Source organism: Eurosta solidaginis, chromosome 3, assembly GCF_040869045.1.
Source record: "Eurosta solidaginis isolate ZX-2024a chromosome 3, ASM4086904v1, whole genome shotgun sequence".
Classification (NCBI taxonomy): Eukaryota; Metazoa; Arthropoda; class Insecta; order Diptera; family Tephritidae; genus Eurosta; species Eurosta solidaginis.
The window spans coordinates 15998564-16138185 of record NC_090321.1 but is presented as its reverse complement, the minus strand read 5'-3'; the positions used below and the strand labels follow the sequence as shown (position 1 = coordinate 16138185).

Genomic DNA, 139622 nt, shown 5'->3' with positions numbered 1-139622 from the left:
GTAAAAGGCCGGAATACATATTAAATAAGTATAAATAGATTACATATTTATAATCAGCACTTTTACATAATTATTTCGAATTATTTTCACAATTTTTCAAACTTTAATTAGGTGTTTTTGCATAAAATTGCAAACGGTCAAAAATTAGCGCACAAAAGTTTACTAGGCAACTCTGTCTAGTGAGAGAGCGATCAGCTGACACGTTCTTACGGAAAAAATCAAAATTGTTTTGATTTCTACGTTCCGGGCTACGTACGTACGGGCGTTGCACGTCGGTGAGTTTTCGTTTACATCGCACACTCATAAGATAGGTCGTGTCAGCTGACACGTTTTTGGTACGTACGTTCGTGAGTAACTGCCGCAATAGCCATGGTGAAGCTGTAAGGTGGTAACAGCGAGCGGACATGCACACACAAGCTCCATGTAATTTGCTTGTGTAATTCGTTGGTGGTAATGTCAAAAATACTCTGAGAAATGTTCGTACTGTGAAAATTCATGAGAAATGTTGCAATCAGCTTGGCAAATGCTTTCACCTTTAATGACTCCGCCATCAATCAGCTTTGCCAGCATAGTTTGAAATTAATAATCAACATAAACGATTTGATTTCGTTTTGATATGGCAGAAAACGAAACAAAATCATTTCGTTAATTTGACGTTCTTAACGTTAATAAACGAAACGAACTGACTTTGTTTCGTTTATTAACGTTAATTATCGTAACGAAATGATATCGGTTCGTTGGTTAAGCATGCCTGGGTTTAAGCATTCAAAGGGACATAGGGACAGAAAAAGCGACTTTGTTTTATACTATGTAGGTAGTGATGTACATCCATACATACCTATAAACCTACGCCCGAAGTTAAATAACGCAGCGAATGCTATATATGTACGTATGTATGTGTCGCATCAAGCTTCACTCAAAAGCAATTAGCGCGGACAGTTCACAGCGAACAAACACACATACGCATTTTTTGATAAAAATGTTACTTTTGTTTAAACAATTTGGCTGATATAAGAAAGGAATCAAGTTTTTTTTTTTTGATGCAGTTCGAAGGTAAATATTTCAAAGTTTTACTGAAAAGTAGAATTTTTTCAATCCATCCATCCGTTTATGAGTAATAGCTGTGTAAACAAAAATTTTATGATTTTTTACTACATTTTGGCAATTTGCCACGCCCCTATAATATATACCTTCAAATTATATTAACTGTACCATCTCACGTAGCTAAGCTTTCAAATGCAAAAAACCGTTTTAAAATCGGAGCATTCTGTGTGCAATTATGGCATTTAGCGACTTTATTTTATAAGATTTATAGATATACAAAGGATTATCTAAGGAAAATCTAAAATAACTTCCCGAAGAGCGCACCACAATGCGTGGGGAGGAGCAGATACGCGCCCCAGCGGGTTAGGGGATCAGAATATACCCGCGGTAGGTATGCCTGTCGTAAGAGGCGACTAAAATACCAGATTCGAGGGGTTGTGTAACGCAACCCTTCAGGTTGCCAGCGCAATATATAGCTTCTCCGAACCCAATTGTCAACCTCACCTACCCGCGGCGAATCCTGTTTCACTAACAGACGATGCTCTGGCAACCACAAGCTCCTCATGGAACTTGGGGGTGGGGAGGGGGGAATGGCCTGAAGGTTTAATGTGGCCACATAAATCGTTCCCGAGATGGTCGGGCTAGCACCTTAATGGTGCTGTGGTACCGGAGCGTACCGGATCTTTATCCGGCAAAGGACCATCACATCGATAACACTCCCCAAAGCCTTCGGGGAGCAACCTTATCGCTACAACAACAACAACAGGAGCAGATACGAACGAGAGAGGCGAATCTCTACTTTGTTACATCCTGCAACCCAATTTGCAGATAGCCAACAGGGGAAATGTCCCTACATACATTGGTCCAACATCCAGCAATGTTCTGGATATTATATTGAGCTCCGAGCGTGATATATCAAGGTATGATTGGATGGTTCTTGATAGACCATTCTTCTTCGACCATGCGTATATCAGCTTCAGCATCCACCTAAAGAGGGTAGAGAAGGGAGGAACCTTTAGAAACCCTAGGTCAACGAACTGGACTAAATTCCAGAAACATGTACAAACAAAACTGGGACAACCCAAAGAGGTTGCCAATGTAGAGGAACTGGAGGAGTCGAATGAATTCCTAACAAGGACGCTTATGACTGCGTATAACAAAGCTTGCCCTCTAAGAAGATTCAGAGGAAAAGCAAAGCCGCCACGGTGGAGCAATGAGCTGAGTCTTCTAAGAAGACAGGTAAAAGAAATGTTTAAGCTCGCAAAGACCGCGGAAAGCGATGCGTGTCGGGAGGAGTACAGGGATCTACTAAAGATCTACAAGCGTGAAATTACCAGGGCGAAGAGAACCTCATGGAAAAGCTTCTGTACGGACATAGAGTGCTCCAGCGAAACAGCACGGTTGAAAAAAGTCCTAGCAAAGGCCGGGCTTGGTGACCGATACCAAGATAAAATGGGCAGTGAAAACGTTTTCCAAGTTTAAATCGCCGGGCCCAGACGGTATACTCCCGGCCATGCTACACGTTTCAAGTATGGTGGTCGTAGAATGGCTTAAAATAATATTCGAAGGGTGCATAAGGCTGAATCATGTACCGAACTCTTGGAGAACTGCTCGTTTAACTTTCCTACCAAAGGCGGGAAATATAGGTCACGTGTATCCCAAAGACTATAGACCTATTAGCTTAACAACATTTCTGCTCAAAACCTTTGAGAGGCTGATAGATGTGTATATAAAGTCCAACGTGGTTGAAAAGCTGCTCTCAACAACACAGCATGCGTACACCAAAGGCAAGTCGGTAGACTCCGCATTGCATAGGGTGGTAATAAGCATAGAGAAATCCCTGGAATATAAGGAGTATGCTGTAGGAGTCATCTTGGACATTGCCGGGGTTTTCAATAATGTTTCAAAATGGGCGATTATGGATGGTCTTAATTACATTAAAGTACATCGTGCCTTAATCAGATGCATCGGCTGCATGTTAAATTGCAGAAAGATTACATCACAATGGGGATTGCACGAGGCCAAGAAATCAGTGGACAGGGGCACGCCGCAGGGAGGGGTGCTATCACCTCTGCTGTGGACGCTAGTCATCAACCAACTGCTCAGGAGATTCGATGAGGGACCCGTAAAACTTACGGCTTACGCAGAGGACGTTGCAATTGTCATAGGTGGAAAGTGCCATCCAAAGATTAGTTCTTTGATGGATCGAGCGCTTCGGGATACTCATACCTGGGCATCTAATGTCGGGTTGAAAGTCAATGCGGAGAAGGCGAATATGGTCTTGTTTACAAAGAGGTACAAGGTCCCAAATTGGGCCAGGCCTAAGTTAGGAGGGGTGATTTTACAGGAAAAACCTTGCACAAAATATCTAGGAATCCTCCTAGACAGTAAGCTGTCATGGAAGCTCAACGTGGAGGAGAGAGTCAAGAAGGTCTCAACGGCACTCTATGCATGTAAAAGAATGCTGGGGTGTACGTGGGGCTTATCGCCCTCTCTTTCTCATTGGGTTTTTACAGCGATTGTAAGCCCTATTCTATACTGTGGAGTTCTTGTTTGGTTGAAAGCCACACAAATAAAATAATTTAAAAAAAATTTTTAAGTTAAACGGTTTTATTGAAAACAATACTTACATTAAGTAGTAATAATACTTAAAGATAGAAAATAATTAGGTAGGTCCTAGGTACTAGTCATCACACTCCTCATCAGTCTAGGGCGTTGATCAGACAATTAAATAAAAGCGTTGGGCGCGTGAAATTTCTAAAAATGTGTTGGTTTACTTATGACTATCATGAATTGATAATACCCACATACCTATTTACATACGTCATATTCTATTTGTCTGAAATTTGGTATATAAATTTGCCTATATTAGTATTTACGATCCTTTTTTCGGGAAGTAGACCAGATACGGGCTGGGAATGCGATTAGGACTAGGATTGGGACTGAGGCTCGGAGTGGGACTGGGCCTCGGAATGGGACTGGAACAAAATACATACCACCCTCTGGGACTGGCAATAAGGGATGAAGAAGAATGGGAAAAACTTGGGAGAAGAGAAAAGAGGGAAGGATAAGGAGACTGAGAAAGAGATATAGTGAGACGAAAATAGAGATAGATGAAGCGAAAAAGACGGAGGGAGGAGTGAACAAAATGATTAAGAAGAAGTGAAGAGGGGAGGGCAGAGTTACAGAGAAAAACCTTATTAAAATGTATGCAGATAGACCAAATTTAAGCCAGAACAACGTCTGACGGGTCTGCTAGTTTATACTAAAGTTTATTTAATATTAGAAACATTAAAATTGATGTGCAACTTATTTGTTAATGAAAAACCATCATCACGCCAGTAAAAAAAACCCCTGAGTGCACCCACAATCGGTTTGGGATACAAAATTACCACCAAAGGCGTGGTAAGGCGGTAGATGGATGCTTAGTTTCATTTTTATTTTATTTATCTGATGGCGGCCAATGGAATTTAAGAACCAAACTTGGTTTAAGGCTAAAGATATGCTTTCCAGAGACTATAGTTTTGAGGGGAGCATGCTCATAATGCCATATTGAAAAGCAGCTTCGTGAATACTCTTAAGTGTTGCGAGAAAAATCGCGCACCGAGGATGAGGTTTCACATAAGATTGAAGAAATGATGGGAAATATTTATAAGATAGTTGGCATCTGTTTGATTATTCTATCTGCCCGTTCTACCAGTGAGTATTATGATAAAAAAAAAAGCTTGTCAATTTTCTTGACAAACGTTATGGGTGGTCGTCAGGTACTTTATTTCAACGCTTCGAGAAATTATTACAGCTTGTATCAGCAAGTTCAAAAGCTGGTGAAGCCGTTTGTTGTGGTTTTGAATTTAGCAAACCTTTTGCATCAAAGCAGGGATTTTGAAGATTTGAATGTTCACGTAAGTATTCGATGTTGATATTCAAACACCTTTATCGAAAGCGGATAAACTTATATTTGGAGAATCAGCAAAGACACACGCTATATTATCCAATGCTGTATCGGTTGGTGAAAATGGTGATGGGAAAAAACTGCACGTAGAAAATTAATGGGGCGAAGATCGTGGTGCAACCATTATACATATATACATACATATATATTAAACAGTTTTTGTACGATTTTCAAGTTATGCGAAATAAATTACTGCAATTCTATTCTATTCTATAAATGTTTATTCAGATGCCCTTTATTGGATAATTCTATCGACATCATGAAAGATATGTATGTAGATAATTTATTGAGGATTGCACTGCGACCTGTTATGGATACGCATTTACAATGGAAGCAGTAAGGAAGGCGGTCGGCATGATGTGGTGGTGCACATTGGCTAGTAATTGTCGGCTGGGGCGGGTCCTTGCCAACCTTACTGTTCCTGCGCCATAAACAGAAAAAGTTCCTATCATGCCTATCAAAACTGAAAGCTGTCAAAATCAAAAAACCCTGACAGAAGCGCAGAGACCGACTCAAAACGCTTATAAATTCAAACTAAAACAACATCCGGCCGAACCGGATGTCACGGACAGGCCGTTAAACATTCAAAATTTAAACTTCAAAAAAAAAAATCAAACGCAAAAAAATTTACCGAACCGGACATGGCCGGTTACTAACGCTGAAATTAAAAAAAAAACGCTGAAAAATTAAAATACAAAAAGGAAATGGGCCGAATATAACTTGGGGGCGCCGCGGGTGTTGTTGCGACGCCCAGTGCTTATACCCACCCTCAAATCCATGGCCACCGACGCACCTGTATTTCGGTGGCCCCTTATCTGTAGACCCTACGTGCCTTCTAAATAAATGGCGACGCCAGCATTCCCATTTTAAATACTAATTTATTTATAATTCATTTCTATTAACGTATGTAAGCAACAAAAAAAATAAGATAATGCAGGTTTCTTAACCAGGGCTACAGCATAGGCTCCAAAGCCAAAACAAGGCTGCTTATAGCATCGTCCCAAGATAAATTCAGAACGAGAAAAAAAATGTTGAACTACGAATAGCTATTTACACTATGAAAATGTACGCAAGTGTGTGTAATGTATAAAGCGAGAGAAAAAAAAAATGATCCAACAGTTCACACTTTATTGGGCCGAAATCGAAAACGAAATCTAATATGAATACTTAAGTCTGGTTAAGTTTGTTCTGTTGGGGGTTCTTTTCTTTTATCTTACTTTTACTCGTAATATTTCAAGTTATACATATGATCATATGTATTTAATTAGCGAACTTTGCTCATATTGCTTTATACAATGGTTTTTGTAATTGATATTAGAGAAAAATTGTAAGTTTACAAACGGCGATGGTTACTAGGACATGTTTCTGAATTTCACTTCTTCATCAGCTAGCTTTTCGGGAGCTGAGCGTTGAGCTCGAATCTCCAACAGCAGCTAAAGGCTTGCACTGATATGAATGTTGGAGATTCGAGTTCAACGCTCAGCTCCCGAAAAGCTAACTGATGAAGAAGTGAAATTCAGAAATATGTCCTAGTAACCATCGCCGTTTGTAAACTTACAATTTTTCTCTAATATCAGGTATACATACATATGTTTATGTCTCCCCCTTTTTTTTTGATAATCGTTATAAACGCTTTGTGTGAAAAAAAAATATGTAATTAAATGTACTTATGTATAGTAAATATAATACATACAAAGTAAGAATTTGGTTGAATACCCTTTTTTTTTCATTCACAAAACATATTTTAGGGCTATAAAGTTTGGATACAAATTCCGATAATTGGGGCTCTCTTACAAAATTATTATGTTGTTGTAGTAGAACTTATTTTTTTAGTGTCAAAAAATATCAATTTGGTATATTGGCATAGTATAATGAGAATAATATGTAATATGTACTAAGAAAATTTGTTATAAAAGCAATAAAGATCAAATTGTGATAGTACTATGTATTATATGCACGTATATTATTTTCTTCTGGTTTTTCGACCGATATTGCTAGCAATATTGATTCATATGTATATATATATATATATATATATATTGTATTTGTATGATATAAGAAAAAAAGTTTAAATCTTTTAGCCAATTCGTGCATAATTGACCAATGGCTGCGGTCGCAATTTTTTTTTTCTATCAATTTATGGTTGAGCTCCAAAAATGGATCGCTAAAACGTTTCACGTGATGAAGACGGCTTATTAATAATCAAATTTATAGAGCTAACTTCAATCATTTTAAAGCAACAAAATATATTATTAAAATGATAAAATGATTAAAAGCTAACAATTTCAAGTATTCAATAATAAAATTTGACGAAAAAAATCGACCCTTGTTAAATGGTTTAACCGGGCTGTATAAAACTCTCTAGGTACTGCTTAGAAGTTTCTTTTAACTATTTATATCTAAGGTTGCTGGTACTTACATAGCCGACAGAGTACGTACCATGGGCCTCTGCAGGCGTGGTTACTGGTGATGTTGTTGTTGCTGGTGAAGCCGTCGCCGTTGTTGGTTATGGCGCGCGGTCTTGGGCGCGCTGTGTTGGTACTGTTAGTGGTTGTTGCGCTCTGGTCCGAGGAAATCGAGTTAACCTGGTGGCGATAAAACTTCGTGCTGACCTTTACGATCTGGATGACTTGGTAATTTTGGCGTTAGTGGTATTACGCGGCAGCGTACTGCTGGCCCTGGAGGCGGAGGTGGTGTCGGACGCTTTTCCGAAGGTGGTAGTGTACTTCGTTACCGTAGAGAAAGGGGTTTATTTGCGGATAACAAGGGTTCTCATCACAATTAGTTTAGTGCCGTCTGAATCCGAATCGGAATCACTAGTACTTTCCTCACTAGGTGTGACTGTGAAACGCCGACCTACTTCAACTGGATATTCTATACGTTGAATATGTGCCAACATAACACAACCGTTGTAATGTTTATTACCACCCAAAATAGACGAGTAGAAAAGAGGTTTGTCGGAATGGACTTTGCGCTATCGACTCTTCCTAGTTTCTGGGCATTTACTTGAATACGTGCACAGCCGGCGAGGGTGTTTTGCGATTAGTTGAGTATAGTTGGGGATGCGCAGTTGATGTGAGCCATAAAGTTACTGAAGCAGTATCGGTGCTTGACGCCTTTGCTGTAGATGTCGTGCCAATAGATGTTACACGATCCTTTTGTATAATCGCAGGGCCGCCAAAAATTAGGCTTTTTGTTTTATAAAATTTTTCCGATTAACTGGGCAAAAAACTCTTGCTTTTTTTCCCGGCCGGAAAAACGTGGCTATCGTTTTTGCTGCTTTTTTTTCTAAATTTTTCCACGTCTTCGTTTTACTTGCGGCCGGAAACTCATGCTTTTTTTCGCTAGTGATCGCCGAATTTTTCTTTTCTTTGTTTCGATACTTTTGTATCGCAACTTTCGCCCCATCCCCAGTTACTAGGTGTGTTCACACGAAAACGCTCCCAAGTGGACCGTAACCGTAGACCATAACAGCAGACCGTAACAAACCTGCTTCGCTTTGAAGACCTGACGATGAAGCGAACAGGAAACCAGATCCGCTGTGGGAAGCCACTGCCAGAGCCCTCCGATGCCAATCAATGTGGGGCACGACTCACCCCTGAGATAAGTCTCAACGTCCTACTACGAAGCTAGCCGGGCAACATAGGTCCATCAAAAAAAAGGTTTAGTCAAATCGGTAATTAATTCTGTTTCCTAGTTTAAAGGGCTTTGCGGCAATCAGACATTTGTTATGGAGAACTCGTCCAAACTCCGAAAGGCTAGTCCGACCTAAGCGTGGACTGCCAGGGGGTTCACGGTCCTCGGTGAGTACGCGTGTGAACCTCTTATGAGGTCAGTGCTCGGGGAGAATACTGGGCGAGATGTCCCCGACCGCCAAAACGCCCAGACAAAAAAAAGGTCCAATTGGTAGGTATATATAAAAAAAATCAAATTGTAATTTGGCATAAAACCGTTCTTGTTGGTTCATTGAGGACGAATATCCGAAGCGTGGAAGCGACCTATCAATTTCCCGTTTAGGTCTTCGAGATCATACAGTGCCTTGCCTATTTTTCGGAGCACGCGACACTTCAGGTATTTTGGCAGGAATTTGGCGTTAATGCCCTGTTTGAAGTTACTTAAGGCAAAGTTTTTCCGGAAAACTTCCTGACCTTCCTTGTAGTTGATTTGCCTAGAGCGCTTGTTATAGGTGGTTACTCCCTCCCCTCCTTGGCCTGATCTAAATTTCTTCGGATCTGCTCACGAATATTGGTCAACTTGTCAGCTCTACTTACTATCGTAACTTGGTCTTCCCGAAAGCTGCCGAGCTTCTCTAAAATTTTGTACGTTGAGGCATGTTGGACCATATTTTGGCCATATAATGCAAAGTATGGAGATCACTGAATCGCCGTATGAAAATCGCTTCTCAAAACTGATAAAATCTCGGGTATATGCTTATCCCAATCGGTATGGTCAGGTTTATCTTTCAGGAAAATCCTAATCTTCGAAACAATTTCTCTATTAACGCGCTCGTATGCGTTTGCTTGGGGAGAATGTAACCCCGTCCCCACGACATCGCGTAGATCATGAAGGGAAATGGAAATCTACAAACAGAAAACATTCGACGGTAGAATAATAAACGAACAGATAAACACAATTTCTGACACAATATTCGAGCCTTTAAAACTTGTTTACAGGAAACAACTTAATCACACAGGTACAACAGACAAACACACAACAACAAATAAACACAAAACAATTAACACACCAAAACAAAAAACCGACAAAGAAGGTCAAACGACTAAAATCACAGATTTCTACCTACCCCAGTCAGCCACACAAATCGATTAGTAAACCATCCTCGGCTCTGAACGAACACACAGCACATACACATAAATAAATATACACAAGCATCAATTTGACAATACCTGCTCATATACCTACGAACTATAAATACAGGACAAATGACAACAACAGATCAGAACGAAAATCGACACTGATGATGGCACAACGCCGAAACTGGTTTGTCTCAAAACCAAATTTGACAAGGGATGACGGAAAATCGTTTCAATATACATTATTCAACAGTTTAGTGATTCGAACTTAGCAGAAGGTTGCAAATAAGAGGATTTGCAGTAAATTCGTCACAATATATTTGTATATATAGTATATAGTTTGTACATACTTACAACACTTAGAGTTTCAGTTTGATGTACTTTCTGAAACCCATTAGTCTCTGTTTGGCCTTACAAATCTTCAGTCGTTTATTTAGGTTCCGAATACGGAAATGAATCCGACACTTAAAAAAAAAAGGTATAATTAAACTGCCCTTAGACAACGAGCTTGTCCATCCTCTTGAAATTGACGTGCTTTTTTCATCTTCAAGGCCAAGCTTTCTTATAATCTAGCCACCGATATACTCCAATGCATCATTTCTAAGAGTGATGCATGGGTCTGAAGGATCTTCTTGTGGTGGACTGAGGGCTTCGAGAACTTCCGGCTGCATCTCTTCATGAAGGCTCTTGTCGAACGCATTGCTTTGCCAAAGGAAGTCACTTGCACACAAGTCTTGGGAGTGAGGTTGAGTGGAATCCAAAGGATGGGGCCAATTAGTGGTATCCTGGCCCACATTACCGGTACCTTGCAGGTGTTCAGTGTTTCGTGCTATATGCAGATCAAACATAAAATTTGAAGATACATATGTAGTTGGTAAGACATACCAATAGCAATTAACATCATACCTAAAATGTACTTCCGGAGTTTGTATCTGAAATCCTTCGGAGTAGGGTTATCGTTAAGACCTCGTTTGCTGCGGATAGCAGAAAATTAATTTTGCAGAACGTGTTGGTTTAGCCTATGTGTTAAAATGTATTCCACATCCGAGTTAGTATTTAAGTCCTCGTATAGCATGACCAAGATCCGATTAGACATGACTATGCCATTTTGGAACAGCTCTACGACATAGTATTTATTTTTATTTTTAAATCTTGGAACAATCGGCTGCATCATGAGCTCGTTCATTCTCTTTAGCACATCGAGCTGGTTTGAAAGAGATCTTCCAAACGGCTCCTTTAAAAATTTATTAGTTTCAAAAATATATTTTATTAAAAGGTCAGGTAAGAGTTGTACATGTTGTATCTGATTACCTTTCCAGGGTAACCATATGTTTTCGTGTTCGAGTTCATAACATCAAACCAATCGTTAACGAGCTGAATAAAGTCTGATGTCTCCTTTGGTTTGTAAACATTAAACCCTAGCGAGTGACAACGTCTAATGGCATTTGCCGTTGTATTGGAGAACAACTGCGCTGCTGGTTTAACTTTTTGTCGTCCTGTAAGTTGGATTTCCCTTGTGAACAAACGAAACTCCTTAGTAATATTAACATACCGATTCCTTTAACAGAAAGGTGGTCTTCAGACAACGTATAAGTAATCGATACATCCGACGTCGATGTGCATTGTAAGGTATCACAAACGGTCCTCGTAGTCAGCAGTTCCCCCCAGCACATCAAACTCGTATCCAAGTAATGATTTCTGATAAGCTATAAAAGGTACGGAGCATCGGCGAAGGTAAAAATCTTTTCTGCTTCGTTTGCTGGGTTGGCGAACCATGGCTTGTCTAAATGGTACAAGCATGCATATACATATATGAACGGCAGCAATACAAAACGTAATAGTGAATAAAAAAAAAACTTATGAACATATCCGTTAAATCGAAGTTCAAAAAATAGTTTAATTAAATTGGACGGGTCATTGAAACCTTATATGCAGTTTGTATCAAGATTCCCATTTATGAGTTTTTTTTTTGTATTTTGTTTTTATGGATATTTTTATAAATTTGTCCCCCATGCACTATTAAAGTAAATCTAGTTTTTATTGTCGGGTTTAATATGTATTTGATATTGCAAAAGGTGATAACTCACCAACAGTAACATTCAACTCTATCCAAAGCCCACGATTTTTTGATCCCATGTTACTCACTATGGCAACTACAGGGAAGCCAATATTGTATAGCGCCAAAATTATGGAGTTTAAAATACTTTTAGTCATAGAACAGTCGAAGTCAAAGAATATAGGCTGTTTCCATGACTTAAGTAGCCCGCGAACCATTGCTACTTGTACGAAGCTTGATGGCTTCCGCACATAGTCTTCAACCTGCTCGTAGTCATAGACTTCAAAAACTTTCATTTCGTCAAACGAAAGTACGCACATTTTGTCTTTATGACTAAGACATTCAGACATAGACTCCATAAGAGTAAGTGAGGCCGTAAGTATTCCTTCACTTACTTCAGTTTTGCCATACCAGCGCTTCAAGGTTGCTACAGAAGGAAGCGGGAAACCATTCGCATATAAATGGTTATAGGCCCTGGGACCCGACGCATGAAGGCAAATGGCACTTTATATATCTTTCCATGGCCATTGCACCACTCCTCCTGAATATATCAAATAATGCGGATTATAATTAAATTTTCAATTATCGCTATGAACAACTTAATCATACCAGATACAATCATTTTCCTTATCTGACCTTCTGTTAAAATTTTCTTTGCCGAATCCATGAAGGCATTTGCCTCCTGCAATACTTTCTCAAAACTACGTTTCTCTTCCTTTTTGAGGTCAGAGATTTCTTTTATGCTTAGAGCTTCCAATATTTCAGGGCTACGAGTATATTGGAAATAAAATTATATACATACATAACAGATACAAAACAGTTTAAACAAAAAAAGATTAAATACACTCACTCAGTCTGTGTTTGCACGTCCTTATAATTCGAATTCCAATGCTGACTGTCTAAAACTACCCCAGAATCACATAATTCCGCTGGTTTACAGTATGTGTGATCAGAAAGTGACCTACATACAAACATGTATCGCATAAGTGCTATATACCGTTCTTTAATAAAAATATGAAAATGAGCGAAAACATAGTCCATCCAATACGTTCATTCACTCGCGAATGTTTATGCTCTTTTAGTTCGAACAGTTCTGTGCGGGATGTTCTCATAGTACCCAGAAATGAATTTTTATTTGCCCTACGCATGAGCTGCACTGGGTAGATTCCGCAAACGTATATATTATGTACTGGCTTACGGTGGACATGTTAAAGGGATCATAATATAACAGGCCGGTCCTAGCTGTAACGACGATGTCTCTAGAAAACGCAACAACCGAGCAGCATTTCAACTCCCATACGATATGGTAGCCGAGCTTAAAAGAAACACACGAGAGGAAACTTCAGGTATGTCAAGAAACTGGGCAAAATTCCCCGGGATGTCCTCCTATGTCGTCCCACCATCATCTACACAATATTCCGGGAGTACTCCTCATCAAGTAGAAAAATTAAATGCTGCACAAACAGTTTCTGTCAAATACTAAGAAATCTGTTCATCCTAACTGGCGTCTGTTTGAAGAGGCCCCGCCTCTCAGGGACATGGGATGACTCCTTGCCACTTTTCAATCTCAAATACCTGAAAATAGTTGTTGAGGAAAGCAGAATTCCTATTTATTTATCTCGAATCTACCCCAACATAAACAATGTAGGTCCTAAATGTAATGTGTCTTCACCTTACACCAACCACCTTTTCAATTTCAATGCGTAACCATCGCATCAATTTACATCCACGTCCATTTCGTATAACTTCTACTGACTGAGCAAACAGCCATCTAGGCCACGGACTTACCCAAGATGCACTACGAGTTCGCAACGCATCGTTCGTATATATAAATTTTACCCTGCCAATTCAGGTTTATACAAATATTCTTCATCAAGCGATATGTTTCCGGAGATACATGGAACCATAGGTACCGCATTGGGCATTAAAGTCGCCCTCTTTCCTCCGAAAACGTAGTCAGTGGACGTGAAGTGTTCAGCGCATATTAATTCTCGTGTTTTGAAATATCGCTTGCGAACCCGGTTCCATACTTCGCGGCGTTTAAGTTCTTTAGGAGCTTGGAAAAACGGGCCACTTCCTGGTTGGGATCATTTTCCACATATCACACACTTGTACATGTTTCTTTTTTATATAACAATTTTTAATTTGTAAATGTATTAAATTTGAAAATGAATTTATTTAGTTTTCAAAACAGACTTCAAAAATAACAGCTTTTTAGTTGTTTTTGTAACCTTTGTTTACATTTTGTATTCTCTATTTCCTTTTGACAATCCCTTCGACCATGCAATGACATAAATAAAATCAGCTGATGAGATGAGCCAACCATATAACTGAACCATGGATATAAGAAAGTGTTCTGAAAATTCAAGTAATTTATATTCATTTACAATATTTTCCTGTCAACATGATCAAGTTTTTTTTTCTCGGAGTATGAATTCAAAATGTATATTCCAGCTGCGTAGATTTAAGAATGTTGCCAACACTCTAATCAATTAAAGGGATATAAAGCATATACATTTATAAAAGAACGATAAATAATTGACAAGTCGGTTACCGCCAAGGATGTTGAAGTAATACAGCTACTCTCACAATCTTGGGAACTACTCAAACTGCACATGGAACTTGAGCTGCTTGAAGGTGGATCCATATCCGAAAACTGAGTAAAATTTGATATGTATGTTGTATATATTTTGTATTAAAAAGAAAAAATATATATGTTAGATACCATTCTTGTTCTCTAAGCAGCAATTTTTTCCCTGAGTTCGGCCCTGAGGCCAATATCTCCGTTTCCAGAAAAATCCACCCCAAATCGTCCTTATTTAAATATTTAGCTACATGTGTTGTGTTGTGCAAAATATATTATTTGTTTGTTTATGAATGAATTTATTTAATATTATTGACTTACCAGTAAATGCTGCCAAAGTGTACTCCACATTTAACTCTTTGAGCAGTTCCCTTGACTTCTTTTTGATCGCTATCAATTGCCTACAAATTTTGCTCGGCGTCAATTGGATGATCCGTATTTTCAACAGCGAAAACAATGCTGTCATCTTCTGAACTCAACAAAATGGGAACCAAAGTTTCTTCCATTTTTAACATTTACTGAGTGTTTTTCCTTATTATTTTACTATTATTTATTACTTCTAAAAAATTTCTCACCAAAACGCGCCGTACAACGAAGGCATGTCGACACGAACTGACGCGATCATGCGTTCGTATTATTGCATCATACCAAACGACGAAGAAAGTACATTACACGTATGTAGTTATATTTACATTTTTATTGTTAGGCCAACAAAATTTCATAGCATATCAACAATTTAATGTAAAACTCTGCGAAGAAAATACTGTTACGAATGTTAGCAAAACTAAGGAGTGCTGCCGTCCCTAAGCCGATGCTAAGCAGTGACGTGAATGCACATCAATAATTCAATCATTATGTATCTACATAAACGAAACAATAACTACGTCTATATATGTACCATGTACGTATACGAGCAGCAAAGAGTCAATGCACTAACACATGCATATATCTGAGATACTCCTATAAGTATGCAATGAGAAAAACTATAAAATTGTGCAATTGTAGTTACAGCTGAGAAGTTTGAGAGCTACTAGACTAGTAGATTCTGGAAGCGCCTAGAAGATGTATAAAATTGTGCAATTGTAGTTACAGCTGAGAAGTTTGAGAGCTCATGGACAATGCTAGTAGATTCTAGAAGATGCGGACGCGGAAACCGGAGAGTATAAAAGGCCGCAGATGTAGAGGCGCTGAAATTCAGTTTGATTTGAGCTACCAATCAGTTTGGTTATTAAGCAAGCTATTCGTTGCACAGTTTGAGTGTTATTGTGAAGAACTTTAATAAAGGCCATTTTGCATTATTACAAATTGGAGTTATTCATTCAAGAGTTTAGTGATTCGAACTTAGCAGAGGATTGCAAATAAGAGGATTTGCAAGTAAATTCGTTACAATTGGTGTCAGAAGTGGGATTGTTGAATAAATAACTCCAATTTGTAATAATGCAAAATGGCCTTTATTAAAGTACTTCACAATAACACTCAAACTGTGCAACGAATAGCTTGCTTAATAACCAAACTGATTGATAGCTCAAATCAAACTGAATTTCAGCGCCTCTACATCTGCGGCCTTTTATACTCTCTGGTTTCCTCGTTCGCATCTTCTAGAATCTACTAGCATTGTCCATGAGCTCTCAAACTTCTCAGCTGTAACTACAATTGCACAATTATATACATCTTCTAGGCGCTTCCAGAATCTATTAGTCCAGTAGCTCTCAAACTTCTCAGCTGTAACTACAATTGCACAATTTTATAGTTTTTCTCATTTTATACTTATAGGAGTATCTCAGATATATGCATGTGTTAGTGCATTGACTCTTCGCTGGTCGTATACGTACATGGTACATATATGTAGACGTAGTTATTGTTTCGTTTATGTAGATACATAATGATTGAATTATTGATGTGCACTCACGTCACTGCTTATCATCGGCTTAGAGACGGCAGCACTCCTTAGTTTTGCTAACATTCGTAACAATACATTATACGTTGTTAATGCAACAAAATATCAAATCATTTCCACAATTTAATGCTAATGTCGACTGATGAAATTATAATGTAATTTTTACATTAAAATTTGACATTTCAACGTAGTACATTGCAATATCACTTTGATAACTTTATTTTAAAAATGACTACAATAACGTGGATTTAACTATTTTAAATATGAAATTAGCACTATTTCGTTTACATTGTAAAATGTTAGTTTTACATGCCAAAATTTTTTTAGGTTAAGCTACATATATCTTAGTTTTGTATCAATGATATTTCACTTATCAAGTTTTATTATAAGAGTAAATCAAGCGACATTTTTTTAATAGGCGGTGCCACGCCCCTATTCCGATCAATCATTACAAAACCAACGAAAGTAAATCGTTCGTAACAAAATTCGAAAAAGTAATTTATCTGAAATGAACTGTACAATTCAAACTCACGCTGAGTATATAGTATTCGGTTACACCCAAACTTGGACACCATTACTTGTTTTTTGTTTGTTTTAATTAGCTGAACAAACAGATTTTGCTCTATCAAAATAAAAAATCAAATGTATTTATTGATATTCTAGCGAAATGAAATGACGCATTTTGCTATACTTTTTCAAAACAAATTTTCTTTGCAATTGTTTGTTTATTTATATGTGGGCAAATCTCAAAAAAGTCCATCACGAACCGAAAATCAAAATTGGCCAGACTTTATTTCTATCACTTGGAATTAAAGGTCAAATATGTGTATGATGTGGAAATCAAATAGTTTATTCTTTTCCCTCATCCTGGACTGAGAAACATGATTTCAAAGAAAGGCTCATCGGTTTTGCAAATTTAGATGTTTTACTAACCAATTATAACATCTTTTCTTTATATTGTTGCACTGTTAAACCCAGATCTATATTTTTGCTTTTGTTATTGATATAAGAGAAATATTAAAAAGTTTACAAACGGCGACGGTTACTAGGACATGTTTCTGGATTTCACTTCTTCATCAGCTAGCTTCTCGGGAGATGAGTATTGAACTCGAAATCGCCAACATTCATACTTTATACTAGAGATATACGCCGCCGCCACCGCCGATTTTAGTCAAAAATATCGGCAGGCGGCGGCGTCCGGCGCGTTACTATAGTTTCTACTCGTTTAAGACTGTTTAGGCCATTTATTGTCCATGTCGAAAATTGGTCGGATATGGTTGAAAGTGGTATCAACGGATATGCAACACTGCCAGTTATAAGAAACTAATTGAGAAATTTAACTCTTTCGAACTGTTCATAAGTTATTAAAAAATAGGCGCTTTCGATGTCTGCTTAACACGGACCTTGTATCACCCAATTCACCAAGTTATTAAAACAAAAAACCTAAAGAAAAGTCATATGATAAATTTAAATGCTCACTTTGCATAATTTTTTCAAAAAAGTTATAAAGAACAATGAATTTAAATAAAATGTCCCAAGTCAAACATATTTTCCAATTGTCCTCAAGTTGTTAAAAAAGTAAGTTACCCGAAAAAGGTGCCCAATTTTATACCCGGATTGGCTGAAAGAATAAACGAAATCAGTGATGCAATATCCCTTAGTTGGCTCCAGTGGTTTAAATTCTCCTTTGAAATGATTCTCAGCTCATACTTACGTTGCCATATGTCCTCAACACGTATGAGAAGGGTTTGAAAATTCACTTTATTTGCTTAACCATAAAATAGCGTCTGAAATCTTAATTTTGATTTTCACACTTCATCATTCAGCACCGAAGTCTCCCGGTTCGACATTTCCTAAGTTGGCGGCCCTATCCCTAACTAGTCCCTTGGAGTGAATCATATTGGATATAGCCTATCAACCAAGTTTAAATATCACCTACACGTTACCTCTCCTGGTACATCTGTGAATACGTAGGCACATTTTTTAACCAAGTTAGGATTTGCCCTTCGCAAGAACACTCAAAGTGGTGAAGCAAAAGCTTTCTCAAGGCAGTCGAACAAATGACCGGATGTTCTACTAGCCTAACGTAGGGGACAGTCGAACTAGTCTGAAAACTGAAGGCGGTCATCCATAATGAGCCGGAAACGAAGACTATTGAAGTCAATATATCGAACACAAACGTCTACAAATTTTGGTCAACATTTTAAAATTTTTTTCCACGCTCCTTGTAAAGTTTAAATTATGTAGATGCGCCAAGGATTATACGATTTTCACCCATGGGTTACGCAATGATATCCACTTAGACCGCTTATGATTTCGAGAGCGGCATCCTTGGCCGAACAGTTACTCCCTAACGTTTCATGGTGTTTTTTTTTTTGATGTAGCTCGGAAGCATAGCGCGACAAAAGCATCCGTCAGAAAGTCTGCGGAGCTACACCTAGAGCTTCTAGGAAAGTGACGTCAACTAAGGTATGAGTTCGAGGTCGCAGTCCTATGGCTTCTGGATGGTATAAGGGCCGGGATGCGTGGTAGCGACTGGTGGTCGGGATTGCTACTGTTCGCATGTCGGGAATTGTAGCTCCGAGAAACAGCCGGTAAAAACTGAAGCCGCCCTTTGGCGCGATTAACAATAAGCCAGCATTGATGGTAATCGTTAAAACTGTGCCACGAGAGTCATGACTATTAGTAGATAATTGATAGCAACCGTAAGTCGCCTTTGTGAGTGACCAGCATGGAGCTACAAATGATTTAAAAAAATCGTGCCGACGACGGGTATTAGAGTTAGCCCAGAACATCTCCTTCGGTGCAACTACGCTACAAAAGTGTGACCATTTTAAGTATCTCATTAGTTGTGGACAATGTGATACTCTGAAGTGCAGCCATTCAATTAAGAGGCTTACGTCGATCACTTTGTCGGCGCGTTGGCCACGCCGCCGCCGCCGATATATAATACAGCCAGGATTAGGTGACCGGCGTAAGCCCTGTATAACGTACCACATGGAACCACATAGGTCATCCAGTCTTCTCGCTCCGTGGGGAACTTGGGGTCGTCAGACCGTCGCCTGCTAAATGAATATGATTCGCCACAGGCAGGTGAGGTTTACGATTGGGTTGGATAAGCTATAATTTACGCTGGCAACCCCTTGAAAGTATTTCGATTATCGCCAACGTTTTTACAATAGTTTTTTGAGAAAAAAAAAAAAAAAATTTAGATTTTGGGGAGTGGTTTGGTAGAAAAATTTACCCTTTCGCCATTTTTTTTTCGCAGGCTCGAAAATAATTTTTTTGGGTATACGTAGTGGAACTTTTTTTCCTGAGCCCAAATCCTATCGAAAAATCGATGGCGCGATATCGGTTAACTTTCGTCCATACAAATCGACCCAATCATCGAAATTGCGTTTAAGTATGCTAAATTGTTTAGAAATTGCGGTGTAGGTTTATAAGAACCTCCTTTGGGAAATAAATTGACAAACGTGTATGTTTAGTCAACTTGTTCTGAACGTACGGACACTTAAGAAGGCTATATTCCCTTGCTTTGTATACTTCGATCCACGTTTCTTCCACCAAAGCAATTTTCGGGAGCTCGAAAAACTTATTAAAAACCTTCTTTTCTAGGCTGGTATTTCGTATTAAAATATTTCCAATGCATGTTGCTCATTTTTTTTTTCTTTTTTATTTAAAATAACTATGAAAGTAATTTAGTCGTATCCGTGAATATGAAATCCATCAAAATTAGAAAAATTCGTAACATTTTTCAATCTGGTAACTTGTTTTTGATGAAATTGTCATTGTCCCCGCAAAAGTTAAGTGGCTAAAGCTGGAGACATTGGTGCTTTATGGGTAACCGTATCGGTAACCTTATAACAGCTGATTCGGCCAACCTTATGACAATCAATGCAATCGATTATTGGTGCCGCTAAGGTCGTAACCGTATCGTAGCCAACCAATTGGGTTTTGGTTTACCGTCGTAACGATAAACAGCTGATTACGTTAGGGATACGGATACAGCGATACGACACACGGCACCAATGACTCCGGCTTAACGTATATTAGCATTGACATGGATGTGGCGTCCCACAGACGTAACAAATTAAACGCCTGCCGCTCACTGCTGGCTTTCGAGGTACACTTTTTCTCAACATGCCTTGAGAAATATCCAGTGTAGAGGTATGATTATAGGGCCATGCCAGAACAACAGGATTTTTCATGTATTTTTTTTTGTCTAGGGGTCAAGCTGCCAGAAAGATATGAGTCATTAACCAATGTATGAGTCATTATCCACTATTTTTCAATAAAATTGCATGTTTTACTGTATTCTCAACCGATATGAATGCACATAAATCGTGCTAAAGCATATTATTATTGTCTCAGAGGATAATTGCGTTTTCATCCTGAAGGAAATTTCGATCCCGAAAAACGACAATTTCGCCTTAAACAGTAACGGTATAGCAACGTTTCTAGCAACACAATGTAATGGATCCCTCCTGTGCAGCTTGGAAAGCTCCTCTACAGACATCCACCTTCTCAGTGTTACCCCATCGTGTGCACCTTGCTCGTTGTCCAGCCCGGAGTTTCAGCCATTGCCGTGGGATTCAAGAAAGAAGGGTAACACTAGTGAGTCTACACAAGTAGGCCATACAAAAAAAATTGTGCACACTAGCGGACTGACTAATTCAATTACCAAAAAAATGAACTACATAAAAAAAAGATAACAACAACAAAATCACGTTGAGTGGTTAGCCACACTACAGATCCTTACCATTTACAATCCTGGCAGCTTTAGATGGTGAAACTGCCCCGTTGCCCTCCCTATCCATGGCTTGCATTTCTGTGGGGAAATTTTAAAGATGGGTGAAAGCCCCGCCTTCCTACAACTTACGTTACCTTCGGGTTCAGACAGAGATAGAAAAGAACTTAAACGATCATTTTCCTCTGATCAATACAAAAATTCGTTTATTTCCACAGATAACGTACATATATTCAAAAAGTGTGATTGACCTTATATCTACATGCCCATGTTTTTGTTATAATACTTGACTTCTAATTTTACATAGGATTACCTCAATATGAAAGAAGTAGAAACTTCAAATCAAAACAAACAAAAGTTATAAAATTAATTTTCGGAATTAGAGAGAGGAACCAAACTGTATATTGCCAAAAGGAACGGCTCTCCCCTACAATTTAAGCTAGCTTATGCTATTTAGAGGGGCGGTCAAAAGAAAGACACTTTCTTATGTAACTATGCACATGAGTATGTTCATGCGCACACAGAAAATTATGTATATTAGGGTGCTAGAAAAAAATAAAATTTTTTTTTTCGTGGCAATATTTTACAACAAATTTTTTTCTTTTCATTAAACAAGTATATAAGCATGAAAAAAACTGCAAACATATATGTATGTAGGCAACATATATATATAATCACGTATTTTCTTGTAATAAAAGTTGTTTAAACGCTACTGATTTCTACTATACTTGTTTTGATACCAAATTTTATCAGAAAAAAAATATTTATTTAAATAGCAAAAATGTTTTATATAATTTTCAAATACTCACGGTGTTATATACTGGTTCAGAAGTGAAGCGCTTCCCTCGTTGCAGCATCGATGAACGGCTTTAGAAATTATATATTGTAACGAATTTGCTGCAATTCCTCTTATTTGCCCTTTTGCTAGGTTCGTATCGCTAAACTGTTGAATAAATAACTCCAATATTGAATAATGGAAAAATGGCCTTTATTAAAATACTTCACAATAACACTCAAACTGTGCAACGAATAGTTTAATAACCAAACTGATAGCTCAAATGAAACTCCACTATTCAAAATAATACTGCTATTGCTCGCTAGATATCGTCTTAGTCGTAACTGCTTGACAACTCAAATCAAACTGAATTCCAGCGCCTCTACAACTGTCGCCTTTTATACTCTTTGATTTCAACCTTCGCATCTTCTAGAATCTACTAGTCCAGCAGCTCTCAAACTTCTCAGCTGTAACTACAATTGCACAATTTTATACATCTTCTAGGCGCTTCCAGAATCTACTAGTCCAGTAGCTCTCAAACTTCTCAGATGTAACTACAATTGCACAATTTTATAGTTTTTCTAATTACATACTTATAGGAGTATCTCAGATATATGCATGTGTTAGTGCATTGACTCTCCGCTGCTCGTATACGTACATGGTACATATATGTAGACTCAATTATGGTTTCGTTTATGTAGATACATAATGATTGAATTATTGATGTGCATTCACGTCACTGCTTAGCATCGGCTTAGAGACGGCAGCACTCCTTAGTTTTGCTAATATTCGTAACAATATTATTATATTATATGTATGTATATATGTATATAAATGCATCTAACGACATGCATATTGTAACGAATGTTAGCAGCACTGAGCAATGATATCGTCTCTAAGCCGATGCTAAGCAGTGACGTGAATGCACATCAATAATTCAATCATTATATATCTACATAAACGAAACAATAACTGCGTCTACATATATGTACCATGTACGTATACGAGTAGCGGAGAGTCAATGCACAAACACATGCATATATCTGAGATACTCCTATAAGTATGCAATGAGAAAAACTATAAAATTGTGCAATTGTAGTTACAGCTGAGAAGTTTGAGAGCTACTGGACTAGTAGATTCTGGAAGCGCCTAGAAGATGCGAAGGTTGAAATCAAAGAGTATAAAAGGCGGCAATTGTAGAGGCGCTGGAATTCAGTTTGATTTGAGTTGTCAAGCAGTTTCGATTAAGACGATATCTAGCGAGCAATAGCAGTATTATTTTGAAAGTCAGTTTCATTTAAGCTATCAGTTTGGTTATTAAGCCAGCTAATTGCAAAGTATAAGTGTTATTGTGAAGTACTTTAATAAAGGCCATTTTTCCATTATTCAATATTGGAGTTATTTATTCAACAGTTTAGTGATACGAACTTAGCAAAAAGGCAAATAAGAGGATTTGCAAGTAAATTCGTTACAATTGGTGTCAGAAGAGGAATTGTTGAATAAATTCCAGAGGACAACAAGGACATGGCAAAGTTAAGTGAATTGAAGATCCCGCAACTGAAGAAGGAGTTGGAGACCCGTGGATTGAATACAACCGGCATTAAACTCGAACTTCAGGCGCGACTACGAGAGGCAATGGAATTAGAAGGAATTGATGTGGAAGAGTATGTCTTTCATCTTGATGGCGAGGAGACAACAAAAATTGAAGAGAAAAACGAAACATCGCAGACAATTACCAGCACAGACTTGAACATGATATTGGCTGCAATAACTGCTCAAACATCGACAGTAATATCCAAGATGGAAGCGCAAGGGGCACAACATCCAAGATGGAAAAACAACTAGAATCACAGGAGAACCGTATAACAGCGAAGATTGAATCACAGGAGACACGTATCTCAGAAATGTCGTCAGAAATAACATCTAAAATTGAAGCACAAGAGGCACGTATATCAGAAATGTTGACACAAATTTCAGCACAGGTATCATCGCAGATCTCTGCACAACTAGAATCGCGTATGGAAGAGAAACTAACGCAGTTTCCGGAAGGGTTCAGTGGTCGACAAGATAAAATGGAGGCCGAGATAGATGCTTTGAAAGATCGAATTCAGGAGTTACAATTGAACCGTCCAATCACTTCAACGTCTACTCTGAAGGTAAAATCCTCAACGTTTGATGGTTCTGTTCCATTCCAGGTATTTAAGCTCCAATTTGAGAAGACCGCAACAGTGAACAACTGGAATGCTCAAGATAAAGTTGCTGCACTGTTCATGGCATTGAAATGGCCTGCAGCTGAAATTTTACAAACCATTCCAGAGGGCGAACGGAACTGTTATGAAGCATTGATGGGCGCTCTAGAGAGACGATACGGAACTGAGCATAGGAGAGAGATATACCAAATGGAGTTGCTGAACCGCTTCCAGAGGCCTGGTGAAACATTGCAAGAGTTTGCGTCGGATATTGAAAGGCTAGCACATTTAGCGAATGCGGACGCACCCGTGGAATACACTGAAAGGGTAAAAATTCAGAGCTTTATAAATGGCATACGGGACGTCGAAACAAGGCGAGCTACATACGCAAACCCAAAGCCAACATTCGCAGAAACGGTGTCACAAGCTCTGACTCAGGAAACAGCGTCGCTTCTGTGTAAGCCAGTTTTCAAAGCACGGCATGTGGAAGTAGAAAGGCCAGAGTGGGTAGACGCCATATTGGAGGCGCTGAAAGGATCGCAAAAGCGGAGTGAAAAAGTTATCAAATGCTTCAAATGCGGGAAGTCCGGTCACATTGCACGTCATTGCGATCTTGGTCCTAATAGTTCCAACAATGTGGGTGGCCGTAAACGCAAAGCTGGAGGAGATGAGCAAGAGCGAGTAAGAGGTAGAAATCGAGAGCTAGATCCAGCTATTGAATGCCCTGTGATATCTGTGTTGCAAATTGGTAGAAAATTGAGCAGTCTTACCGTCAGAGGGAATGTGGATGGTAAAGAACGTGTACTGACTGTAGATACGGGCGCATCTCATTCCTTGATCCGATCAGACTTGGTCAACAGGAGAATAAAACCGTTACCTGGAGCAAGGTTGCGTACGGTCACTAGTGAGTATAACCAAGTTCAGAGAGAAGTGATATGTGAAGTCTTGATTGGAAAGGTCACGGTTCTACACAAATTCGCTGTGGCGAAGATCGTTGAAGAAGTCATATTGGGAGTGGACTTCTTGGTTGACCATGATATCAAGATCGATATGCAGAGAAGGGTATTGCGTTATGAGAACCAGGATATACCACATAACTTCAAGTTGGAGAAAGGGTTCAGCAGTAAGCGAGTGCTGGTGGAGAAGACTCGACAAAGGCCACGAAAGTCAAAAGGAAAGGGTGATGGATCGAATGTGCCAAATAAAGCGAAATTAAAAGTACTTGCAAGAAAAAGACCGGCATCGACAAACCCTAATGGATGCACTAAAATGACTGAAAGAATTTTTCAGAAAGAATGCAAGGATGGTTTCAAGCCAGCGCGCACTTCTTTTGGGAAACGTCGGAACGATACTGAGTATGTGAAGCCAATCCGTCAAGAACACGCTCTACAAAGTAGTTCTTGATTGGCCAAGCAACAGAGTGCGAGAGAACGATCCAGAATAATGAGTAGTAAGATGGAACACAGGTACGACAGGGAATATAATTTGGAAGGTTTCCGGGAGGGAGGGGAAATCACGAAATAGAAGAGTGGTACCGATGCTAGCAGCGTATAGATCGAGAGATTTGTCTGATCGGGACGATCAGACTTAGGTGGAGGGCAGTGTAACGAATGTTAGCAGCACTGAGCGATGCTATCGTCTCTAAGCCGATGCTAAGCAGTGACGTGAATGCACATCAATAATTCAATCATTATGTATCTACATAAAGGAAACAATAACTGCGTCTACATATATGTACCATGTACGTATACGAGCAGCGGAGAGTTAATGCACAAACACATGCATATATCTGAGATACTCCTATAAGTATGCAATGAGAAAAACTATAAAATTGTGCAATTGTAGTTACAGCTGAGAAGTTTGAGAGCTACTGGACTAGTAGATTCTGGAAGCGCCTAGAAGATGCGAAGGTTGAAATCAAAGAGTATAAAAGGCGGCAATTGTAGAGGCGCTGGAATTCAGTTTGATTTGAGTTGTCAAACAGTTTCGATTAAGACGATATCTAGCGAGCAATAGCAGTATTATTTTGAAAGTCAGTTTCATTTAAGCTATCAGTTTGGTTATTAAGCCAGCTAATTGCAAAGTATAAGTGTTATTGTGAAGTACTTTAATAAAGGCCATTTTTCCATTATTCAATATTGGAGTTATTTATTCAACAGTTTAGTGATACGAACTTAGCAAAAAGGCAAATAAGAGGATTTGCAAGTAAATTCGTTACAATATATAATTATGGAAAAACCAAAAAAAAAACTCTTTTCTTTATGATAACCTTTTTTTTTTTTGTTACTTTAAACCGCATTCATTTTCTAGTGAAAATTGAAAAAAAATATTAAAACTTTCAAAAAAAAAAAATTATTTTTTCTTCATTTTGCAATACCTTTTTTTTTGCATCATATATATGTATATATCTATTTATATGTTTATGTGGTAGTATCAGCGCTCTGATAGCTACATATATCTACACGTGTATACACCTTATGCACTTTGTAAGGGGTTTTCTTCTTTCATATTTCACACTATTTAGGTAATTTACTTGATTTTTTTTTTTTTAATACTTAATTAATCTAAACTTAATTTTAATTGACCGCATTTTTGCTTAATACAAAGTTTTTTTTTTTTTCAAAGTTTTGTTTCCAGCTAAATGTTTCCTTTTCCTTTCCAATGCATATATAGTTACGTTTATACATTACCGAACATACTAAATTTTTCAGTTTCTACTGAGCTCGACTTGAAGTTCAGCTTGAGCCTAACTGTACCGCCTCTCTAAGCTTATTATACATACATATGTATACTATGAGAGTTAAATATATTTTTTTTTCTTTTGGACATTATATATTTTCGAGAAAAAAAAAACTTCCTTGCTTTGCTTTTTCTTTCCTTATTACTATTTCCTTCCAAGTCAATTTTTGACCAAGATATGCACACTAATAATTTCCTTCCTATTTTTCTCTCGATGCTTCTTTGCAAAATTCTGTCTTATATTTGCTATCTATGTTTATTTTGTATATTTTGTATTAGTATGAAAATCAAATCAAAAACAATCTAAGGCACCAGAAAAGTAATGAAAAAAAAATTCAGGAATCCAATTCCCATGGCCACTCAGCTGCTGGATGCGGATCCTCTGGGCAACTTGCAATACCCTTCTCCAGCTCCAAATGATGTTCTGCTCCAATCTCGAAACTCTGTTTAAAAATTTTAGTTTTGTTTGCGTATTCGGATTTTATTTTTCTTTTTGTTTACGGTCAGCGCGACTTCTAGAGAACTTTTCTCTTTACATTAAAGCGAATTTAAAAACCGTATATACTATTTTTGCAAAATCCGCACCGACTTATAAAATGAATTAATAAACTCAATATTCGAGACCACTTTTACGATCTTACCGATGGCTGTTGAACAGGAAAAAGAGCGTGTTTTCAGCTGAAAAACCTGTATATATAGGCTTGCTTTGACCGGAAGCGGATACCTTCTTCCCGTTCTATCAATTTTCTTTCTTGCATTCTACTCATTTTTGACACTTCGTAAATTTCAGTAATGGGATATTGACAATCAATGATTGATACTATTCACAATGAAGTTATCTGTATTTAAGTTAGTGAATTAATTTATTTGCAATAGGGAATGGACATACATTAAATAAGTGCATTGGTTCATTTAAAATAAAGAATGGAATTTTGGAAGGAAAAAAAGAATGATAGCTTTGCCGGTATGGAACCCAGTACAACAACAAACAATATAAAACTTCAAAAATCCCCAAATACGTCAAAAATTTTGAGTGGAACTACCTTCTTTTTTATACCATGCTATCCACTACAATAACATTTTTCCAGGTAGTTAAAATTCAATACTAATCGGTTTATATTCTTGTTTATTAAGTATATTTTGGTAAAATATTGATTGCCCATTGCAGAATTGTGCTAGATGATACTCTCGTCTTGCTTTGCTCAAATCATGGCGGAACGATACAAGGTGGCAGCACGGGACAGCTGATTATAAACTTTTTATACTCAGTTGATCAGAGCTCACAGAGTATATTAAGTTTGATTGGATAACGGTTGGTTGTACAGGTATAAAGGAATCGAGATAGATATAGACTTCCATATATCAAAATCATCAGGATCGAAAAAAAATTTGATTGAGCCATGTCCGTCCGTCCGTCCGTTAACACGATAACTTGAGTAAATTTTGAGGTATCTTGATGAAATTTGGTATGTAGGTTCCTGAGCACTCATCTCAGATCGCTATTTAAAATGAACGATATCGGACTATAACCACGCCCACTTTTTCGATATCGAAAATTTCGAAAAACGGAAAAAGTGCAATAATTTATTACGAAAGACAGATAAAGCGATGAAACTTGGTATGTGAGTTGAGCTTGTGACGAAGAATAGAAAATTTTTAAAACTTTGGAAAATGGGCGTGGCACCGCCCACTTTTAACGGAAGGTAATTTAAAAGTTTTGCAAACTGTAATTTGGCAGTCGTTGAAGATATCATGATGAAATTTGGCAGGAACATTACCCTTATTACTGTATGTCTGCTTAATAAAAATTAGCAAAATCGGAGAACGACCACGCCCACTTTTTAAACATTTTTTTTTTTTAAATTCAAATTTTAAAATAAAAGTTAATATCTTTACAGTATATAAGTAAATTATGTCAACATTCAACTCTAGTAATGATATGGTGCAACAAAATACAAAAAATAAAGAAAATTTCAAAATGGGCGTGGCTCCGCCCTTTTTCATTTAGTTTGTCTAGGATACTTTTAATGCCATAAGTCGAACAAAAATTTCCCAATCCTTTTGAAATTTGGTAGGGGCATAGATTTTATGACGTTAACTGTTTTCTGTGCAAATGGGCGAAATCGGTTGAAGCCACGCCCAGTTTTTATACACAGTCGTCCGGCTGTCCTTCCGCATGGCCGTTAACACGATAACTTGAGCAAAAATCGACATATCTTTACTGAACTTAGTTCACGTACTTATCTGAACTCACTTTATCTTGGTATAAAAAATGAACGAAATCCGACTATGACCATGTCCAGTTTTTCGATATCGAAAATTACGAAAAATTAAAAAAATGCCATAATTCTATACCAAATACGAAAAAAGGGATGAAACATGGTAATTGGATTGGTTTATTGACGCGAAATATAACTTTAGAAAAAACTTTGTAAAATGGTTGTGACACCTACCATATTAAGGAGAAGAAAATGAAAAAGTTCTGCAGGGTGAAATAAAACACCCTTGAAATCTTGGCAGGTATTACATATATAAATAAATTAGCGGTATCCAACAGATGATGTTTTAGGTCACCCTGGTCCACATTTTGGTCGATATCTGGAAAACGACTTCTCATATACAACTACCGCCACTCCCTTTTAAAACCCTCATTAATACCTTTAATTTGATACCCATATCGTACAAGCACATTCTAGAGTCACCCCTGGTCCACCTTTATGGCGATATTTCGAAACGGCGTCCACCTATAGAACTAAGGCACACTCCCTTTTAAAATACTCATTAACACCTTTCGTTTGATAACCATATTGTACAAACGTATTCTAGAGTCACCCCTGGTCCACCTTTATGGCGATATCTCGAAAAGGCGACCACCTATACAACTACCACCACTCACTTTTAAAACCCTCATTAATACGTTTAATTTGATACACATATCGTACAAACAAATTCTAGGGTCACCCCTGGTCCACCTTTATGGCGATATCTTGAAACGGCGTCCACCTATGGAACTAAGGATCACTCCCTTTTAAAATACTCATTAACACCTTTCTTTTGATACCCATATTGTACAAACAAATTCTAGGGTCACCCCTGGTCCACCTTTATGGAGATATTTCGAAACGGCGTCCACCAATAGAACTAAGGCCCACTCCCTTTTAAAATACTCATTAACACCTTTCATTTGATACCCATATTGTACAAACGCATTCTACAGTCACCCCTGGTCCACCTTTATGGCGATATCTCGAAAAGGCGACCACCTATACGACTACCACCACTCCCTTTTAAAACCCTCATTAATACCTTTAACTTGATACCCATATCGTACAAACAAATTCTAGGGTCACCCCTGGTCCACCTTTATGGCGATATTTCGATACGGCGTCCACCAATAGAACTAAGGCCCACTCCCTTTTAAAATACTCATTAACACCTTTCATTTGATACCCATATTGTACAAACGCATTCTAGAGTCACCCCTGGTCCACCTTTATGGCGATATCTCGAAAAGGCGACCACCTATGGAACTAAGGATTACTCCCTTTTAAAATACTCATTAACACCTTTCATTTGATACCCATATCGTACAAACAAATTCTAGAGTCAACCCTGATCCAACTTTTGTGGCGATATCCCTAAATGGCGTCCACCAATAGAACTATGGCCCACTCACTCATAAAATACTCTTTAATGCCTTTCATTTGATACACATGTCATACAAACACATTCCAGGGTTTCCCTCGGTTCATTTTCCTACATGGTTATTTTCCCTTATGTTGTCACCATAGCTCTCAACTGAGTATGTAATGTTCGGTTACACCCGAACTTAACCTTCCTTACTTGTTTTATTTGATTTGAAACATCAACTTCCGGCGTTATACGATTTTGACATTCGTCCATCGAATTTACAAAAACAAAGTACATGGAACTTTTATTTATGTTTGTAGGTATGTCACCATGCTGCCAGCTTGTATCGTTCCGCCATGGCTCAAATAATTTCCAAGCGGGGTTTTTACGTATCAAGAAAATCCATAGCAACCATTCATTTATTTTGCATATAAATTAACATGTTTATTTTTATATTTTATATTTATGTTAACTACATGGAATACATATTTTATAACGTAATTTAAATAAAAAATGGATAATAAAGAGGAATTTGAAGAAGGTAAGCATTTTTAACACGAAATCCGTTTAAGGATTTAAGAATAAATCAAGGTTTAATATTAAAGATTAGCATTAAATTTGTATATGTATATGGAATTTTTTTATACTACAATGTTATCATTAATATGACCAGCGGAGATGTCAGCTGAACGCGCGGCACAAATTGGCAGCGTTATGCGCATTGTAAATGAATCCATTGAGAAACTTAAGATATCCCTGGTGATTCCCAGAATATTAGAAAACCCATTGACTGTACGGAGGTATCTGAAGGGCACCAAATATGAAGTGTGCTGGCATCAAATACATTCATACTTATCGACAAAGGTATTCTCGTTTTTTATAAATAGGTTATCAGTCGAGGTCGACCAATGAAGGAGTGACTAACTGTACTACTAATTTACTAACTTTCCTAAATTTTATCTTAGAAAACCAGTGTACAAAATTTTAACCCAGAAGATAGCATGGAATTGCTAAAACTGATTGATATGTTTCATGAAAACTATAATATGCTGAATGTGCTACCCAATTGGTTGGATGAGTTGATTGAAGATGATAAATCTCTTTTACATGCCTTTTCTTTATTGCAAAGTATAGCCCAAGAGCGTTTGGGAAAATCTGCACTAGCTGAATTATTAAGGGAAAAGAAGATGCATCAAATTTTCCATGATAACGAACAAATGAAAAAGAATATAACCGGTAAAGACTGAATACGTGTTTCGAAAATATAATCCACCTAACAATTTCATTTAATAAAAAGATTTTCAAAATAAATTACATAACCAAAAAATTAACTTAAAGTGGAAATTGGCGGCAAAAGATGGCATTGTAAAAAAATATGAGGCAGATTTGGCGTTAAAAAAATGGGATAATAATGTGCGAATTAGAGAAGAATTGTAAGTTTATTTATGAATATTTTATAAGTAAGTATGCGATTAATATATTATCAGCAAAACCTGCCTTACAGAACTAGTAGTCGACTATTTTCGGTGAATAGCTCTAGTTAATTGCAACAAGTAAATGTGTTTAAGTTCGGGTGTAACCGAACATTATATACTCGTAAGCTTCAATTGCACATTTCATTTCAGATAAATTACTTTTCTGCATAACACGTGGCACCGTCCGTTTAAAATAAAATGTCGCCCCATTTCCTCTTACAATAAAACTTGATAAGTGAAATATCATTGATTCAAAAGAATTTTTAAAAATCTTTTATATAAAAGCGGGCGTGGTCTTTAACCGATCTCGTCCATTTTTTTTAGAAATATTTCCTGCTACAGGGGAAATTTGTGTACCCAATTTTATTACGATCCATTAATTTTTCTTCGAGTTATGGCTCCCGAAACATAGAAATTTGGTTAGTCATAAAAGGGGCGGTGCCACGACTATTTTATAAAATTTGAGTTTTTTCCTATTTATTGGTAAAAGTCTACTTGGGAAATGAAATACCATTGATATAAAGCCCTTTTTTGCAAAGGTATAGCTTATTTCATGGCGGCCACCGTAGTGTGATGGTAGCATGCTCCGCCTACCACACCGTATGCCCTGGGTTCACACCCCGGGAAAAGCAACATCAAAATTTTAGAAATAAGGCTTTTCAATGAGAAGAAATTTTTTCTAAGCGGGGTCGCCCCTCGGCTCTCAGTGAAAACTCATCTGCCTTGTAGATGCCGTTCAGAGTCGGCATAAAGCATGTAGGTCCCGTTCGGCCAATTTTCTCTCTTCGGAGGTTATCGCGCCTTACATTTTTTTTATAGCTTTTAAAAATCTTTTATATAAAAGTAAGCGTGGTCAACTGATTTCTTTAAATTTTCTTCCAAGTATTCCTTATAGTAAAGGCAACCTCTCTGCGGAATTTCGTTACGATAGGTTTAACGATTTTTGATTTATGATTAATAATATTTGTGAAATTGATTTTACCACAAGTGGGCGGTGCCACGCCCATTAAAAAAAAATTTTTTTTTAATTTTTATCAAAGTCAATATCAGTCCACATGTCAAATTTCAACATTCTAGGCATATTATTTACTAAATAATCAGGTTTTTTGTGTTTTCCAAAATGTTATATATTTAAAAAGTGGGCGTGGTTATCATCCGATTTCGGTCATTTTCAATACCAATCTATTCTGGGTCCAGATAAGCTCGTGTACCAAATTTGGTGAAGATATGTCAATATTTACTCAAGTTACCGTGTTAACGGACGGACTGATGGAATTCTATATCTATCTCGATTCCTTTATACCTGTACAACCAACCGTTATCCAATCAAAGTTAATAAACTCTGTGTGCAAAGCATGCTGAGTATAAAAAGTCAGCTATTAACTGGTTTTAAATAGTAATAGTATAGTTTTTTCGGTCATCACCAAGCAGCTTTCTCTTAAGCTGCCGGCATGGCGGAACGATACAAGGTGGTCGCATCGAACTGCTGATTATAACCTTTTTTTATTTGATTTGATACATCAACTTCCGGCGCAGTACGATTTTGACATTTGTCCATCGAATTTACAAAAACAAAGTACATGGAATTCTTATTTATGTATGTAGATATGTCACCATACTGCCACCTTCTATCGTTCCGCCATGGCTGCCGGGCAACGCACAAAATTTGCTTGATGGTTACCATAGCAACGTGTGGTTGTGTGCGTTTCGGGTTGTTGTCGCTTGCCCGGCCACCACACAAGCAGCAAGCATTAAGCGCCATTTGCATTGTGAATGATGACAAAGTGTGATCACTTATCTGTCAACTGCCTGACAGGCTGTTCAATATGGCTACTTTTCAGCGTTTTGACAGGCTGTTCAATATGGCGGCGCCTATCTTCAGCGGGTGATAGAAAGAGATACAGAATGAGACAGCGATAGTCAAATACGAATCAGGTGATCCAATCACTTTGGAATTTTGACGTTTATGCAGAAGTGATCACACTTTGTCATCATTCACAATGGCCATTTGTATTGAAAATTCATAACATGCGGTCGTAAACATGTCATCGGATGACGATTTTTTATTGCTTGTAACTGCAGTTGTTTTGGCGGAAAAAAGAAAGAAAATTAAAAAAAAATAAATAAAAAATTGTCGACGAAAAAATATCATATTGCTTATTTTTTCATGACGGTTGGAATATGCTTCACACTTTATATTCCACAATGCTGGTAAGCATTCGTAGGTTTTAATAAACCGCAACGTAAAATCTTTTTCTTCCGCGATCTTGCTCATTTCACGTTCTCACAAAACTAACACATTAATGCTTGTCAACCACGTCGTCCACGATCAAATAGACCAGCTGTCAAACCGAAAGAATCTAAAAATGTTGATCTTCATCAACGCGAAGCCGACAACAAATACGTGTGAGCACGACATCGTCCGATACGCACACAACTAGACGTTGCTAGGTAACCATCAAGCAAATTTTGTGCGTTGCCCGGCAGCTTTACATCTGGTGCCCGTTTCAGAATAAACCTGCAGACATTGGTGCTTTATCGGTAACCGACGGCACCAATGACTACAGCCTAATACAAGTCATGTGAATTGGTTGGAAAAAATGTGTGTTCCCAGAAGAAATTTAATTGTTTTACAAAGTTTTGTCCGGTAAACGAGTTGTTTTTTTACAGGATTAAGAAAACATTTGGTTCTGAGGTCTTATTTATTAAAATTCAAATTGGGACCTACCTGATATATTGTACAGTTCAGGGGCGGAACCAGCACGATTTGGGAGGGGGGGACGATTTAAGTCAACTTTTTAAGTAAGATAAAGTGACCATACAATTTTTCATACAAACACACATACATACATATCTACACTTATCTACAAAAGTCATCATCACTCAGATTTTTCCAGTTTTCACTAAGTTTTGCTTCGACCTTCATTATTTTCGATATTTTTATAAAAATATGTATTATTATATAACACCAAGAATCCAAATATACACTTAAGACTTTTTAGAAAATTCGGGAAAATTCCGCAAATTTTCATGCAAATTTTTAGCTTGCAGTAAGAACTTTTAGAATTTATCTCTCAGAAAACCGAATTTCGGACCGGAGGAAGATAGGTTCATCAACTACTAAGAGCTGCCCAAAGAACTATAGGTTGACTTAATTTTACATCTTTTTTTATCTTTATGTAGAACTAGCAGACCCGTCAGACGTTGTTCTGCCCTAAATTTGGTCTACCTGCATACATTTTAATAAGGTTTTTCTCTGTAACTCTGCCCTCCCCTCTTCACTTCTTCTTAATCATTTTATTCACTCCTCCCTCCGTCTTTTTCGCTTCATCTATCTCTATTTTCGTCTTCCTATATCTCTTTCTCAGTCTCCTTATCCTTCCCTCTTTTCTCTTCTCTCAAGTTTTTCCCATTCTTCTTCATCCCTTATTGCCAGTCCCAGGGGGTGGTATGTATTTTGTTCCAGTCCCATTCCGAGTTCCAGTCCCACTCCGAGTCTCAGTCCCAATCCTAGTCCTAATCGCATTCCCAGCCCGTCTCTGGTCTACTTCCCCGAAAAAAGGATCGTAAATACTAATATAGGCAAATTTATATACCAAATTTCAGACAAATAGAATAGAACGTATGTAAATAGGTATGTGGGTATTATCAATTCATGCTTTTTTCCGGCTTCGCATGCATATTTATCAGTTTTGTCAGGTTGATGCGACTAAATCGAATATCACAATGAAAATTACTTTAAAGCTCTGAGCAACAGCTTTCATTTGATATCCATATTACACACACATTCTAGGGGTATCTGGGTCCACGTTTTGGCCTATATCTCGAGACCTTAGTCACCTATAGGTATGAAAACTACCCTGCACTAAAGCACTCATCAACAGCTTCAATTTGATACCCATAATGTAAAAACACATCCTAGTGTTACCCTGATCCACGTTTTGGCCTCAATGTCGAGACCCTAGTCACCAATAGGTATGAATAGTACCCTGTACTAAAGCATTCATCAACAGCTTTTATTTGTTATCCATATTCTATAAACACATTCTAGGGGTACCCGGGTCCACATTTTGGCCTATTTCTCGAGACCCTAGTCACCCACGGGTACGAAAAATATCCCGTATCAAATTACTCGTAAACAGCTTCCATTTGATACCCACATTGTACAAACATATCCCAGGATTACCCAGGTCCACGTTTTGATCTCAAGACCCTATCCAGAACGGGATAAAAAGTGTGATATGTCTGTCTCCTGGTTCTAAGCTACCCTCTACCAAATTCAGCCAAATCTGTTCATCCGTTCTTGAGTTATAAATAGTGTAACTAACACCACTTTCTCTTATATATGTATGTACATATATACATCACATTAGAAACTTCAAAAATAACAGTATTTCTCCACTATTTAATGGATGTTATTATACAATCTACAAACTTAAATCACTTTATCTATTAAAAAAAGCGCATGAAAATCCGTTGCGTAGTTTTAAAGGTTTAAGCATTCAAAGGGACATGGGACAGAAAAAACGACTTTGTTTTATAATATGTAGTGATAGTGATACATGCAAAAATACCAAAAGATAAAACTTTTTAGAAGAATTTTAAGGAAATGTTTAATATTTTTAACGAAAGATTATTTTTCAATAGATGTATGCATTCTTAACCATTTATGTTACATAAATATGTATGTAAGTTAACGCCACCATCCACCCATAGCACTTACCCGCTAAGTAAACAAATATAGCTTCATTGAACCACTTAGGCATATGTTTCAAATATGTCTTTGCTACATTGGCAATTAGTAACCACATATTTTAATTCTAAACAGGAAGAGCTAAAGTGGATAATATCTCAAATATCCTAAGCTCTGCATTTTTAATCTAAACAGAAAAAGCTAAAGTAAATAATAACTCAAATATTCAGTTGGCTATTTTTATTGATTTTTCAAGGGCAAGCCATTTCAAGGCTAAACCTATTTCATCGAATGATGAAATTGGTTTTAAGTAAACATTTAAGCTTCACATTGTTCAGAACTTAAGCACAAAGCAATTGTATGTAGTGGGTAGTGGTAAGTAAGTAAGTTATAAATAAGAGAAGATCAATAAAGATTTTTTAGATTTGATTTGAACCACCAAGCAAGACGGTTGATTTTTTAAAAACCTTTCGCGCTTCGTGTGGAAGTTAAGTTGTACATACCTATGTCAAGCTGATATGATATGAAAATACATACATACATATGTACATTCATACATACCTATAAACCTACACCCGAAGTTAAATAACGCAGCGAATGCTGTACATATATGTACGTATGCATGTGTCGCATCATCCTCACTCAAAAGCAATTAGCGCGAACAGTTGCCACCGAACAATTACACACACTCATTTTTTTGTAAAAATGTTACTTTTGTTTAAACAATTTGGCTGATATAAGAAAAGAATCAAGTATTTTTTGTGATGCAGATCGAAGGTATATATTTCAAAGTTTTACTGAAAAGTAGAATTTTTTAAATCCATCCATCCGTTTATGAGTTATAGCTGTGTAAACAAAAATTTTATGATTTTTTACTACATTTTGGCAATTTGCCACGCCTCTATAATATATATCTTCAACTTATATTAACTGTACCATCTCACGTAGCTAAGCTTTCAAATGCAAAAAACCGTTTTAAAATCGGAGCATTCTGTGTGAAGTTATGTGCATACATGGCATTTAGCGACTTTATTTTATAAGATTTATAGATAGATTATTGCCGTCTTTCACTGAGCTTTACAGCTCCGGCTCACGCTCAATTCTCACTGGAATGCTCTGGATCACTTATAGACTTGAGAAGCAGATGTCGTGAAATTTTCGCACACGTGAAATGTGATAGGCAGATGTCGCCGCTGTTTTTCATTTAACTCATACGGCGAAAGGCTAAGCAGCGACATTATTTTTGAAAAAGTAGGTATATTAGAGGCCGCGTTGCCAAACTAAAAAGAAGTAATTAACAAATTATTTGGCTCACAAATTGAACCAGACTTCTATCTGGATTTATCTGGCTCAAATCGTTGTTGTTGTATTTACATGCAAAATTATTTATCTGGCTCAGGATTTTGCCACCGGATGATAGTTTATGTATAGTTAAGTCAGAGCGTGCCGCAATTCTCAAAATAATTGAGATTTCGTGGCGTGAATGTATTACTGCTGCCAAATAGTAACACATTAACGCGATGTAGGGACTGAAATTCACGAAGGCCTATATAAATAATTTTTTTGTGACATTTTAAAAATGTTGGTCCTTCTTTTGTTTTTCAAAAGGAATTTTTGTCCAGGAAAAAGATGTGGTGTGGTAACCGTGATCATGAAATAGTGACCAAGGCTGCCAAATTTCAACGAAAAGTACGCAATTCTTTCTTCAAATACCAGAATGGTACATTTTTTCTACTGATTTTACCCATAGCGAAACAAATGGAAATGAATATATAGCTAAACTATTCATTCCATAAAATATTTCAACCGAAGTACTATAAATTGCAGATCTTGGAAGGGGGAGGGCGATCGCCACCCTCGCGGCCCCCTGGATCCACCACTGGTACAGTTTGTAAGGGCGCTAATAATGGCTTGGGTTTATATGAAGATGGGCTGTAATTATTTCATCCATTGTTAATTTCTAGAGTATTCCTACAGTTCTTTTTGTAATTCTGGCAGCCCGTATTAAATTAAAGCATTTTAAAATTATTCATTCCAGGGTGAAATCAAGTAGACGCATACATCATATACATTTGTCCAGTGTTCAAAAGCAAAAGGATTTGGAAGAAGAACTAGAGAAAACAAAGGCTGCATATGAAAAAATGTTGAAACAGAACCTCGCCCATGAAAAAGAAGTGCGTGATGAAAAGTGAGTAAATATTTCATGCAAAAAGGGACATAAACCATAAACACCGCACACATCGCAGTTATTCAGTGCGAGTTTAAATTAACTTTAACCCAGCTCTTTTGGTTATGAAGCATAGAATTTAAGTGACTATGTTGGTTAAATTGCTCTTGACTTCAGTCATAAATTGAAAACTTTACCATCACTTGGTCAACTGGAGACATGCTATCAAATACAAAGGATATCGGTTACTGGGTTTACATAGAACGTTTTTTCAAGAGCTTGATTCATTTTGACAAATATGCGCGCCGTATGCTAGAAATATATCAAGTTTTTAACCCGCTACTATACGTAGATTGAACTCATCTGTTTAACTGAAGCATTGTGCACAGTGTGTTGTGTAAATCCGTCCTTACGGCTAAATGCTGCAATCGCTCTCCTGCTGCTTACAGAAGTTCCGGCATCCGAATAAATAGCTGCTTTTGGAGAGAAATTTTAATGTAAACCGCAAAATCTAACGAAGAGGGCTCATTTTTAAACAGCTACTGCATATAGTTTCTGAAATTTGTAGTTCAAACATTAATTTCGCAGCGGTTTGTCATGCTTGTCATTTGTATTCCCAATAACAATATTAAGAGCGGTTTGTCATGCATGCCACGCAATGATACTGCGGGTCATCGGGTACCAGCGATAATTGACAAAACCTCTGGAGGCTAAATCACCAAGGAGAGATGCCAAAGCGAAAGACTCTCTTTTTTAATAAAATAGCAAAAGAGATTTCCGCAGGCTTACTGAACAAATAGTGGGATTTTTTAAAATTCCAACTTTTCCATTGATCACTTGAACACAAAATTAACCGAATTGAATTTCTTTCAATAGCTTCCATTTGTTTGTTTAAAGTTTACGACTTATTAATTCGAAATATTTTGCCTGACTAACAAAATCAGGGCCCGTATCGCGTTATACGATGCGTAAGCGAAATCAATTTTTTAAATCGCAATAGCTTCGAAATGGGTCATGGGATTAAAAAAACATGTTAAATAGTGGTGGCTCCAGGGCTCGATGGATCCATAACTTGTTATAATTTTTACTAATCTTTTGAAAGTTTCTGATTTAAGCCCAGTTTTTCAGTACAAGTTCAACTCAGTTTGTCGGTTAAACTACGCTTAAACTTATTCTGCAGTTTTCAGTCTACTTTAACTGAAGTTTAAGCTGAGCTTAAGCGGCCAATCTTCCAACTTTAAACTCTAGTTAACCTATCAGTTATTTACGTTCGTACGAAAAAGGCGTCGAATATACCCAACAAGCATTTGGACTTGAGTACCATTAGAGCTCATGTTGATAACTAGGCATACTTCTAAAATCTCAAGAGTTGTTTCGAAACAGTGGCTCAACTCGAGAATCATAGCGTACTCAGCAAAAGAGGGAACTTTTTATAAAGCAAAATTTGCTATTACTTAAGTTGAAAAAAGTGTAATTAACAAATTGTGGTTCTTCAACTGGCCTCAAATGTAAGATTATTTGATGTTAATATAGGATCTTCGGTGTGGTAGGCGAAGCACGCTACCATCACACCACGGCGGCCGCCTATACAATTTATTCTTGATTAATTACGTGCATTACTGCTATCAGCCAGGTGTTTATTTCTCACAATAAACAGCTGTTGGTTTTGGTGGTACCTCCTTGGAGACTTTTATCAACTCCTCAACTTGATATATAATGTAAGATATCAACTGGGGAAATGGGTTGAATATTAATTTGAGAACTGTACATTTCTCAAAATCTCGAAATTAGGATAATAATTGGAAAATACTAATGACGTTGGAGATCAACTGGAAAACTTTTAATTTTCCAAAATTTCTCAAAGATTGGATAGTGACTGGAGAATGAAGTTGGATATCAATTTGAGAACTATCTGGTTTAAGAATAATTAAATAATGATGTTGGATATCACTTCCGGAACTAGATATATATTTCGCCGGAGAATTTTTTTCCATGTTTGTTGGGTTAACAAAATCTAGCTGTTTCCGCAGCTACAAATTATCTAGATAATAAAAAAAACCAATATTGCCGCACAAAACAGCATACCCAAAGGCGGTCTTAAACTGGAACTGAAAAACTGCTCAGTAGTTTAACTGGAGTTTAAATTTGACTAGAGTTTAAGCAAGCTTAGTTTAAGCTTAGCTTAACCAACCACTGATAAACCGGGCCTTATTTGTTCGAATGAAATTGCTTTTCGATACGTGATCGGATAATACGATTTGGGCCCAGAAGAGACTTTCAAATCGAAATCGGAACATAAAGTATCTGCCTTTTTTCTTGAGTACGAAATAGCGTCTATTTGCTTTTATTATTAAAGTCCAATATATTTGAATTGGAAAACTTGAAGGAGTTTCACTCCAAAATGTTGGAAAAAAATGGAAAATTGAGCTCGTGAGATTTTTATTCTTCTTTCTATGGCATCCATTTGTGCACCTCAGTAGGCGCCTTATACCCTTATCAATACTGTATTCTGGTATGGACAAAGAGGATAAATACAATAAGAGCCGTCACTCGTTATTTTTTTGGCATTTACTCGAAGTATACTGAGAGGTAGTCGCTACTTTTTTTTGGGCGAGATGTTTATAAATGTCTTCTATACATCTTCGTGGGGTATTTGTGTTTATTTTTCGACTGTATTTAATTAATTAATTTAATTCTCTTTCCAAAAATCACAGTTGCACAAGGGGCCTACACGGCATGGAAAAATGCGAGACAATTAAAAATGTCCCTCTCAGAAAACATTCGGCATCAATTTTTTTTAATTTCCAGCGAGATGCTCGCCACACAATAACGACGGCTCTTATTGTATTTATCCTCTTTGGTATGGATAGGAAGGAACATATTCTACATTTCCGTTACTTACAGTAAATTTTCTTGCTAGCATATATACCTAGCATGCCAGTTAATATTTTTACGTCTATTTCTATAGAAATAAACTGCTATTGCAATTGCAAGCGTTGATAAAGAAATTCGATACAAATATTGGTGAAAAAATTACAGAAAATGTTTACTTGCAAGAAGAATATGACGAACAAAAAAAACAATTTGATGAATTTCTCATAGAATATCAACGCGAGGAGGATGAATATGAAGCAATTGTCAAAACCAAAGAAGAGGAAGATCGTCGTAAGCACGAGGAAAGAGTGATGCTATTCATGATGACTCGGGCAGCAAAGATCATTCAACGGGCTTGGCGACGTTATCGTCGCACCAAGAAGAAGGTGGAAAAGAAAAAAGGCAAAAAGAAACGAAACTGAAATGACTTGGAATGCATAGTTGTGTTGTACATGTACTCTTCAGGGCCGACACTTTAAAGCTACGGTGGATGATCGAATCTAGGCACTCAATGAGTTTTCAATATGTCGTTAAATATTTTTTGGAAATTTTTTTTTTTGGAAAATTGTAGTTTTCGTTCTGTATGTTTGTAAAAAACAAATAAAATAATTCTCGCAATCAACCAAAAAAAAGAAAATATTTTGTTTGATTCTCAACTCAAAAATGTCACGTTTTTACTTTCGCATTTTGATTGTGCAAAAAAAATATTAAATGTTCGATCATTAGCCAAATATTTTTTTAATTCCGAAATCCGATTTTATGTGCATTTCAAATTTGTGGGAATTTTTTTTAAACAATTTTAATTATTAAATCAGTATTATCAACAACTCCAAAAAAACTACATTCCTGCTGTTGTTGTGGAAGCCCTCAAGTCGGTGTTTATCGTCCTGGAATTTGTCAGCAGTATCAGTTTTTCGTCCTTGTGGTCGTCGAAGTTAACAATTATTCGCATAGTGTTCTATTGAATGTGGAATAGCATCGATCAACTTGTGCTGTTGGCTGTTATTTAGAAACTGTTTTTTACAAGAAGGCTTCATTTATTAGTAAACTGAAGGTAAAGTATATCATATACTAATTTAAGATACAGTTATCTGGTAGTTAGGCCAGTATGGGTGAATCATTACTTTTTGTTAATGAGCTGACAAGGCTGTTACGTTTTTCCAGTCTCATCTCAGGTCTCTAAATTTGAGATTTTTCATTAGACACAAATTTGGTGACTTAAGATGATTTCAGTAAGCTAAAGTTACAAAAAAAACTCACCAAATGAAAAAATTCATCAATAGAGAATATACACTAAGGCATCGAGTCCCGAAGACCTTTTGCATTCTATGATTTCGGGATTTGAAAAAGGCTATACCGGAATACCGGGATTTTCCGGGATTATTGATTTTGATTCAAAAGGAATAATTTAACGTAAATGCATCAGAATAGTTAAACATGAACATACATATATTCTTCAGTCCAATGTTTTCAAAATAATTCAATACAAATTTTATACACAAATGAAATATTTGCTTCGTTTTATACAAAAATAAATAATTTGTCTGGTACACTTTGACACAATTGTTAAATATGAAGGTTCAGCCAATTCAAAACCCTTATTTATTTTAAAAAATACCTTCTTCATATTAATGCATATGAAGTATCATCTGAAAGCCTAGATATTAACTTGTTGCCCATATAACCGAAGTTTAGAAACATCTTCCAGACTCCACAGTAGGAGAAATCGTTGATGCATGTTATACATCAGTTCTAATTGTACACCATAAGTTCCACCAGATGGAAAAATGTCGATTTCCGTGGAAATCGGATCAATGAGTTTTGTAACGTCTAAAGAAGGCTGTAGTTTACCTGAAAAATGGGATTTTCTTTGATTTACAATTAGATCTTGCAAAAATAAAAAGCAGGGACATCATCAGTAAAAGTTTACCAAATTTGCAATATGAGATCCCAAAGATTTAAATCTAGTCCCGGGATTCCTGGGACTCGATGAACAAATCGTGGGTTTTTTTTCTGCTCGCTTCGAAAAAAGTTTCAATTGGATAGAAAAAAAAAACAAATTTAATGCCCCATATCATGATTCAATCACAAGACGTTTGCTCGACTGACAAATTTTTTGACAATTGCAGCCATTTCGCTCCCAATCGAATTGACATCCGTAAACTGTGTTGTTTCTTTGCGATTTTTCGAAAAATATTAGTAGTAGAAACACGACGCAATCAGTTTACAAATACCCGATAAGTACTGAACTGAACTGAATAGTATATTAGAACAATTTTTTAATTTTATGATGAATTTATTAACTATGCCATGATCTATTATTTTGGCTGAAAATAGACCATTTTATGAAAAGTATGGACACCAAGAAATCGTGCACTTTCGCAAACCTGTGAATATACGAAACCTAAACCAATTTAAAATTCATCGTTCAATGTCAAAAACTCGACTAGTAAATCGATTCACGTAAAAATGTCATAGTAAATAATGGAGATGTCGTAGCGAAATGCACTCATTGAGCATGTTGGGAACATTCGTCTCCATTTAAGAATTTTTGGAATCTTTTGGAATATTCTGACCTCGTGGGGTAGTATTAATCGAACGTGTTCGGAATATTCTAAATTAACGGTTTATCCGGAACACTTCCATAAATACCTAAACGGAAAAGAGAAAAAGGTAAATACTTCCTGTGTAGCGGGACAGCACAAAAGCTTAACTCTTCTGTCAAAGTCGAGGCCGGAATATAAAGTTATAAGACATAAGCCCTTTTCTTTTAAATTTTTTTTGTCAGTTCATTGCGGCTACTTATTAAGAGTATCACCCCATGTCGGATGCCAGTTCGAAATCGTCCTATCCTATAGCATTTGTCACAAAAACGCCCTTAATTAGAATTAGGTTTAAGAACACCTTATCTCAGAATGCTTTTCATTACCTACCCCTTATGTTAAAATGCATTGAACTTATTCTCAGATAGGGTTTTTGAAATAAATTTTTAAAAAGTGTATTTTTGAATAAACCAACACGAAATATTTAGTAGAAAATTAGATATTACCTCCAAAACCTGTCGGAATTAGCAAATTTATTATAACTACTAAATATACTAAAGGTCCTTTTCTACTGAAATTTTTGCTGAATGGGATTGAATTATTCCCCCGTTTGCCTTACTTCGTTTGGCAAATTACTCGATGTTTTCTCAAGATAGTCGCTGGTTTTTTTTTTTCAGATATATTTATAAAAATACCTTCATTTCATTTCATACATTTTTGTGGCGTATTTTTGTTTATTTTATTGATTGCATTAAATTAATTAACAATTCTTTTTCAAATAAATAAAAACTCTTTGGTAGTAAACAATGGTCAGTTGTCTCCACCATTGTTTACTATATAGTTTGGCAGCTTAAGTAGAGGTTATGTTGCGAATAGAGTGGAAGGCAGTGGACTAGGCAGTCGAATGTCATATAATGAAGGAATGGTGTTCGGAGATTTTTCAAAGTTAAAAAAAAAATGATAAAAGCTTTAATATAAATAAAACTATTGTTTTAATTACAACAAAAACGCCATATATATTCTGTATACATAAATTTGTAAGGATTATCTCACTTTAAAATTTGAATTAAATAATCTAAAGTTTTGTTTTGAAACTGTGTCGAGAACTGTGCGTGTGAATGTGCGAATTTTCACCGATCAGCTGTTAGTTGCGCTACTTGGTACAATTTGCAATGGTCTCCACTGATGACCTGATATGAAACTTTTATTCTCTCTCAATTCGTTTCCAGGAACGGGGCTCGAAATCAGCTGTCTGTTCATTCAATTGTAAACAAAAGTTCATTCGTTGTAAACAAAAGTTCATTCGTTTCCAAGAATGGGGTCTGAAGTCAGATGGCTATAGAGTTGCCTAAAATACGCAAAAAAAATTCTCCAAGAAATCCGTTCGGTTACATTATTTTCAAATAAATCAGCAAGTAAGCTGATAAAAAGTTATTAAAATTTATAAAAAAGGTAAAGTTTTGTAGACATATTTTGTGGTAGATAAGTGAAAAAATATGAAATACTATATTTCAATTGCGTTGCTTTGCTTTGTTGCTCTGGCACCACCATAAGATAACAATAAGCGGCTAGTCCCTTTTTTCACTTTGATGCGACCAAAACGTTTATGTACATACATATGTATATCCACATACAATAAAAAACGCAAAAAATGTATAAGAAATTACGAAATTATATCACTTGGTGAAGTATCTGCGTTGTCGTCCGCAAAAGGCTGTTAATTAAACATGTTGCGTTAACTATACCTATACCTACAATTTATCTCAGCTGTCAAAAATGGAATGTCGCAACGCTCCACAAAAAAATGGCCTTTATGCATCCATTTACATCAATGCGAAGACTGCGAAGCTGACTTATGTCAATCGAAAGTTGCTACCAAAACTCGTTTCGTGTGCAGCCCTTCGATGAAAGGTATTGCCACTGATAAATTTTCCACAGGTGAAAAAGAGTTATTTTTTTCTTCGGATTTGTAATTCTGTCAAAAATTCGAGTTTTTTGATATCCCATTTGACAATCTTGAGTAAATTTTCGGTGAAAATCATAAATTAAACCTTTACCATGTAAAATAACCAAACGTTATTCTGAAATACCCAAATCTGGTTTTGAGCATGATGGCATCTATGGCAAATGTTATAAAAATGCACATTTTTACGCGCTCTCAGAGAGCGAGAAGTTTCATATCAGGTCATCAGTGATTGTCTCGCTCCAAATTCTTCTTTGCTCTGTCATTCGGCTATCTGAAAATTTTTCACCAATGTTGTCCGCGAAGTGTTGCTTTTCGCATTTTTCAGGAGTAAAATATGCTACTTTAAGTACTTTTTTCACATAACTATTATTAGGTGAATATCGATGGACCTTTACTGGATTTAATTGCAGAAATTCATCATGTAGGGTATCTTTGGTGTTGGCTTCCATAAAAAAGGCTGTGTTAAACTAATACGTCCATATTTTTGATATTTCCATTATATATGTTTAATTTGTTTCCAAAAAAATTTAAACAGGTATTTGTTAAAACAAACTATTTGCATTCACGTCATATTCAACCAAGGATATTCCCCTGTACAGCACTACTGAAGACTTTAGAATAGTGTTTTTCTCATTCCTACAAGAATGGAAATTGTCGTATTATACCTTATTTTGAAAAAACTTCGCCTAAACAGTGGTATTCTAAATATACAAAAAACTTTAACTCACTGTTGCTGTTTGGCCCTAAAAATCAGAAGACTAAGATAAGAGGGGTGTTACAATTGAGGATTGTAATTTAGAATATGTATATGAATCCAGCTCGCTTCGGATCAGCATATTATGGTTCTAGGTCGACTGCCGCTTGATTGGTCTATCCCCTGATGTATTTTGGTAAATAATAACGTGGTAATATTAGTAATACATCATGAATTCAACTGTCAGGAATTTTTGGGAGATCTTCTGATTAAGTTTGTTATTATATATTAGAAGAGCATATGTTTTAATCCCGACTCCCAACGACAAATCAACTAAGGAGATGAACACGTCAATGAATTTTAAAGGAAGGAAACACATTTAAGACTATCGCGGCCACTTCCAAGTGTGACTGTAAAACTTTTCATCGAATGCGAAACCAAGTTAAGTTCCGCCAAAGACAGAAAAGTTCAACTAAATAACTGACGTACATATGTACTTTATATGAACAACACAAGTTTCTTTTATGCCCGGTTTTTCAATGAAAGTTTCAACTGCAGTTGAAACTGAGTTCAGTTAAAGTGGCCAAATTGAATTTTTTATTTTTATTCGATCCTAAAATAATGTTAACTCGCACTGGTCCTTTGTGTTCAATTTTGCATTAGCGTTAGGTGGCACTGATATGCTGAAAAAAGTAATTTCTGTAATGGCTTTCGTAGCAAGAAATTTATTTTTGTACTCCTATTTGTTCAAAGTGGGTAAAAATTGTACCCTCTTCTGACCGTCGAAAATACATCACTACCGTTTGAGATAGCGTACATCTTCTGTCTTTTTTTATTTACTTCACCTGGTGATTCCACCATGGGTTGAATGCACAAAAAACAAGAGCTAAAGGAAAATGACAAAATTGCTCATAAAATAATGTTTACATGCGCAATGCGCCACCTTCTATAATTCCATCATAGTGTACCCAAAAATTTTTGAATATAAAGATATTGCATGCGCGAACTTCGGTGGAAAGCAGCGGAGCGTAACAAAATTCTAGTAGGTCACTTTCACCACACCAAAAATTTTAACACAATTTTTAACATAATTTAAGCACAGAAGTACACTGATTGGAGTTTTAGTGAGTAAAAGTTAAAATTCTGAACACATTAGCTGAATAAAAAGTGTACAAATAATTATTAAATAACAAATACAGACAGTGGTAGTTTAACAAATTCTGCTGTGGTATGTGCAGAAACGATATAATATAGAGACATTGCATAGACGAAAAATCGTGTGAGGCAAGCTTCACAAAATTCTAGTAGGTCACATTCACCACTTACCACAGCAGAATTTGTTAAACTACCACTGTCTGTATTTGTTATTTATTAATAATTTGTGCTCTTTTTATTCAGCTAATGTGTTCAGAATTTTAACTTTTACTCACTAAAACTCCAATCAGTGTATTTCTGTGCTTAAATTATATTAAAAATTGTGTTAAAGTTTTTGGTGTGGTGAAAGTGACCTACTAGAATTTTGTTACGCTCCGCTGCTTTCCACCGAAGTTCGCGCATGCAATATCTTTATATTCAAAAATTTTTGCAATGTCTATATATAACAATATGCTTGTCCATACTGCGTGGACCCAATGTAGTGCGTACAGCGTCCACAATTGATTGCGAGGCATTGATGTTGGACATGAGTGGCTCATATTCACCCTCAACCGTTCGTGCCATTGGTTAGATGGTAAGTGTAAAGGGCAAAGCTGTTGTTTTTAATAAATCAGCTGTTGCAAGTATGCAATACAAAGAGGACCTGCAAACGAGAAAGATCAATGTAATTGCCAAACAAAACATTAATTTCGAATATCAATACCTAACGTAACGTGGCGAGGAGTTACCCTGATCTTCTACCACATATTTTGTGGTCACCAGTGGTGGTAATAAACCCTGTTAATAAGTAATAAAAGCACAACCAGCGCCATTTTGATTTTCAAAGAAAAAAAATCATCAGCAATATTTGAAATATATTAGTTGTATTAGCATACCTTATAACCAGGACGTCTGGGTATTGGGGGTTGACCCGGCATGGGTGACTGCCTGGGCATTGGCGCTTGTCCAGGTTGTGTTGGTGGCATGATTTGACCCATGTAACCACCTGGTGCAGCTGGTTGTTGTAGAGGATGACCTGGCTGCTGAGGTTGTGGAGGATAACCAGGTGGACCAGGTTGTGGTGGATAGCCCGGCTGTTGCGGCATTATGCAGCATAAAATAAATGTGCAATGAAATGTAATAACAAAAGATTTATTTTCTTTTGTTTTGTTTTGCGCTTTTTGAGTGAAGTTGGCTGCGATAGTTCTATATGTCAAAAAATTTCCTTGGTGTATTTTAAACTTCATTCACAATAGAGCAATATTTTCTATTTTCAACACTACCTCTCAACTCGGTTATTGATTAGCCGACTTCGCGAGGACTGGATAAAATAACCGAGTTAGTGTTGTTGCTTTGAATGTAATTCGATGAATAAGCGAGTGTTCTTTTCGTGCTCGCTTAGAATAGAAGGCGCCTATTATATCGTTTCTGGTGTACCTATACAAGTGTGTAAACTAAGCGATAAACGTCAAAACCAAAGAGGATAAATACAATAAGAGCCGTCACTCGTTATTTTTTTGGCATTTACTCGATGTATACTGAGAGGTAGTCGCTACTTTTTTTTTGGGCGAGATGTTTATAAATGTCTTCTATACATTTTCGTGGGGTATTTGTGTTTATTTTTCGACTGTATTTAATTTATTTATTTAATTCTCTTTCCAAAATCACAGTTGCACAAGGGGCCTACACGGCATGGATAAATGCGAGACAATTAAAAATGTCCCTCTCAGAAAATATTCGGCATCAATTTTTTCAATTTCCAGCGAGATGCCCACCACACAATAACGAGTGACGGCTCTTATTGTATTTATCCTCTTTGTCAAAACTACAAACAGCCCCGCTCACCTGATTCAAATCACAGGTCTATGGCATAGTGTACAAGTACAAGTGTGTTGACTTCTTTCTGACAGGCACTCGCTTAAGTGAGCATAACGGGAAAATCTGGGTTGCGATTGTTGCTTCGGTTGAAAACGGTCAATTAGGGTTCTGTGCAGATACGTAAGATTGAAACAGGGTTTATGTAGTCACAAAAGTGTTGCTCCTGTTCCAAAGCATTTTAATTTTAGATCATGGCGAAAAGTGTTCAGTTCAGAGTTATTTAATTTCATTAAAAGTTTATTTTATTATGGAGGGTTACTCCTTTAAGTGCAAAAAGCAGAGAAAACGTAGAGTTTTTCTAATTATTGTGAAAAACTTTTTAAATTGAATTTCTGTACCCAATTTTACTATATTTGTGTTACACAATAATCTGGAGGTCAATTCCTTAACTATGAAAAACTGAAAAATGCAAAGCATTTATGTAAATTTTTGGATACTTCGCCCGACAGATGAATTAATGAATGCAACACAACCAAAGCGTCTGTGTAAATCCGCCACACAAGCCAAACTAATAAAACCGCACTGCGTTTTTTTAGCGCACGCAAACAACCGGCGTTTTTGCCCTAACCCAAATAAGCATGCGCTGCGACAATGTAAAGCATGTGTGCAAACGTCAAATCTAAATGTCACGCAGAACAAAAATTGGAAATCGAGTTAGGTTTTCACGCAGCAAATTCCATTTGGGTTGGGTTGGGTCATTTTGACAGAAAATGACTTGCGTGAATTTATATTAGGTTGGCTTGTTAATTTTTGTAGCTGTGAAAGTCTCATGCAAATAAAATGGTACTGTAAGTGCAAACAAATCAAACTCCTATATGACACTACTTTATTTTCTATGTATTTTTCTTGTATTTTCTCTTATATTTTTTGTCGAGGGAGCGAGGGAGCCAATAAGGTTTCAGTACTGGTGTAAGTGTGTGAACTATATTTAAAAAACTAACGAAATACAAGGAAAATACAATCTAGTTCATTAAAAACAAACGAGCCAGTTTGTATTTCGATAGGTTTTTTTGACATTCGGCCGTTTTTTCTTTATTTTTTTCTGACACGTGAAAATTTTGTTTTTAGTTTGAAAATTTGGTGCATAAATACACAATTAAAATCAACTTTCTTGTAAAAAAAAAGTGAACCATTAGAGACCGAAATAATTTTCGCGTGTTATTTGCATTGTTTTTATTGTTAAAAGTGTTAATGTAAAAATAAAATGTAAAACATAAACAAACACAGATCAAACTCACTAATTTTAGGGGCATAGTGGTCTCGCTTTTCCATTACAGAAATTGTTTTTGTGTTTTGAAGTTCAGATAAAGTTTCGGCAGTTTTTTTAGCTTGGAATCCAAGCAAAAATAAAGTGTCATATATGCTTAAACAGTGATATCATACACATCCATAAATCAATCATTAGCTATCATCCGGTGGCAAAATCCTGAGCCAGATAAATAATTTTGCATGTAAATGCAACAATAACGATTTGAGCCAGATAAATCCGGATAGAAGTCTGGTTCAATTTGTGAGCCAGATAATTTGTTAATTACTTCTTTTTAGGTTGGCAACGCGGCCGTTATTATACCTAATTTTTCAAAAATAGATGTCGCTGCTTAGCCTTTCGCCGTATGAGTTAAATGAAAAACAGCGGCGACATCTGGCTATAACATTTCACGTGTGCGAAAATTTCACGACATCTGCTTCTCAAGTCTCTCAATGATCCAGAGCATTCCCGTGAGAATTGAGCGTGAGCCGGAGCTGTAAAACTCACTGAAAGACGGCAATGATGTATCTACATAAACGAATCAATAATTATGGCTACACACATGTACGTACACCAGCGGAGAAGCAACGCACAAACCATGCATATATCTTATCTGAGGTGCTCGCAAGAGAGGGCAATAATTTGCGCATATGAGAAGCTTTAAACATAGTTGTGGCTGGTGATTTTTTAGCTGATAATAACTTGTAAGTTTTGGAATGGAAAAGGCTAGAAGTATGCAACGAGAAATCAAAAAGTATAAAAGGCCGCGACAGTAAAGGCGCGAGGGTTTAGTTTCATTTGAGCTATCAAGCAGTTTCGATTAAGCACGCTATCTGTCGGGCAATAGAAATGTTATTTTGAAAGTACTTGAATAAAGGCCATTTTGCATTATTAAATATTGGAGATATTTATTCAACAGTTTAGTGATTCGAACTTAGCAGAAGGTTGCAAATAAGAGGATTTGCAGTAAATTCGGTACAATATTTTTTTGTAATTACTACTTTTTTGGGATTTTTAATTTTATGCACCTAACTTCCTCTCTAGCCTTACTTCCATATTTCATATTTTCTTTCGAAAACTGGTTCCGAAAGGGCTTTCTATTTAAGTTTTCAATTCGCAAACATATATGGTATTTTGCTTAATTTTGCCCAACTTAAAGGATTGGAATGGGAACAGCTCCTGGATACAAACTCGAGCACAAAAAAATCTGATGAACAGCTGATAAAATCAGTTTATTTAAATTATGTTCCTTTCCTTGCAAAAGCGAGATGAATTTCTTAATACAACCCCATAGCTTTCTTCCCATCGCTTTCGTCTTTGTTCGTATGCGCTTTCTACCTTCCATGATCTAAAAGGAAATATTGTAAGCGTAGACGTATGAGAGAAATGTAAACTTCAATCACACCTTGGGGACGGTTTTTAACACATGTTTCATTGGAACACGAGGTTTGTTGCTAGAACTCGTTACTAGTCGAACACAAATCACTTACCCAGATTGCGCATTTACGAGTTCAAAATTGCTTCGTTCTGCGCATTTACGTCACAGTTGACCCTTGAGCGAATTAAAAAAAAAACCGAGAAAAAAAGAGCTAAAGGAAAAGGGTCAATTCATATGTCATAAAAAACAGTAGATCTAATGTTTACATGCATATTGCGCAATCTTATTGTGTGAGTTATGCTTGTTGAAGAGGGGGTTACGAGGGGCGGACCCAAGCTCCTCTTGGAACTTGGAGGTGGGGAGGGAGGGATGGCCTGAAGGTTTAATGTGGCCATATAAATTGTTCCCGAGATGGTCGGGCTAGCAACTTAATCGTGCTGTGTTACCGGAGCGTGCCGGATCTGTATCCAGCAAAGGACCATCACATCGATAACACTCCCCAAAGCCTTCGGGGAGTAACATTATCGCTACAACAACAACAACAACAGGGCGGACAGGTCGGTTTCTTGAGCTCGGTGCCTTGCTTTATGCTGTCTTTCTTCTGTTTTCAAATTATAGATTTAGTAAATTTTTTTACTTTGAAAGAACAATTTCAATTAGTTTACGTGATATGTATTTCTAATAATTTTGATGATCTTAACTTCAAAAGAGAAGTTGCCGAGAATAAGCAACAGATCTTTGTGTGTAAACCGACTTATGCTATCAATCAACTTCCCTTCATGGTGGATATGCTAATTCTGCCAGGGTTTCTTTGTGTTGTGGGGAAGTTTTTGGCTGGAAGTTCGAAAATGGTGTCTTCGTTGACATGGAAGTTTGAAACGAACGAGTCGAGTAGAGTCCGACGTGGTGAATGGTCGTGTGGTTTTTATCTCGCGACTATCACATATTTTTGTGACAAAAAATAATAAAAAACAAAAAAAAATTAATAAAAATATATAAAAAAACCAACAAAAAAATTGCAAAAGTAGCAAAAATCGAGCAAGTGTAAAAAGCGTAAGTAATAATTATAAATACATAGGTTATAGGCATGTTTCCATTGTTGTGGCGTGGCGATTCGTCGCAAAAATCTATAATGTACATAATGGCCGCCATATTGTATGACACACGAGGTGTTTTGTGCTGCTGCGTGGACAAATGTACGAATTTACATTAGCCAATTTGGTAATTCTATACGACAGCATGACACTGCTAATACGCGTCCAAAAATATCGAAAGAGGTGTCAAAAGACGCGTATTAATCTCGCCAACAATAATCCGAAACCGGAAAATAAAAATTCTGGGTAATAGTCTAGTTGAGGGGTCGACTCTTAATACGCTACCAAAAATATAGAGGTGTCAAACGACGCATCTTGACATCAGTATTAATAATCCGAAGGCGGAAAATAAAAATTTTAACGCGTTTAAAAGATATTAACGAAAAACCGAAAAAAGACCCGCGGGTACCTCCGAAACCGGGGGTCGGATCCATAGTATTTTTGCGCAGAACACCTTTCTGTGTGGGCGGCCTTCAGCCGCGCTTATAAAAAATAACCCTGGGCTACGCCATGCCAAGTCCGGGTGTGTGGTATAACCGTGGCTACCGCCACGGTGATGCACAATTTTTTTTGTGGGTACGAACACAACAACAACCACATGGAAATCGCCAACTTCAACTGCAAATGTCCTAATGTGTGCTAATACGCTACCAAAAATATCGAGAGAGGTGTCAAACGACGCGTCTTAACATCAGTATTAATCATCCGAAGGCGGAAAATAAAAATTTTAACGCGTTCAAAAGATATTAACGAAAACCCGAAAAAAGATCCGCGGGTACCTCCTAAACCGGGGGTGGGATCCATAGTATTTTTGCGCAGAACACCTTTCTGAGTTGGCGGCCTTCGGCCGCGCTTATAAAAAATAACCGCCACGGTGATGCACAATTTTTTTTTTTTTTGGGTACAAACACAACCACATGAAAATCGCCAACTTCACCTGCAAATATCTGCGGATATAGATAAAATTTTTCTTTTCCGCCATCGGATTATTGTTCTCGAGATTAATACGCGTCTTTTGACACTTCTCAATATTTTTGGTAGCGTATTAGCAGTCGACCCCTCAACTAGACTATTACCCAAATATCTCCGGACAGAGATAACATTTTTCTTTTCCGCCTTCGGATTATTGTTCTCGAGATTAATACGCGTCTTTTGACACCTCTTTTGATATTTTTTGACGCGTATTAGCAGTCGACGGTAATAGTGCAGTTTAGGGGCCCCACCCTAAATTTGGGCCAATATTTTCGTTTGAGGTATCAAAAGACGCCTATTTATCTCGAGAACAATAATCCGAAGGCGGAAAAGAAAAATTTTATCTATGTCCGGAGATATTTGCAAGTAAATTTGGCGATTTTCATGTGGCTGTTGTTGTTAGTACCCACAAAAAAATTGTGCATCACCGTGGCGGTAGCCACTGTTATACCTCACACCCGGACTTGGCATGGCGTAGCCCAGGGTTATTTTTTACAAGCGCGGCCGAAGGCCGCCAACGCAGAAAGGTGGTCTGCGCAAAAATACTATGGATCCCACCCCCGGTTTCGGAAGTACCCGCGGGTCTATTTTCGGGTTTTCGTTAATATCTTTTGAACGGGTAAAAAAAAGTTAACTTCCGCTTTCGGATTCTTGATCGAGACGTGAATACGCGTCTTTTGATACCTCACTCAAAAAAAGGCCCAATTTTAGGGTGGGGCCCCTAAACTGCACAATTACCCAGTCGATCCCTCAACTAGACTATTACCTTATTTTGTATACCGCCAACGCAGAAAGGTGGGTAATAGTCTAGTTGAGGGGTCGACTGCTAATACGCTACCAAAAATATCGAGAGAGGTGTCAAACGACGCGTCTTGACATCAGTATTAATAATCCGAGGGGGAAAATAAAAATTTTAACTCGTTCAAAAGATATTAACGAAAAACCGAAAAAAGACCCACGGGTACCTCCAAAGCCGGGGTGGGATCCATAGTATTTTTGCGCAGAACATCTTTCTGCGTTGGCTGCCTTCGGCCGCGCTTATAAAAAATAACCCTTGGTTACGCCATTCCAGCAGGTATTTCTGGAAAACGTGTGCTTCATAGGGTTGCCACTAGAATTCAAAATTAGAAAAAAATGGAACTTTAAAAAATTTCCAAATTGAATTTTTTTCTCATTGCAGTTTCTTTTAAGTTTTTCTTTCGCGTGGATTATTCTCTTAACGATATCGAAGAGAACAACTAAGATAAGCCTGGAAAGACCTAATAGCCATGAATTCAGGTGGCCCCAATTATCAAATGGCGTCACTTTATGTTGGAGATTTGCATCAAGATATCACCGAAGCAGGCCTTTTTGAAAAGTTTTCGACTGCAGGACCGGTTCTATCCATTCGAGTTTGTCGGGATGTAATAACACGCCGTTCTTTAGGATATGCGTATGTCAATTTTCAGCAACCGGCCGATGGTAAGTGAAAATATTTTATATATATATTAAGACATCGATTTGGAAAAAGTCCAGAACAGCGGTCGAGTGATAATACGGGTCCAAAAATATCGAAAGAGGTGTCAAAAGACGCTTTTCGATCTTAGTATCAATCCGAGAGCGAAAAAAATGTGGGTCGTTCAAAAGATATTTAGGAAAAACAAAAATGACCACGGACACCTCCAAAACTGCGAATGGGTTCTCGAGTATTTTTTGCGCAGAATACCTTTGGTAACGTTTTACAAGAAGGTGCACCAACCAACGTGGCATCACCGACTACATCATCCGCGACCTTATTTACAACATGGACGTCCCAAATGTCGACCATTTTGAACATCCACGTCGATGGCACTACGCTACCGACTGTCTTACACCCCAAAATCTTGGGTGTGACGTTTGATCAGGAGCTATGTATATTTTGGTGAGCACGCAGCCACAATTGTTCCGAGAATTCAGAGCCGTAACAAAATCCTCAAATCCCTCGCTGGCAGTACCTGGGGAAAAGATAAAGAAACGCTCATGACTACATACAAAGCAATTAGCCAGCCGATTACGTGCTACGCGTCACCCATATGGTCCCCAAGCCTAAAAATTACCCACTGGAAGAAACTACAGGCCTGCCAAAATACTGCTCTCAGAATCGCCACGGGCTGTCTTCTTATGTCCCCTGAACACCATCTGCATAATGAGGCGAGAATACTCCCCATCAGGGAGAGAAATGAGATGCTGACCAAACAGTTCCTGTTGAATACCCAGAAACCTGAGCATCCCAAAAGACATCTGATTTATGAACCAGCACCACCTAGGGGCTTAAGGAGTCCTCTCCGTAAGCATTTTGAGGAAATACGGCACCTGAGAACCCAGCCGTATGAACTCCATAAACAGGCGTCGGACCTTTATGACGGGAATTGCCCGGTGAATCCAGTACTTAAAGAAAAGTATCCAAAACTCGCGGAAGAGGAACGCATACTCCCCAGGGAAACGCGTGTCACTCTTGCTCAACTTCGTTCTGGATACTGTAACAGGTTAAACTCTTACCTATCCAGAATCAGCCCGCTTGCAATGTGTCTGCACATGACACCAACAATCTCTTTAATTGTAATGTGGAACCAACGCCTCTAACACCCCTTTCCTGATGGTCCACCCTGTTGAAACGGCAAGTTTCCTTGGACTCCCGTTAGAGGATATTGATGACAATTTGTGATCGGTCGCGGCTGTTAGGTGGGGCGAAGCATTGCTACAACAACAACAACAAGGTGTACCACCTAATTTTTTATCAAAAATTATCAAAGGTGGTATCAAAAGACGCGTATCGACCTCAGTTTTAAGAATCCGAAAGCGGAAATCACAAATTTTATTTCTGTAGAAAGTTATTCACAAAATACCGAAAAATCACCTCAAGAGGGTACGAAATATAGGGCCCGATCCATAGTTAGAGGCTCCGAAATCGGTGGCCTCGTCCATAGTTTATTTCTACACAGTTTTGGGTGGATCCAATACGGATTTGGGGATCAAAATTTTATTCGCGCAGAACTTACTTATAAAAATAAATAAATACAAGGCGCGATAACCTCCGAAGAGATCTAAGGCCGAGCTTCTCTTCCAATTTGCGTTGTGATCCTCTTGATTTTCCCTACAAATTGGCCGGACGGGACCTACATGTTTTATGCCGACTCCGAACGGCATCTGCAAGGCAGATGAGTTTTCACTGAGAGCTTTTCATGGCAGAAATACACCCGGAGCGCTTGCCAAACACTGCCGAGGGGCGACCCCGCTTAGAAAAATTTTCTTCTAATTGAAAAACCTTATTTCTAAAATTTTGATGTTGCTTTGCCCGGGGTGTGAACCTGGGGCATACGGTGTGGTAGGCGGAACACGCTACCATCACAACACGGTGGCCGCAGAACTTACTTAATTGGCGTTTAACCGTTTAATCGGCTATGGCCGTCCAACAAGGCGCACCAGTCGCTGCTCTCTGCCAATTGGTCACACCAAGGGAGTTTAAATCGATTTCCACCTGGTCCTTCCAACGGAGTGGGGGCCGCCCTCTACCTTTGCTTCCATAGGCGGGTTCCGATAGAAACACTCTTGGCTGGAGGGTCATCTTTCATTCGCATAGCATGGCCTAGCCAGCTCAGCCGCTGCGTTTTAATTCACTGGATTATGTTGATGTCTGCGTATAGCTCATCATTAAATCTTCTTCGGTACTCTCCATCGCCAATGCGTAGAGGTCCATAAATCTTTCGAAGAACTTTTCTCTCGAGCACTCCCAGAGCCGCTTCATCTGTTGTTGTCATGGTTCATGCTTCTGCCCCATATAGCAGGACGGGTACGATAAGTGACTTGTAGAGTATGATTTTCGTTTGCCGAGATAGGACTTTACTTGGCAAAAGTGATTCTTCGCTGTATTTCAGAGCTGATGTTGCTAGTGTTGATGCTGGTTCTCAAATAAACGAAGTCTTACTATTTCGAAATTATGGCTGCCAACAGTAGCGTGGTTGCCAAGGCGCATATGCGCTGACTCTTTGCTCGATGACAGCAGGTATTTCGTTTTGTCCTCATTCACCATCAAACCCATCTTTACCGCTTCTTTTCCAGTTTGGAGTAAGCAGAACTAACGGCAAACCGCAGAACACCTTTTTGCATTAGCGTGTGTGTATGTACAACAAATCTGGCGAAATACCACACGAAATTTTGAACCGACGTATTTGCTTATATTTTTTGGCAGAAATACGATTTTTAATTATCGCTTTCGGATTCTAAAAACGGAAGTCAGAACGCGTATTTTGATATGTACATCCTTTGATAATTTTTTATAAGTTAAGGTAATAGTCTAGATGAGGGTTCGACTGCTAATACACGTCCAAAAATACCGAGGTGTCAAAAGACGCGTATTGACCTCGACAACAATAATCCGAAATCCGAAAGCGGAAAATTAAAATTTTATTAGCTCGTTCAAAAGATGTTCACGAAAACCGAAAAATGCCCCGGATCCCTCCGAAACTGAGGTGAGATCCATTATATTTTTGCGCAGAACACTTCTGCGTTGGCGGCCTTCGACAGCTCTTATAAAAAATTACCCTGGCCCTTCCACCAATGGGGTGGAATCAAAATTGAATGCGTGCAAAATCCCTTTGTACACGAAAGTTTTTCAGTTCACCAACACTACTACAACCCCATGAAAATTGCCAACTTCAACTGTGAATATCTTTCCTTTCCGCCTTGGGATTATTGTTGAAGTCAATATGCGTCTTTTGACACCTCTATCGATATTTTTGGGCGCGTATCAGCAGTCGACCGCTGTTCTAGACTTTTATCTAAGTTATGTGGTGCACCGACTTGTAAAATATTCACAAAAATAACCCAGGTCGTTTCACCAATGCAAAATCCTTTGTACGGGGGCCGTATCGTGACATAGGATCCATGATCGAATGCCATTTTTGAAATCACAATAGCTCTGAAACGGTGAATCGGTTAAATAAAATATTTGAACCAGAGACAACGCGTACATACTAAATCCATAAAATATTATAATTTTTTACATAATTTCATAGCTTAATTTTTATCGTTTCAGTGAAAATTGTTTTCGATCCGTGATCGTAAGTGACGATACGGCCCCAGATTTTGTTTTTCCTGTGTACAACAGAGTTGCCACAACAGGGGCGTATCAAGCACGATTTGGGAGGAGGCGATTACAGCCCAATTCTAAACGAAAATTCCGTGCGAGTTTTTTCCCTTCTCCCATTCCTCGTATTCTAAATAAAAATTCCTTGAGAGTTTTTTCACTTCTCCCTTTCCTCCTATTCTGAACAACGTTCGAAAAAGAGGAAACCGGTTATGAGAGGAAAGTAGGTATTATGAATTTGAGGGAGAGGGAGATTTCTTTGCCATTTCATAGGAGTTTTTTCACTAGTTAAATTGAAGGGAATGCATCAAAATAGTTAAAGGAAATTGGTTCTTCAATGAATGATTTATCAATAGGCCGATAAAAACAAAAACAATCGGAAATTGGTTCTTTTAAGAAAGAACACTTATTTGTACAAATTTGCGCTAAAATATGTATTTACATTCTACCACAATATTCTCACTGTTAATACAACAACAGCAACAATATTCTTTATTTTAAGTCGAAAACTATATCATAAGCAACGGAAGAGCTCTTTGTATATTTGATGCATCCATCCAGAAATTGCGCAAGGATTTTTAAAGAATGCTTAATTAGATTTTGCCATATGCCGAAAGGCGAACTCAACTCGACGTGGCCGCCAGAAAATTGCTTTGCAGAATAAAAGCAGGTAACTCCGGCGGATTTGTGTCATTTTCTTTCGCCAGTAATGGATAGAAACCTAGGAAGTTCTTGCAAATAAATAGTTTCAAGTTTCAGTTCAAGTTAACGAAATAATAATATAAATATAGTTTTAACAAGTAAGGAAGGCTAAGTTCGGGTGTAACCGAACATTGCATACTCAGTTGAGAACTGTGGAGACAAAGTAAGGGAAAATCACCATGTTGTAAAAAGAACCTAGGGTAACCCTGGAATGTATTTGTATGACATGTGTATCAAATGGAAGGTATTAAAGAGTATTTTAAGAGGAAGCGGGCTATAGTTCTATGGGTGGACGCCATTTAGGGATATCGCCATAAAGGTGGACCAGGCCTGACTCTAGAATTTATTTTGTACGATATGGGTATCAAATGAAAGGTATTAATAAGTATTTTAAAAGGGCGGAGTGAGCCTTAGTTCTATAGGTGGACGCTTTTTCGAGATATCGGCATAAGGGTGGACCAGGGGTGACTAGAATTTTTTTTGTACGATATGGGTATCAAATGAAAGGTGGTAATGAGTATTTTAGGAGGGCGTGGGCCTTAGTTCTGTACGTGGACGCCTTTTCGAGATATCGCCATAAAGCTGTGGAGACAGGAAAATCACCATGTTGTAAAAAGAACCTAGGGTAACCCTGGAATGTGTTTGTATGACATGTGTATCAAATGGAAGGTATTAAAGAGTATTTTAAGAGGAAGTGGGCTATAGTTCTATGGGTGGACGCCATTTAGGGATATCGCCATAAAGGTGGACCAGGCCAGAGTAGAATTTATTTTGTACGATTTGGGTATCAAATGAAAGGTATTAATGAGTATTTTAAGAGGGCGTGGGCCTTAGTTCTATATGTGGACGCCTTTTCGGGATATCGCCATAAAGGTGGACCAGGGGTGACTCTAGAATTTATTTTGTACGATATGGGTATCAAATGAAAGGTATTAATGAGCATTTTAAAAGGGCGTGGGCCCAAGTTCTATAGATGGACGCCTTTTCGAGATATCGCCATAAAGATGGACCAGGGGTGACTCTAGAATTTGTTTGTACGATATGAGTATCAAATGAAAGGTGTTAATGAGTATTTTAAGAGGGCGTGGACCTTAGTTCTATATGTGGACGCCTTTTCGAGATATCGCCATAAAGATGGACCAGGGGTGACTCTAGAATTTATTTTGTACGATATGAGTATCAAATGAAAGGTGTTAATGAGTATTTTAAAAGGGCGTGGGCCTAAGTTCTATAGGTGGACGCCTTTTCGGAATATCGTTATAAAAGTGGACCAGGGTTGACTAGAATGCGTTTGTACAATATGGGTATCAAACGAAAGGTGTTAATAAGTGTTTTAAAAGGGGGTGGGCCTTAGTTCTATATGTGGACGCCTTTTCGAGATATATCCCCATAAAGGTGAACCAGGGGTGACTCTAGAATTCGTTTGTACTATATGGGTATCAAATGAAAGGTGATAATGAGTATTTTAAAAGGGAGTGAGCCTTACTTCTATAGGTGGACGCCTTTTCGGAATATCGTTATAAAAGTGGACCAGGGTTGACTCTAGAATGCGTTTGTACAATATGGGTATTAAACGAAAGGTGTTAATAAGTGTTTTAAAAGGGGGTGGCTCTTAGTTCTATGGGTGGACGCCTTTCCGGGATATCGCCATAAAAGTGGACCAGGGGTGCTCTAGAATGCGTTTGTACAATATGGGTATCAAATGAAAGGTCTTAATGAGTATTTTAAAAGGGCGTGGGCCTTAGTTCTATATGTGGACGCCTTTTCGAGATATCGCCATAAAGGTGAACCAGGGGTGACTCTAGAATTTGTTTGTACTATATGGGTATCAAATAAAAGGTGTTAATGAGTATTTTAAAAGGGAGTGAGCCTTACTTCTATAGGTGGACGCCTTCTCGGAATATCGTTATAAAAGTGGACCAGGGTTGACTCTAGAATGCGTTTGTACAATATGGGTATCAAACGAAAGGTGTTAATAAGTGTTTTAAAAGGGGGGTGGGCCTTAGTTCTATGGGTGGACGCCTTTTCGGGATATCGGCATAAAGGTGGACCAGGGGTGACTCTAGAATTTTTTTGTACGATATGGGTATCAAATGAAAGGTGTTAATGATTAGTTCATCGACCAAAATGTGGACCAGGGTGATCCAGAACATCATCTGTCGGGCACCGCTAATTTATTTATATATGTAATACCACGAACAGTATTCCTTCCAAATTCCAAGGGCTTTTGATTTCGCCCTGCAAAACTTTTTCATTTTCTTCTACTTAATATGGTAGGTGTCACACCCATTTTACCAAGTTTTTTTCTAAAGTTATATTTTGCGTCAATAGACCAATACAATTCCATGTTTCATCCCTTTTTTCGTATTTGGTATATAATTATGGCATTTTTTTCATTTTTCGTAATTTTCGATATCGAAAAAGTTGGCGTGGTCATAGTCGGATTTCGGCCATTTTTTACACCAATACAAAGTGAGTTCAGATAAGTACCTGAACTGAGTTTAGTAATGATATATCGATTTTTGCTCAAGTTATCGTATTAACGGCCGAGCGGAAGGACAGACTGTCGACTGTGTATAAAAACTGGGCGTGGCTTCAACCGATTTCGTCCTTTTTCACAGAAAACAGTTATCGTCCTAGAATCTAAGCCTCTACCAAATTTCACAAGGATTGGTGAATTTTTGTTCGACTTATGGCATTAAAAGTATCCTAGACAAATTAAATGAAAAAGGGCGGAGCCACGCCCATTTCGAAATTTTCTTTTATTTTTATGTTTTGTTGCACCATGTCATTACTGGAGTTGAATGTTGACATAATCTACTTATATACTGTAAAGATATTAACTTTTCTTTTAAAATTTGAATTTAAAAAAAAAATTTTTTTAAAGTGGGCGTGGTCGTTCTCCTATTTTGCTAATTTTTATTAAGCAGACATACAGTAATAAGAGTAATGTTCCTGCCAAATTTCATCATATCTTCAACGACTGCCAAATTACAGCTTGCAAAACTTCTAAATTACCTTCTTTTAAAAGTGGGCGGTGCCACGCCCATTGTCCAAAATTTTACTAGTTTTCTACTCACCTACCAAGTTTCATCGCTTAATCCGTATTTGGTAATGAATTATCGTACTTTTTCGATTTTTCGAAATTTTCGATATCGGAAAAGTGAGCGTGGTTATTGTCCGATATCGTTCATTTTAAATAGCGATCTGAGATGAGTGCCCAGGAACCTACATACCAAATTTCACCAAGATACCTCAAAATTTACTCAAGTTATCGTGTTAACGGACAGACGGACGGACGGACATGGCTCAATCGAATTTTTTTTCGATACTGATGATTTTGATATATGGAAGTCTATATCTATCTCGATTCCTTTATACCTGTACAACCAACCGTTATCCAATCAAAGTTAATATACCCTGTGAGCTCTGCTTAACTGAGTATAAAAAGCACGCCAATATGTAGCACCGTAGCACATATGTTCGTGTCCGCGCTATTAAGCACAACTCGTTTTGTAGCGAGTCTTCAATAATTGCCGTTAGATGTGTCTAACTCTCCTTTCCGTGCCTAGCCTAGAGAGTTACAAACAAGCATACATACAAGTGAAGCTAATATGAGCGTGTTAAAAAACATTTAATGGAAAGAAGATTTCATAACAGTTATTGAAATAAAGGGAAATTCAAAACGTTTAAAGTTAATTACCGCCTAAATATCTGCTTGAAGGCAAAACTTCCGTTAAATGTTTTTTTATTTTTGAAATTAATCTACATATGTCGCCTTAATAACTGCACAACGTATCAAATTAGTTTGCGATAGACCAGGCATGCTTAACCAACGAACCGATATCATTTCGTTACGATAATTAACGGTAATAAACGAAACGAAAAGAACGTCAAATGAACGAAATGATTTTGTTTCGTTTTCTGCCATATCAAAACGAAATCAAATCGGTTATGTTGATTATTAATTTCAAACCATGCTGGAAAAGCTGATTGATGGCGGAGTAATTAAAAGTGAGAGCATTAGCCAAGCTGGTTGCAACTTTTGTCATGAATTTTGAGAGTACGAACATTTCTTAGAGTATTTTTGACATTACCAACAACGAATTACACAAACAAATTACATGGAGTTTGTGTGTATGTCCGCTCGGTGTTACCACCTTACGGCTTCACCATGGTTATAGCATTGCCAGCACAATTCAAACATAAAGCATCACGTTTTTGTTAACGTTTTTAACGTTAACGAACGCTTTTCGTTTCGGTTAAAAACGATTATACAATTTATCTTGATAATTTCTTTATCGATAATATTTCGAAGTGTTTCAACGGAAACGGTGGAAATTTTTTGATAAACGATTAGCTTAACGTTAAGGTGCATCCCTGCGATAGACGATACAATTGTATGAAAAGAGGAACGGCAAATGGAGCGACACTAGCGTCATCTGACATACAAAAGTCTGCAATTTTCAACTTCTGTTACATGTAAAGCATAAGAAGATAGCCCTCCAGCGGGTTAGGGGGTTAGAATATACCTGCGGTAGGTATGCCTGTCGTAAGAGGCGACTAAAATACCGGATTCAAGCGGTTTGTGTAGCGCAGCCCTTTCAGTTTTCCAGCGCAATACATAGCTTCTCCAAACCCAATTGTGAACCTCACCCATCCGTGGCGAAACCCGTTTCATTAACAGCCGAGGCTCTGGCGACTCCGAACTCATCATGGATCTAGGGGGTGGGAGGGTGGTATGGCCTAGAAGGTCGCATGTAGTCATAACAAATCGTTGCCGAGATGGTCGGGATTGGTACCGGAACGTACCGGATCTGCATCCGGCAAAGGACCACCAACTCGATAACACTCCCCAAGGCCTTCGGGGAGTGTCCTTATCGCTACAAAAAGAACAACATAGCCACAAATTGGCTATAAGCGTTTTCAGACTACAAGTGAAATTATTTTTCTATCGTTTTTCACAATTGAAAAAGCATTTTAACGAATATAGACGTAAATGTTAGCAAGTATTTTTTTACATAGTGCGAATGTTTATAATAGTGCTTCCCTAATATTTGTAAGCTAATGGGCAAGTCACAAAAAGTTCTCAACCAGGGACGGAAAATAATAATTTTTTTTTTCGGAGTCGAAAAAGTCCTGGTCAAAAAATTGTCCTAAGTGAAAATGATTGAGTTCCCAGGTATACCTAGAGCAATGTCATGTCGAATCATGCATCCTTTTTATTTTTCGAACTTTTTCCATAAAAGTCCACATATAAAAGTAAAATCTGTATTTTTATTTTTTGAGTAATTCGGATAAGCCGTTTCTTTGTTATCAAAAGCCCGACTTTTATTTTGGCCTTAAAAAATAAAAGTCCGGATTTAACTTTTATTTCCGGACTTTTATTTCTGACTTTTATTTTAAAAAGTCCGAGTTTAACTAGTTCTATCGGACACAGGTAATAAAAATCCGAAAATAATTTTTATCTTGATCCAAATATATTAAAAGTCCAAAATTAATAATAGCTTTGCAAGCAATTATATTATAAAAGGAACAACAGTTTCCGTCCTTGTTCTCAACTGCTGAGACTGACCCCTTGTTCCAATGAAACGTAATCCAGATACGGATAGAGATTTAACATGCAACTGCAACAACAATTTGACCCATATGGATAATTTGTTGTTGCATTTGCATGTTAAATTTCTGTCCGTATCTGGATCACGCTTCATTGGAACATAACATGAAGTTCGGCTTTTATTTTGAAACGCAACATGCTCGATTGTGACGATGTTCGTTTCTGCAACAAAACATGAAAAAGTCTATTCTGATGAGGCCATACGTGTTCTTGTAGGATACCATCTGTTTACTTCAGAAAAACAGTGATCTGGCATTATTGTATCGCTTTCACCACTCTTCCAATAAGGTCTGCCATATTGCAATTGGGACTTTTTCATGGAAAACAGTTGCGTTGGAATTGAGTTTCCAGGTTTTCCAAATGAATCACGGGAAAACCAGTTGACGGCCGGATATCAGCTGATTGGTATTTTTTCCACATGATATGACGCTTCAACTTCCGGCGCAGTACGATTTTGACATTAGTCCAACGATTTACAAAAACAAGGTACATGCAATTTTTGTTTGTATGTATGTCACCGAGCTGCCACCTTGTATGGTTCCGTCATGAACGAATGACAGTGTACATATACGTGGATTTCCGCCAATTTTTGTTTACAATACATTCAATGTCACCCCTCTGAAGTAATTTCACATTCCGATTGTATTTCTGCCATGAAAAGATTCCTACCGTTTGGAGTCGGCATGAAACATGTAGGTCCCGTTCTGCCAATTTGGAGGAGAAATTAAAAGGAATAGAAGCTCGGCCTAAATCTTCTCGGGGGTAAATCGAGCCAAGTATGTAAATAATTATTTATATGAAAATGAACTTATGGGGGGAATTCGTCACTCTTTATTTTAAAATGCCTCTATAGAGGAGCTCAGGATTTTGTGCAAATGGTCTAGCAGCATTGAATTTGCAAACTGGTGTAGTATATTTGAACAATACACTAACAAAATATACCATCATGAATAAAAATTCAGCAACTGTCAATACAAAATAGAATGCGTGAAAAAATTTAAATTAAAAAAAATTGGTTATGATCCGTAGCTTACTCACTACTACAACAACATCCGTAGCTTACTACTTTGCTATTGCAACGTCTCCATGCACAAAACTTTGAAATACCTTTGTGAATATTCTTTGTTTGAAAAGGTAATTCTATACGACAGCAATACACAGCTCAATACACGTCCAAAAATATCGGAGGGCTGCTAATCCGCAAACGGAAATTAAAACTTTGCATCTGTGAAGAAACATTTGCAAAAGAAATTGAAACTTTTTATGTGGTTGTTGTAATATCGTTGTACACAGGAAACAATTTTGTGTGCAAAGGGATTTGAACATATTTAGTTTGGCTCCCACCCCACCGGTGGACCGGCCAGTGTAATTTTTTATGAGAGCTGTCGAAGGCCGCCAACGTAGGAAGGTGTTTTGCGCATAAATACTATGGCTCACCCGGTTTCGGAGGGACCGGGGGTCATTTTTATAATAATCTTTTGAATTACTAAATTTTTGTTTTCTGATTTCTGTTTCGCAATCCTGGCACCAAAACGCGTTCTTTGATAGAGTTTCATGCTGTCGTATAGAATTACCTTCGTAAAATATTAAACTGTGACTTTTTTTTCTTTGTTTACTACTATAACCAACTATTGATGTGCACTTTGTTGTTGTAGTATAGACCAAGTTTTTATATGAATGTGGTAAGATACCAAATAATTAAAAAACTTGCACGTATTATTGGCATACACATACAAACTTTTGTCTAAAACGAGTTATTTGATTGTGTTCGACTTTCACTTGCTGGTCGGCCGGCCCTAAGATATATATATTAGACTGGGTCGATTTACTAATCGATATCGCGCCATCGATTTTTCGATAGGATTTGGGCTCAGGAAAAAAAGTTCCACTACGCATACCCAAAAAAATAATTTTCGAGCCTGCGAAATTTCATTTTTTTTTTTACTTTTTTCGACTTTGATTTTTAAGGTTTTTTCATGGCCTAAGTACTAAAAAAATTTCATTTCATTGTAAAATTTTCATGTATATATTGTTTTTTTTTTTTCAGAAAACTGTTATCGACAACGTCTTTATCCGACATTTTTAGGTGGGACCTTACATATGAAAATTTTTTTAGTGGGTCATGAAAAAAACCTTAAAAATCAAAGTCGAAAAAAAGTAAAAAAAAAAATAAATTTCGCAGGCTCGAAAATTATTTTAAATTTTAAATTTCCAAACCAAAAAAGCAGCAAATCACTTTTCCTAGGCAAGAAAGCAGCATAAAATAAATATTACTGCTTTTATTTTTTGAAATTTGGTTTATACAAATTTTATGTTTTAACATATTGTAACGAATTTGCTGCAAATCCTCTTATTTGCAATCCTCTGCTAAGTTCGAATCACTAAACTGTTGAATAAATAACTCCAATTTGTAATAATGCAAAATGGCCTTTATTAAAGTACTTCACAATAACAAACTGTGCAACGAATATCTTGCTTAATAACCACACTGATTGATAGCTCAATGAAACTCTACTATTCTAAATAATCAAACTGCTTGACAACTCAAATCAAACTGAATTACTTCTTACTCGCCTGCTCCGCTTTTATAGTTTACGCTGCATACTTCTAGGCCTTTCGATTTCCAGAAGTTACTAGTTAGTTCGGTTACAAAATCGCCAGCCACAACTACGTGCACAAATTATTGCTCTCTCTTGTGACAACTCAGATAAGATATATGCATGTGTTTGTGCATTGCCGCTCCGCTGCTCGTATACGTACATATGTGTAGACGCAATTATTTATTCGTTTATGTAGATACATAATGATTGAATTATTTATGTGAATGTTTGTAGTTTACAGTCTCTCGCGCATACATAGGCGTATAAGTAAATGCATCTGTGTGTGACATCTTTCGGCTGCCTTATATATGTGTATATGTACATGATTTGATTATTGACGTAAATACTGCTTATCGTGGCCTTGGCATCGCCTTAGCGATGGTATAACTTAGTGATGTTAATATCCGTGACACTGCCCTCCACCTAAGTCTAATCGTCCCGATCAGACAAATCTCCCGATCTAACTGCCGCTAGCATCTCCAAATGTACCACTCTTCTAATCCGTGGTTTCCCAGTGGTTTGTATGCGGTAGATGGCATCACTGATCTTCTTCACAACTTTGTACGGGCCTTCCCAACTGCACCGAAATTTGGCTGGAACACCTTTCCGCCGGTGAGGGTTGTTTTAACAGTACCAAATCTTCCGCCAAGAAACCTTCCGAATTAAAGTTCTTGTCATGCCAGTGTTTCATCTTACTACTCATTACCCTGGGCCGTTCCTTCACACTCTGTTGTTTGGTCAATGAACCACTTCGTGGAGCTTGCGCGGGACGGATTTGCTTTGCATAATCGGTATCGTTCCCACATTTCACAACAGTAGTGCGCTCCGGCTTGAAACTACCCTCGCATTCTTTCTCGGAAATTCGTTGCTTCGTTTTCCTGCGTCTTTTAGGTTTTGTCAATACCAGTGTTTCTCTCGCAGGTACTTTTGATTTTGATTTATTTGGCCCATTCGATCTATCAACCTTTGCCTTTGACTTTCGTGGTCTTTGTCGAGTCTTTTCCACCAGTACCCGATTACTGCTGAACCCTTTTTCCAAACTGAAGTTGAGTGGTACATCCCGGTTCTTATAGCGCATATTCCGTCTCCGCATATCGATCCTGACGTCATGGTCAACCAAGAAGTCCACTCCCAATATGACTTCATCAACGATCTCCGCCACAACGAATTTGTGTAGAACCATGACTTTTCCAATTAATACTTCACATATCACTTCTCCCTGAACTTGGTTATACTCGCCAGTGACCGTACGCAACTTTGCTCCAGGTAACGGTTTTACTCTCCTGTTGACCAAGTCAGATCGGATCAAGGAATGAGATGCGCCCGTATCTACAGTCAGTACTCGTTGTTTGCCATCCACATTCCCTCTGACGGTAAGACTGCTCGATTTTCTACCAATTTGCGATACAGATATCACAGGGCATTCAATAGCTGGATCTAGCTCTCTACCTCTTACTCGCTCTCCTCCAGCTTTGCGTTTACGCCCACCCACATTGTTGGAACTATTAAGGCCAAGATCGCAATGACGTGCAATGTGACCGGACTTCCCGCATTTGAAGCATTTGATAACTTTTTCACTCCGCTTTTGCGATCCTTTCAGCGCCTCCAATATTGTGTCTACCCACTCTGGCCTTTCTACTTCCACACGGCGTGCTTTGAAAACTGGCTTACACAGAAGCGACGCTGTTTCCTGAATCAGAGCATGCGATACCGTTTCAGCAAATGTTAGTTTTGGATTCGCATATGTAGCCCGCTTCGTTTCCACATCTCGTATGCCATTTATGAAGCTCTGGATTTTTACCCTTTCAGTGTATTCCACGGGTGCGTCTGCATTTGCAAGATGAGCCAATCTTTCAATATCTGAAGCAAACTCCTGCAATGTCTCATTTGCTTTTTGGTAGCGGTTTTGCAACTCAATTTGGAATATCTGGTTCCTATGCTCGCTTCCGTAACGTCTCTCTAAAGCGCTCATCAATGTTTCGTAGTGGTTCCGCTCGTACTCTGGGATGGTCTGTAAGATTTCCGCGGCAGTCCCTTTCAGTGCCACGAACAGAGCTGCAACTTTATCTTCAGCATTCCATTGGTTCACTGCTGCGGTCTTCTCAAACTGTAGCTTAAAGACCTGAAAAGGAACAGAACCGTCAAAGGATGGTGTCTTTACCTTTGGATTACTCGCTGAAACAGCTGGGCGGTTTAGTTGTAACTGCTCGATACGTCCTCTCAAAGCATCCACCTCGGCCTCGATTTTTTCTTCAAACTGTAAAATGTTTGTATCTTGCGCCTCCAACTTCGAGGAAATACGTTCTTCTTGCTCTTCCAGTTGAGCAGAGATCTGCGATGATATCTGTGCTGAAATTTGCGCCGACATTTCGGATATCCGTGCCTCTTGTGCTTCAATCTTCGCTGTTATACGGTTCTCCTGCGATTCCAGCTGAGATGACATCTTTGATGTTATACGTGTCTCTTGGGATTCCATCTGTGATGACAGTTGAGATGTTATTTCTGTCTTTTGCGATTCCAGTTGGGATGCCAATTGTGATGACATGTTGGTAGATATTTGTGATGACATTTCGGACATTTGTGCCGATATTGCAGCCAACATCATGTTTAGGTCTGTGTTCGCCATTGTCTGCGGTGTTTCATTTTTCTCTTCAATTTTTGCTGTTGTCTCGTCCTCATCAGGATAAAAGACATACATACTCGTCCACATCAATTCCTTCTGCTTCCCTTTCCTCTCGTAGCCGTGCCTGAAGTTCGAGTTTAACGCCGCTTGTATTCAATCCACGGCTCTCCAACTCCTTCTTTAGTTGCTGGATCTTCAATTCACTGAACTTTGCCATGTCCTTGTTGTCCTCTGGAATTTATTCAACAATTCCTCTTCTGACACCAATTGTAACGAATTTGCTGCAAATCCTCTTATTTGCAATCCTCTGCTAAGTTCGAATCACTAAACTGTTGAATAAATAACTCCAATTTGTAATAATGCAAAATGGCCTTTATTAAAGTACTTCACAATAACAAACTGTGCAACGAATATCTTGCTTAATAACCACACTGATTGATAGCTCAATGAAACTCTACTATTCTAAATAATCTAACTGCTTGACAACTCAAATCAAACTGAATTACTTCTTACTCGCCTGCTCCGCTTTTATAGTTTACGCTGCATACTTCTAGGCCTTTCGATTTCCAGAAGTTACTAGTTAGTTCGGTTACAAAATCGCCAGCCACAACTACGTGCACAAATTATTGCTCTCTCTTGTGACAACTCAGATAAGATATATGCATGTGTTTGTGCATTGCCGCTCCGCTGCTCGTATACGTACATATGTGTAGACGCAATTATTTATTCGTTTATGTAGATACATAATGATTGAATTATTTATGTGAATGTTTTTAGTTTACAGTCTCTCGCGCATACATAGGCGTATAAGTAAATGCATCTGTGTGTGACATCTTTCGGCTGCCTTATATATGTGTATACATGATTTGATTATTGACGTAAATACTGCTTATCGTGGCCTTGGCATCGCCTTAGCGATGGTATAACTTAGTGATGTTAATATCCGTGACAATATAATAACATAACAAATTTTACTGTAAAAATGATTTCAAAGCATAAAATCAGTTAATTCAAACTATTCTATGAAATAAAGAATAAAAAGGCAGGAAGTTTAATAAACTCGCACATCATAGTTCTCCGATTTCACTTTTTTACCCTTTACTGCCTTTTTGCTATGGACGGCAGTATAGCTCCTTTGTTTTTTCAGTGTGAAATGCTTTGTGAAATGAACTCACAGACTAGAGACGGAGTTGACAAAATTAAACAGGAAAAAAAAAAATAATAATTTGTATAACTAGCAATGCATTTTTAGTAAATATGTTGGCGAATCCTTTTGAGTTTACCGACAGTACTGCGAAATGCAAAATTAAAACACTTTACTTACCATGTCGTTTAGCACTTTCCGATAGTAAATGGCATCATTAGTGAGTGAACAGAAAAAAATATTTCTTTAAGCTGAATTCATAAGGGCACTAACTAACAAATCTAAAATTTTACTGGAGAAGCAAACGATTTTAGCTTAGCCTTGCAAGGTGCACGGATTGCACGGATTGTTTATATAATATGGCAAAATATGCAAAACTACGAAAGCATCCCATTGTAAAGTTATCTGCTGCATGCATGCTATAATTATACCATGGTTGAATTATGTGGTTGGCTCATCTCTAAAGAACAAATATACCTGTGTTCAGTCTGTCAAAATCTGCTTGTTGGTGTTAGAGAATATAAAACTTTGCAGTTCTTGTGTGTAGTGAGAAAATAATGCGCCCTAAATTAAATGCCTTTACTTATAAAGTAACTTAAAGCGACCTGAAATACATTTCGCGTTTCCACCTCCTTTTGACAACCCTCGCCAGTGCAATAAACAAATAAAGTCAGCTGATGAAATGAAGCAAACATACAACATACAACAATTGAGCCATGAACTTTAAGAAGCGTCAAAAAATTGGCGCATAAAACTATTTAAATAAAAATTGCTCAATCTTTTCAGGAGCGCGAAGAAAAAATTGAAAATTCGAAAATTTTAGATTTTACAATACAGCTGGATGGCATTGCAACTGCTTCTTATGAGCGCGAGTTTTTTTCTTCGCTATCTCGCAAAATTGATTTAAACGAGTTAAAATGTCCAATGCTTCCTTAACACATACATAGATACCATCTTACATACATTTATTTCCATTGGATGAAAAAAAAAATACCCGACAAATTTTCTGAACTTGAATTGAAAATTCTGAACTTGAATTGTAATTTTCTGAACTTGAATTGCAATTTTCTGAATTTAAATTGTAATTTTCCGAACTTGAATTGAGAATTTTTGAATTCAAATTGAATTTCTGAACTTGAATTGTAAATTTCTGAATTTGAATTGTAAATTTCTGAATTTAAATTGGAATTTCTGAACTTGAATTGTAATTTTCTGAACTTGAATTGTAACTCTCTGAACTTGAATTGTAAATTTCTGAATTTAAGTTGGAAATTCTGAACATGAATTGTAATATTCTGAACTTCAATTGTAATTTTCTGAACTTAAACTGGAAAAGTGTAGTATTGTACTGCCGTTCATAGCAAAAAGGCAGTAAGGTATAAAAAGTGAAAGCAGAGTTATATGAAGTGCGAGTTTTACGTTTGTTTAACTAAATAAGTAGTTTTATTTTATACGCAACAAAAATTTATGAATATGACATATTAAATCACTATGGACAGGCATTAATTATTATGTGACTCAGCTGCATAATACTGTGACGAATATTAGTATCACTAAGCTGATACTAAGTAAAGAAAGGCACAACAACAATAAGCAAGTTGCCACTCTTGTATACATCAAGTCAATCATCATTTACCTACATACATACAAGACAACAAAGAGATAACTCTCACACAGATTTAGTCATCAGCCGAAGTGTTACTCACCCATACACACCATATGGCTATGAGAGCAACATTATAAACTACAGATAGGTATACATATATGTAGCTCAATTACCAAGCAGTTCTAGAAGCGAAACGTCTAGACATTTGGAGAAATATGCGGACAAGGCAACAGAGAGTATAAAAGCAGCACAAGCTAAGTAGTCAGTAATCAGTTTGATTTAAACACGCAATTAGTTGTGAAGTATAAGTGTTATTGTGAAGTAACCTCAAAGTAGTCTGATAAAGACCATTTTGCATTACTGAATATTGGAGTTATTTATTCGACAATTTAGCGATTCGAATGTTTGCAGAAGGTTGGAAATAAGCGGAATTTCTCTAAATTCGTTACAATACTTTTCGGAGCCCGAAATTAGACGCGAAATACCAATCATGTCTTGTATATCTAAACTAAAATTTACTGAATTCTGTAATTTAGTCTCAAGTCTCTAAAGTTATTAAAGATAAATTTAGTAGACAAATTTAGTACGATTTATGTAACGAAATATTTAGTAAGCGAAAGTCACATGACCAAGTCGACAAAATTCACCAATAGAGACAATTTACTCATACATTGATAAAGTGCAGATATTCCATACTCAAAATTTAGTTCGTCAATAATTTAATCATCAAGATTTTCAAAGTCTATTTAACTCTTCTTACAGATTGGACATTTCAATGTAGATGATGTGTTTGTTAGTAAGTTTAAAACTTTTCCATCGACCATTGTTAGAAGAAAATCATGCTTTATGGTAATAACATTCCCGTCTCCGACTTCAATTATATTTGGTTCTAATTTTGCGATTTGATTTTTTATATCACTCACTGTAGCTTTTATGAGTTCCGAAGACGCCTTCTCATATTTAAATAATATCGGGCGGCACAATTTAACTGATGACGGTCGTGAATTTTTCCAAAACAGCGCCAAAGACTTCAGGAGTGTAGCTCCTAGGTAGCGCATTTGGGGGTGTGGGAATGCTGTTTTTCATCCTTCCCAGTCGCACTGGACTTGCTAACGCAACTGCTCCTATGATATGAGACTTGGTGTTTTCTTCGTCCTTTTTATATTTAATAGCTAATGCTTCTGAAAGATGAGTCGTGGCGATAGTTCTTGTATAGATAGATAGATAATTAATTGAGGATCGCACTGCGACCATTGGTCTATTGTGCCCTCAACTGCTTCACAGCACCTCATCCAAGCCGACTTCTCTGATGAACCCTAGCAGTTCACCTGGCTTGAGGGATATGATGTGAGAATGCTCTGGCCATGGTGAGCCCAAAAACTTAGCCCTACGTCTTGAGATTGCGTCACATTCCAGGAGTACATGTTCCGCCGTCTCCGCTGATCGATCACAAAATCGGCATGTGTTGTTCGATAGTCTGCTCAGCTTCTGCATGTGGCTTTTCAGTCTACAATGTCCTGTAAGAATAGCTGTTAGGATCCTTAGGTTATCTTTCGAGAGGCCTATTAATGCCCTATATCGAGTTGTATTGTAGCCCCCTAACAGTAACTTAGATTGCCCAGGCCTGGCATATTGCGTTCTTCCCTCTTTTCCCTTTCTTCTACTAGTAGATGCCCTCTGATTTCCCGCGGGCCTACTGGCAGGAACGGCTCAGGACCAATAAATCGTGTCGTTGCTGCCTCTCTTGCCAGGCTGTCCGCTTGCTCATTGCCCTCCACTCCCCTGTGGCCAGGAACCCTGGCCAACAACAGTTTGTTGCGTGCTCCTAGTTGATTTAGCTTTCCAACGCACTCATGGACTAAAGCTGATTTTATTTCAGACGCCGAGATCGCCTCGAGGGCGGCCTGACTGTCACTGAGTATGGCAATTGTTTCATTGGAGTATTCGCGCTTATAGCGAATACTTCCGCTTGAAAAATGCTCGGGCGTGCTCCCAGAGGCGTTGATATCTTGGCTCTGGGTCCAATGACTCCAGATCCAATCCCCTCTGGCGTCTTCGAGCCATCGGTATACAATACTATTCTATTTAGCTGATGAATGTACTCAATTCTGCTTTCATCCCACGCACCCTTGTTTCCCAGTTCTACTTTATACCTTTTCTCATAGACTATCTGCCTGAGGATATCATCCCTCGGGAGTTGAGAGATTTGGGATCTTCTCTCAATTCCTCCATGTTTCGGGATGATATGACTTTACCTATGTCCGAGCCCTCCTTAGCGAGATTCAGGAGGGTTCGCTTGGCTGACTGCTCTATTGATATATGCAGCGGGGTCAGATCGAGGATAGCCTCCAGCGCTGCTGTAGGGCATGTGCGCATAGCTCCCGTGATGCATACACATGCCAGTCGCTGAAGTTTTGACAGTGCTTGCCTTGTCGTCGCCCGAGTTGTTCTCGATGCCCAGGCTATCGAACCGGATGTTATCATAGGTTTTAATATCATGGTATACATCCATCTTAGCACATGCGGGCTACAGCCCCATGATTTGCCTGTTAAACGTTTGCATACCATGATGGACCTCGTGGCCCTAGCTCTCATGGAGTCGAAGTGCTGTTTCCATAGGAGCTTGGTGTCAAAAATGACCCCCAAGGATTTCACCGCGATTCCATCTTCTAGTGTCACGCCATCTATTGTAATTGCTCTCAGGGCTGGTAGGGCCCTTCTTCTGGTGAAAGGGATGATGGTCGTTTTAGATGGGTTGATGTTAAGCCCCACACTGGCACACCATCTCTTTGTAATATTCAATGCTCTCTGTATTATGTCACAGAGCGTACTCTCGAATTTACCTCTTGCAATTATGACGATGTCGTCAGCATATCCTTGGCGTCTTATGCCACTGTCAGATAGCTTTTGCAGGAGTTCATCCACTACTACGCTCCACAGAAGGGGTGATAGAACACCTCCTCGAGGGCACCCCCTCGTGGTATTAACCTTAACTGCGCTGTTGCCTACACGAACTTCAGCGATTCTTGTGCGGAGTAGATTGTCAATCCATCTCTGGATAGGCATCTGAATTCCTCTTCTCTGCAGTGCTATGTTTACGCTTTCGTGAGATGTGTTGTCAACGGCACCCTCGATGTCAATGAAAGCGCAAATCACTGTTTCCTCTGTTTCGAACGCCCTCTGTATTTCAGATGTTAATTGGTACAGAGCTGTGTCCGTGGACCTACACGCTCTGTGCGCATGCTGGCTATGATGTAGGGGCCAGCTCTTAAGGGCGTTCGACCTAATTTATTGGTCTAATATCTTTTCCATTGCCTTCAAGACAAAGGAAGTTAGACTTATTGGTCTGAAGGACTTTGCTTGTGAATAGTCCTTTTTTCCTACTTTTGGTATGAAAACCACTTTTGCTCTTCTCCACATCATGGGTATGTATCCCAGTGCCAGGCTATCTCTCATGATCCTGGCCAGATGTGGGATAATCTGTGTCCCTTGCTGCATTAGCGCCGGGTAGATGCCATCCACCCCCGGAGATTTGTATTTCTCAAAGGATTCCACTGCCCATCTGACTCTGGCCTCACTGAAGAGGGAGTTGGCCAATTGCCAGTCTGATGGGATTGGTTTCACTCTGGGGAACACAGGTTCCGGTACTTGCGGAGAGACACCCGGAAAATGCGTTTGTAGCAGGGCCTTCGCTCGCTCCTCCACCGTTCCGGTATAGGTACCATCTGGGAGCCTAATCGCTAGGTTAATCTCCCTCTGCTCTTTGGCTAGGGCCTTGTGGAGCCTTGCCGCTGCAGGTATGCTAGAAATTCCCTCACAGAAATTTCTGAAACTCTCCCTCTTAGCTTTCCTTATCTCTTTATTGTACTTTGTTAGATTTTGAGTGTATTCCTCCCAGTTGCCGGTTCTTCTTGCCCCTGTAAAGAGTTTCCTGACTTTCTTCCTTAGTAGTGTCAGGTCATGCGACCACCAGGGGGTTGCCTTCTTACCCTTTACTCGGGAGATTCGGCAACTGGAGTTGTAGGCATCTATCATTATCTGATTTGCTCTATCCACTCTGCCCTCTAACTCACTACAGTTAGTGCTTCTACTCTTATTTCTGAGCCTATCCGCGTTAGCCTCTATGATACTTTTGTGGCTGCCCCAGTCTGTTTTCCTGGGATTTCTTTTAGGGCTGGATTGCGCCGATACAGCACCCAGCTCAAACCTTATGATCCTGTGATCCGATAGGGAGGGTTGTTCTGAGACTCTCTCTCTCGCTCTTCTGCAGTGCTCCACTAGCTTCTGCACGTTAACTGGAGGGACTGTGCTGTCGTCCCCCGGGAAGTAGGCTGCGGCCAGCGCAATGCTGGTGTTGTCTCCATTCACCTTTGCCTCGATCTGCACCGCCACCAGATCCCGACTTAAATATTCTGTAATGCAAAAATAGTTAATATTTGCTTTAAGCATTACACATGCTCTTGGTCTCTGCTGTGAGAGATCCCAAATAACTTTGTTATTACTCACATTAAGGCCCCTCACTTGTCCGTTGTAAGCCCAAGGTTCTTGAATGAGGGCGATGCCCAGATCATCCGAGGCGAAACTCCTCACCAGTACAACCGAGGCTGCAATGGCGTGATGGAGGTTGATCTGGGCTATTTTTATGCTTGTGCCGGTCATTTTGTCCCGGCCGGCCTCATCGGATCATCGTCATCCGACAATCCGCTCTCGCTTTCGTCCCGCCTATTCAGCTCCAGCTCCTGGAGGTCGAAGCCCTCGATGAGCTCTTGTGTGGTGGGGATTTCTCTTTCATCCCCAGGCTGCACGATTGTGTCCTTCTTGCTTGCTGCGGTGGGAGGGTTTGTGGTCTCGCGAGCTCTGATGGTATCGGTGCTCGCGTCCGTCATATTCTCATCCGACAGCTCGCCTCTGTCGACGCCCTCTGCCTCCGCCTTGTCTTCCGGCTTCTCATTATTCCCTGGTTGCCTCTGCCTCCAGGGCCTCACTAGGACCAGGCCGTACCTATAGTGCAGCTTAAATCCGTTCCTGCGTATAAATTGATACGATTCCTCGTCTATGCCCACGTCGAGACGTAGGCCTGTTTCCTCTGCGCTACAGTTAATAACGCGCCATCTCTGCGCCTGAGGCCCTCATTTTGGTTGGCGAGGAGCCGTAACGCAAACTCTTTGGGGCGTTCCGCACTTCTGTGGAGTCACATTATGCGTTGGCGGTATTTCATCCCCACGTCTCGTGCATAATTGTGGTCCTGTCCACCCCTCTTAACCGTTTTTTCATCCTCATAGTCTACGAGGAGGAGCCCTGCTCGGAAGTATACCCCGCAAAAAACTAGGGCATGCCCACATCACCTGAAATCTCCGTCCATTATGAGCTCTTGAAGATTCGTCAGGTCCTCATGACTTAGGGCCTCCGCTGGGTAGTTACTGGGCAGAACAGCTATTCGGATACCCCTAAGGGCTTCCGAATAGCTCTGCTGCCTTGGTGCCATCTCAGCGGGTACCCCAGTCGCCCTGGGTAGATTCTCCCTGCCCGTGGGTGCAGTGTTCCGGGGAGCGTGGGCCCGTTGTCTCTTTTAACTTGGAGTTTCCTCCGGCGTAATTTGCCCGATCCTACGCTTTTCAGCGGGAGCGGGCGCATGCTGGTCAGCTGCCGCTGGCTGTGTTCTTCCTTCTTTGCTTCCTCTTTGAGCATTGGCTTTTCGTGGTCTGTTTCATGCCTGCGCTCATCTGCCCTGGCTCTTGCCTCCCTGGGCGACAGGCCTTCCTCGAGATATCGGAGATATCTTTTTATCCCAGCCCCACTTAGTCCAAAGCACCTCTTATCATCCAGCGCTCCTGGACTGCCCCGTGGTGGAAGTGCAGGTTGTCTGCCTCTGTTGTGCCTTCTGTTAGGCTGCTTCCACTCCTCCGGGTTCCGCTCTTTACTGTTCCCTTCCTGGGACTTTCCATAGTTGCTCTGTGGGCTGCTACCTGAGTCATGCTCCGACGGTGAGCGCCTAGACTTACTCGTCCCTTTAGAGGGACTGCTAGGGTTGTGGTTTTCGTGCTTGGATGCACCGTCGTAGCCTCTCTTTGTCACCTTTTCTCGCTCTCCGGCAGTCAATTCTTTTGTTTTCCCTTGCGGCCCGCGCTGCGCAATGGAGGTACTGGGCCCTCCATGGATCGCGGGTTTGTTGCCTGCCTCCGCCTTCTGCTCTCCTTGTTTACCTTGCCCGCGCTGCTCACCAGTGGATAGGGGTCCACTAGGGATCGCGGGTTTCTCTGTTTCCTGGTTGGAATGCTCTTCGGGCCCGCGCTGCTCTCCTTGGGGTTTGGTGTTGCCCTTGGGGTACGCGGTTTTAAGAGCCGGTTCTCTGTACACTCCAGTGCTTGTGGAGGAAGATTCATCCCTCTGATGATCTAAGAAGAGCATTGCCTCCTCTCTTGTGAGGCTGTCCAGGAATTGCCTGGAGTATGTGCGTGGCCTACCGCTTCTCTGCCCGCTGCTCTTCTTGGAGCCCGTTTTCTTTGTTGTGCTTTTATTGTTGTTGTTGGTGTTGTTTGTTTTTTTGTTGTTGTTCATTTTGTTCTTACGACAACTTGCTTGACGTTGTTGTTGTTGTTGTTGTAGCGATAAGGTTGCTCCCCGGAGGCTTTGGGGAGTGGTATCGATGTGATGGTTCTTTGCCGGATACAAATCCGGTACGCTCCGGTACCACAGCACCATTAATTTTTAATGGAGTATAATGGTAAGTACTCCACTGTAATGCAGCAATGGACCAACTCATGTTTCTACACGAACATATTGTAAGCCGATCATTGCTCGTTTTTAACGATTGTAATCACTACACGATGTTTATTGGACTCTGGGTACTCCATGGATTACTCTGATGTAATGCGGAGCTGGAGTATATGGTCCAGTCCTAGGACATCGCAACGTTAATTGGACCATCTTTTTTATATGAATTGTGGTTAATTTTGGAGCACTCGCTTGGTCCATAGCGAGTACTCCATACATGCATGCATAGAGTACTCGCTATTTTTGCAGGGTACATATATTGCGCTGGCAACCCCTTGAAAGGGTTGCTCTACATAACTAACCCCTTGAACCAATTTGGTATTTTAGTCGCCTCTTACGGCAGGCATACCTGCTGCGGGTATTTTAAGCCCCGTAACCCGCTGGGGAAATTCGAAATTCATTTCAGACCTATGGTCCAATGGACAATATTACTCAGTATGACCCATAGATTCAGAAACTGGATGTGCACATGAAATTGTTTCCCCCAATTTTTCCCCATACAATATGACCCGCCCTAATGTATATATTCGCCTCGGTGAGCGCTCACGATTTACTATAGCATCCTAAAATGTACTTGTATATAGAAAGTGAGAACTTTTCTTTCAACAAAGCGGAAAAATAATCAAAAATAATCAAACAAAAAAAAAATAAAAATTAAATAAAAAAATAAAAAAAAATCAAAAGAAATAAAAAAAAAAAAAATTAAAAATGATCGAAAAAATCAAATATAATCGAAAAAATCAAAAATAATCAAAAGTAATCAAAATGATTTTTTTCAATGATCGGAAAAAATTATTTTTTTCTAATGGTAATCAATTAGTAATTGCTTTTTTTGGAAAACAATTGAAATAATCATTGGCCATTAAATTAGGCATCTAATTAATTGATTACTAATGCTAATTCAAATTTAACAGGTCTGGTTTTGCGTAGGTCTAAATCGGTTGTTCAGCAGTTCTGCACTTATGTTTTGGGCTGTGATCAGTAGGGTGTGCCAAAAAATAACGATTTTTTTTGCTCTCACCCGAAAATATCAGAATATGTCCAAACAAAAATTCTGTTAGAGCCGGAGCTCTTAATTTTAATTTAATAGTTAAGAAAATGCAAAAAACCAGGAAATTTTAAAATTTTCAGTTTCAAAGATCTGTAGAAACTTCAATATCGACGATGAAAATTTGGCTCCATAATTTTTTTTTTTTGTTCACAATTTGATGCTAAATACGATCCATGTATTCATTTTATCAACAAAAAAAAAAAAAAAAAATGTTTCATACTTTGTAGGACAAAAAAATGTTAAAAACCCTAGCTCCCATGTTATTTACATGGCCAAACCACAAGCTCCGTGGGAGACCTATTCAAATTAAAAGTTAGAAATGACGAAATTTAATTTTGTATGATAAAACTGGCAAGATTGAAATTTTAATCCTTTCAGATGCCTAAATCTTGAAGAAAGCTCTTAAGTGGATATATACTTATTATGATAAAATATACAGAAGTTTTTTCTTAAATCATAGGAAATAAAAAATGAAGAATTTAATTGAAGGAATTTGATAATAATTGCTATTTTTGTTGTTGTTGTAGCAGTGCTTCGCCCCATCCAATAGGTGTGACCGATCACAAATTGTCATCAATATCCTCTAACGGGAGTCAAAGGAAACTTGCTGTTTCAACAGGGGTGGACCATAATGAGAGGGGTGTTAGAGGCGTTGGTTCCACATTAGAAATGAAGAGATGGTTTGTGTCATGTGGGGACACATTGCACGCAGGGCATACATTTTGTATGTCGGGGTTGATTCTGGATAGGTAAGAGTTTAACCTGTTACAGTATACAGACCGAAGTTGGGCTAGAGTGACTAGCGTTTCCCTAGGGATTGTGCCTTCCTCCTTTGCAAGTTTGGGGTACTATTATTATTATTATTTATTTATCATTACGGTGTTTTAAGCCTAAAACTTAGATTATTACAAATTATAAATACATTTTAATAATAATAGGATTTCTAGCGTTTGGGGTGTCGGAATGCATGAGATTCCTATCAGCACGGGAACTGGTGGTCCCAACGGGCGAGTCTTGGAGTCATATCATTGGGAGGTTGGAAGGACGTGTTCTCAATCCTGCCCTACTCCAAGACGATTGATTACACTGTCGAAATGCATTTGATTCCGGTCAACCCAAAGGTTAGCAGCTCAGCAGAATGAGCCACTCTTATCGGACGGTTGGAAAGGACGTGTTTCCAATCCTCCCTGTAACAGCTTTTATGTAAACATAATTAATTATAATATATCATTGTTGTAGGAATATACGTGGTTCACATGAACACTGCAACTGTTTGTCTGGGACGATATTTTCAGGAATTCTTTCCTAATTTGATTACGAGCGATATATGTATTTGACCTGATGTATAAGGTTCCTCTGTGTCTATTTGGATTGCCGTGTACGCTCAAGGATCAGTAACATGAAATACAGATACAAAATATTTTATCTTATTGGAAGGGTTTTGCAATATTCTAATAAACTTTTTTTGAAGGTGTTTAAGTTTTCACAATTTTTAACATGATTAGGTAGTTCATTAAAACATTTTAGGCCTTTGTAAAATATATTTTGCTTGTCCATTTCTGTTTTGAGAAGAGGTAATCTAAAATTATTATTTTCCCTGATTATGTAAGAATGGGTTTCATTCACATAAACAAGTTTTTCACTTAGGTAGGCTGGTAATTTACCATGCTTGATATAAAATACAAATTTCATACTATGGTAAAATATCAACTGTTTCACACTCAACCAGTTTAGTGCATCAAGCATACTCTTTATGGAGGGTCGTACCTCACTTTCAATATAAATCTCATTGCTTTGTTTTGCATAATTTGTAACCTGTCTACTTGTGTTTCATTGGCAATAAAGAATATTGTAGGGCAATATAAGAAGTGCGGTTCTATGATGGATCTATAAACTTTCAACTTATATTTCTTACTAATAAGTTTACACGATCTCTTCCAAAATCCAATATTTTTGCCCATTTTGGCAACAATATAATCAATATGATCTGTAAACCTCAGTTTATTGTCAATCAGGATCCCTAAGTACTTAAATATTTTGACATCCTCAATGCTCGTATTCATTATTTTTAGATCTAAATTGATTCTCTATTGGTCGTCCTAGATAAAACCATGAACTTAGTTTTATTAACGTTAAGCTTGAGTTTATTAGTGCAAAGCCATCTATACAATGAGTCCAAATCTTCTTGCATTTTGCTCCTTGCTATTGAAATGTCCGTTTCATTTACTTCAAGTAGCGCATCATCTGCAAACAACCTGACTTTACTATATTTCAGTGCTGATGATATATCGTTTATGTAAATGTTGAACAGGATTGGTGCTAATACCGACCCTTGTGGTAAACCTATGTCCACTTGTGCCTCGGATGAGACTACTGACTCGATGGTTGTTCTTTGTTCCCGGTCTGATAAGAAGCTTCTAAACCACTGCAATTAATTTTTCCTAATACCAATTTTTTGTAGTTTATCGAGCATTATATTCTTATCAATTGTTTCGAACGCTCTTTTCAGGTCAATGAAAACTACTACTATATGTTTTTTTAGGCTCAGCTCTCCCTTCCAGCGGGATATGACGTAATTTAACGCCGTCTCGCAAGAGTGCCTTTCTCGGAAACCGGATTGTTCCTTTGTAAGGATTTTATTATTTTCTAAGTAATTAAGCAGTTGATTTTTTATTACGATTTCCAGAATTTTTTCTATGTTCGGCAATGTATTTATTTAATGGCCTTAGTTCTTCTGCCATTATTGAATCTTTTAGTTTCCTAATTGGTACTATTGTCGAAATTTTCCACATGTCTAGCACTATTCCAGTAGTCATGGATTTGTTTATAGCGTTTGCATAGAAGAAACCCATGTACGATACCGAATCTTTAATTACGCCTTCTGAAAGTAAATTTTTCCCCCCAGTTTTATTTTTGAACCTTTTTGCTATACGTATAACATCCTCAACCGTAATTTCTTCGAATTTTAAACATGACCTAGTTGTAAATTGGAAGTCGTTCTGACTCTGAACAACTTCAATTTCCCTGTTTATATCAACAATGCTATCTATAAAGAAGGAGTTCAATGCTTCAGCAATATCGCGAGGTGTATCATATGTCACACCTTTTACGATCACCGTCAATCTTTTCTTGTGGCCCCGTCAAGTTTACAGCATGCTTAAGATGCTTCCACATTAGCCTGCTATCTGAACAATTGATATCAATATTATTCTCCATGTATTTAATCTTTTTAAATTTGATTAGTTTTTTGTAGTACTTCGCGACCATGTTATATTCAGTATAGTCACCCGTTGCTCTAGCTTGTGAGTGCAACCGGTATTTTAGTTTATTCAATTCTGTCAATTCTTGGTCATACCATTTATTTCTTAACTTTACCGTACTGTTTTTTTCAAACGTTAGTACTCCCATACAATCTAGTAAACAAGTATTTATATAGTTGACCATGTCGTTGACATTCATGCTTCTTATTAAACTGAGATCGCAATTCCTCAGTAGAGTCGTCAAGTTATCGTTCTTTGTTCTTTGAGTACAGGATTCACCGGGCAATTCCTGACATAAAGGTCCGACGCCTGTTTGTGGAGTTCACTGAGGACCTGCGGCTGTGTTCTCAGGTGCCGTATTTCCTCATAATGCGTACGGAGATGACTCCTTAAGCCCCTGGGCGGAGTTGGCTCATCAATGGGGTGTCTGTTTGGATGCCCAGGTTTCTGGGTATTCAACAGGAACTGTTTGGTTAGCATCTCATTTCTCTCCCTGATTATATAGATGGTATTCTGGGGACATAAGAAGACATCACGTGGCGATTCTGAGAAGAGTATTTTGGCAGGCCTGTAGCTTCTTCCAGTGAGTAGTTTTTAGGCTTGCGACCATATCAGGGACGCGTAGCATGCAATCGGCAGGCCAATTGCTTTGTATGTGGTAATGAGCGTTTCTTTATCTTTTCCCCAAGTACTGCCAGCAAGAGATTTGAGGATTTTATTACGACTCTGGATTTTCGGTACAATTGCGGCTGCATGCTCACCAAAATGTAGATCCTGATCGAACGTCACACCCAAGCTTTTGGGGTGTAAGACAGTCGGTAGCGTAGTGCCATCGACGTGGATGTTCAAAATGGTCGACATTTGGGACGTCCATGTTGTAAATAAGGTCGCCGATGATTTAAAAAATAAATAAATGTAAGACGCGATAACCTCCGAAGAGATTTTAGGCCGAGCTTCTCTTCCAATTTGCGTCGTGCACCGTTTTAATTTTTCCTACAAATTGGCGGGACGGGACCTACTTGATTTATGCCGACTCCGAACGGCATCTGCGAGGCAGATGAGTTTTCACTGAGAGCTTTTCATGGCAGAAATACACTCGGAGTGCTTGCCAAACACTGCCGATCCCACTTAGAAACATTTTCTTATAATTCAAAAACCTTATTTCTAAAATTTTGATGTTGCTTTGCCCGGGGTGTGAGCCCAGGGCATTCGGTGTGGTAGGCGGAGCACGTTACCATCACACCATGGTGGTCGCTGATGATTTAGTCTGTGATAATGTCAGGTTTCGCGAGGTGAAAAAACTGGAGAGATCAGGGAGATAGCCGTTTATTTTGTTACAAAGCTCATCAATCTGTGGGCCTGGGCCTGTGGCCATTATTGTGCAGTCATCGGCGTAGGAAACGATAGTAACTCCTTCTGGTGGCGAAGGTAGCTTTGATATGTAGAAGTTAAACAAAAGTGGGGATAGGATACCACGCTGTGGTTTTGATGTTGCGTTTCTAAATTGCGCCGTGCCTGCCGGCCACCCAGATAATTTGCGGTCCGCCTTTTAAGACAGGTGGGAAGGGTAGACCCTTCCAGGTCTTGCAGTAACGTGCCATGGTTGACCGTATTAAAACCTTTTGATAAGTCTAGCGCAACGAGTACTGTTCTGTGGTGGGGGTTTTGATTTAAACCGTAATGTAACCCCATTTAATTTATATTTTCTTGTTAGTTGCTGTATATACCTGTATATACATATGTATTAACAATTATTATTTATATTGAGAAAAGCTAAGCTTACAGCAATTGTGTTATATGCAAATGTAAAAATGATTTTTTTTCTTAAATTTCCCTCAATAGCCGAGCGAGCATTGGATACAATGAATTTCGATTTAATTCGCAACAAGCCCATACGCATTATGTGGTCTCAGCGTGATCCTTCCTTACGTCGCTCAGGTATCGGCAATGTATTCATTAAGAACTTGGATAAAAGTATTGACAACAAAGCCATTTACGATACCTTTTCGGCTTTTGGCAATATTCTTAGCTGCAAAGTTGCAACCGATGAGAAAGGCAACTCGAAGGGTTATGGGTTCGTTCATTTTGAAACTGAAGAGGCTGCAAATACCTCAATCGAAAAGGTGAATGGTATGTTGCTGAATGCTAAGAAAGTATACGTTGGTAAATTCATCCCACGCAAGGAACGCGAGAAGGAGCTGGGAGAGAAAGCCAAATTGTTTACAAATGTATATGTTAAGAATTTCGGTGAAGACTTCGATGATGAGAAATTGAAGGAACTGTTTGAACCTTTTGGAAAAATTACAAGCTATAAGGTAATTACATTTGTTTATATAAATATTTTTGTTACAACTCGATATTTATAAAGAGTTTATCACCCATTTTGATCGTTGGTTTAAATTGTCAAATGATAATAAAAGAGTTACAGCTGCGATAGTAAGCGATGAATTTCGTAATTACCATGTCTTGAAAGGCTGGGAAGTAAAAGGCAAAGTTATTTTTAAAGAAGCAACGTTGCCTATTTTTATTGCCCTTTTTCTATAAGTTCCTATTTACTGCCTGTCGTTCAAATATACTACGTAGACAGCAAATTTCTTTCAAATCATGATGAAATAATAAAGGTGATGTCAACATTATAACCTCACTTTTTCGGCAGCTCTATTTGCCAGTATTTACTTGTATTACAAAAGTACTAAATTTTTCCTACAAATTTCCTCAAAAAATTTACTTTTCTTCAAAATTTTCTTTATAATCTTTTGGGAATACAAAGTTAGGTTTATGTCTATGTCTAAAAAATTCTGGTAACGGCTGACATAGTTATCGTAGTAGAATTCAAAGGCAGTTATGTATGATAGACAACCCTCTAAATTATGCATGCCGAACTTGTCAGAATAAGGGAAAACGTCAACGGGATGAGAACACCTGCATATTAATTTCATGCTTTCAAATCATGATGAAATAATAAAGGTGATGTCAACATAACCTCACTTTTTCTTGCTTTCAAATCATGATGAAATAATAAAGGTGATGTCAACAACATAACCTCACTTTTTCGGCAGCTCTTATTTGCCAGTATTTACTTGTACTACAAAAGTACTAAATTTTTATTATTGCTAAATTTTTCCTACAAATTTCCTCAGAAAATTAAGTTTTCTGCAAAATTTTGTCTATAATCTTTTGGGGAATACAAAGTTATATTTATGTTTATGTCTAAAAAATTCTGGTATAGGCTTACATACGTAGTTATTATATTTCTAAACGTATAGTAAAATGTACTCCGATCGTAGTAGAATTCAAAGGCAGTTATGTATTATTATTATTTATTTATTATTACGGCGTTTTAAGCCTAAAACTTAGATTTTACAAATTATAAATATATTTTAATAATAATAGGATTTCTAGCGTTTGGGGTGTCGGAATGCATGAGATTCCGATCAGCACGGGAACTGGTGGTCCCAACGGGCGGGTCTTGGAGTCATCTCATTGGGAGGTTGGAAGGACGTGTTCTCAATCCTGCCCTACTCCAAGACGTATGATTACACAGTTTTATTATTTATGCTGTCGGAATGCATTTGATTCCGGTCAACCCAAAAGCTAGCAGCTCAGCAGAACGAGCCACTCTTATCGGACGGTTGGAAAGGACGCGTTTCCAATCCTCCCTGTACCAGCTTTTATGTACACACAACCAACTATAATAAATCATTGTTGTAGGAATATACGTGATTCACATGAACACTCCAACTGTTTGTCTGGGACGATATTTTCCGGAATTCTTTCCCAATTTGATTGCGAGCGATATATGTTTTTGACCTGATGCATAAGGTTCCTCTGTGTCTATTTGGATTGCCATATAGGCTCAAGGATCAGTAACATGAAATACAGATACAAAATATTTTATCTTATTGGAAGGGTTTTGCAATATTCTAATAAACTTTTTTTGAAGGTGTTTAAGTTTTCACAATTTTTAACATGATTAGGTAGTTCATTAAAACATTTTAGGCCTTTGTAAAATATATTTTGCTTGTCCATTTCTGTTTTGAGAAGAGGTAATCTAAAATTATTATTTTCCCTGATTATGTAAGAATGGGTTTCATTCACATAAACAAGTTTTTCACTTAGGTAGGCTGGTAATTTACCATGCTTGATATAAAATACAAATTTCATACTATGGTAAAATATCAACTGTTTCACACTCAACCAGTTTAGTGCATCAAGCATACTCTTTATGGAGGGTCGTACCTCACTTTCAATATAAATCTCATAGCTTTGTTTTGCATAATTTGTAACCTGTTTACTTGTGTTTCATTGGCAATAAAGAATATTGTAGGGCAATATAAGAAGTGCGGTTCTATGATGGATCTATATACTTTCAACTTATATTTCTTACTAATAAGTTTACACGATCTCTTCCAAAATTCAATTTTTTTGCCCATTTTGGCAACAATATAATCACTATGATCCGTAAACCTCAGTTTATTGTCAATCAGGATCCCTAAGTACTTAAATATTTTGACATCCTCAATGCTTGTATTCATTATTTTCAGATCTAAATTAAGTGATTCTTTATTGGTCGTCCTAGATAAAACCATGAACTTAGTTTTGTTAACGTTAAGCTTGAGTTTATTAATGCATGTATGATAGACAACCCTCTAAATTATGCATGCTGAACTTGTCAGAATAAGGGAAAACGTCAACGGGATGAGAACACCTGAATATTAATTTCATCATGCTTTCAAATCATGATGAAATAATAAAGGCGATGTCAACAACATAACCTCACTTTTTCGGCAGCTCTATTTGCCAGTATTTACTTGTACTAAATTTGTATTGCTAAGTTTTTCCTACAAATTTCCTCAAAAAATTAAGTTTTCTGCAAAATTTTGTCTATACATTTTGGGGAATACAAAGTTAGGTTTATATCTAAAAAATTCTGGTAGCGGCTGACATAGTTATTATATATCTAAACGTGTAGTAAAATCTACTCCGATCGCAGTAGAATTCAAAGGCAGTTATGTATGATAGACAACGCTCTAAATTATGCATGCCGAACTTGTCAAAATGAGGGAAAACATCAACGGGATGAAAACACCTGAATATTAATTTCATCCTGCTTTCAAATCATGAGGAAACAATAAAGGTGATGTCAACAACCCTATCTCACTTTTTCGGCAGCTCCATTTGCCAGTATTTACTTGTACTACAAAAGTACTAAATTTTTATTACTAAATTTTTCCTACAAATTTCCTCAAAAAATTAAGTTTTTCTGCAAAATGTTGTCTATAATCTTTTGGGAAATACAAAGTTATGTTTGTCTAAAAAATTCTGGTAGCGGCTTACATATTTATTATACATGTAAACGTATAGTAGTATCTACTCCGATCGTAGTAGAATTCAAAGGCAGTTATGTATGATGGACAACCCTCTAAATTATAACTTCCCTGTCCAGTGAGTCATATGTGACTCACAAGAGCGTACTGAAATAAGTTCACGAGTCACATGTGACACATTTCTTTATACAATTTAAAGACGCTTTCTTGGTATGTACGTGTCCATTTGTGAATTCTTTAGGAAAATGAAAGAAAATTTCGAAATTTTTTTCTTATACCTTTTTCTCATTTTCTTAAATTTTTGTATATATGTACTTCTAACTTCAATTAAACAAAAAATCACACTAAAGGCGGTGCCACAATGACATTTTTCATATGGATGCGTTTAACACAAGCTTATGCATTCCAATAACATAGCCACAATCAACCAAGATGTTGCGTTTGTAAATATGAAGGAACTTCAGACGTAGCAATTGCAGTTTATTACGCCTTGCCCATTCACATACAAAATTTCGCGAAGTACTGGTATAAACATTATCCCCTTACAACAAAGATACTTGCTAACATATTTTGTGTCGTATTCATTTGTTATATTACAGTTTTTACCTGCGAAAAATGTTAGAAAATTTACCAACCAGTGGGAAAAATAATTTCACTTGCAAAGTGTGTCAACATCCTTAACCAAAACAAATGTCACATTCTTCTTATTATGCTTTGCTTGTAACGAAATATGGGAGATGGCTACTTTTCAATATCAGATGGCGCCAGTGTCGCTCATTCTACCGTTCTCCATAAAAATGCGTGCAATCTACTCATAATGCATAAGCTTGTGTTAAACTCATCTATATGAAAAAGTGCTTATGTGTCGGGGCTTTAATACATGCTTTTGACATTTATATATCAATATACCGTTATTGTGATTCGAAAACTTAAATTATTTCTTATGGTCCTATATGTTCACATGTGACTCATTGAACGTGGTAAACAAAATTGTTTTTGCTACGTTCAGGAGTCACATTTGACTCACAAAATGAAATAGACAAAATAAGGTAAATATATGTCAAATTATTTATAAAAATAATATTTTATAATATATATTCATATTATTCAATTAAGCAATACAAAAAAATAATGGGCGTGGGGCATTTTCAAATCGCTTTGTATGGGGACAGGGAAGTTGTTATGCATGCCGAACGAACTTGTCAGAATAAGGGAGAACGTCAACGGGATTAAAAAACCTGAATATTAATTTCATCATGCTTTCAAATAATCAAAATCTAAATCTGAACTTTTAAAATCAGAACAAATTCTTTTTTCTTTCTGACATTAAATTGTCATCATACATTCTTCAATTAATAGGTAGATGAGATAGAAACATAGTACAGGTCTACAAGTAGGTTATGTAGCAGCACGCACATACACAGCCACGCTCACCTGATAAACTGCTTGTTCTTGTTCGTTTTTTTTTGTGGATGCTATTTGGCACTGTTGTACTTCTTAGGTCCAATAAAAGTGTAGTAGCTGCTAACGAAAACTGCGTAAAATTTTTATCGTAAAATTACAAATAAATATCTTTATTTATTCGTAACAAGCACTTAATTACATCTCTCTTTAAAATCCATGGCGCATATTCATAGTCGAAATAAAATAGGTTTTAAATTTAGTTGCAGCTTTTTTGACAGATAGCTCATAGAAAATTATGTCAAAAAGTTGCAACTAAATTTAAAACCTATATTATTTTGACTATGATTATGCGCCCATATTTTTTGTACAATTTTAATTAACAAATTGTGATACTTTATTACCGGGGACGATTGCTAAAACACGACCAAAACCGTCGGGGGAGGTATTAATAGACGCATTTTTGCATCGCTTCCAATAATTCGAATAATTTTCGCCTTTGGACTTTTGATAACAGGACAAAACGCGTCTTCTCATTTCTCTTTCCACATTTTTGGACGGGTTATTGCAGTCGACCTCGGTTTCAAACTGTTTTTCGCGGAGATGTTTGAAACGGGTAGAAAAACTTAGCACCCGTTTGTATTCTTAATACTGGAATAACTACGCGTCCTCAGATACCCCAATTCAAGAGTTTTGTATAATTTTCGGTAGGAGCCATATAGGTGCACTACATTTTCATACTAATCTTCTGATATTCCGCTCCTTTTTTTGTTTCCTGCGTCGCTTTCCACGACAGCAACCCCGTTAATTTTGACACTTCGTTCAGTGTCAAACGAATGTTCCACGCAGGTTCCACTGAGTTCCACAATAGTTTCGTCACTGACCGAAGTGTCAAACTGCAGTGTGTTAGAAAGAGAAACGAATTGTTTCCTTCTCATACATATCATACTTACCTTTTTTCCAACCATTACTGATTCAACCAGGTTGAATAAATTCGTATATTTAAAAAAAAAAATTTAAAATTTGTTTTTTGTTTAGGTCATGCTTAAAGACGATGGCAAAAGTAAAGGATTTGGATTTGTTGCATATGAGACTACCGAAGCAGCTGAAGCTGCTGTGGATGCACTTAATGGCAAAGACATGGGTGAAGGCAAAGTTTTATATGTTGCACGGGCACAAAAGAAGGCCGAGCGGCAGCAAGAGCTTAAACGGAAGTTTGAAGAACTCAAGAAAAAACGCCAAGAATCTGTTTATGGTGTTAATTTGTATGTGAAAAACTTGGATGACAGTATTGATGATGAACGCTTGCGTAAAGAGTTTTCAATGTTTGGCACTATTACATCTGCCAAGGTTATGACGGATGAGGAGGGTCGTTCAAAAGGTTTTGGCTTCGTTTGTTTCATTTCACCAAATGAAGCAACATGCGCTGTTACTGAACTAAATGGACGTGTTGTTGGATCTAAGCCGTTGTATGTTGCTCTAGCTCAACGTAAGGAGGATCGTAAAGCACATTTAGCATCACAATATATGCGTCACATGTCAGGTATGCGCATGCAACAATTGGGACAAATCTTCCAGCCAAATGCTGCAGGTGGCTTCTTTGTGCCTACAATGGCACCAGGCCAACGCTTCTTTGGGCCACAAGTCACTCAACCTATTCGCAACACACCAAGATGGGCACCACCAGTACGTCCTGCCGCTGGAGTTCAAGGGGTTGCCCAAGCTGGTGCAGCAGCTGCAGCTGCTGGAGGTTTCCAAAATGCTGCTGCTATGGCCGCAACTGGAGCAGCACAATTCCGCCCAGCAGCTGTGGCTGCTCGTGGTCAACCACAAGCAGTTCAAGGAGCTCATGTTGCAGCCGCTGCTGCTAATACTATGCGTAATGCTGGTGCACGCGCCATTACTGGTCAACAAGCCGTTGCTGCAGGCAATATCCAAATGGCTGGCGCACCAATGCCAGCAGGTGGTGCTCAACAACGAGCAGCCAACTATAAATACACAGCTAATATGCGTAATCCACCACCACAACCCGTTCAGCAACAGCCACAAGTGCAACCAATGCACCAAAAGGGTAAGTGAATGTGTTGTATGCATCATAGACCTGATACAAAAAAAAAACGTAAATTAATTATTTATATTTTAGGTCAAGAGAAGTTGATTGCTTCTTTGTTGGCTAATGCCAAACCACAAGAGCAAAAACAAATTTTGGGTGAACGTTTGTACCCGATGATCGAGCGAATGCATCCGATGATGGCCGGTAAAATAACCGGTATGTTGCTGGAAATAGAGAATTCGGAACTACTTCACATGCTAGAAGATCAAGATGCATTAAAAGCCAAAGTTGAGGAAGCCGTTGCTGTATTACAAGTCCATCGCGTCACTGAACCAACCAACTAAATGTATGAGTTAAACAAGCAAAATTTATTCAAATATTTGTTATGAACTTTTCGCTCTTAATTTCAGTTTATTTTCTTTTCAATTCAACCGATGAAAAGGCAACTATTTTTGCATACAATAATTATAAACCAAATAATAATTCAATGAGTACGTTCTCAAGTTAATGTGAAAAGCTCGGAAATGAATATAGTCATTGCTGAGCAGCATATCCAAAATATATGAAAATCAAGAATCGTCAAGATGGGGAGTAGAGAGAAAATCCAAACTAAGAAAACATGGTCAAGCACATGGAATTGAGTTTAATTGAAAACAGCTTGATAAAGTATGTGATATCAAGTCGCAGGATTGTTCAGTTTGCCACAACCCGATTATTTGTAATGAATATTGACTGAATCTTTATTTCTTTAAATTTTGATAATTTTGGTAATTTGACCAACATGAATAATAACTTTCAATTATTTTATAATCACCAATTCACAAAACTAGCCAACCAACTCATACTAGCATTGCAAACTATACCAAATTTTCATATTTTTCACTTGAATAAAAATTGGTTTTTGTCATTTACATGAAACATTTCTTCGTTTTAGTACATATATAACATAAATATGAGGAGAAAAGATGTGGTGATCGAAATAAATAAAAAGTTTTTTCGGTTGAATTGAAGGGAATTTGACCCTATTTAAATAAATAAATAAATATTTGCGAAGGAACTTCTTAGCTTAGAAAAGCAAAAAATATATATATATTAAACAAAAAAATTATAATTGAAAGAAAAAAAAAAAAAAAAAATTGCAAAAGAGTATCGAAAAAAAAATTGAAAAATTTCGAGTGATTGTGAAAGCGATAAATATACACAGACAATCGCATTGTCGAATCACTCGATGAAAGTAAGAAAACTAAAAACACAACGGATAGAATTTGCATATAAAAGAGAAATTCAAAGAGGGCGAAAAACAAGTTTACGATTTTTTGCTACTTTAAACAAGATAACAAAAATTAAAAAAAAAAAAAAAAACAATTTAGAATCAGATAAATTCGCTGAAAGCAGAGCATAAAAAAAATATATATCTAAATCTAAAAAAAAAAAAAAAAACAAAAAAATCGTAAAATTTAAAGGAAAACGGTCTCCAATGACCCAGAAAAATACAATAACCAAAATGAAAATAACTGAATTCACAACACATATATAAATTTTATCAAAAACAGTTATAAAAAAGTGTCGTTTGAGTTCGTTGACCAAAATTCAGAGACATAATAATAGAAAAAAGCAGATGGCTAAGCAAATAAAAATGTAATGTGAGTTGTCATTCGATTCCAATATTTAAGTTTTAAAATGCATACATAGTTTATTTTGCTCGCAAAGGTATGAAAGCTGGGTGATGCCTAGCAAATTGAATCACTTAAAACCAATTAAATTTAAAATATTTCATTTACCAATCTATCTATAATATTAATATGATTTTCGGTTTGCAGAACCACTTTTATTTGTTATTTCTAGAATTAATGTTTGTACTTTCCATATATTCATATATATTACATACTTACATTATAGCCGAATAAACTTTGTAAAATGAACTAAGCACGTCTTAAATAATTTCAATTAATATATTATTGTGAATACGGGTTTTGTTTGTGCGGGGAGAATACAAATAATAACACACATGCACGGAAATTTGTAATTTTTAATTCCATATATTTCAAAAAAAAAAAAAAAAATTATAAATATATATTTTTCTTAAATTTTTATATCGCGTTTAAGGACTTTATTTTTTGGTATTTTGGTAACATGATAATTAAATATATAAATTTGTATTTAGTTCGCTTATTTCTATATAAAAGTATGCAAAGATCAATGCAACATACATATTCTAACGTTGTATTTATTTCAAATAAAATTTTTAAATTTCACTCTGGCGACACAGAATTATATGGTTTGATTTAGATTTGTGCTTGAAACCGGTACGGTTAGTGCAATAAATTAAATAAGATTAGTGAGATTTGAACCTCGTACCATACACACCTTCATGACACTGATATTATGCTTCTCAGGACAAGACAGTATGAAGTAGCACCGCTGTAAGGATCTGCTCTGAGGATGACAATTTTTGATAGCAGCGCTACAAATTCAATGTATGCCCCGCTTGCAATGTGTCCCCACATGACACCAACCATCTCTTTAATTGTAATATGGAACCAACGCCTCTGTTGTTGTTGATGTTGGTGTTGTTGTTGTAGCGATTAGGTTGCTCCCCGAAGGCTTTGGGGAGCGTTATCGATGTGATGGTCCTTTGCCGGATACAGATCCGGTAACACAGCACCATTAAGGTGCTTGCCCGACCATCTCGGGAACGATTTATATGGCCAAGTTCCATGACGAGCTTGTGGTCGCCAGAGCCTCGTCTGTTAGTGAAACAGGATTCGCCGCGGATAGGTGAGGTTGACAATTGGGTTTTGAGAAGCTGTATATTGCGCTGGCAACCTGAAGGGTTGCGCTACACAGCCCCTTGAATCTGGTATATTAGTCGCCTCGTACGACAGGCATATTTTCCGCGGAATTGAAAGATAATATAAACATGAAAACTACAATAGCAACGGCACAGTGTCTGGAGAAAAAATTATTTGATGGCCCATGGTCAAAAAAAAGAACCCACTTTCCACTACAAAAAAGCGATCCCACACGCTAGCTGGAATTACAAAAACATAAATTAGACAGGGAACGATTGGTGATGATTCATATTTTCTTATGAGTGCAAAATAAGTTTTAGTCAGTTAAGGTTCGTGATGCGTAGTAAGTCCCAAAAATCAGAGAAATTGAGTCAAAACTGCGTTAAGGCAGCAGTGATGGATTCTCCGTATATAAAGAGTGGAACGCATTAAAAACCGTGCTGCGAGTTGCTTAGATTTGGTAGTCTTTTTGTTTGTTTCTTTTTTCTCAGAACCAGCTTAGTAGGGAGGAAGGATTTTTGTGCTAAGAAGCTGGTTTTATTCTAGCCAGGGACCCTCTAATTATTTTACCTCAAGTGACGGCGGACCAAAAATATTGTAGTTTTTGAGTTTATGCCAATCTTCAATTCCGCGAAAGTTTCTGGAACAATTTTAAATGTATTCAGAGGAGCTATCCTGACGATATTCCTATTAACGTGTTCAGTGGCCTTTCGTGGTCGTTCACTTTAATAACGTGTGAATAAATTCACCTATTCAATGTATTTCGTCCAGAATCTTCTTAGGGATAGGGACAGGTCATTATAATGTTCTCCGCTGACGCTTTCCACATAATTAGTTAAGGAATTATCGATATTAACCACAATAACTAAAAAGTTTCGTTACGCATCTGTAGTGACTAGAAATCTCGTAACAGCGAAAACAGTAGGGCTGGCCACATTCAACACGGCGGATACAGACCACAGCTACAGCCAAGCAAAACTTGATCACAATCGTAGCCATGCATTGGCTACTTAGTTACAATGGCAACCACAGCTACAGTGGCAGCGCTGTTTCGAACAGCTGATGTATTTTAACATTTCATTGGCAACATGGCGGAACGATACAAGGTGGCAGCATGCAACAGCTGATTATACACTTTTTTTATTCGATTTGATACATCACCTTCCGACGCAGTACGATTTTGACATTTGTCCATCGAATTTACAAAAACAAAGTACATGGGATTTTTATTTATGTTTGTAGGCATGTCACCATGCTGCCACCTTGTATCGTTCCGCTATGATTGGCAAAACAAGCGTCCCGCCAAGTTGATTGAAATTCTGTAAATAAAATTAAAAAGTCAGCTACATGAATTAATGGAAATAAAATAACTCGTTCTGTATACTGTATAAATCTGATATATTTCTACGATCATTCTACAATCAACAAATTCATTATACTCTTAATAGCAAGCTGCTACACATGGTTCTGGCCTCTGGTATTACCATTGGGAACTGGTGGAGCTCGACGTTCTTGGAATTGTAATTAAATACCATTTTCACTGGACAATACCTTGGAATCTGGACAATGGAGAGGCGAAATAAATCCATTGGAGTCGTTCCAACAGAGAGTTGTAAACCGTTCTTCCTCTCATGCTTTTGAATTACGAAACAGCCTTAAAGAATTTTTAAATATAACTTTCTAAAAAAGAAGTGCAGCAAAGGGCATTATAGGCAACAAGCTTTTCAAAATTATATCGTCGTTCTCTTGTCAGAAGTATAAATGAGTGTTTTTTCAATTTCACTGGTTTCATCAGTGAATGTTCTATATTAAAATCCCGAAAGCTTATACTATAGGAAACTACATTTTTTTGGTCTTTAGTAAATCGAATATGAAAAAAATTCTAGATTTTCTGAAAATAGCTAACTTTGATTCCCGGACATTTTGTTTTTTGTTCATTCATGCTCCTGGCAATTGGGCGACGAACAATCCAAGTTATTATTTTCATGCCTTGACAAAAACCAAATATTGAATTGATTATTTTGTCTTTACTTTAAATATTTCTAATTAAAAATATTGTTTTGACAAACTTAAGTAACACTATAACGCACACCTACGCTTAAAGAGTGTTAAGTCAAATACCTAAGTCTTTATACACACTACCGTGTTCTCTAATTCTATACAGACTGATCTATATCTTCAATTAAATAGTAGTTCCATCACTCACCCCCAAAGGCTTGATGAAACCTGACTTTTATTTAATCTATATGATGGAGTCAGACATCTTATCGAGTTTTTTAAACATTGTGAGTTTTTGAGTTATTCACTCTTTAGGTAAAGGTGTGCGATATATCAGTTTTTTCTTTTAGTGATCGTAATATAATCGTGGGGGGGGGGGGGGGGGGGGGTATTTGCAGCTAACCGCTTTATGGCATCAATTACGCTCACCGAATGAACCAGGAAGGAGGCAGTGGTGATGGTCTCTATCTTTACAAGTAATACCGAGCATTATCAGAGCCGTAATAAACTCCTCAAATCTCTTGCTGGCAGTACTTGGGGAAAAGATAAAGAAACGCTCATTACCACTTGCAAAGCAATTGGCTAGCCGATTGCATGCGCGTCCCCGATATGGTCACCAGACCTTGGGGGTGGGGAGGGAGGGATGGCCTGAAGGATTAATGTGGCCATATAAATCGTTCCCGAGATGGTCGGGCTAGCACCTTAATGGTGCTGTTTTACCGGAGCGTACCGGATCTGTATCCGGCAAAGGACCATCACATCGATAACACTCCCCAAAGCCTTCGGGGAGTAACCTTATCGCTACAACAACAACAACAGGCCTGTCAAAGCACTGCCCTCAGAACCGCTACTGGCTGTCTTCTTATGTCCCCAGAACAACACCTACACAATGAGGCGAGAATATCCCCCATTGGGGAGAGAAATGAAATGCTAACCAATCAGTTCCTGTTGAATACCCAGAAACCTGGGCATGTTGTTATTGTTGTTCTTGTAGCAGTGCTTCGCCCCATCAAATTGTCATCAATATCCTCTAACGGGAGTCCAAGGAAATTTGCTTTTTCAACAGGGGTGGACCATAATGAGGGGTATTAGAGGCAATGGTTCCACAATACAGTTAAAGAGATGGTTGGTGTCATGTGGGTACATATTGCAAGCAGGACATATGTTTTTTAAGAGTTTAACCTGTTACAGTATCCAGATCGAAGTTGAGCTAGAGTGACTCGCGTTTCCCTAGGGAGTGTGCGTTCCTCTTTTTCGTTCTGGATAACCGTGTCAAAGGCTTTTGACAAATTATGCACCACGACTACTATCTTTCTTTCCTGGCCATAAATTCATAAAGCCAAGAAAGTGAGGTGTTCAAAATGATTGCAAGAGGGTGATACAAAAGCATTGGTTCGCGATGACGTAGTTTATAAGTCCCGCACTGACTCGCGTTTGGGGCGTCCCCATTCAGCGTGCTAAACGTCATATTATCTGCAAGTTCACTCACTTGCTGACGTCTACACAAAACATCCTGTCAAAGGCATACCCAGAAAAGTTTTTGTTATAGCGAAAAATCAACCATCCTCCGTCTCTTGCGGGATATTAATCAACTAAGCACAGGCAGTATCATGACATTCCCGTAACCGATTCAAATTGACCATCGTAACTTCTTCGTATCTATATTTTCATGTTCTCTGTATATAAAGCTACGCAGCAGACGGAGGAGGTAAAAGACGTCATACACGAATAAATTCGGAACTCTTATTGTACAATTAATAATTTAGGTTTTATTACATAAAAAATAATAATCAGATGTAGAAGAATACAAGCTAAATGACACTTAAAATCTATATCATTTACTGTAACACATACAAAAACTTTGCTAGGTTCATAAGCTTAATCACGTAACTTTTCAACAATTTGTTTGTATGCGTTCTCTTCTTTTTCATATCCCTCATGCAATTGCTCCATACGTTGACTTGGTGTAGGTAAACGCGCTCTCAACCATTCCGTATCCACTTTAGCTTTTTCCATTTTCTTAATATCATTTATGTATATGTTTATAATAAATTGCGTTTAACCGACGCTTTACATCTAAACGATAAGCATGATAATCGTCCTTATCATAAATGTTTGTATAATATAGTCAAAGTATTTCATAAACCCGGCGACACTGACGTGGATTTAGCTGGAAAGAGATGAGCATCAGTTTAACAGGTGGTTTTTAATAGTTACTAGTTAAATTAGTTTACCTTGTACGTTTCGCGTGCCTCATGACCCATTCCTTTGTTAAATCCTTTTTTGATGACATCACTTCCAAAACTTTTTAGGCCCATACACAGACCAGCATCAATATAGTTGCGTAAACGCTGAAAATCACCCGATGGATCTTCCACTGCCATATCAATGACATTAATGATTGGTAAGTAATGTTTATAGACAGTTTCAATGAATTTTGTGCCAAATTGACTAATGCGCGGTCGTGTGTTGAGGATATGCGTAGTACTCATTTACAGTGGTGTAGCCAGTGGTTGCAGACTGATAATCACCATTATCATTTTTATACTTTTCATAGCTGTAGGTATATAAAAATTGATATAAGTTACTTATTGAAAGTAGCATATTTAGTCAACATACCATACAAAGAAGCTCCATTGCGGATCATCAACATCAATATAGGATACTGCATCAACGAACCATAATTTAAATGTCTACAGACGACTGAAGAATTTTAAGAATGCTGGCACCTTATAGTCAATGATATAGTTCGAATAAGTGCTCTTGTCCGTCTTCATCAGTAACACTGTGTTCGGTTATTTTTTCACCAAATGGTTGAAACTTATCTGCTTTATCTATTGTTTTCAAAAACGCATCCATATTAACAAAAAAAAAACAGCCATGAGGTAATTTTTCCGCTATCGGTCGCACAACTACATCAGCCTTTATATCTCCGCCTAATAGTTCATCAACTCGACTGTCATATTCAATGCCAATATAGATATGTAGAGGACTAGCAGTGTATAAAATACGCACACATAAACCTTTATATCCGAATATGCTTTCAGATTCACCAAATATTTGATGTGCCATCATGGGATGAAATACAAGGCTGGCATCTTCCAAATCTTGTTTGCGGCGTACTTGAATATGCGAAACATATAACTTTTGTGCTGTTTATGTTAAATATTTTGTGTAATGCGGATGACTTACTTAATTTAAATTCCACAGCTTGGACTGCAGTACGAGGTCCACATATTCGTGTATACCTTTTAATTCGTTCGTAGGAGTCTCGCAAATCCTTCCACCGCTTTTTGCATTGTTCCTCTACATTTTAAATTGAAATTTACACCACATGAAGAAATAAATCTCAAATATGTATACTAACCTTCACTTTGCATAGCAGAGGAGACCTGCCTCCATGCCAATTCCTTTTTCTTTATGTTTTTATAGTCCTCCAAGCCCAGATTATATATAATGGGCATTTTCCGCACCTCTTCAATTAATTTTTCATCTGTATCCATATTTAATTTGTTGAAATTGTAGCAATCTATGTATGTAATTCAGGTTTATGAAGAAACAATTTTTTCAGGTAATTGTTTGCTTTAGGTTACAACTGCTAAAACTCGTCCAAAAATATCGGGAGAGGTGTCAAAAGACGCACTTATGACCCAGGATCACGAATCCGAAAGCGGAAATTAAAAATTTTATTTCTGTGAAAAGATATTGCCAAAAACCCGGCTCCGCAGCACTCCGAAACCGGGGGTGGGATCCATAGTATTTTTGCGTAGAACGCCTTTCTGCATTGGCGGCCTTCGGCCACGCTTATAAAAAATTACCCTGGGTGGGTCCAACACCGGTTTGGAGACCAAAACTATATCCGCGCAAAACACTTTTACCCACAGTTTTTCTTGTCGGTATCACAAAATCACAAAAACCACATGAAAATTTTCGGTTTTGTTTGCAAATGTCTCCGAAAAGAAATAAAATGTCTGATTTCTACTTTCGGATTCGTGGTCCAGGGATCAAGACGCATCTTTTGACACCTCTCCCGATATTTTTGGACGAGTTTTAGTAGTTGTACCCTAAAGTAAACAATTACCTTTTTTCAGTCGAAGATTTTTCTTACCAATAATTTAAACTGTTTCTGTATCGCTTAATATAATGTCAAATAAGTTATTATTATTATAAAACCGTGAGATTATAATTAATTTTATTATTTTACCAATTTTACCCAAGAAAAACTTTCAATAAACACGCGCGAAATTACTTGTCAGAAAAGTTAAGAAGAACCATTTATGCTTTGTCGCTTGTCAAAATAGAAATAGATTTAATCTGGCGACAGCGGCCATAGTGTACAAGTACAAGTGTGTTGACTTATCTGTCAAGCATTCTGACAGGCACTCGCTGGATTCGGAATGACAGCGAATTCAAAATGGATACCATTACCGAGTGCGCCGAATGATTGAAAAATTGAAAAAGTCGATACGATTGGTAGTCAAAAATGTTGTCGTTGAGACCAAAAATGCGACCCTAGACCTGAGATTTCCATCAGGTGAGCGAGGCTGTTTGTAGTTTTGACGTTTATCGCTTAGTGAACACACTTGGTATAGGTACACTATGACAGCGGCATTCGTGGTCGATTGGCGTGTTGCCATGTTGTCGTTAAAAAAACCATCGCCATAAGAACATGAGTAAAAATAATATGACAGATGTGGCGGCTACACCGCCGTCGTCAATGTGGCAAGCCCTAGTTTCCTCGGATTTTATTACCGTAAGTGTGCATATGTACATATGTAAGCACATGTCTGCACACACAGGTGTACTGGTTTATGTGAGAAACAAAAGAGCTTTCTTATATTCTATTACGGTAAGTAACTGTATATAGAAAATTTGTGCAAATAATATATAAATAATGTATATAATATGTATGTATGCAAATTATGCTCAAATATATAACGAAAATTATTACATTGAAACAAAATATACACAACTATGGTTTAACTTGAAAAGTGTAAATAAAACCACATTATCACAAAATGTTATCACATAGAAAACATCTGCATTATGGCAACTACCTAACTATAATTAAACTACGCTTCGTTGTGTTAAATTTATTTTGCTTCAAAGCTTTCTTTTTAAAGTTGAAAACTTGCCTTACAAGGTTTTAGCGACATACTTAGGCCAAAACTAATACAACCTTAGATTTTGGCGAGGAAATCTTACATTGCCGCCTACGTCTCAACAACAAAATCACAAACATAAGAGGAAGAACAAAAAATCGAAGGAGAGAAAATTTTTATTTCTACTTGATTCCGCTTACTAACACATTCAAAGTTTCTGTCTGGCCTCGTACATATAGCCCAAAACTACTACACCTAAGAGAAAAAACTTCCTTTCCCGCCTACTACACATTGTCCAAAAGCAAACTTATAGAATTAATTTTTTCAAAAACATTGTAAAAATCCATCTTGCCTTGTCTTCAAAGTGTAAGAAGAAGAATCATTGGGCAAGAAACATTTTTATATTACCAGGCGCTCATAAAAATTGGCGCGTGTGTGAAATGTATGAAAATAGTTTTTTGGCTTTCGTACGCACATATGCTATTCCTTTTACGCATGAGGCTATACCATACAAAACTTCATATTTCCATTTCTGTTCTGATATTTCGAAGTTTCGAATGAGAAGAAAAAAATCTTCTTTTTCCTCGCCGCCTTCACCTGACCAACAAACAAAATAGCAAAAGCGAAATATTTTTGAGAGTTGGGTCGTTTCGTTCTGAACTTGTTCAATTGACCGGGTCTCTCAACTGAACAAGTGAACTAGATCTTCGATTTCGGTTCTATTTGTTCTTTTAGTTCGTTTTACCTAATGTTATTCTTTCTCTCTTCTCGTTCACGAACATTGTAAATTCATACATACATACGTTGAAATTCACAGTGAGCACGAATGTCGATGATGCCACTTATGCGATATGTGTGTATATATTTATGAAAAACATCTTTTGTAAGAAACTAATTATTACATTTATGTTCATATTTACAATTTGTGCTGTACTCTTTCAAATTCCTCGATCTTCCGAAATTTGTAAATTTTTTTGAAGTTAATTATACATATGTATATATATTAACTGGCGGCCACCGTGGTGTGATGGTAGCGTGCTCCGCCTATCACACCGTATGCCCTGGGCAAAGCAACATCAAAATTTTATAAATAAGGTTTTTCAATTAGAAGACAGTTTTTCTAAGCGGGGTCGCCCCTCGGCAGTGTTTGACAAGCGCTCCGGGTGTATTTCTGCCATGAAAAGCTTTAGTGAAAACTCATCTGCCTTGCAGATGCCGTTCGGAGTCGGCATAAAACGTGTAGGTCCCGTCCGGCCAATTTGTAGGGAAAATCAAGAGGAGCACGACGCAAATTGGAAGAGAAGCTCGGCCTTAGATCTCTTCGGAAGTTATCGCGCCTTACATTTATTTATTTATTATATATATTAACTTATTTATTCATAACACATTTAGATATACCTACACAAAGCATTGCTGCATACACACCCCCTCTATACTTGATGACTTTTTTCGTCGGTCTGAGCGGCAGTGAACAAATTTGCTTGAAAAAAGAGGAACAGATGAACAAAAAGAACGAAAAAAACGAATCTCTGAAATGAACGAAAAAGCGCAACTCTAGCAATGTATTTGTAATTATACATGGTCAGTTGATCAGGTCAGAATAAGGTAATTAAAGATTTGAAACGCAAAATAGTCAAAAACGGAAAAAATTGCCAAAAATCGGCGGAATTTTCTATGAACCTGACATTTGCACTTTGTAAGGGTAGAATTAAAAGAGCTATAAAACTGTATACTTGAAATATTATTTCAAATTACAGAAAAAATGATATAATTAACAAATATAATAAGCAAAATGACATCGACTTTTGAAAAAATCAAAATGTCATTTTTGGCCAGTTTTGTGAAAATGGCCTTGGCAGTCAACGTGTTAAAGCCAAATCGGACCACCAATACGATTTTTTGAAATATTTCGATCCACGCGCCACCTATCAGAGTTTTTTTTCTTATTATTGCATTGTCATCGAGTTCTGAACTATATTCCAAGTTTCAAGCTTGTAGCTTATCGAGAAGTTAATTCAATTTTAATTACATAATTCGTTCACAGCCGCTACATGGAGTCAAGGTAAAAAAAAAAAAACTTTAAACGCGTTTTGGTCTAAAACTTGTTTTCGCACAATAGGGTCGTTTCATGATTCCAGGTCGCATATATGTATATCTGTATATATAACATGAAAAGTGTACATTTTGATTGTCACTCCATAACTCGAGAACGGATAGAAATATTGCCATGAAATTTTTAGGAAAGATACAGGAAGGAGAGATGATGGTTAGTTGATTTTGGAATCCCAAATCGGTTTAGCCATAAGAATATAAAAATCAAATTCTGTGTATGTGTGTATGTTCGCTATGAAAACGTATTTCCCACACTTCAATCATCTCCAAATTTTGGTTATAGGTTCTTTCGATCAAAGGGGAAGATTTTAGGCTAAAAATAATTTCGATATATAAAAGGGGCGTGGCACCTCCCATACAAATGGGGTCTTTGGTACTGCATAACTTTGAAGGTATACATGCAAGGAAATTCAGTAAGGAGTTATATGATGTCAATCCCTAACACCACCAAGAAAATGTGGGATTGGGAAAACGGGGCGTGGCACCTCCCATACAAATTGAATATATCATACTGCATATCTCTTGATGTAGTAATGGTAGGATAATGAAAAGTGGTAAGGAGCTATATGACGTTAAGTCCAAACACCTCCAGTAAAATGTGGAATGGGGAAAAAGGGGCGTGGCACCTTCCCTACAAATGGGATTTTTCAGAACTATGGCTGCCGTACAAACTTAAGTTATTTTAACACCTAAAGTTTGACTGCATTGTTGAGTTTGGCTGTTATGCCTTTTGGACGTTTAGTAATCTGCCGCCGTTAAAAAAATTTGTTAGCTTCAGTCTATTTACATCTATCTATATATATAAAAATCAAATTCTGTGTGTGTGTTCCCTATGAAAACGTGTTTCCCATACATCAAATTTAAATGTTTTTGTTTTTGGCTATGCGAACGAACTATCTTCGCTCCAAAAAATTATCATGTTAACAAAATCAATGATCGCATTCAAAACCAATTTCCTGGTGAAGCGACGAAATATAAATCGATCGACACAGTTACAGATGAAGATAAAATTGTGAATTATCCAATTGAATTTCTAAACTCTTTAGAACCACCTGGAATGCCCGCGAATATATCAACTCTGAAAATTGGCTCACCAATCATGCTTCTTCGGAATTTAAACCCACCAAAATTGTACAAATGGACTTTGCGTTTAGAAATTAATACCGAATTTAATCGAAGCAACAATTATCAGCGGTAAAAGCAAAGGTGAAGATGTGATTATATCACGGATCCCAATCATTCCTACAGATTTGCCATTCAATTTTAAGCGCTTTCAGTTTCCTTTACGCCTTGCTTTTGCAAGCACAAGGACAATCGCATACTATTGCATGCTTAAATTTAGAGTCCTTGCTTTTCCCCTGACCAGCTATATGTTGCTGGCTCTAGAGTTAGAAAACCAAAAAATTTGCTTATCTTTGCACCGAACGAAAAAACCTAAAATATTATGTACCCACTTGCATTACAATAAGATACAATGATAAAATGTTTTAAACGAAAATTCCACCAAATATGCGTACAAAATTCAATTCAATTTACAGAACAATAAATTAAATTATCAGAAAACAAAACAGAAAAAATAACGCAACATTCATTCTATCTCGGGCGTTACAACGTACGCCTGGTAAAGCTAGTATATATATACATATTTTCAAGCAGGAAAAATTCAAGCTAGTTTGTACTGCTTTCTTTTGTGTGTTCATATCAAATTTTTGAATACACAAATAAAACCTACATTAATCTTTAAAATTCATATCTTGTTGAAATCAGAACTGATTTTAGATTTTCCTTAGATAATCCTTTGTATATATAAATTACAAAAGAGGTACAACAATTTAAATTTTCGTGGACTTGACAAATTTTAGACACCAATAAAAATGTTACCCGAACTTACCGGAAAGTTTTAGTAAATAGACCCATTTAACATCTGAAAGCGTTTTTAATTTCAAGTCGACGTTTGCAGCTGCATCACGCTGGAACCCGCTTTGAAAAAATCCAAATTTTTTTTGTGATTTCTATAACTACAAACGATGCAATTGATTGTAGTGAAGTTCATTTTTTTGTAGTTCTTATAGTTACTCCGAAAATATAATACATTGTGCGGAAACCAAGCAATTTAAGCAAATTTGGTTTTTTTCTTTTTGAAATACGTTTTAAATCGTTTGTAGTTTTTCATACGAAAAATAAATTTTTTTTTTGGTCCACAGGTTTCGGAGATATCGCTAACGCATCTCAAAAAAACCAAGAACGCAGCAATTTGGAAGCACTAAAAGTACTTTTCCTATAACTACAAACGATGAAATTGATTGTAGTGAAATTCATTTTTTTGTAGTTCTTATAGTTACTCCGAAAATATAATACATTGTGCGGAAACCAAGCAATTTAAGCAAATTTGGGTTTTTTCTTTCTGAAATACGTTTTAAATCGTTTGTAGTTTTTCATAGGAAAAACATTTTTTTTTTGGTCCACAGGTTTCGGAGATATCGCTAACGCATCTCAAAAAAACCAAGAACGCAGCAATTTGAAAGCACTAAAAGTACTTTTCCTATAACTACAAACGATGAAATTGATTGTAGTGAAATTCATTTTTTTGTAGTTCTTATAGTTACTCCGAAAATATAATACATTGTGCGGAAACCAAGCAATTTAAGTAAATTTGGTTTTTTTGTTTTTGAAATACGTTTTAAATCGTTTGTAGTTTTTCATACGAAAAAAAAATTTTTTTTTGGTCCACAGGTTTCGGAGATATCGCTAACGTATCTCAAAAAACCAAGAACGCAGCAATTTGGAAGCACTAAAAGTACTTTTCCTATAACTACAAACGATGAAATTGATTGTAGTGAAATTCATTTTTTTGTAGTTTTTATAGTTACTCCGAAAATATAATACATTGTGCGGAAACCAAGCAATTTAAGTAAATTTGGTTTTTTTGTTTTTGAAATACGTTTTAAATCGTTTGTAGTTTTTCATACGAAAAAAAAATTTTTTTTTGGTCCACAGGTTTCGGAGATATCGCTAACGTATCTCAAAAAACCAAGAACGCAGCAATTTGGAAGCACTAAAAGTACTTTTCCTATAACTACAAACGATGAAATTGATTGTAGTGAAATTCATTTTTTTGTAGTTTTTATAGTTACTCCGAAAATATAATACATTGTGCGGAAACCAAGCAATTTAAGTAAATTTGGTTTTTTTGTTTTTGAAATACGTTTTAAATCGTTTGTAGTTTTTAATACGAAAAAAAATTTTTTTTTTGGTCCACGTTCTTGGTTTTTTTGAGATGGGTTAGCGATATCTCCGAAACCTGTAGACCAAAAAAAAAATTTTTTTTCGTATGAAAAACTACAAACGATTTAAAACGTATTTCAAAAACAAAAAAACCAAATTTACTTAAATTGCTTGGTTTCCGCACAATGTATTATATTTTCGGAGTAACTATAAGAACTACAAAAAAATGAATTTCACTACAATCAATTTCATCGTTTGTAGTTATAGGAAAAGTACTTTTAGTGCTTCCAAATTGCTGCGTTCTTGGTTTTTTTGAGATGCGTTAGCGATATCTCCGAAACCTATGGACCAAAAAAAAAATTTTTTTTCCTATGAAAAACTACAAACGATTTAAAACGTATTTCAAAAACAAAAAAACCAAATTTACTTAAATTGCTTGGTTTCCGCACAATGTATTATATTTTCGGAGTAACTATAAGAACTACAAAAAAATGAATTTCACTACAATCAATTTCATCGTTTGTAGTTATAGGAAAAGTACTTTTAGTGCTTCCAAATTGCTGCGTTCTTGGTTTTTTTGAGATGCGTTAGCGATGTCTCCGAAACCTGTCGACCAAAAAAAAAATTTTTTTCGTATGAAAAACTACAAACGATTTAAAACGTATTTCAAAAAGAAAAAACCCAAATTTCCTTAAATTGCTTGGTATCCGCACAATGTATTATATTTTCGGAGTAACTATAAAAACTACAAAAAAATTAATTTCACTACAATCAATTTCATCGTTTGTAGTTATAGGAAAAGTACTTTTAGTGCTTCCAAATTGCTGGGTTCTTGGTTTTTTTGAGATTCGTTAGCGATATCTCCGAAACCTGTGGACCAAAAAAAAATTTATTTTTCGCATGAAAAACTACAAACGATTTAAAACGTATTTCAAAAAGAAAAAACCCAAATTTGCTTAAATTGCTTGGTTTCCGCACAATGTATTATATTTTCGGAGTAACTATAAGAACTACAAAAAAATGAATTTCACTACAATCAATTTCATCGTTTGTAGTTATAGGAAAAGTACTTTTAGTGCTTCCAAATTGCTGCGTTCTTGGTTTTTTTGAGATACGTTAGCGATATCTCCGAAACGTATGGACCAAAAAAAAATTTTTTTTCCTATGAAAAACTACAAACGATTTAAAACGTATTTCAGAAAGAAAAAACCCAAATTCGCTTAAATTGCTTGGTTTCCGCACAATGTATTATATTTTCGGAGTAACTATAAACACTACAAAAAAATGAATTTCACTACAATCAATTTCATCGTTTGTAGTTATAGGAAAAGTACTTTTAGTGCTTCCAAATTGCTGCGTTCTTGGTTTTTTTGAGATGCGTTAGCGATATCTCCGAAACCTGTGGACCAAAAAAAAAATTTTTTTCGTATGAAAAACTACAAACGATTTAAAACGTATTTCAAAAACAAAAAAACCAAATTTACTTAAATTGCTTGGTTTCCGCACAATGTATTATATTTTCGGAGTAACTATAAGAACTACAAAAAAATTAATTTCACTACAATCAATTTCATCGTTTGTAGTTATAGGAAAAGTACTTTTAGTGTTTCCAAATTGCTGCGTTCTTGGTTTTTTTGAGATGCGTTAGCGATATCTCCGAAACCTGTTGACCAAAAAAAAATTTATTTTTCGTATGAAAAACTACAAACGATTTAAAACGTATTTCAAAAAGAAAAAAACCAAATTTGCTTAAATTGCTTGGTTTCCGCACAATGTATTATATTTTCGGAGTAACTATAAGAACTACAAAAAAATGAATTTTACTACAATCAATTTCATCGTTTGTAGTTATAGGAAAAGTACTTTTAGTGCTTCCAAATTGCTGCGTTCTTGGTTTTTTTGAGATGCGTTAGCGATATCTCCGAAACCTGTCGACCAAAAAAAAAATTTTTTTTTCGTATGAAAAACTACAAACGATTTAAAACGTATTTCAAAAAGAAAAAACCCAAATTTCCTTAAATTGCTTGGTTTCCGCACAATGTATTATATTTTCGGAGTAACTATAAAAACTACAAAAAAATGAATTTCACTACAATCAATTTCATCGTTTGTAGTTATAGGAAAAGTACTTTTAGTGTTTCCAAATTGCTGCGTTCTTGGTTTTTTTGAGATGCGTTAGCGATATCTCCGAAACCTGTGGACCAAAAAAAAATGTATTTTTCGTATGAAAAACTACAAACGATTTAAAACGTATTTCAAAAAGAAAAAAACCAAATTTGCTTAAATTGCTTGGTTTCCGCACAATGTATTATATTTTCGGAGTAACTATAAGAACTACAAAAATATGAACTTCACTACAATCAATTGCATCGTTTGTAGTTATAGAAATCACAAAAAAAATTTGAATTTTTTCAAAGCGGGTTCCAGCGTGATGCAGCTGACGTTTGCTTACTAGGAAAATAATATGGATAAGGGCAGGATCAATTTAAAAAATCTCAGTTTTCCTCGCCGCCCTTTGCAAACTTTGTAATATTTCTCTTATGTCAATAGCTAAAGCAAAAATATAGATCATAGACGTTACAACTTGTTAGTAAAACATCCAAATTTGCAAAACCAATGAAGCCTTTCTTTGAAATCATGTTTCTCAGTCCAGGATGAGGGGAAAGAATAAATTATTTGATTTCCACATCATACACATATTTGACCTTTAATTCCAAGTGATAGAAATAAAGTATTTTCGGTTCGTGACGGACTTTATTTGGGATTCGCCCACGTATAAATAAATAAACAATTGCAAAGAAATTTTGTTTTGAAAAATAGCAAAAATAAATAATAGTGTAAAAAAAAAACTAAAAGACACACTTTTATAGCTAACCGAACCAAAAAATAGAAAATAATTTTCAATTAAAAAGAATTTATATAACAGTACTAGAAGGTCAAACAATCATTTATAGTTAATCACTTCAAAACAAAATTATAATAAAATTTAAGTTATTAACAGAATAAATAAAATTCGATTGAGCCATGTCCGTCCGTCCGTCCGTCTGTCCGTTAACACGATAACTTGAGTAAATTTTGAGGTATCTTGATGAAATTTGGTATGTAGGTTCCTGGGCACTCATCTCAGATCGCTATTTAAAATGAACGATATCGGACAATAACCACGCCCACTTTTTCGACATCGAAAATTTCGAAAAATCGAAAAAGTGCCATAATTCATTACCAAATACGGATTAAGCGATGAAACTTGGTAGCTGAGTTGAACTTATGACGCAGAATAGAAAATTAGTAAAATTTTGGACAATGGGCGTGGCACCGCCCACTTTTAAAAGAAGGTAATTTAGAAGTTTTGCAAGCTGTAATTTGGCAGTCGTTGAAGATATCATGATGAAGCTTGGCAGGAACGTTACTCTTGTTGCTGTATGTCTGCTTAATTAAAATTAGCAAAATCGGAGAACGACCACGCCCAATTTAAAAAAAAAAAATTTTTAAATTCAAATCTTAAAAGAAAAGTTAATATCTATCATCATCATATCAGTATATAAGTAATTTATGTCAACATTCAACTCTAGTAATGATATGTTGCAACAAAATACAAAAATAAAACAAAATTTCAAAATGGGCGTGGCTCCGCCCTTTTTCATTTAATTTGTCTAGGATACTTTTAATGCCATAAGTCGAACAAAAATGTACCAATCCTTGTGAAATTTGGTGGAGGCTTAGATTCTAGGACGCTAACTGTTTTCTGTGAAATAGGGTGAAATCGATTGAAGCCACGCCCAGTTTTTATACACAGTCGACCGTCTGTCCTTCCGCTCGGCCGTTAACACGATAACTTGAGCAAAAATCGATATATCTTTACTAAACTCAGTTCACGTACTTATCTGAACTCACTTTGTATTGATGTAAAAAATGGCCGAAATGCGACTATGACCACGCCCACTTTTTCGATATCGAAAATTACGAAAAATGAAAAAAATGCCATAATTCTATACCAAATACGAAAAAAGGGATGAAACATGGTAAGGTAATTGGATTGGTTTATTGACGCAAAATATAACTTTAGAAAAAAACTTGGTAAAATGGGTGTGACATCTACCATATTAAATAGAAGAAAATGAAAGAGTTTTGCAGGGCGAAATCAAAAGCCCTTTGAATCTTGGAAGGAATACTGTTCGTGGTATTACATATATAAATAAATTAGCGGTACCGACAGATGATGTTCTGGATCACCCTGGTCCACATTTTGGTCGATATTTCGAAAACGCCTTCACATATACATCTAAGGGTCACTCCATTTTAAAACCCTTATTAATACCTTTAATTTGATACCCATATCGTACAAACACATGCTAGAGTCACCCCTGGTCCATCTTTATGGCGATATCTCGAAAAGGCATCCACCTATAGAACTAAGGCCCACGCCCTTTTAAAATACTCATTAACACCTTTCATTTCATACCCATATTGTACAAACGCATTCTAGAGTCACCCCTGGTCCACGTTTATGGCGATATCCCGAAAAGGCATCCACCTATAGAACTAAGGCCCACGCCCTTTTAAAATACTCATTAACACCTTTCATTTGATACCCATATTGTACAAACGCATTCTAGAGTCACCCCTGGTCCACTTTTATGGCGATATCTCGAAAAGGCGTCCACATATACAACTAAGGACCACTCCCTTTTGAAACCCTCATTAATACCTTTAATTTGATACCCAGATCGTACAAACACATTGTAGAGTCACCCCTGGTCCACCTTTATGGCGATATCCCGAAATGGCTTAAACCTATAGAACTATGACCCACTCCCTTTTAAAATACTATTTAATACCTACCCATGCCATACAAACACATTCCAGGGTTTCCCTCGGTTCATTTTCCTACATGGTGATTTTCCCTTACTTTGTCTCCACAGCTCTCAACTGAGTATGTAATGTTCGGTTACACCCGAACTTAGCCTTCCTTACTTATTTAGTTCGGTTAGCTATAAAAGCGTGTTTTTTTTTAGTTTTTTTTTAAACTATGATTTATTTTTAATTTTTTAGTTCAAGTAATTTTAAAAGTTTTAGTCGAGAGTGATGAAACCTTGAAACGCCAGCGGCCCATGGATGAATCCAACCCCACGGCACCGAAAAGGGCCAAGACGCAGGGAGGCTGGACGGGGTCTTTCGCCGAAATTGCCAAGGGGCGGCAGATCATTGGCATTATAGACGAGAGCAGCGAAGATGGCAGGATCCCGTAACAACAGTGGAAGTGGAACGAGGCCGCGCTCGCTACGGCGGCCGTCAAGGTTAAGAAAGACAACCCTGGTCCACCGCCATCTTACACCGATACAGGGTGGTTCCAGGGCAATGTCAAGCTAATTGCCTGTGACGACGCCAGGTCGGTAAACCTCTATAGGGCCGCCATCACGCTGATAGGGGTGGTATATCCGGGCGCGCGCCTCAAGGTAGTGGAGGCCCGTGATATCCCCACACGACCAAGGGCTAGAGCCAGCGACGCCAACGGACCCAGCTCACATCCTGGCTGCTCCAGGAGTACAACCCGCCACAGGTTTGGAAGTCAACCCAGATAAAACCGAGCTTATCCTCTTCACGAGGAGGTACAAAGTACCAAATCTTACACCGCTAAGATTTGGGGGTACATTCTTTGCGTTTAGCGATCAAGTCAAGTATTTGGGAGTCATTCTGGATAGGAAGCTATTATGGAGTGACCATATAGTGGAGCGATCCAAGAAGGGAGCAGCAGAGGTGTTCACCTGCAAGAGGGCAATTGGCACCTCCTGGGGATTCTCCTCTAAGGTGACCTACTGGATTTACACAGCCATTGTGCGCCCGATTCTTCTTTATGATGCCTTGGTGTGGTGGCGTGCACTAGCTAAAAGCACCTATCTTAAAATGCTTCAAAAGGTGGAACGGAGTTCGGAGCTCTGTATTACCGGAGCTCTCAGCTCCACTCCAGATTCCGTTACATACATACATGGTACATAGATACATAGATAGATACAGGCCCAGCTAATAAAAGCGTTTTAAAAAGAGTTCCAGTATGCTCTTTCGTAGATGTGCCATGCATCCAATTCTGTCATTAATAAAGGAATGCGTTTTTCGCATTATGTGCAAGGTTTCAAATCTATGGCCATTTGGGGTGGTCATAAGTTCAATTGACCTTATGTGCGTTAACCTTATGTCACCCCACCATCACATTATTGCTTTGTCATGGAGCCTTGATACGTATGCAAAGTTTCAATCAAACTTATGGCTATTCAAAGTGGTAATAAGGCCAATTGACCTTATGGCCGTTGACCTTATGTCGCCACACTATCACATTAATGCATTGTCATCGAGCCTTGATACGTTTGCAAAGTTTCAATCAAACTTATGGCCATACAAAGTGGGAATAAGGCCAATTGACCTTATGGCCGTTGACCTTATATCAACGCACCATCGCATTAACGCATTGTCATCGAGACATGATACGTGTGAAAAGTTTCAATCAAACTTATTGCCATTCAAAGTGGTAATAACGCCAATTGATCTTATCGCCGTTGACCTTATGTCACCACACCATCACATTAATGTAGTTTCATCGAGCCTTGATACGTGTGCAAAGTTTCAATCAAACTTATGGCCATTCAAAGTAGTAATAAGGCCAATTGACCTAATGGCCGTTGACCTTATGTCACCGCACCATCACATTAATACATTGTTATCGAGCCTTGATACGTGTGCAAAGTTTCAATCAAACTTATGGCCATTCAAAGTGGTAATAAGGCCAATTGACCTTATGGCCGTGGACCTTATGTCACCACACCACCACATTAATGCATTGTCATCGGTCCTTGATACATATGCAAAGTTTCAAATTAATCAGACTTCTAGAAACCGGTGAAAATTAAGCTCAAAGAATCCGTTACATACATAGATACAGGCCAAGCTAATAAAAGCGTGTTAAAAAGTCGTTTCATTTCGCTAGAATACATAGGATTCGCCCACGTATAAATAAACAGATAGAGCAAAATATGTTTGTTCAGCTAATTAAAACAAACAAAAACAAGTAAGGGTGTCCAAGTTTGGGTATAGCCGAATATTATATACTCAGCGTGAGTTTGAATTGTACAGTTCATTTCAGATAAATAACTTTTTCGAAATTTGTTACGAGGGATTTATTATACTCAGCTGAGCAGAGCTCACAGAGTATATTAACTTTGTTCACATAACGGTAATCCGTAACGGCATAAACTAAACGAGATGGATATAGACATCTATATATCAAAATGATCTGGTTGAAAAAAGAAATTCATTTAGCCATGTCCGTCCGTCCGTCCGTCCGTCTGTCCTTCCGTCTGTAAACACGATAACTTGGGTAAGTTTTGAGGTATCTTGATGAAATTTGGTATGTAGGTTCCTGGGCGCTCATCTCAGATTGCTATTTAAAATGAACGAAATCGGACTACAACCACGCCCACTTTTTCGATATCGAAAATTTCGAAAAACCGAAAAAGTGCGATAATTCACTACCAAAGACGGATAAAGCGATGAAACTTGGTAGGTGCGTTGACCTTATGACGCAAAATAGAAAATTAGAAAAGTTTAGACAATGGGCGTGGCACCGCCCACTTTTTAAAGAAGGTAATTTAAAATTTTTGAAAGCTTTAATTTGGCAGTCGTTGAAGATATCATGATGAAATTTGGTAGGCACGTTACTCCTATTACTATATGTGTGCTAAATAAAAATTAGCGAAATCGGATGAAAAAGTTTTTTTTTTAAGTCCAATTTTAACAAAAAATTTAATATCTTTACAGTATAAAAGTAAATTTGTCAACATTCGACTCCAGTAATGATATGGTGCAACAAAATACAAAGATAAATGAAAATTTCAAAATGGGCGTAACTCCGCCCTTTTTCATTTAATTCGTCTAGAATTTAATGCCATAAGTCGAACAAAAATTAACTAATCCTTGTGAAATTTGATAGGGACATAAATCCTATGACGATAACTGTTTTCTGTAAAAATGGGTGAAATCGGTTGAAGCCACGCCCAGTTTTTATACACAGTCAACCGTTTGTCCTTCCGCTCGGCCGATAACACGATAACTTGGTGCCGTATGTCGTATCGCTGTATCCGTATCCCTAACGTAATCAGCTGTTTATCGTTACTACGGTAAACCAAAACACAATTGGTTGGCTACGATACGGTTACGACCTTAGCGGCACCAATAATCGATTGCATTGATTCTCATAAGATTGGTCGAATCAGCTGTTATAAGGTTACCGGTACGGTTACCGATAAAGCACCAATGTCTCCAGCTTAAGCTTAGTTCACGTACTTATCTGAAGTCACTTTATCTTGGTGTAAAATATGGCCGAAATTCGGCTATGACCACGCCCACTTTTCCGATATCGAAAATTACGAAAAATGAAAAAAAAAAATGCCATAATTCTGTATCAAATATGAAAAAAGAGATGAAACATGGTAATTGAATTGGTTTATTGACGCAAAATATAATTTTAGAAAAAACTTTGTACCATATTAAGTAGAAGAAAATGAAAAAGTTCTGCAGGGCGAAATCAAAAGCCCTTGGAATCTTGGCAGGAATACTGTTCGTGGTATGACATATATAAATAAATTAGCGGTACCCGACAGAAGATGTTCTGGGTCACCCTGGTCCACATTTTGGTCGATATCTCAAAAACGCTTTCACATATACAACTAAGGGCTACTCCCTTTTAAAACCCTCATTAATACTTTTAATTTGATACCCATATCGTACAAACACATTCTAGAGTCACCCCTGGTCCACCCTTATTGCGATATCTCGAAAAGGCATCCACCTATATAACTAAGGCCCACTACGTTTTAAATAATCATTAACACCTTTCATTTGATACACATGTCATACAAACACATTCCAGGGCTACCCTAGGTTCATTTTGCTAAATGTTGATTTTCCCTTATTTTGTCTCCAAAGCTCTCAGCTGAGTAAGTAGGTTTCGGTTACAGCCGAACTTAGCCTTCCTTACTTGTTTTTTGTTGGTTTTGTAATGCCTGATCGGAATAGGGGCGTGGCACCGCCTATTAAAAAATGTCGCCTGATTTCCTCTTACAATAAAACTTGATAAGTGAAATATCAGTGATAAAAAACTATTTTTCGCTAAGATATAGCTTATTATTCTGGTCTACGACCCTTTTAAACAGGGATGCACCTTAACGTTAAGCTAATCGTTTATCAAAAAATTTCCACCGTTTCCGTTGAAACACTTCGAAATATTATCGATAAAGAAATTATCAAGATAAATTGCATCTCGTTTTTAACCGAAACGAAAAGCTTTCGTTAACGTTAAAAACGTTAACGAAAACGTGATACTTTATGTTTGAATTGTGCTGGCAATGCTATAGCCATGGTGAAGCCGTAAGGTGGCAACAACGAGCGCACATACACACACAAACTCTATGTAATTTGTTTGTGTAATTCGTTGGTGGTAATGTCAAAAATGCTCTGAGAAATGTTCGTACTGTCAAAATTCATGAGAAAAGTTGCAATCAGCTTGGATAATGCTTTCACCTTTAATGACTCCGCCATCAATCAGCTTTGCCAGCATAGTTTGAAATTAATAATCAACATAAACGATTTGATTTCGTTTTGATATGGCAGAAAACGAAACGAAATAATTTCGTTAATTTGACGATCTTAACGTTAATAAACGAAACGAAATGACTTCGTTTCGTTTATTAACGTTGATTATCGTAACGAAATGATATCGTTTCGTTGGTTAAGCATGCCTGCTTTTAAACATCTTTTATATAAAAGTGGACGTGGTTTTTAACCGATCCCTTCTATTTTTCCTAGAAATATATACGGAAAATATGTATGTATAGTAAAGACAACCTCTCTGACGAATTTTGTTATGATAGATTTAACGGTTTTTGATTTATGATTAATAATATTTATAAAATTGATTTAATCATAAGTGGGCGGTATCACGCCCATTTTCAAAAATAATCAAGAGTTTTAATATGAGTTCACACATCAAATTTAAACATTCCATTTACTAAATAATCAGGTTTTATGTGTTTTCCAAAATGTTATACATATATGTGGGCGTGGTTACCATCCGATTTCCCTCATCTTTAATAGCGATGGTAGATCAGCGCATAGGAACCCATATACCAAATTTCAATATTTTATTCTCAATATTTACTCAAGTTATCGTGTGCACAGACAAATGGACGGATGGATGTACGGACGTGGCTAAATCAATTCTTTTTTTCACCCTCAGCATATATATGGAAGTTAAATTTATCTCGATTCGTTTATGCCCGTTATGTTACCAAAGTTAATATACTATGTGCGCAAAGCACGCCGAGTATAACAAGATTGATCTTGTATAGCTTTAACTTAAATTTAGAGGTACTTTTGTTATTTAAAATGCCTGAAATCTTATTTTTTATTTACACGTCTCAAAACAGATAAAACTAATTAAGCATACCCATTGTTCTTTTCATTAACAATACATTAATTGTACTAGTGTCAACTTAATAACACACTTTGCAAATACGAATGGGCAATTCCTTGGTACCGGAAGCGACATTCGAACGCATTTCAATGTGCATAAAAGAGAACATGAGCAGCGGACTGAGCGGATATTAAAATATTTGCAGCAACAATTGTGGGTACCTTAAATATATAAGTACATATACATGACCATATATGATAAGGTGAAAGTATACAAAACTTAACGAAGCGAAGGGAAGAGCAGAAGGTGAAATAAAGACCCAATGCCCCTACAGGCCCGCCGCTGGCAGTTTTTTGACTGCGTGCAAATACCGATAATGGCGCCCTTTGATTACATATCGTCGCTCCCATGGAAGACGAACACGTTTCAGATTTTCTGTGCTAGTTTTCTATGAGAAAAACTGAAACCTGTTAGTTTTTCAAGGAACAATATTATACTGAGTTTTGCTTTAAATTAGATTTTTTTAAATTTTGTTCACCATAGAATATAAAAGAAAAGAAATCTTAACAAATGGGTATAAAATATTTATTTTAATTGGGGTCTTAGGGCCCTTTTCACCATCTCCGGTTAACGCTAACTGGCAGTTTATTTGACAGATAACCGGATGATTTCTGGTAAATAAACTGTCAGTCAACGCTAAGCGGAGATGGTGAAAACGGCCTTTAATTATATTTGTTTACTAAAATGTAAAACTTTAAACAATACGTACATACATATGTATACATATTACAAAAACTTAACTTTTCTTGTCTTTATATTAGCAAACCCCCCCTTGGGATGTTGATAGAAACTACCAACGTTAAAATGACGGTGTTACCGGTAAAATTTAAATAAATTAAAATATACACTTTTATTAAGAATATCAGCACTGGCCGATTTTGGCTACTAACCAATTCTCATGTCGTAAAAAGGGTACGGAAAATACTTTAAATTTGCTTCAGCTTGTAAAATGGGCATCTCAAGCTTGATAATTACAAAATTGAAGAAGATGGTGTAGAAGTGAGGTATTTTTCGTATCTTTTTTATGACATCAAAATTGGTTCGTAGCCAAAATCGGTCAGTAAAATATGTCTGTATATTCAAGCTTTAAACACATACAGCATAAAGAAACTAATGTTTCCTATAACTATTTCCCAACAGTCGCCCAGGGTTTTTTGAAAAACTCTTCTAGTACTTCGTTTACCGAAGTGGTGGTGGAGTCCATTCAAACGTTCTTGACTGATTGTACTCCGCAAGTATGATTTTAGCCTTTTAATGTGCGTTCTGGTGCTGCTGTCGAAACTGGTAGAACGGCTAATATGCGCAATAACTTATTTACATGTCCGAAAGCACTTGGATTCACCATCTGAAAAAATAAGATAAATAAGAAATATAGCATACAAATTTTGTAGGTAATCATCAAAATTGTACCCACCTCAAGTACATCAAAAGCGTTTTTAAAATTGTGACCATCGACTCGCTTTCTCCACATTTTGACTTCCATTGCAAACTCGGGTTTGGAACAATTCACAACACTTTCATAAAATGCATGCAGTTTATTGCATTTTTCAGCGTTGTATTAATTTTTGGGGAACAAAACACCGAAATTTTCGAAAATTGGTTGGTGTTTCATGTAACGGCTCTTGATGTGAATTATGAATGCATCACGGAATGGAATATAGAATGCGATTCTACAATAATCGTCGACGCTCTCAGTATCAACGTTGCATCTATTTAATTGATGTTTATTGATGCGTGGTTTCTTGTGTAGCGCAACTCTCTCAAGGGGTTGCCAGCGCATTATATAGCTTATCCAACCTAATTGTCAACCTCACCTACCCGTGACGAATCATGTTTCATTAACAGCCGAGGTTCTGGCGACCCCGAACTCCTGTTGGATCAAGGGGTGGGAGGGCGGTATGGCCTAGAAGGTTTCATGTAGTCATAACAAATCGTTTACCGAGACGGTCGGGCTGGTACCTTTATTGTGTTTGTTACCGGAACGTACCGGATATGCATCCGGGAAAGGAACATCAACATCGATAACTCTCCCCAAGGCTTTCGGTGAGTGTCCTTATCGCTACAACAACAACAGCAACGTTTGGAATTGCACGCTAGAAATAGCAGCTTGAAACTGAGAATATTTTGCTGAAGTTTTGTCGTTTTGCCCTTCTGCTATCTCTTCAAAGGCTTCGAATATTGCTGGCTGAAGTTCAGTGTAAGTGGATACCGCTTCATGACATTGGCCCATCTTCTGGGGCAGACGCTTTGCAATTTTTAACTTCGACTTTCTTTTTATACCCAGTTGTACTTGAACACAGGGTATTATAACTTTGATTGGATAACGGTTGGTTGTACAGGTATAAACGAATCGAGATAGATATAGACTTCCATATATCAAAATCATCAGTATCGAAAAAAAAAATTTGAATGAGCCATGTCCGTCCGTCCGTTAACACGATAACTTGAGTAAATATTGAGATACCTTCACCAAATTTAGTACACGGGCTTATTCGGACCCAGAATAGATTGGTATTGAAAATGAGCCAAATCGGATGATAATCACGCCCACTTTTTATATATATATAACATTTTGGAAAGCACAAAAAACCTGATTATTTAGTAAATAATACACCTAGAATGTTGAAATTTGACGAGTGGGCTATTGATACAAATTTGAAAAAAAAAAAATTTTAAAATGGGCGTTACAAATATTATTAATCATAAAACAAAAGTCGATAAACCTATCGTGAGAAAATTCAGAAGAGATGTTGCCTTTACTATAAGGAATGCTTGGAAGAAAAATTAACGAAATCGGTTAAGGACCACGCCCACTTTTAAATAAAAGATTTTTAAAAGGGTCGTGGACGAATAAAATAAGCTATATCTTTGCAAAAAGAGCTTTATATCAATGGCATTTCATTTCCCAAGTGGTTTATAACAATAAATAGGAAAAACTTCAAATTTTCAAAAATGGTCGTGGCACCGCCCCTTTTATGACTAAGCAATTTTCTGTGTTTCGACAGCCATAACTCGAAGAAAAATTTGTTCAAAATAGAACCATATGTATATATATTATTGCGCAGCTTGTAATGTAATACTATTAAGCAAACAAAACAAACAACAACAGCATTTCAAGTGTACAGCTGGGTATGTAATGTTCGGTTTCATCCGAACTTAGACTTCCCTACTTGTTGCATAATCGAAATTTTTTTCTAGAGAACGGTTTGCCTTTTTGGCCATCGGTAAAAATCAAAATAAATGCACCCTGGCTACTTCATGTTACAATCAAATATACAACATAAAATAATGAAGTAAAACCCAACCCCCCCTCTGTAGGTTTTGAATGTTGAGATTTAATTGTGAAAATAAGTCCAAAAAAATCACCTATGGAGCTGGTGATCGGACAGAAACCAACGAAATTTGCACATATCTCAACATTATTGGTTTGGCGACTTAACAGAACATGCCTCAGCACAACTGTAATTTATTCCAATATAATGGATAAATATTTTGATTCTCTCTCGTTGTTGTATATATTTTTTTATAGTCGACCTGAATCTAATTTTGAGGATTTAATTCTGTGAATATGTTCCCGTGTTACTGTATCAAAGGATGCTATCATTTCGAATGGTTTTAGAAAATTACCATTATCAGGTTCATATAATATTTTTGATGACCCCCGGAAAGCCAGGCACTCTCTAGATACAAATTTGATAACAGCTATGATTCTTTCTAGCACGCCGCACCATAATTTTATTTTTATTCCAATAGTCGCTGTTGCATTTGATTTACAGTAGCTTTACTTTTTAACATGTTATTCAATTATACCCACTATTTTACATTTTCACTGTGGTAAACGCTTGTTTCGTGTCTTTTCAAGGTTAATGATAAATGCTGCCCTTCAGAAAAACCGCTCAAAGAAGATAAACTACTAATAGATTTACCAAATATTTTACAAAAAAAAAAAAAAGACAGAATCTTTTCAAGTAGAGTAAACAAGCCATTCTGGTATAGCTTTTTCTCCATTGGCAATATTTCTATAAAAGTAATTGTCTGTGAATTTTCTTCCATCGTCATTTAGAGGAAAGTTGTAGTTTGACACCTGTATGGACCCACGACTAACTAAAATATTTACAAGATCATTAGAAATACTGGCAGGCCACAAGCCGGGATCATCACTACAATCCAAATTGCTACAAATTACAGATGATGACGGGAAATTGCTTACAGGTTCCTCAGAAGTACTTTTTCCGGTTTCACTGTACTCTCCTTCTAAAGAACATACATCTATTTGTTCAGATACGTTCATTGCTTCTTGATTTAAAGCTGATGCAAGGAAGTTTTTTTTCTATAGTGTGGAAATCATCCACATCATTTATTATGAAATTGACTTTCAATATTACGTCGTTCGATTTGGCGCCGCTTGGACGTGGCGCCCGCTTGCTGTGCACGCCTTGCACGCCCGCTTTACCGTTCTTCACTTTTTGAGTGATTCTTATAGGAAATTTGACGCTCTTTCCAATGGAACAAACTGCATTTTTCTTCTTTAAATCGCATTTAAGCCAAATCGGACCATAAATACGATCTCTTTAAATATTTCCGCCCATGCGCCACCTATCGGAGTTTTTTTCTTATTATTGCATTGCCATCGAGTTCTGAACAATATTCCAAGTTTCAAACTTTTAGCTTATCGGGAAGTTAATTAAATTTTAATTACAAAATTCGTTCAAAACGGCCAGCCGCTTGGGTGTGGTTGAAACCGAATATGAAAAACTGATGAATCCAGAGATTTGGCCGGCGAATTTGTCTGTTCGTCCGTTCTGTTTTTTTTTTTTTTTTGGTTTTTTTCATAGAGAAGAGAAGCAACCACCTCGAAACTAATAGATCGAGGCAGTGCTTATAAGAAAATTAATTAAATTAACGTATAGTCAAGATAAACAAAAACTTTAAACGCGTTTTTCTCGAAAATTTGTTTTCGCACAATAGGGTCGTTTCATGATTTTCAAGCAAATAAAATTCACAAGAAGAACTCAAGCTAGTTTGTACTGCTTTCTTTTGTGTCTCCATATGAAATTGTTGAATACACCAATAAACCCTACATTAATCTTAAAAATTCTTTTTTTGTTGAAATCAGAACTGATTTTGGATTTTCCTTGGAAGAAAAACCACTGGAAGGAACTGGTGAGAGCGATGATTTGCTGGTTGCTGCCCGTTTTAAATATATGCATTTAGCGTCATTCAAGCCTTCTGTTCAGCCGGAGAATATTATGGTGCATGTCGAAAAATATGCGCACGTTGGTAAGCAACATTTGTGCTGCCATAAGCTGGTAAAAAAAGATATTGATACAAATTCTCTTAGATTCGTGAATTTCAAATTGGGTGTGGTTGAAACCGAATATGAAAAACTGACGAATCCAGAAATTTTTCGTCCGTTCTGTTTTTGTTTTTTTTTTTGTTCAAAGAGAAGAGAAGCAACCACCTCGAAACTAACAGATCGAGGCAGTGCTTATAAGAAAATTAAGATTTATTACCAAAACAGTTCTGGTCTTAGAAGTAAAACTAGTAATGTATGCATGATAGGCTCTTTTTCAGAACATGCTGTGTTTGTTTTAACTGAGACATGGCTCAATTGAAATTTTTTCTATGCTGAATTTTTTGACATAAGCTGTTATGATGTTTTTCGTAAGGACAGAGATCCTATTAAAACTGGCTGCAAGAGAGTTGCAGGTGTGCTAACAGCAGCTCGGTGCAATTTGCGTGCGTCATTTTGTGAATTGCGTCATAATGGCTCCCTCCTGGATCAACTTTGTGTCCGTTTGTGTGCTGCCATTGGTTAACTTTATATTTGCGTTTCTTATATTCCGCCATTGAGTGATGAATGTGTCTACAAATCTCATGTTGACAACATTCTCTCAATTCATCGAGACATTGGCAACAATCAATTATGCGTTCTTGGCGATTTCAATTTGAGCTCTGTTAATTCCTACTTAACTGCTGTAAATATTACAAGAGCTATTGAACCCTATGTCGTAGATAACTTTTTAAGTATCGGCTTAACGCAAATTAATGATTTACATATGTATGTAATAAATTGCATCGCCTTCTGGATTTGATGTTTATAAGTAACGAATTGAACTTTGTGTTATCGCAGGCTGCAACTTGTATATCGCCTGCTAATTTGCATAATATCCCGATCTTAAAGGAAGTTGAATTTTTAGAATTTTTCAACTTGTCCGCCTCCATGACCAAACCGTCTTTTAATTTTGATCGTTGCAAATTGGGATTCCGCGTTTAAAAATAATGAAGTTACAACCTGCTTTAGTACCTTTAAGAGCTCTCTGGAGCTTTTTGTCATAAATATATCCCTACTATTAAGAGTAAAGTGTATAAGTTTCCTTGGTACTCGGCAGAGCTTAAACATCTGAAAAATTTTAGAAATAAGTTTTTCAAGAGCTATAAAGTCACAAAAAGAGTCAACTTTTTTGAGTTGCATGTTTATTACAACAAAAAATTTAATGATTTGAATAAACTTTTATATGACAATTATATTAATAACTTTGAGAAAAGCATTAAGAATAATCCTAAAAAGTTCTAAAAAAAAATGTATCGAGTATTCCCAAAACCATGTGCTATAACAATGTCTCAGCTTCACCAATCAGTGAGGCTGCCAATCTATTTGCCAACTTCTTTTCTTCGAATTTTGTATCAGAAGAGGACTTGAATGCAAACGACCTAGATGCTTTACGTGTTAGCCACAACGATAAACCGGGTTCTTCTATTGATTATGGATCTTTGGTATTATCTGAAGTGGATGTCATCGAAGGTTTAAAGAATGTCAAAGAATATCTCAGACTGATGTTGATGGGCTTTCCGTGAAACTTTTGACAAATTTCACCTCGCTGGCAAAACCTGTCATGCTTATTGTACTCAGCGTGCTTTGCAGACAGCGTATATTAACTTTGATTGGATAACGGTTGGTTGTACAGGTATAAAGGAATCGAGATAGATATAGACTTCCATATATCAAAATCAACAGTATCAAAAAAAATTTGATTGAGCCTTGTCCATCCGTCCGTCTGTTCGTTAACACGATGTCCTATCGTAACAAAATTCGGCAGGGAGGTTGCCTTTACTATAGGGAATGCTTTGAAGAAAAATTAAAGAAATCGGTTAAGGATGACGCCCACTTTTATATAAAAGATTTTTAAAAGGGTCTTGGACGAATAAAATAAGCTATATCTTTGCAAAAAAGAGCTTTATATCAATGATATTTCATTTCCCAAGTGGATTTATAACAATAAATAGGAAAAACTACAAATTTAAAAAATGGGCGTGGCATCGCCCCTTTTATGGATAAGCAATTTTCTATGTTTCGGGAGCCATAACTCGAAGAAAAATTAAGATATTGTAATGAAATTGTGTACGCATATTTTCCTTATAGCAGAAAATATTTAGCGCAAAAATGGACGGGATCGGTTAAAGACCACAGCAACTTAGATATAAAACAAGTTTAAAAGGGACGCAGACTAGAATAATAAGCTATAACTTAGCAAAAAATATTTTTTTCCTTCCTTACTTCATCTATTTAACTTTAATGTGCCCTGCAGAAATTTACGGAATTTTGTTGTTTTTCGTGTTGGAGTTAACAGAACAGTCTATGGCGCTAACGCTCTCTTGAATAGAAATATGTCTGCTTACAACTATTTCTCAAATTTTCTGGTTTTAGATTTAACGTATACCAAATCGGTTATACAGTTCAAATTAAAAACTTATTTTTTAAGTAATACTTAATTTACATTAGTAGTATTATATTCTAAAGTGTCTGCTGTATATAAGACATCCAAGTAAACAAATAAATAATCCTTTGTATATATAAATTAAAAAAGAGATACAACAATTTAAATTTTCGTCATATTTTGTAAGATTTTTCTAACATCTCCAAGAATAAATTAACGTTTTATACACTGCTGAAAGCGCTGAATGCCCTCTTTCTGACAACATAAAAGTTTTGTTCGTTGGCTAAACAGAAATAAAGTTATAGTCCAATATGTGGAGCAACTAATGGAAGAGAGGTAATGGACTTGACAAATTTTAGATACCAATAAAAAATGTTACCCGAACTTACCGGAACAATTTCAGTAAACAGACCCGTTTAATATCTGCAAGCTTTTTATACTCAGTTGAGCAGAGCTCACAGAGTATATTAAGTTTGATTGGATAACGGTTGGTTGTACATATATAAAGGAATCGAGATAGATATAGACTTCCATATATCAAAATAATCAGGATCGAAAAAAAATTTGATTGAGCCATGTCCGTCCGTCCGTCCGTTAACACGATAACTTGAGTAAATTTTGAGGTATCTTGATGAAATTTGGTATGTAGGTTCCTGAGCACTCATCTCAGATCGCTATTTAAAATGAACGATATCGGACTATAACCACGCCCACTTTTTCGATATAGAAAATTTCGAAAAACCGAAAAAGTGCGATAATTCATTACAAAAGACCGATAAAGCGACGAAACTTGGTAGATGAGTTGAACTTATGACGCAAAATAGAAAATTAGTAAAATTTTGTACAATGGGCGTGGCACCGCCCACTTTTTAAAGAAGGTAATTTAAAACTTTTGCAAGCTGTAATTTGGCAGTCGTTGAAGATATCATGATGAAATTTGGCAGGAACGTTACTCTTATTACTGCATGTACGCTTAATAAAAATTAGCAAAATCGGAGAAGGACCACGCCCACTTTGAAAAAAAAAATTTTTTTAAAGTTAAATTTTAACAAAAAATTTAATATCTTTACAGTATATAAGTAAATTATGTCAAGATTCAACTCCAGTAATGATATGGTGCAACAAAATACAAAAATAAAAGAAAATTTAAAAATGGGCGTGGCTCCGCCCTTTTTCATTTAATTTGTCTAGGATACTTTTAATGCCATAAGTCGAACAAAAATTTACCAATCCTTGTGAAATTTGGTAGGGGCATAGATTTTACGGCGCTAACTGTTTTCTGTGAAAATGGGCGAAATCGGTTGATGCCACGCCCAGTTTTTATACACAGTCGTCCGTCTGTCCTTCCGCATGGCCGTTAACACGATAACTTGAGCAAAAATCGATATATCTTTACTAAACTCAGTTCACGTACTTATCTGAACCCACTTTACTTTGGTATGAAAAATGAACGAAATCCGACTATGACCACGCCCACTTTTTCGATATCGAAAATTGCGAAAAATGAAAAAAATGCCATAATTCTATACCAAATACGAAAAAAGGGATGAAACATGGTAAGGTAATTGGATTGTTTTATTGACGCGAAATATAACTTTAGAAAAAACTTTATAAAATGGTTGTGACACCTACCATATTAAGTAGAAGAAAATGAAAAAGTTCTGCAGGGCGAAATAAAACACCCTTAAAATCTTGCCAGGTATTACATATATAAATAAATTAGCGGTATCCAACCGATAATGTTCTGGGTCACCCTAGTCCACATTTTGGTCGATATCTGGAAAACGCCTTCACATATACAACTACCACCACTCCCTTTTAAAACTCTCATTAATACCTTTAATTTGATACCCAAATCGTACAAACTCATTCTAGAGTCACCCCTGGTCCACTTTTATGGCGATATCTCGAAAAGGCGTCCACCTATAGAACTAAGCCCCACACCCTTTTAAAATACTCATTAACACCTTTCTTTTGATACCCATATTGTACAAACAAATTCTAGGGTCACCCCTGCTCCACCTTTATGGCGATATCTCGAAACGGCGTCCACCTATGGAACTAAGGAATACTCCCTTTTAAAATACTCATTATCACCTTTCTTTTGATGCCCATTTTGTACAAACAAATTCTAGGGTCACCCCTGCTCCACCTTTATGGCGATATCTCGAAAATGCGACCACCTATACTACAACCACCACTCCCTTTTAAAACCCTCATTAATAGCTTTAATTTGATACCCATATCGTACAAACACATTCTAGAGTCACCCCTGGTCCACCTTTGTGGCGATATTCCGAAAAGGTGTCCACCTATAGAACTAAGCCCCACACCCTTTTAAAATACTCATTAACACCTTTCTTTTGATACCCATATTGTACAAACAAATTCTAGGGTCACCCCTGGTCCACCTTTATGGCGATATCTCGAAACGGCGTCCACCTATGGAACTAAGGATTACTCCCTTTTAAAATACTCATTAACACCTTTCTTTTGATACCCATATCGTACAAACAAATTCTAGGGTCACCCCTGGTCCACCTTTATGGCGATATCTCGAAACGGCGTCCACCTATGGAACTAAGGATTACTCCCTTTTAAAATACTCATTAATACCTTTAATTTGATATCCATATCGTACAAACGCATTCTAGAGTCACCCCTGGTCCACATTTATGGAGATATTTCGAAAAGGCGACCACCTATAGAACTAAGGCCCACTCCCTTTTAAAATACTCATTAACACCATTCGTTTGATGCCCATATTGTACAAACAAATTCTAGGGTCACCCCTGGTCCACCTTTATGGCGATATCTCGAAACGGCGTCCACATATGGAACTAAGGATTACTCCCTTTTAAAATACTCATTAACACCTTTCATTTGGTACCCATATCGTACAAACGCATTCTAGAGTCACCCCTGGGCCACCTTTATGACGATATCTCGAAACGGCGTCCACCTATAGAACTAAGGCCCACTCCCTTTTAAAATACTCATTAACACCTTTCGTTTGATGCCCATATTGTGCAAACGCATTCTAGAGTCACCCCTGGTCCATCTTTACGGCGATATCTCGAAAAGGCGTCCATCTATAGAACTTAGGTCCACGCCCTTTTAAAATACTCATTAATACCTTTCATTTGATACCCATATCGTACAAACGCATTCTAGGGTCAACCCTGATCCACCTTTATGGCTATATCCCTAAATGGCGTCCACCTATAGAACTATGGCCCACTCCCTCATAAAATACTCTTTAATGCCTTTCATTTGATACACATGTCATACAAACACATTCCAGGGTTTCCCTCGGTTCATTTTCCTACATGGTTATTTTCCCTTATGTTGTCACCATAGCTCTCAACTGAGTATGTAATGTTCGGTTACACCCGAACTTAACCTTCCTTACTTGTTTAATTTCAAGTCGACGTTTGCTTACTAGGAAAATAATAAAGATAAGGGCAAGATCAATTTATAACACTACGTTTTCCGAAGTTTTTTCAATGCTAACTAAAAGTGTAGACAAAATTTTATTAAAAGCAAAAAAATACAGTAGTATAAAGTATGAATGTTGGACATTTCGAGTTCAATACTCAGCTCCCGAGAAGCTAGCTGATGCAGAAGTGAAATCCAGAAACCCTAGTTACCGTCGCCGTTTGTAAACTTTGAAACTTTTCTCTTATATCAATAACAAAAGAAAAAATATAGATCTGGGTTTAACAGCGGAAAAATATGAATAAAGGGCGTTATATTTTGTTAGTAAAACATCCAAATTTGCAAAATCGATGAAGCCTTTCTTTGAAAGCATGTTCCTCAGTCCAGAATGAGGGGAAAGAATAAACTATTTAATTCCCACCTCATAAACATATTTGACCATCAATCCCAAGTGGTAGAAATAAAGTCTGACCACTTTTGATTTTCGGTTCGTAATGGCCCTTACTTGGGATTCGTCCACGTATAAATAAGCAAACAATTGCAAAGAAATTTTGTTCTGAAATATAGCAAAATGCGTCATTTCATTTCGCTAGAATACATGCGATTCGCCCACGTATAAATAAACAGATAGAGCAAAATCTGTTTGTTCAGCGTGGCACCGCCTATTAAAAATGTCGCCTGATTTCCTCTTACAATAAAACTTGATAAGTGAAATATCAGTGATACAAAACTATTTTTCGCTAAGATACAGCTTATTATTGTGGTACACGACCCTTCTAAACATCTTTTATATAAAAGTAGGCGTGGTTTTTAACCGATCCCGCCCATTTTTCCTAGAAATATTTCCTGCTATAAGGAAAATATGTGTACCTTAACGTACTACGATCCTTTAATTTTTCTTCGAAGTACGGCTCCCGAAACATAGAAAATTGTTTGGTCGTGCCACGCCCATTATCAGAAATTAAAATTTTTTCCTTTTTCTTGTTATAATTTCACTTGGAAAATGAAACACCATTTATATAAAGCTCTTTTTTTGCAAAGATATAGCTTATTTTATTCGTCTATGACCTTTTAAAAGTCTTTTATATAAAAATAGGCGTGGTCCCTCACCAATTTCTTTAATTTTTCTTCGAAGCATTCTTTACAGCAAAGGCAACTATCGAATTTTGTTATAAAAGATTTAATGGTTTTTGATTTATGATTAATAATACTTGTTAAATAGATGTTATCACAAGTGGGCGGTGCCACTCCCATTTTCAAATATAATCCAGGGTTTTAATATGAGTCCACACGTCAAACTTTAATATTCTATTTACTAAATAATCAGGTTTTATGTTATATGTAAAAAGTGGGCGTGGTTACCATCCAATTTCCCTCATTTTTAATAGCGATTGGAGATAAGCGCCAAGGAACCCATATACCAAATTGTAATATTTTGCTCTCAATATTTACTCAAGTTATCGTATGCATCGACAGATGGACGGACGGATCGACGGACATGGCTAAATCAATTCCTTTTTTCATCCTCAGCATTTTGATATATGGAAGTCTATATTTATCTGGATTCGTTTATGCCCGTTAAAGTTAATACACTCTGTGGGCAAATCACGCTGAGTATAACAAAATTGGCCTTGTGTAGCTTTAACTTAAATTGAGATGTTTGTTTGATATTTAAATTCCGGAAATCTTATATTTTATTTACACAACTCAATTAGGTATAAATAGCGCCCACAAAATTTATCTAATTGCATACTTAAAAAAAGTGGTAGAAGAAGTATTAAACAAAAATGTGTCTACGAAATAATTTAGCGCTGGTGTTCGTCCTGGTTATGTGCTTTTCAAGCTACACGAATGCGGACTTTCGCATTTTAAATGGCGAAGAAATCGATATAAGACAAAGCCCACATACCGTGGCAATATTTATGTGGTCTCATATCAAAATGGGGGGCGTGTACGAATGTGCTGGTTCCATAGTCAGCGATTTTTCGGTGGTTACAGTGGCACAGTGCGTTCATTGCATTCCTATTAAGTTTCTCTCCGTTAAAGCTGGTATAACACATCTAGCAGAGGAAGGGGAAGTACACAGGGTGAGGAAAAGCCATGTACATCCTAATTATAATCCATATAAAAAATCTATAAATATTGCTGTAGTTGAAGTGGTTGAACGTTTTGTAGAGAAACCTGTAGTGCATAAAATACAACTTTGCGATGCTGAATTAACACCGGGCACACGTTTGGAAGTTAGTGCATGGGGTGTCACAGAAATTGGATCAAGGTCTCGTTCTCCTTCTCTCAAACGTACGATCGTGGAAATAAAGCAGTGTAGGAAACATCTTAGGGGTATACCAATAACCGAGCCATTATTTCAAACAACCTTGTATGCTGGAGAATATCAAACAGATTTGGGAGATTATGATAACGGAGCCGCGGGTGTTCACAATGGAAAACTTTGTGCGGTGGCAATGGAGCCTGTTAGTACCCCTAATGTTCCGTATATATATATAGATGTATCACAACCAAGCATTCAACAATTTATTAGAGACAAGATGACTGTCGACGGCGACGGCAGTACTTTACATTAATGGCAAAATAAAATTAGAACAAAACTGAGTTTAATTTATGGCATTTAATTTATTTCAATTAAATTATACAAGTCAATAATTATTTCACTGCTTTGACATAGTGGCGTGTTCACTAATGTGTCTGCTTGCAGCCTCCAACGTTGCGAGAATAATTTTCTCAGTCAAATTCTGCCTATTTAAATCGGAAGTTGATTAGGTAATTTTTAAAGTCCCGCTATGTGATGTTGGAAAAGAACAGCACAGCTTATACTATACATACAGGCAGTACAATAAAAGAAACATAAAAAACATAAAAAGGCAGGTAAACCCAGTAGGCACGTAAATTGGCAAATGTACCCAGTCATACGTGTGTAAGTCATTTTGTAACGACATCCCACCCCCCGGTGGATCCGCAGGAGGATTCACTAATCAGTAAAGCGGCTAAATTACTGGCTGGTCTACGTATTGTCCCGGATGGTGTGCGAACTTTGGCAGTCCTAACCTGGCCATCTTTTGTGGTAAACACCTCGGTCACTAGGCCTCGTTCCCATTGATTTCGAGGTCTTGCAGGATCGCAGATAATCACCAGCTGTCCAGGTTTCAAAGGCGTTGCCTTTTCTCTCCATTTTGATCGTTGGAGGAGTTGAGGCAAATATTCATGTGTCCATCTTTTCCATAGTCGGTCTTTGAGGTTTTACGATATACGCCATTGTTTCCTTAGGCATACTTTTTCTTCATTTATAGCCGGCGTCTGAGTGGAGTTAAGACAACCCAGTAAAAAGTGGTTCGGAGTCAAAGGCTCTTCGTCTTGCGGCGATACAGGCAGTTCTGTCAGTGGGCGGCTGTTAATAATGTTTTCGGTCTCTATTAAAACGCTGTTGAAGGTTTCTAAGCGCGGGGCTTCCTCTTTTAATACTCGCTGTAACAATCGTTTGACACATTGTACGAGGCGCTCCCAGCAACTTCCTGCTGATGGATTCGCAGGACAGTTGAAGACCCACTGGATATTTCGGTTGCACATCTCTTGGTCGATGAGGTCAAAGTCGAATAATCGGTTTTCCTTGTTAAGCTCCTTTTGCGCTCCTACCAAATTGGTGCCATTATCGCTTCGAATCTTAATTGGCACTCCACGACGGTTGACGAAATTCCGAAAGCAGATGATAAAGGCGTCAGTTGATAAATCTGTGGCAATTTCTAAGTGAACTGCTCGAGTTGTCAGGCATGTGAACAGTGCGACCCACCGTTTCTCTCGTCTTCTACCGATAGCAACAAAAAATGGGCCACAATAGTCAACCCTGGTATATGAAAATGGCCTGACATATGGCCTAAGGCGATCTTGTGGTAATTGACCCATTAGTGGCAACAGGATTAGCTGTGTTGACGATGCAAACTGCGCACTCTCTTTTTACCGACTTTAACAAGGTACGTATGCGAGGTACCCAGAACCTTTGGCGCATCTCGTTTATTGTTAAGTTATCGTTTTGATGATGCAGCTTACGGTGATATTGTTGGACGATCAAACGCGTTATATAGTGATTGTAAGGTAGAATTATTGGACGTCGTGCAGTAATCGGCAAGCAGTATGCAGCGTCGATTCTTCCGTTAACTTTTATCAAATCATCGTCGTCTAAGAACGGAGTTAGTTGGTGTAAACATGATGATTTTGGTACGCATTTTCCCATTTTCAGAGCTCGAAACGATGGTCCCTGCAACCACCTTGACAATAAAATATATTCAAATTTTGTACGAGCTCTCGTTGCTTCGTCTGCTACGTTCAGTGATGATGGTATCCACCGCCATTGGTTCACGGTTGTTATGCTCAAATATACGACATGCGACGAATTGTTTAAAGTTTCTGTTAATCGAGCGAATCCAAGAAATTACAGTTTTTGAGTCGCTCCAAAATGGTGTGCTGTGTATGTGGAAATCGTGGCATCGTTCCATCGACTCCTTCAGACGGCAGCCCTGTACAGCAGCTTGCAGTTCCAAACGCGGTATTGTCATACCCTTAAACGGTGTACATCTAGACTTGGCACATATTAAAGTTACATCGATTTTACTCATCTTTCTAATTCGTAGATAGGCAACGGCAGCATATGCAGGTTCGCTTGCGTCAACAAAAACATGCAATTGTATATCGTCAGCAACCGATAAAATCGTCGAATAACAACGTGGCACCGAAAAATCTTTTACGGACTGAAAACTACTCCACCACAATTTCCATTGTTCTGCCAAGTCGTGTGGTACCGTTTCGTCCCATTTCACCTGTAAGCGCCATAATGACTGCATTAATATTTTCAAATATATAGTGACATTTGCTAAAAGACGAAATGGGTCATAAATTGACATGGATATACCCAATAACTCTCGCTTAGTTGGCATGCGTAAGCCGTTCAAAACACCACGGGCAATCTTGTGGAACTGAAAATGAAACTCGAGCGCATCATTCGTAGTATTCCAATACATACCAAGGACCTTTTCCGTTGTTGTTTGGTGATCCATCGTGACAATTTGCGAATTGGTTACTACATTTTTACCGTTCAGTTCATTTTGTACATCTTTGTTGTTACATAAAAAATTTCTTAGCTTGAATCCGGCAGCAGCATTTATCTTGATGGCCTCGCCAGTTATTATCAGTGCTTCGTCGGCGCTATTAAAACTTACTATCAAGTCGTCAACGTACGTACTGGCAATCACAGCATGACTACCCCTGGGCATTATGGGTTCATACTTACGGGCGTTAACATTTTTTATGTGCTCAGCGCAACACGGCGAACAGATTGCTCCGAATATCATCGAGGACATTAAGTACGTTTGGATCGGCTTATCTGATTTACCGTCTCTCCACAAAAACCTTTGTGAATCTTGATTTGCCTCCCTGATTCTCACCTGTGAAAACATCTCTTCAATATCCCCGGCTACTGCTACGATACCTTGACGAAATTTGTGGATAATGGCTATTAATGGCTGTGCTTGTTCAGGACCTTTAAGTAAAGAGGAATTTAAAGAACATGAGTTAGAAATGGCGGCTGCATCGAACACGATGCGTAGTTTTTCTGGCTTCGAAGGGTTGACAACCCCAAAGTGCGGTAGGTACCATGTCGTTGGTCGTACATAGGCAGCCTGTTCTGGCGTTAGCAATTTTGCGTATCCCCGGTCAATGTACTTGGCTATTTCCATTCTGTATTTTTTGGCATAAATAGGGTCTTTCTGAATACGCGTCTCTACGTTTAGTAGACGTTGCTTCGCCATGGCATAGCTCGACGGAAGTACCATAGAATCCTGTCGCCAAAGCAACCCTACCTCATACCGCTGACCGAGATCCTTTGTAGTTTCCGTGAGTATTTTACGGGCGCGTTGATTCGCATCAGACTCTAAGACGACTTCTGCATTTCGTACTCCAAAACTTTCGATCGAAAAATACTCCTCCAGCAATTTGTTTAGACCTTTGCAAGATTCACCTCTACGTATATTTAGCACCCGAGGCATGGCGATACTTTCGTGACTGTGTGGCCCGTATACTACCCAGCCTAACTTTGTCGCTGCTGCTATTTGTTGCTCACCTCCAGCTTCGACGATTTTTCCTGGCAAATACAAGTGAGCATTATCAAGACCGAGTAGCAAAACAGGTTTGACGTCATTATAACTCTGTACTGGCAAATTCTTTAAATGATCAAATTGTTCTTTGTTTAATGACTGCGTCGGCAAATTGGGACCCTTGATGACAGTTTCAATTTCACATGATACTCGTGTAGAGTTTTCCGTTGTTTGGCTATCACCGTACCACTGTAGGGTGAGAGGCGTGACATGCCCCCGAAGCCCTAACTGTGCGGCGACATCGTCTTCCAGGAGCGTAACCGACGACCCTTCGCCGATCATGGCATACGTGGTGATCTTACCTAAGGGTTCTGCCAAAACAACGGGAACAACTTTAAAGAGATTAGCTACCTGCTCTTCGCGAAAATTTAAAAGGCGTTCTCGATCGGCCAGCAATGTGGACTGTGATGCAATTTCCTTATGTAACAATTGGTGATGCATACGCTTGCAATTGTTTAGCGCACATGGCTTACGGCGACGACAATTCAATAGACTGTGACCTTTCACCAAACATCCGAAGCATGACCACTCCTGCTTGACAAGTGACCATCTGGCGTCTATCTCCATTGATTGAAATTTACGGTAATCGGTTAATAAGTGAGTTTGGCTGCAACATAGACATTTTGGTTGTTCTTCACTTGTACGCAAAACTCGGCGAACTGAACCCCCACTTAGACCATGCCGACGATTAGCATTCGTACTCTAGCGCGGCGGTGCAATATTTGCTGGCTGGAACGCAGAGAGCTCTCGTTGACTCCAGGCATAATTGTTATAACTTTCGCAAGATCGCTTAGCCAGTCTGAAAAGGTAACCACAGTTGTGAATGGAGAAATGTTAGAAGCATACTTACTCCACTCGAATTGCTTTGATGCTGGAAGTTTTGTTATCAGCTGGTCCAGTAAAGTGGGGTTCAAGAGGTGGTGTTCACACTTGGCTGATTTCAAATACGCTGAGACGTTTCGCACACGGTTTGCAAATTCAAGTACTTGGTCGAGGCGATTGTCATGTACAATGGGAAACTGTTGCACCTTCTGCAGTTGGGATCGTATGAGTAAATCTTGTCGGCCGAAATTGAACTCCAATTCTTTTATTATTTTTGGTACGTCGTCTGTGTAGATCAGCATTGATGTCACTGCGCGCTTTGCATTGCCTTGGAGCGCTTTCTGAAGGCGCATGAGATTCTGCCTATTATTGTATGAAAATTCAGCAGTGTAGTCCACGAAATTCGCCAGTCCACGAATTCGGCCAATCCTCCGGGTTTCCATCGAACATAGGTAGCGGGTACAGTTTGGTGGCATGTCCTTCCATTAGTAGCATTGCATTTGCTGCTGACGATGGTTGTAGTTGTGCTGGTGGTGGCGCTGTTTGTGATGATGGAGCAGGTGCACCCAAGATTGGTGCTAAACTAGTGGGCGCGGTAGTATTGGTATCTGTTTCAATCCGTTCTCGCAGTTGCTGCAGTTCCACTTGGCTACGGCTTGTTTCGTTACGAAGCTCTCGCACACAGTCTCGAAGCTATGCAATACTTGCTACTAACGAAGCCAGTGTTTCGCCGGTACCACCCAATGCTTGCTGGGCTGCGGTACACTCTCCTATATTTACCGCTGTAGTATCTCCGTCCATTTCTTCGTCACTATCATTACCTTGGGTGGTGGTATTTTTACCTTTTTGATGAGTATTCATATTGATGCTGCTCAAACTTGTGGCTGGAAGGCGCTTGAAAATTGTCTCGAAGTTTTGTTTTATATAATCGCTTGGCAATTTCACATTAAACGCATATGTGTACACACCAGAGGGATGCCTGACAAAGAGCGGCCACAGTAACGATATAACAAAAAACAAATAGTTTATGTCGACGGCGACGGCAGTACTTTACGTTAATGGCAAAATAAAATTAGAATAAAACTGAGTTTAATTTATGGCATTTAATTTATTTCAATTAAATTATACAAGTCAATAATTATTTCACTGCTTTGACATAGTGGCGTGTTCACTAATGTGTCTCCTTGCAGCCTCCAACGTTGCGAACGAATGTACGAGAATAATTTTCTCAGTCAAATTCTGCCTATTTAAATCGGAAGTTGATTAGGTAATTTTTAAAGTCTCGCTATGCGATGTTGGAAAAGAACAGCACAGCTTATACTCTACATACAGGCAGTACAATAAAAGAAACATAAAAACAGGCAAACATAAAAAACATAAAAAGGCAAGCAAAACCAGTAGGCACGTAAATTGGCAAATGTACCCAGTCATAAGCGTGTAATTCATTTTGTAACGGCAATGACGAATTCAGTCATCAATAAAATAAATAAAATAAAACAAATAAAAATAAAAAATTGTTCAGCATTTTTAATTTTCTGATTGATGAATAACAAGTTATCATTATTCAAAATATTCTGAGTGATGATAATCGGTCATTCTTATTTTTGTAAGTTTTAAGAAAAATGTTGAGTTATTATTCATTATTTAAAAAATATGGAATAACATTAAAATTTCAAGTTTTATTCAGTTATTCAAAAATAAAAAAAATAAACCCTTGAGATGCGCTGAAAATATTTCAATATGCGTAACCAGTTCGCGTGCAGTTCTGAAGCTTCTTATGGCAATATTAAGATGATTTTTGGGAGAAGTCGCGGGGTTTTTTGATGGTAATTTCTGGGACACCCTGGAGATTTTCTAGTGGTCTTTTGGGGTAAATTTTTGGGGCATTTCGAGGACTCCCTCGGGGTCCTCCCGTGGTTATTTGGGGATCAT

The 139622-nt window shown here is 37.5% G+C and overlaps 4 protein-coding genes, 1 long non-coding RNA gene and 1 pseudogene across 6 annotated transcripts; 3 read left to right on the top strand and 3 right to left on the bottom strand.

The window, feature by feature from the left end:
- The first annotated feature begins 30832 nt into the window (after positions 1-30832).
- Positions 30833-42677, top strand: LOC137246253 (dynein regulatory complex protein 10-like). The gene is made up of 6 exons (XM_067777349.1): positions 30833-30965; positions 31098-31288; positions 31390-31660; positions 31722-31857; positions 38631-38780; positions 41728-42677. Exons 1-6 carry the CDS (start codon positions 30938-30940, stop codon positions 42053-42055), a joined length of 1104 nt encoding a protein of 367 aa, XP_067633450.1. The 5' UTR covers positions 30833-30937; the 3' UTR covers positions 42056-42677.
- A 4961-nt stretch (positions 42678-47638) lies between these two features.
- On the bottom strand, positions 47639-49358 carry LOC137246252 (protein transport protein Sec24C-like). Its single transcript, XM_067777348.1, has 3 exons — positions 48867-49358; positions 48695-48768; positions 47639-48634 (listed from the first exon to the last, which is right to left on the bottom strand). The coding sequence occupies exons 1-3, from the start codon at positions 49215-49217 to the stop codon at positions 48559-48561; spliced, it is 501 nt and encodes a 166-aa protein (XP_067633449.1). The 5' UTR covers positions 49218-49358; the 3' UTR covers positions 47639-48558.
- Positions 49359-53352: 3994 nt separating this feature from the next.
- pAbp (poly(A) binding protein) lies at positions 53353-96074 on the top strand. 2 transcript variants are annotated; one of them, XM_067771079.1, is made up of 6 exons: positions 53353-53528; positions 55722-56002; positions 86865-87337; positions 92789-93821; positions 93894-94149; positions 94214-96074. In XM_067771079.1, the coding sequence occupies exons 2-5, from the start codon at positions 55810-55812 to the stop codon at positions 94145-94147; spliced, it is 1953 nt and encodes a 650-aa protein (XP_067627180.1). In that variant the 5' UTR covers positions 53353-53528; positions 55722-55809; the 3' UTR covers positions 94148-94149; positions 94214-96074. The 2 variants fall into 2 exon arrangements, with proteins under 2 accessions (XP_067627180.1, XP_067627179.1); XM_067771078.1 differs by having other exon boundaries at positions 93894-96074.
- Positions 96075-100351: 4277 nt separating this feature from the next.
- LOC137246250 (histone acetyltransferase type B catalytic subunit-like) lies at positions 100352-102923 on the bottom strand (annotated as a pseudogene).
- Positions 102924-132356: 29433 nt separating this feature from the next.
- On the top strand, positions 132357-133326 carry LOC137243363 (uncharacterized). Its single transcript, XR_010950511.1, has 2 exons — positions 132357-132797; positions 132862-133326. It is a non-coding gene; the product is annotated as an uncharacterized lncRNA (long non-coding RNA).
- Positions 133327-133340: 14 nt separating this feature from the next.
- On the bottom strand, positions 133341-138862 carry LOC137243362 (uncharacterized). The gene is made up of 2 exons (XM_067771077.1): positions 137719-138862; positions 133341-137667 (listed from the first exon to the last, which is right to left on the bottom strand). Exon 2 carries the CDS (start codon positions 137433-137435, stop codon positions 135006-135008), a length of 2430 nt encoding a protein of 809 aa, XP_067627178.1. The 5' UTR covers positions 137436-137667; positions 137719-138862; the 3' UTR covers positions 133341-135005.
- Between the last annotated feature and the right edge of the window lie 760 nt (positions 138863-139622).

Coding starts and splice junctions, on each gene's coding strand:
- LOC137246252 (XM_067777348.1), bottom strand. CDS start 49,217: ATGAAGTTTAAAATACACCAAGGAAATTTTTTGACATATAGAACTATC. Junction 48,769..48,866: donor CCAGACGTCCTGGTTATAAG/GTATGCTAATAC, acceptor ACTTATTAACAG/GGTTTATTACCACCACTGGT. Junction 48,635..48,694: donor TCCTCGCCACGTTACGTTAG/GTATTGATATTC, acceptor TCTCGTTTGCAG/GTCCTCTTTGTATTGCATAC.
- LOC137246253 (XM_067777349.1), top strand. CDS start 30,938: ATGGATAATAAAGAGGAATTTGAAGAAG. Junction 31,289..31,389: donor ATTCATACTTATCGACAAAG/GTATTCTCGTTT, acceptor ATTTTATCTTAG/AAAACCAGTGTACAAAATTT. Junction 31,661..31,721: donor AATGAAAAAGAATATAACCG/GTAAAGACTGAA, acceptor TTTAATAAAAAG/ATTTTCAAAATAAATTACAT.
- LOC137243362 (XM_067771077.1), bottom strand. CDS start 137,435: ATGGAGATAGACGCCAGATGGTCACTTGTCAAGCAGGAGTGGTCATGC.
- pAbp (XM_067771079.1), top strand. CDS start 55,810: ATGAATTCAGGTGGCCCCAATTATCAAATGGCGTCACTTTATGTTGGA. Junction 87,338..92,788: donor GAAAAATTACAAGCTATAAG/GTAATTACATTT, acceptor TTTTTTGTTTAG/GTCATGCTTAAAGACGATGG. Junction 93,822..93,893: donor GCAACCAATGCACCAAAAGG/GTAAGTGAATGT, acceptor TTTATATTTTAG/GTCAAGAGAAGTTGATTGCT.